The sequence below is a fragment of the Fistularia commersonii genome, chromosome 21, assembly GCF_037954325.1.
Source record: "Fistularia commersonii isolate RoL2024-O1a breed Wild chromosome 21, RoL_Fcom_v1.0, whole genome shotgun sequence".
Classification (NCBI taxonomy): Eukaryota; Metazoa; Chordata; class Actinopteri; order Syngnathiformes; family Fistulariidae; genus Fistularia; species Fistularia commersonii.
Window position 1 is genome coordinate 15,425,947 of NC_141304.1, and position 139,942 is coordinate 15,565,888.

At 48.6% G+C, this 139,942-nt stretch overlaps 8 protein-coding genes, 1 long non-coding RNA gene and 1 other non-coding gene across 19 annotated transcripts in view; 5 read left to right on the forward strand and 5 right to left on the reverse strand.

Moving 5' to 3' along the window:
- Nucleotides 1-35, reverse strand: part of trnaq-uug (transfer RNA glutamine (anticodon UUG)) — a 72-nt gene extending 37 nt beyond the window's left edge. Inside the window, exon 1 of the tRNA in view lies at nt 1-35. This exon is cut by the window's left edge and continues 37 nt beyond it. This is a non-coding gene — a tRNA (tRNA-Gln).
- An 8,139-nt stretch (nt 36-8,174) lies between these two features.
- LOC147222445 (vitamin D3 receptor B) lies at nt 8,175-34,652 on the forward strand. The gene is made up of 10 exons (XM_086168853.1): nt 8,175-8,670; nt 8,993-9,066; nt 22,117-22,264; nt 22,987-23,117; nt 24,368-24,564; nt 25,554-25,653; nt 26,273-26,453; nt 29,914-30,065; nt 30,926-31,042; nt 31,566-34,652. Exons 3-10 carry the CDS (start codon nt 22,119-22,121, stop codon nt 31,817-31,819), a joined length of 1,278 nt encoding a protein of 425 aa, XP_086024979.1. The 5' UTR covers nt 8,175-8,670; nt 8,993-9,066; nt 22,117-22,118; the 3' UTR covers nt 31,820-34,652.
- A 14,524-nt stretch (nt 34,653-49,176) lies between these two features.
- Nucleotides 49,177-93,977, forward strand: LOC147222446 (histone deacetylase 7-like). 3 transcript variants are annotated; one of them, XM_086168855.1, is made up of 25 exons: nt 49,177-49,295; nt 65,672-65,850; nt 66,388-66,475; nt 67,147-67,261; nt 68,219-68,298; nt 68,861-68,974; nt 69,063-69,151; nt 70,862-70,960; nt 72,170-72,332; nt 74,284-74,534; nt 75,728-75,988; nt 77,123-77,300; nt 77,402-77,535; nt 78,160-78,280; nt 78,358-78,407; nt 79,600-79,707; nt 80,930-80,985; nt 82,103-82,190; nt 82,467-82,586; nt 86,150-86,247; nt 88,933-89,051; nt 89,200-89,333; nt 89,403-89,487; nt 92,051-92,189; nt 92,271-93,977. In XM_086168855.1, the coding sequence occupies exons 2-25, from the start codon at nt 65,719-65,721 to the stop codon at nt 92,299-92,301; spliced, it is 2,853 nt and encodes a 950-aa protein (XP_086024981.1). In that variant the 5' UTR covers nt 49,177-49,295; nt 65,672-65,718; the 3' UTR covers nt 92,302-93,977. The 3 variants fall into 3 exon arrangements, with proteins under 3 accessions (XP_086024981.1, XP_086024980.1, XP_086024982.1); XM_086168854.1 differs by lacking the exon at nt 49,177-49,295 and adding an exon at nt 56,958-57,088; XM_086168856.1 differs by lacking the exons at nt 49,177-49,295; nt 70,862-70,960 and adding an exon at nt 56,958-57,088.
- A 68-nt stretch (nt 93,978-94,045) lies between these two features.
- On the reverse strand, nt 94,046-99,505 carry LOC147222447 (twist-related protein 2-like). The gene is made up of 2 exons (XM_086168858.1): nt 98,349-99,505; nt 94,046-94,970 (listed from the first exon to the last, which is right to left on the reverse strand). The coding sequence occupies exon 1, from the start codon at nt 99,263-99,265 to the stop codon at nt 98,693-98,695; it is 573 nt and encodes a 190-aa protein (XP_086024984.1). The 5' UTR covers nt 99,266-99,505; the 3' UTR covers nt 94,046-94,970; nt 98,349-98,692.
- Nucleotides 99,506-104,310: 4,805 nt separating this feature from the next.
- On the forward strand, nt 104,311-106,714 carry LOC147222448 (uncharacterized). 2 transcript variants are annotated; one of them, XR_015107815.1, is made up of 4 exons: nt 104,311-104,581; nt 104,951-105,126; nt 105,334-105,389; nt 106,545-106,714. It is a non-coding gene; the product is annotated as an uncharacterized LOC147222448 (long non-coding RNA). The 2 variants fall into 2 exon arrangements; XR_015107814.1 differs by lacking the exon at nt 106,545-106,714 and having other exon boundaries at nt 105,334-105,470.
- Nucleotides 106,715-108,454: 1,740 nt separating this feature from the next.
- On the reverse strand, nt 108,455-112,699 carry LOC147222449 (heme transporter hrg1-A-like). Its single transcript, XM_086168861.1, has 3 exons — nt 112,320-112,699; nt 110,168-110,335; nt 108,455-109,516 (listed from the first exon to the last, which is right to left on the reverse strand). Exons 1-3 carry the CDS (start codon nt 112,447-112,449, stop codon nt 109,380-109,382), a joined length of 435 nt encoding a protein of 144 aa, XP_086024987.1. The 5' UTR covers nt 112,450-112,699; the 3' UTR covers nt 108,455-109,379.
- A 797-nt stretch (nt 112,700-113,496) lies between these two features.
- Nucleotides 113,497-118,358, reverse strand: LOC147222450 (uncharacterized). Its single transcript, XM_086168859.1, has 4 exons — nt 117,980-118,358; nt 116,574-116,968; nt 115,723-115,787; nt 113,497-115,458 (listed from the first exon to the last, which is right to left on the reverse strand). The coding sequence occupies exons 1-4, from the start codon at nt 118,155-118,157 to the stop codon at nt 114,489-114,491; spliced, it is 1,608 nt and encodes a 535-aa protein (XP_086024985.1). The 5' UTR covers nt 118,158-118,358; the 3' UTR covers nt 113,497-114,488.
- Nucleotides 118,359-121,381: 3,023 nt separating this feature from the next.
- Nucleotides 121,382-128,718, forward strand: phf13 (PHD finger protein 13). The gene is made up of 6 exons (XM_086168860.1): nt 121,382-121,993; nt 122,088-122,583; nt 123,412-123,513; nt 125,712-125,891; nt 125,972-126,374; nt 126,456-128,718. Exons 2-6 carry the CDS (start codon nt 122,539-122,541, stop codon nt 126,686-126,688), a joined length of 963 nt encoding a protein of 320 aa, XP_086024986.1. The 5' UTR covers nt 121,382-121,993; nt 122,088-122,538; the 3' UTR covers nt 126,689-128,718.
- A 70-nt stretch (nt 128,719-128,788) lies between these two features.
- dnajc11b (DnaJ (Hsp40) homolog, subfamily C, member 11b) lies at nt 128,789-137,743 on the reverse strand. The gene is made up of 16 exons (XM_086168421.1): nt 137,650-137,743; nt 136,690-136,819; nt 136,491-136,564; nt 136,306-136,407; nt 136,082-136,210; nt 135,892-136,014; nt 135,691-135,764; nt 135,420-135,609; nt 135,247-135,332; nt 134,339-134,455; nt 134,065-134,220; nt 132,362-132,431; nt 132,108-132,165; nt 131,234-131,376; nt 131,027-131,156; nt 128,789-130,941 (listed from the first exon to the last, which is right to left on the reverse strand). Exons 1-16 carry the CDS (start codon nt 137,722-137,724, stop codon nt 130,916-130,918), a joined length of 1,683 nt encoding a protein of 560 aa, XP_086024547.1. The 5' UTR covers nt 137,725-137,743; the 3' UTR covers nt 128,789-130,915.
- Nucleotides 137,744-139,170: 1,427 nt separating this feature from the next.
- The window catches only part of LOC147222453 (calmodulin-binding transcription activator 1-like), a 52,778-nt gene continuing 52,006 nt past the window's right edge, over nt 139,171-139,942 (forward strand). For 4 of the 7 annotated variants that reach the window (XM_086168868.1, XM_086168867.1, XM_086168862.1 and 1 more), the window contains exon 1: nt 139,684-139,758. In XM_086168868.1, the coding sequence (XP_086024994.1) occupies nt 139,734-139,758 (25 nt within the window). In that variant the 5' untranslated portion in view covers nt 139,684-139,733. Of the gene's footprint in view, nt 139,759-139,942 lie in introns of all 7 variants that reach the window. The other 3 variants (XM_086168870.1, XM_086168869.1, XM_086168863.1) reach the window with 1 other exon arrangement.

Here is a 139,942-nt window from a genome sequence, read left to right on the forward strand (position 1 = left end):
AAAGTCCAGAGTGCTAACCATTACACCATGGGACCACAGACGGCTGTAGAGGGGCTGCTTTGTGAATATGAACATAACAAAACCCCCACACCTGAGCATTATTGTTCCCAATAACAGCGAAATATGTAAATTTTTGACATTGTCACATGTCTTCAAAACAATAACAGAAGCTTCCCCGAGTATCCGGCTAGCACGCCGCAGCTAACTGCACTGCGCGCTGTACTTGCTAACTCGGCTAAGCTAAGTTGCGCTATTGCGCGGGTCTGTACGAAAGGAATTAGCAAAAACCGTAAAATCGAAGGCATCGGCGCGAAAGTAATGTTAAAAATATAAACAATCGATCGCATTTATTTGGCGAGGCTCGTTGATGTCGATAAGATTTGACTCGATTACGTCCGTGAACAGCGGCTTCTTAACGGCTAGCTAAAAGCTGCTACTCCTCCGCCTGGACTTAGCAAAATAAAAGCCGCGTCTTCAAAATAAAAGAGAAGATAAAGAAGAAGATACATCTGCAGAGGAACCACGGGTCAGTTCCGGGCTAACAAGAAGCTGCAGTAAGTGATCCCCGAGGGGAAACGGTCTGTCAGCATTTAAGGGCATTTAATTATCTAATGAATGCGTTAACAGTTAGCAAACAGTGATATAGCATAGCGACCTGCTCAGGAAGCAGTTCAGGATAACACAATTTTAGAGATTTTCTTCTTTCTTTTCTTTCGGGCTTTTCCCTTCAGGGGTCACCACAGCTATTCAACCTTCTAACCCTATTCTCTGTATCCTCCTCTCTCACACCACGTCCATAAATCTTGTCTTTGGTCTTCCTCTAATTCCAGCCACCAATTCTAGCATCCATCTACCAATATACTCACTCTCCCTCCTCCGCACATGAAAACATCCAAAACATCTAACATGTGCAAAGATAATAATAATAATAATAGTAATAGTAATAATAGCACGAGAGCTAAGCGTCGATGTTTTGTTGTGTATGTGCGGAGGAGAAGAAGTTTCACCTTTAGAAAACAGCCATTTCATAGAGATATTAGGCCCCCCAAATGGGGGCATCTGGTATTAGTAGTATTATCAGAAGTTTGGCCTGAAAGGAAAAGAGGCAGCGATTATGCATTCCTGCATTCTGGGTGAGAGACCGCAGCTAAGAAAGCTTAAGGGGCCTGGAGGACACAACGGAGGAGATTTTGTGTTGTGACATCAATGGACACGGCGCAGCACAAAATGGCAAACGAGAAAGTAATCGGGGAACTCTTGCGATCAGTGCATTCGTACGTTTGAATAATGGCCCCGGTTCAGGGATAGAAACGAATACGGGCCGGTGGCTCTGCTTGCAAACATGACTACGTCCTTCCGTGATAGGAATGAGCTGCAAGATAAATATTCCGGCATACAGTCTCCGAGAATGTGAAAGATGTGATATCTGTTGCATGACATATAGTTTAAACAAAATAAAAAACAAAACACTGTGGGTCTGTGCAGTGTTGAGATTGTAAAAGCAGTGGGGAAAATAGATAGTAATGAGCTATAGGGAGGAAAACAAAGTGTGGGAGTCACTTGAGAGCATTACCGGGAAACTGTATTCTGGGGAAAAGAGATGTACGGAGGCCACATACCGAAGTGGATTCAGGAAGGAGGGAGGACTATGGATCCAGGGATGTGCCCGGAGGATGAGTTTCGAAAGGCTGGAGTAAACTGTTGCGAGGAGGGGAAAGGGGGGCTCCCGGTCAACATACACCCATGTGCCATGGAATTTTTGTTAATTTTATTTTCTGGATGGAACAACAAATTAGGGGAAGACCGTGTGAGAATTATCAAGGCGGCGTGTAGGCGAGAGCGGAACATCTGACAGGGGTGTAGCCGCTTCCATTTGATTTTTCGGCTCTAATAAAAGATATATTCTAAAATATTCCAGCGGATGTGTAAAGGTCAGTGTTTGGAGACGACATATCTTTGTGGAAGAGAGCTGGAAATGTGGCATTTATACCTATTAAAATGCAGGATGGAGTTCATCAAACCCAAAAGTGGGTAATGAAATGAAGATTTTGAAGGAGGGGAAAGGAAGGCTATTATTTTCCTCTGAAACAGGTCCAGGGTGGTTATCTCATCGAGAGGCATCAGGCAGTTTGCGATTCATTACGGCGATAAAAGTTAAGTGATAAATGTCACAAGATCGTACGAGGGAGCTGATATTGTGTGGATGAAGTTTAGATATCTGCTCTTTATCAGATCTGGCGAGGTGGAGTGGGTGGCCCCCTCGGGACCCTCGCTCCCAGCGGACGCAGGTCAGATGCCACTGAGTTTGCAGCGAAAGCGATTGGTGACCAATTAGCGTTCAAATTGAGGAGGATATGAGGAGGGTCAGCCTGCTAGAAATGTGACCCACGTGGAGGAAAAGGGAAGAGGCACGAGAAGCATGTTTTGTCTGAATGGCTGATGAAATGAAAACTCTAATTTGCGAGTTGAAGGAGTTTAGTGCAACCGCTGGTTCTTTGAGAGGTATTTGAATATCCAATGTGGAGATACTGATTATCAAATAAAACAACTTTGTGACTCTGTAGAAGCCATAGCGGGCCATTATTCACCTTCTGGAAACGCTAGCCTTGAGGGGAAACCCATACCCCCATGCTCCTGCGGCTGAAGAGAACTCTCTGAAACATCAAGGGCTCCGTGAACAAATCCAAATCAGCGTGGGCTTCAGGAAGAAGGTCTGGTGGTGAGAGAACACGATGAGAAAAATGCATGACGCCACCTCGCCTTTGAAACAGCGAAACATGCAAAGCACCCGTCCATCGGTGCTCCACATCTGCAAACCATATTCACTTCGGGTCTACTTTCTGGTTTTCAGCGTGAGTTTTCACGAAACAAAAGCAATAACAATTAGTCTTTGCATAATATTGAATATTTAGGAATCGGCTTTCACGCGTTGAAATAGCACTGACTGAAGAAGGCCATTGGTTCAGACAGTAAGACGACGTCAGTGATGCGGAGCCGCTACAGCTGGGAGAAGGGTTGTTAGTTTTCGTTCTCCAGCCAGTCTGAAGGAAGCGGACGTGTTGAAATGTTTCGCCCACTTCCAGAAGGAGGTCATTTCAACTGCTCCTTTCGAACGGAGTTTCCCGTCGCTTGCCCGAGGCCGACCGCTCGACATATGGTTTGATGCATCGCCGGGGGCAGCGGGCGACTGAACAAGGGCTCGCGAGAGCCTTGAACTTCAAGGTGGTGGTAGCACTGCTCTGTGGACGCCGAACGCTGTAAAACCACATTGGAGAAGAACGTGGAGAAACGAGGTCTTTCCAGTGGACCATCAAGCCAGCGTCAGGGAGCGCAGCACCGCGTGGAGGGAAGATCTCAGCCACAGTGGGATGCCCTCTGCAGCAGGCCAGGGTGTACTGTGAGGAAGAGGCTGAAGAACCTGATGGCGCCAAGGTGTGTATGATGACATCAGCTCGTGTGTGTGTGTGTGTGTGTGTGTGTGTGTGTGTGTGCGCGCGTTGCTGAACCACACTCCTTTTCTTTTCGGGGATGAGGGAGGGGTATCTTCAAATGTCAAATCCATATTTCGTGGTTTCAAATGTGCCAAATATGATAAGACGGCACTTAAAAAATGGCAGGGGTCTCAAGAAAAATGCTTGCGCTGCACGTGGACTGGAAAAAAAGGCTTTCATTTACTGGCTTGAAGCCTTGCTGCCTAGCGCCGCTCTTCTCTGCTGGTGGAGCTCCTGCGCAGCAATGCCATGAAACGTATCCACTCAGGGAAAGACGGTGTCGGCCGGTCGGGCGCGCGAAGCCCAACTAACATGCGGGACCTGGTGGTTTGAAGGTTTTCACACCGACTCTTTCTCCGTCACTGAATTTTACTGGCTGCAAAATCGCATGACAAAATACTGTTTCCTTTAAATACAAATTCCATTCATCACGTTGAGTGTCCAGGTACCACCTGTTTGTCGGCCTCTGTGTTTGTGTATTCATTTCCACATCACAATTACATCTACGAAACATTGGATCTGCGCCGGCTTCCAGTTACAGTATGAAATATGGTGGATTGTGGACTCGGTCTCCTCAAACCAATGTGGAAAACGAAAACAATGCAGTTTGGCCGGTGAATTTCTCCTCGCTTCCGAATCCACGCATGCATCGAGGGACAACGGTTCGCGGCAACGTGCGGACATTTTGTTATTTGTCTTTCCTGCTGAGTAACTTCAGACTTATTATTCAAGTGCGGCTGCAGGTATTTTGCCCCTTCTTCAATGACAAATGCTGTGGGATGAACGCTGCAGCGTCGCTGAGGATACGGGTGTGATAACGGGAATCGACGGCTGATGGGTAGCCGTGTTGTTCTCCCTCTTTCCACAGGAGGATACTGGAGGGACGTCAGCGGGCCTCGCTGCTTCTAATCACACCTTACCTAAAGGTCCACGCCTCAGATCTCGCTCTTGAACACGAGTGTGTGGCATCCGAACCCCCAGGTAGCATCCATGGGTCTCGGCGTAATTGAATTTGTGAGCGGAATCATGTGGCCAGAATAGCAAGATTATTCAGTAAGTCCCTTTTTTTTGTGTAATAAAATCAAAATCTATAGGTGTGCAACATTAAACAGACAGAGACCATGTCTTCCCTCGAGCAAATATTAGAGGAACGCTGGAGATTTACACCGAACAAAAGCTGAACAGTCAGTCTGGACCGTAAATCACCCCCCCCCCCTCAAAGAAAACAGCACATGCTTTTCACACGCCGGTCACATGTTCTCCACATGTTGCAACATGTGGTAACATGTTTCCTACATGTGATCACATCCACATGTGTCCTGGAAGCCTGCTTAGGACTGACATGTGTAGGTGTGTTGTCCTGTTCTTTTAAAGCCAAAGAGCCGTGTAATGGATGACAGGAGCACTTTACATTTAACACTCTTGAGATTTTAATATATTCATTCCCTCTGTTGTTTTTCTTCTGCAAACACTCATGGTCTTCAGTCCCACTGCCAGCAGTACAAGAATGTATACAACCAGCGCAGGTCAATAGTGTTAACCCTTTAGTTAAGACTTGAATTCATGAAAAAATGTTCCGACTCCATGAAACCCTCTTCTTTCTTACTATCCAGAACACATTTATGTGTTTGATTATTGCATATAACAACATTTGTACAGGCAGGAAGTATGAGAACACGTAGCAATTGCTAGAAATGGGATGAGCGGTGGGCGGGAATAAGCTTACGCTTCCTCCCACTCCTTTTCGAATATGTCATTATTTTCACTACTACAAATACTGTGGGGTTTTTATCTTTCATTGTTGGCATGCTGGAAATAAACTGAACTAGATTTACAAATGGAATAAATTAGACAGTTCTAACAGGGGGATCCATTAGAGGAGGACCGGATGACGAGTTGTTTTAATCCACCGGTTTACGAAAATAAATAAGTGCGTCGTTTTCATGCAAAAATAAAAGGGGGGGATGTAATTTTCAGTGGTATGTAACAGCGTGATAGAGGGTGACATTGTCCCTGAGCCTGGTGGCTGCTAGGAAGTCATATTTTCCACATGGTAAAAGGGGGGGAAAGCATGTGGCAGTGAGGCTGCGGGCCTCTTGCAGGCATCTCTTATGGGTTTGTCAATTCATTGCCTTGAAGGAACTCCATGGTTCACATCACCTGCTCCACAGCTTCACTTCCCAGAATAGTGCGGCTCGGGAGCAGCTGCGGAGGACCCTCTCGTCGCGCCGCATCCAGAAAGAAAGGAGACGTGCCGGATCGTCCACGCGAGTATTACTCAGTGCTGCCGAGCCGCAGGGACGAGAAACCGCCGACTCGTTCCGCTTGGGCTCCAAACATGAAAATGATGGTGAGTCCTTGTCATTTTTGAATTAACAGAAATTGGAAAATGACTTTGCTTCCGTTTTTTCACATTTTTTTTTAGATTTTCAAACTGATGTCGGTACAAAAGCAGATGTTCTTTCCTAGCCGTGACCCGTGACGTGCGTGGCCTAATAAAAGGTGTAGAGTCAACACGTTTGTCCGGTCTTGCAACTCGGGAGGGGTCAAGACGGCCTCCTCGCTCGTGTTGCTCTGCTTGTGTGACAAATACTAGTTTTTCAAGTTGTGGCCGCTCACATGTTTCTGATTTATGATTTCCATTCTTCCAGTTCTCAAACAGCGGCTCATTGGAGCATCTGAGGACACAAAATGACTGGGTCACGAACGGATACATGTCTCACACAGAGGTTGCGGAGCCAAATAAATCCCCGTTAGCGAAACGGCTCGATCCAGCGCTGGTGCCAGACTTGGAGACAGCCCAAGCCACAGTACAAGGATCAACACGCCATGAGCATGAACCTAACACCCACACACTTTACTACCAGTTACTGTACATGAATCAACAGCTGCTAAGCTTGTCACACATGTGGAAGGTGCTGGAGGTTCATGATGTACTGTACAATTCTGCGGTTGAGACAGAATGTAGACATAAACAAGTCTGCAGTTGAGGTCGATCCTCGCACATGTGTGCTCCGGTCGGATCACTGTGGAGCGCGCCGCACGCTCCGGCCGCATGATTGTCGCAAAAATGTTTCACTTGTTAACAGCAGTCGGTCTGCAATATTTAGTGACTGTGAACGGTGTCACTTTGCAGGAGAGGGGACTGCTGGCGAGCAGGATTCCCACTGCGGCTTTAGCACGCCGCTGGCCGCTTGATCGATGCAGGGGATAAACGTGGGGGTTCACGCGAGCTTCTGGGACCGCATGACACTTGATACACCCTTGATTCCAGACGGGATCGTGTGCATTCAGAGTGTCTTTTTAAAATATTTTCTGAAAAATCTGCGTCGCTATCAATTCCTCTTTGACACTCTTGTTTTAGGGTATGAATTATTAATCGCCTTATTAGCACCGAGGCTGATATCAATTCGTATTACGAGGTAAAACACGGATTACACCTGAAATGAATATCAAGAGCTGATGATTTGGGTTACCAGGAATGAATGGGGCCGGCGGAGGTAAAGTGCATTTCTCTTCCAAGCTGCATAGTTTTAACTCTTCCTTTCAGGCTGCAGCAGGAACCGACATTTTTTTTTGTTGGAAGAGGATATATGGGGCCGGATGGGGCCCTCCCCTCTCTTTGCCTCTCCCCTTCGTATCTGTCGCATTTACTGTGTTTACATTACAGACACACCCCTGACCTTCACCCAGGCCCCCCTCCGATGGCCCTAATACAAGCACACACACACACACACACACACACACACACCATTTCTAACACATAGCAGAACTCACACTGAAACATAAATGTCATCTAAACAGCTACGTGGGTGTGATAGAGAAAATAAGTTAAAAAAAAAAACCCACGCATCCACGTGTGTATATGTATGCATATATATGTGTATATATATATACATGCAGCCAGCCATATTTACATGGTGTGATCATGTAAGGGAGCTGTTTAATCGTCTATTTTTAGCAGTCTCGGCCACCTCTCATGCATTGAAAATGTATGGCAACATCGCCATGCAGCAGCATTGCCTCTCAGCCTACCACTGTACTGCAGAGTAGACACACCCCTCCAACACACACGCCTGACTGCACACATTTGCAAGAGGGTCAGAGGCAACCGTGAAGCGAACAGGACAAAGCGAGAAAAAAATCGGGTCAGACTGCTCATATTGTTGTTTCGGCGACGTTTTACGCCCCCCCCCCCCCCCAAAAAAAAAAAACAAGCGTGGTTTTCCTTTTAAATATCGCATTTCGTGCGAGGCTTCAAAACACAAAGACACGGTGCATCAGAAGGAAAAAAAAACATACGGGCTCAATGGAGGAGGGGGGTGATTTTGCACCAGTGTACGCTGAATTGTGTCCCCGGTTGTGCGGAAAGGTCCCCCGGTTGTGCGGACCGGTGCCCCGGTTGTGCAGAGAGGTGCCCCGGTTCTCCGGAGGAGAAACGGTGTTGCTTTAAACCTCACGCGGTCAAAGTTGTTTACCTCTTAGTTACCTCTGACGTCACGACACACCCCTGTTTGAGGGGGCGGACCCGAGCTGTGACGAGCAGGCGGTTAAACCAATCGGAACGGAGCTCGCGCGGGGCGTCGCCAATCGCGACGCGGCAGACGCACCGAGCTCGCCGCCGATTGGCTCACAGAGGGGCTGGGGGGAAATCCCTCTTTTCCCCCCCAGAGGTCCCGAAGAGGGGGGCGGTGCATATCGAAAAAGTAATGGCCATCTATTTGGGTCGTGGGGAAGGAGGGATATTTGTCGTCGCGGTGTAGTTGGTGTTATTTTCGCTCCGCTCATGATAACGCCCGCGTTCGGCCGTTTTCCACGGAACGAACCCCACGCCGGACGGTCGTCGCCCGCGGCCGCGGAACGGTTAACAGCCTGACTGAAGTTGATGCCGCGTTTTAGGGTTAAAGCAGCCAGCTAACCACGCTAGCGTTAGCTACCACCAGCGAGTCAACGTCTGGAAGGGCGGACGACTTTCTCCCCCGGAGCCTCCTCAGATTTCTGACTTTTTAGTAAGTTACAACGCAGTCCTTCTCTCCTCCCGAGACAGACAGCCGGGCAACATGGAGCGGACACGCTTCTTGGGAGCATGAAGACGACGGCGCACGGCGACTAAAGAGGATTAAAAAAAAAAAAAAGCAGGCTCGGCTCTTAAATGGGGAAAAGTTGAGCTAACGACAAGGTATGAAAGTGGCATGCACAGGAGGAATGCAAAAGTCCACACTCGGATGGTTGTGATTTCTCCTGGCCGGGACCGGGGCTAGAAAACGGGCTTGGCACGGTAGAATCCCGTCGGTGTGCCATTGTTTGCCTAATGTTACGTAACTTAACTTGTCAGCGGCAGTATGATGATTAACATAGAGAGTGTATGTTGCTGTTGAAAATAGTTCAGCGTTACATAAACAGCAGTTGCAGGTCAGGTACCAAGAGGGGGGGGGGGGGGGGGGGGGGAACTCGGTGACTTGCGACATGCAATTTTTTTTTTTTTTTTGTCTGTTGAACAGGATTAACATCTTGGAATAAAGTGAAGAAAGCTCTCAAGTCTCACCTATTGTGCAAGGGCATGCTAAAACCCCAGGTGAGACCCCCTTCCTTCGAATGCAACGTGTGCAAAGGTGCACCGATGTTCCGCTCTCTGTTTTGAAGTTGACAGTTCACATGAGAATGTTGAAATATATTTTAAACGAGCCGCTATTTCTCTGAATTCAATCGAGATGCATGAAAAATTGAGGTTTGTCGCGCTCTCAAAGCCATCATTGAATGCTCAAGGTACCGTTAGTTAATGAATCCGTACTTAGGTACTAATAGTTAATCAGAATGTACTTAGATTGATAAGTGAAGTAGTAAAACTATTCATGTACCATTGCAAGTTTCCACATCATCCCGACTGCTGATAACTACTTTATACTCCACGACTCGGAATGAGCGGTTTATAAGTACTTTTACACTATTTCGAGCGACACATTATAAAATGCTTAAAACCTGGATCTCGAGTGTTACGCACTATTTACACTGATAATGTTCCCGGACGGAAGGTTCGGTAAAACCCTTGTGTTTTTATTGCTCTGTTTCAGTATTTCTTTCCGCAGAATAACTTTTCCTGAAACCATCATAGGACAGGATGAAGAAAGATAACTTGTAGCTTGCTGTCATCTAAATTTATAACGGCGTGCATTTTCTTGTTCTTTGCTACTCGAAAGGAACAAAAATAGCAGCCGGCGAGGAGTGATTTATTTTTATTTATTATTATTTTTCCCCCGCCCACCTATTTCTGCATAAGCGATATCATTTTCACACCTTTCCCATATCTGGTCACGACGCCCTTTGGCACCTGGAAGTCAGAGGTGTAATTTCCCCCGTCTTTGCTGCCTTGTGGTCAGCGTTCACGCGTGTCGGGAAACGTTCGCGGCGTGTTCCGGGACGGAGGGAGAGACTTTTACGACTTTATTCACTCCTGAGAGTTATTCATTTGGTGCTTAGCGGACATTTGCCACGGGAAGCTATGAAATCTGTTTGTTTCTGTATTGACTACGACCGTGTCAGCTGCTTTATCGAGCCGTGCGCGGTGGAAATGGTACAGTCCATTAGGTAGCCTATACAGTGAAACAACCCACCCCTTCCCCCCTTTCGTGACTATAGTAATTGGTTGCTTCCTCTCACATGTAACCCTATAGAAAGAAAGAGGCCGTTGTACTTAGCCGTAAACACCCACTTCCATGCGACGCTATACGTGCACGCCGTTTGTCACATACGTCCTGTTGTCTTTGAAACTAATGAAGTGTTAAGTTCCCCTTAATGTCGACGGCTCCTCAGACGCATCCCGTGGCTGATGGTATCTTGGCCAAACACATCACCCAGGTAATATTTGTTGTAAACGGGGGAGCCGATCATGCAGAATAAGTTGTCACGGGAAAGCCAAACGTATGCGACTACTCTGTCTATATAATGCGGCTTAATGCAATCATTCGGGTAAAATGAGACCACACGAAAAGCGTAACTTTATTGAACCTGTTCGACGAACGCGCCACACACATTCTTTTCAACTTTATTTCGTCCATTTCTTGTAAATGAATTCAAGATTTTACAGCCCCTTAAATGATTTTTATAGTAATTAAACCCTTCTTTCAAGGAGATCCGATAGTGTCTGAACATTATTATCTTCGTGAAGGAGGGTTTTTATTGCAGGGCTTTGTTTGACTTTTCTGTTTACCCAGATGTATCTAATAAATTGGCAAGCGAGGTTATGAAATAATGGATTCATTTCATCGATCTATTTCTGAGATTCGACGGATCGTACCGGAATTCTTCAAGCCTTGAAAAGAGTTCTTGTAGACTTTGATTTGTGGAGAAGAGAAGAGAAAAAAAAACAAAAAAACGGTGTTTCCTGATGGGCCGAAAAACATTTTATGGTGGTTATATAACCTTGACTTGTGTATTTGCACCCACTTCACCCACATGTCGGTCGTCCGGCCGGTTCTGTCCGGCCAGGCCATCTGCGTGCGTGACCGTGCGTTCTCGAGAATGCGCGTTCCCCCGTCAGGTCCAGCATAGACATAAACAGGACCTTCGACGTGTGTTTGAGCGGGTTTCTCCCCGCCTCGTCTTTTTAACCTCTCCAGAGTCCAGCAAGGGGCCCAGATTAAGGGGGCAGGCTGCCGTCACTGCCTCTCTCTCCCCTTGCAGGCCAGCAGTGGGGCCTGGGCAGGGGGGGAGTGGTGCAGAGACTATAGCGTCGGACACGGGATATAGGAACCCCCCCCCTCCACCCCTTCCACCCCAGTTTAGCCCATCCTGTGTGGGGCACAGGTCACCTTGTCATGTGCTGTTACCGCTGCTGTAACACGCTCCCTGTGATCGCAGAAAAAGAGCTGGAGATCGAGCCGCCGAGGCCGCGGGAGGGAGAAGGAACCGACGAACGAGCGAAGGGAAGGGAAGGGAAGGGAAGGGACAGGACTGGACTAGTCCCCGGCCGCTACGCCAGTTGTTTAGCCGCATTACACACTCCCGTTTTCCGTCCCCTGTTGTTTTGGGTCGCGATGTGACGCTCTTCTTCTTGCGTGCCGTACGTTTTTTTGAAAAGACGTTTCTTAAACGTCAAGCGGGTTGGAATGAAAGTACTTTTGTCACAAATGCGGCGCTCCCCCCCCCCCCACCCACCTCCACACACACCTCCCTCCCCTTGTTTCCTTCGTCATTGTGTACGTTTCTCCCCCTCGACTTTTTTTTTTTGTTTTTTTGCTGCAATTATTGTGCTTCTGTGTGAATAACCTGCCCATTTATTTCCATTGTAGCCCAGTTCTCTCTGAAGCCCGGGTCATTCCAGAGCCGATTTGTTTTATGTCTCCTCTGTACTCATAGTGACCCAGCCTGAGGTATGCAGTAAAACACATCGCCTTATGTTTTCTCCTTTCTCCTCCAACTTACTCCACAGCTTCCCCTTGTCCCTTCTCTCCTTCTCCCACTTTATATCTTTCTCCCACTCTCTTTTCCCCTTTAAGAGAAACTTTGGCAGAACGTAACAATTTCAGAACCATTTGCGGGATTGCTTCATGTGATGTAGACAGAGGATGCTCATTAGACTGTCAGAGAGGGCCTCCTTCTTTCACTCAGGCGTTCCACAGCAATCCCTCTCTTTCTTCCAGTGCTGTTATAGGTCTGGATGTGATTCTGACTTTGACTCTTATTTGTTGGGATGTGGTCTGTAAGTTCATTGCTGACATTCTTGGGACATGATGCCAGAGGTTTTTTTTTTTTTATTCCCCGCTTTCCCCTCTCTCTTCTGCATATCTGTGTGCAGTTAAAGCGATCTGTCCTTGGAACGCCGTCCGGACCCTCCTCTTTACCCACTTTGTTATAACTCGCCCCGTCCTCGATCGCATTTCATTCAAACGCCCGGCTCCTAATGGCAACTCTTAATTAGGTTTGTTAGATAGTGGGCGTGAGTGAACTTGCTATTGACTTTGATGAAAGTTAATCTAACATCTGGGCTGCGCTCCAAATCTTTTTCACAGCTGAGGCCTCATTATGTGTTTTCTGTGAGTAAGAGAGCACCTGACAAGGAAAACCAATGGCCATTTTCCTGTTTGGTAATCACATACCCAGACAATGGTGCCGCTGGAAATTAAATGGCCGGTGGAAGAGGGCAAAATAAGCTACCATATGAGTGGTGTTGGAATCCTGCCACAGCCCACCTTGGCACTTATCCCTTTGTGAATATCTCACACGCGCCGGAGATCCAGCGACTGCGAACGGGAAGACGCAGAATTTTAAATAACTTTGGTCAAACGACGACATAGCTAATGCCCGTCATGCGACGCCAGAACAAGTGCTGCGTAGCATGCGTTACAGCCGTGATTCATCTTTTCCCCCCTTTTGATTTATTCAAAGCGCGGCTGAAACGACACGTGCGTCTCATCATCCCCGGACCGACGTTCTCTGCTCCTGGATTGGAAGGCGGGACGCCGTCTGCGTAACCCCCAATGTATAACAATTATCAGGCCATGGGTTTTAAAGATAAATCATCGGTCGCCGCTGGCGGCGTAGACGTGGGAGCGACATCTCCGTTTCTGCCCGTCTGAGCGTCCTCTGCGCTGCAGGCCTTCTTCCAACCTGCTCCAACCATGCTCCTGTTTTCGGGGGAATTCTAGGACGTTTTGATTAATGTTTATGGAAGTTCCCGGTCTTCCGGGTCACGGTTAACTCTCGAAATATTCTCACGGCAACTCCGGTTGACTTTCTTCTCTCGGAGACGTTTCACCAGTTCCAATGAGTAATACTGACTATTACCTCTGCATGTTTTGATCCAAGCTCTTATTCCGGTACGCTCGCCGCCACCTCCGGCCCATCGGCCGCGCTGCCGCGAAGACGTAGAGATAACGTCGCTGCTTCGAACAATGAATGGTCCTGAAGGCCAGATGGGTTCTGGATGCGATCTTCAGTTATTGCTCCTTATCCGGTAACGGCGGTGTCGTCTGCACGGTGCTGTTCAGCCGCTCTCGGCTGCCAGGCTCCTAATATTGACGATCAAACTAACATTTTGACTTCCACTGTCCCGCACACTGGGTCCAATCTAAAAGCGTCAATAACGCATACTTTGTCAAACCGTATCGATACTCTGGTCCAGCCAAACAATTGAAATATGTCATCGTGTTTATTATTTGAAGTGTCACGCAAAAAGTGTTATGAATTCATTTGTTCAAAATGTACAAACTTGTTTTAAGTCCATAATCAACATTCAAGAGAACAAATGATGCAAGATGACGCCCTTTTTTCTTTGTTTTTATCACGAGCGCCTGCATGGGATGAGCAGCCAGTAGTTCTGTCTCCTCACTGACTGGCGCAAAGAAGTTATTTTTAACGTTTTTTGCGGCGGGAGGTAGGAAGCCGCAGCTGTGAATCCTCTCTATATTTTCCATTTGTATTTGCAAGGCACTATAACTCCCGCCTTATCACTCGTCCTCTATTTTTTAGGCATTAGAAGCCTAAGAAATACTAGCTATATTGTAATAACATCAGCTTGTAAATTTGACAAAATGTTACTGTAATGGGATTTATCGTTGGATCCAAACCGTGTGGGGCCGCGTCCATTTTCAAGGCGCTGCAGGCACATGGAAAGATGTGTATTTTCCAGCAGCGCTAGTGTCGGGATTTTAAAATAAGAATGCGCTCGATATTACGAAGACGAATCGACGGAGAAACAAACGAACCGAAACCTGTTTGCACTTGGTATCTGCCCTCCCGCTTCGGGTGGCCCCTCTCTTCCCGGGACACTTTATCATCCGTCGCCAAGTCAACACCGTCCCGGCAATTGTCATCCGTAATCTCTCCTTTTCCGCGTCGGTTCGTAAAGGTCGATTGTTTGTACCGGTTTGTGTGCTTCACGCCGTTCGCGAGACACGTGCGCTCAGGTAGTTGGCACGCTCGTGCAGCTGCAGAAGAGCAGCGGTAAGGAGGCATCTGCTGCTGGGAGAACCGCGTGTTCGCTGGATTTCCAGCTGCCCTTTATTGTCTATGGTCCCCGCCGTGGACCTTGGGGCTTGGTACAGATGGTTGGGTTTGAAGGGACCGTCTCCACATGGCAGCCTAGTAGTTGGCATGAATGGAATGCATGAATAGACAATCCTTCATGATGGAAGCTGGCCGGACTCCCTGCTGGCCGGACTCCCCGGGTCCACTGCGAAATATTCGGTACGGGAGAGGGTTGACATCTGTAGCGTGCACCCCAGGCGTGGCTCGGGCACGGGGAACTCTTCTTAGTAAGCCTCGTCTGACTCCTTTTTTTTTTTTTTTGTATGAGCGCGCCCCCGATTCTGGCTTCCGGTAAAAAGCCCCGCCAGTTTCGCGGCCGGCGAACGCGCGGAGGCACCTACGGCAGTATTTCAGAGCGACTGTGGTACTTGTGTAACGTCTATTTTGTTCGCCACAGTTTTAGTACACAAGGTACTGGGTGGCTTTGCTCAAGTCAGCCCTCAGAACATCTGTGTTGTCAGCTGCAATGATTACGGCCTTGCAGCAAACTGCTGAGTGAAGAGCACGCAATAAAATGTAAGTAGGGTGCCCCCTCCCACTGATTTCGAAGCTGTAACACGGGATCTCGTCTCATGGTTTCTCTCTGCCAGGGTCATTTATTTTCCATCCTTAACCAAGAATTGGATACCGCCGACTTCGCCGCTAGTTTATTTTCTAGAATTAGATCCCTAACTCGGCGTCCCGGTTTGACATCCGCACCACCTGCGCAGATGTCCCGTCGTTCCCGTTGGACCTCGCCGCCGAGCTCATTACGCCGATGACAGTTGTTGATGCTTTTGGGATAAATTCTGCTGTGGTAACATAACTTTTACAGCTCTCTGGCAGGAGCGCCCTTGTTTGTGTTGTGCTAGAGATCCATCCCCTTTAGCGCGAGCCCGTGGCAGTGGTCCCAGAGGACGAGCGGTATCTGCCGTGCCAAGGTCCAGCGTAAGGGAGGCAAAAGCGAAGGCCCCGATGTTGATGTTGATGTTCATCAGAATATATTCAGAATTGGTAAAAACGTCATCCAGATATAGCGCACCGCAAAGAAAACAAAAACAATACGACCCGATAGAACAATGCAGAGCGCCTTACACAAGCGGTTTCTATTACACGGCAATATAAAGTGCTTCACAATAAAAACCGTGCGGAACGAACCGTCCCGTATACAACGCCCACCTAAGCCGCGCTATGTTTGAAACCGTTTAAAATGTTTGAAACTACATAAAGAAGAAGGCGGAGTTGAAAATCACACCATCAAACTGGAGTCACCGGCAAAGTCCCCACGATGAACCCCTCGGCCCAAGAAAGACCCGGTTCACCCCGAGGAAGCGGCAGAACAGGACCCCGGCTCATCCCCGACGCCGTGATTGTCATGCACTCACTCATTGACCTTGAAACCGTCAATGCGTTTGCAGATCTGAACCTCAGATAGAACATACCAAGAGGGCTTTGTTGAGCTAAGCCATGCTTGACATGACTCCAGTCAGCTCCTCGGGACGCCAGGGGAAATCACATGCTGAACGCATGTTCGCCATTGACAGCGAATGGGATTTTTTTTTTGGTGTCTAAATCACGCCGGAGCAGCGAGGAGGCGGTCGGAAATCCAGACTAGCTTTATGCACCTGGACAGTCTGTGCCGTTTAGTTACTGTGTGCACGCTAGATAAAATCAGGAACGGTTGACTTTCCCTGTTTAGCTTTAGAAGTTGTTTAAATGTCGTAACATAGACGTTTTATAACTCTCCAAGTTGGGGGAAAAAAAAAAAAACCCTGGCTGATAGTTAAATTTTTTTTTTTTTTTTTTTTTTTTTTAGTGGAAATATTTTGTTTTTGAATCAAATATGTCATGGTCGCACAGCGGAAATTTGTGTCGGTGCTTTTCTCACTGCCGCAGAGAGACAGAGCAGTTTCCCCGAATCATGTGGTGAATAACACTTGGTGCCGCCTGTTAGAAAGATCTCAAAATCCAGAAGTCGCAGCGTGCGTCTCGACACTTCGGGGGGCTTTTTGAATGTAAACTTCAGGTGCTTTTAAATGGAATAATCGTTTTTAAGCTATCGGGCAGCAAGGTTCATATCAGAACCTTATCGGGGGATGAATAGGAACGGGTCGCGTCGGTAATCGCCCGAGCTTCGTAGCAGGAAAATTCCCGGTTTTGAATCCAGCGGCAGGTTAGCTTCTCCTACCGATGTGTGTTTTCCAGTGCGGTATCTCTTCTGAGGCCCGGAAATTGTTGTTCGGTGTGAATGAGAGTCCGTTGTTGTTTGTCTCGGCATGTGGCCCCGGGACCGAGCGGCGTTGCCATTGGCAGCTGGGATTATCTGGCCAGAATATCAGATCGGGAGTGTTAGCAAGATTACTGTGTACTCGGGGCTTATTAGTTTCTTCTTGTATTCCCGGGATGAGACGGGACCAGCGTCCTTTCCGCCTGAAGACATTGCTGCTTCATCTTATTTATAAAGTCGCATACTCAAACACAGACAAGTCAGTTTACATCACTATTTATTGGCTACGTTCATCCTGCATTCGGCGGCTGCGACGCACACCTGTGGGCGCGAGTCTTCTTCTTTTCCAATTTCGCTCTGTGAAAGAACTTCCATCGGTGAAATAAGTTGCCCATCATGAAAAGGAGCGGTTGTTGCAACCTTAGTTTTTTTTTTTTCTTATAATGCTGGATATTTTCCAATCCCTTTGACAAGCCCTAAAGGATGAATAATTGTGCTATTACTCATTGGGTGGCCGGGGGCCGTCCTCTCCGGTTCCACCGCATCCAGTGTTTAAAGTCAACAATTTTCCAGCGCAGGAGACTCGCGTGGAGACGAGATCTATCGAAAGCGGGCTCTCTGCCTTATAATCGAGCGGTCCGGCCGACAGACGTCCCCGTCTTATAGGTTAACGTACACACCGCGCGCAAATCGGCCCTCTGGAATTCCAAATGAAAACCGAGCAGGGACGAGCGAGATGAGTAATATTACAAATGTTATCCCGGCACGAAAAGCAAACTGCCTTTTTCCCCTTAATGCTTTTCAAGATGAGGGTCTGGCTAAGATGAGACATTTATTTATATTTAGCAAGTAATTGAAGTGGCTCACGGCTGTGTATATTTAGCCGGCTTTTTTAAATCACAAAAATGGGCTGTTTGTGTTGACGGGTTCACTCTTGGCCACAGCTCTGTGCCCACTCGTAATACCAGTTTCTTCTCAAGTCCACAGTGGAGTACACTGGCACTTTGTGTCACAGAAAGCCACCGTGACAAAGAGGTCACCCTCCTTCACTCTTTATCTCTGGATGCATCCCGTCTGTTTGTACTCCGTCTCCCCGGCGCCTCCTCCTTCACGCTCGCCTCTTCTTCCTACGACGCTCTTACTACTCTCTCCCGTGGGCTGACACTTCCTCCCTCGGAGTGCAAAAAAAACAGCCATTTAGAAGGCAATAAATGACAACTCAGCTGCACGGTCTGTGCGGGGAGGTGTAATTGACACATGAGCAGAGTGAAAACTATGTGATGTTCTCAGAATAACATGGTGTAACGATTACAGAAGCCAGAAGAAATTAGGCCGTCGCGGAGCAGTGTGAAGTGGGTAAATTAGAACAAAGCTATTTAGTAAATCGCGTACTACGTCTCCAGACTTTGGGCTGAGAGCTCACATTTTAAGAGGCGAGCCGGCCACAGAGATGCAAAGAATTTCAGATAGGTTTGTGTTAAAGTGCCCAAATGTGTCGAAGAGGAAAAATTCCAAGACGGGGTGCTGATGTTGTCTAACTAAGGTAAAAAGTGGGATCGAATCCCGAATGCATGTTTTAAAGGGAGTACGAGCGTTCGTACACGGAGGATACGACGCCACCGTTGCCGCGCTTCACTCAACAAAGCCCAAGCTCGAACGCCAACGTGTCATTTTATCATTTCTTTCGCCCGCGTTATTCGACATCGTTCAATGTTGCGGCCCGTTAAACCGTCACAATTGGAAACATATTTGTGCTTTTCCTTTCTGATAGGGGTTTGGATTTTGGTTTCGTCACCTTCCCCTCAACTTGGCCTTCCAAATGCTTGCATTAGCCGCAAAAGTGTTAAGTCCTGCACGACCCGACAGAACCGGAGGCGTGGATAACGGTCAGCTCAGAAACAGTAGCACGACACTGATAGCTATTCATCGGTAAAAGAAAATCTAGGAAACGGCACAAAATGCATTCTACATTTTGAGAACGGGCATTTATGGCTTTGGAATTCAATCACGGTGTCGATGGGCATTTGACCGCACATTATCACGGCATTATGGTTACACGAGCACAGTTTAAATCGGGATATATTCGATTATTATCATTGCCCAGTTCTATATGAAAATAAAAAAAACAATAAATGCACTTGTGCGGATCTGCCTTGTGATATTTGATCAGCGGCATAAGTAATTGTTTTGTCCCGGAGTCGGGACTCATCTTTCCTCCAAAATTTACATTTTTGTCAGTGTAGCGGTTAAAGCGCAGTCCTGCTGACAAAGGGAAAGACGAGCAGAAAATGAGCGAAAACACAAACGCGTTTGTGGCGGTAAGGAGTTACAAGGAAAAGAAAAAAAAAAAAAAACACCAACACAGAGGTGATCAGCAGATCATTGCTGAAGATAATGCTGTGTGCAGATGTTCAAAATTAGCTTTCATGATCTGATTTGAAGAAGATACGTTGTCAAAACATGTCAGAACAATAGCTCGTGTCTATTTTTAGGGTTTTAATCTTCACGTCAGTGTCTTTAAAATTCCAAAAATCTCCCGGCGTCCCTCCTTTTTAAGAATTCATCAGGCCGTTTAATGATTTATTCGTTAGCAGCGGCAGATACAACAACAACAACAGCAATATAGAGAAACTTTGGTCACGGCACGAGGAAGCTGTCCTACTGGTGCGGGTTCACGGTCCGTGCCCGAATCATAAACCACGGGGATCGGCCCAAACTTTGGATCCGACTGTGCGATTGTAAGGAAGTTGATAAGACGCTTTGAGCCGAAGAATCAACACCCGTCTCCATCCCTTTCTTATAAACGTATCGGGGATTTCTAAAGACGCGCTTTATCTTCCTCATTGGTTCAGGTGTGACCGGAGTCGTGCACATTTCAGGGTTCAAAACGCTCGGACCGCGAGGTGTAAACCCAACGGCGCCGCCTCTCCCGCCGATGTTCACGCCTGTCGTGTGAGCACACACTATATTTTGCACGCTTCCTATCAAAATGTTATTACACAACACGCATAGCGGCTCCTATTAGCCGGCCGTCGGTTCGTGCGGGATCGCCTGTCGTGGCGCAGGACTCGACCTTGTTAGGTGTTGTGGGGGGAAAATAATAGCGGTGTTACGGCGCTACAGCCTTAGGCGTGTCGCTAATGTAAAACAAAGAGATTGCTTTGTTAGTATTCTGAATTATTATGCCAGTGGTAAGTTTGATTGATGCCGCCGAAGCTCATACACTCACTTGTATGTATATTATTCAAGAGAGGTAAGAGCCAGCGGAGGCCTAAAGCGCAAAAGCTGTTCCCTTGCGTTGCGTGCCTGAGACTGCAATGAGTACAGATCTGGTCTAATAACCTGATGAATTATTTAGAGCTCCCTCAATACAACTGTGCATTTAGTGTAATGGCCTGTCAGGGCTGAATGGAATCACAGAGGGATGATTTCTCTGATCACTTGATGCCATCGTGAGGTAAACCAGGTGTTTTCCCTGCTGATTCGCAGCGTGATGAGTGCGGCCGGCCGCCGCAGCCGCGCCGATTTCATGCTTTTATGTCGGCGTGTCGCACGTTGCATCGGCCGGCGTTACGCAATACGCACTAATTATACCCCCTCTATGTGTAACGCTCCGGGCAAGTAGTCGGTCCGTTTTGGGAAGACATTCTGCCACACGCTTGTGTTTACAGGTTACGTAATGACAAAATTGCGCATCAGAAACCATTGATAATGAATCGTGTCTTTAGAGGATGAACAGACATGGCTTGTAATCCCGTCGTCATCGTCTTGTTTTGGACAGCGCTCTGAAATCCAACTTATTTCGGTGCCTTTCATAAGTTCCGAGTGTCATTTTGATGTGGAGTGTTTACATATTTATTCCAGACCACTGTTTTGTCAGAAAATTCTTTGGTCTCCTGCTCTTTTCACGCAAATCTGTGCTCTCCGAGAACGTGAGGGGAGTAAGCGTAGAAAACGGCCTTTGCTTTTTCTTTTCTTTTTTTAACCACAGCCTAGTTGTCATCATAACAAAACGAAACAGACGAACGGCTCATAGTAACGTGTCTGCGCAGAGTGAAAACCGCTCTAATTACTTTATTGTGTTTGTCAGGTTTTGCAGCATGAACTACCTCGCCTTTTGCGCCATGTGAAAAAAAATGACCCGGCCTCGCGGCGCTTTCCCTCCCAACCGGCCGGGCCTGAACCGGTGTTGCGGAGCTCGGCTTCCAGCGTGGACGGAGCTCCTTCAGGGCTTCCTCGTCAGTCTCTCTGCAGCATGCAGATAATCAGGTTATGCGTCTGAGTTCCCAAGTTCCTCATTGTTGTCGGAGAATTTCGAGATGTCCGGGCGCCGTAAATGCCCCGAGCCGGATCCGTCGGTAAGCCGGCGCCGAGACGCTCCTTTTGACGTTCTGTGTAAAATAAGAGCTTTGGATGAACTACGGATCGGAGCGTTTATTTACCGCTTTTGAAAAAAAAAGAAAAGTCGCTAAGCAGGCAGGTTTCATTTTCACGGTGAAAGAGCAGTGATCTCTTAATAAGCGCTGAATGATGCAGGGCTCTGTCAAAACACCGTAAATTATTCAGGTGAGCCTTCACCTCTCCTGCTGTCGATTTGCCGGTGCGCTGAAGTTGGTATCACGTCTAGTGACGCTCCCCCCCCCCCCCCCCCCCCCCCCCCCCCCCCCGCCCACGTCTTCCATTCACTTGTGTATCTTTTCGCTCTGTAGTGGAAGCAAAGAAAATGCTGTTGTAAGAAAGAAGCTTTGTGAAAAGGACAGTGATTGTTTATGTGGATGCTAGCCTTGCGGTGACATGCCTTTTTTGTCCCCCCTCGCTAGGCTGTTAAGTGAAATAGATACTCGGAGCACTATGTAATCAAATGAAACCCAGATCCAGCATTTTGGAGAGGAACAAGGGTTTTTTCCATTTCATTCGTATGACTCCGATTCCTTTCCACGGGATAAAAACACTGAAGCTGAGTTCACCTCCAGAGGGTGGACTGGAAACTCAAGGTCTCCCCTGCAGGAAGGACGGTTTGGTTGGCATGGAGAAAGGGGACAGGAAACGTGTCTGACTTAGAAGATGAAAAAACAGATGGCAATTGAGACATAATCTTAAAAATGTCCTATCATAAAGTTTCAAATTTTAAGCTCATTTTTCTACAGCGGGGTTCCAAACATTCAGAAAACATACATAATGCGTATTGTGAGTGGAATTTCTCTCATGTTGCAAACATAGTTTTCCAAAATATACATTTCACTTTTCATTTTTCTATAAGTCACCCGCTCTGTACTTTAACCCGCTCGGAAAACACATCACGAGTTACATATACGTTATTTGGAAGAATCCCAAATATCTGTGTACCTGTTCATATGTTTCCATGTTTCATTTTTTTTTTTTTTTTGTGCTCAGTGATGGAGCCCACGGTTGTGAGTACGTCCACGCTGGCCCCTGACGAGTTCGACAGGAATGTGCCGCGGATCTGCGGCGTGTGCGGTGACAAAGCCACGGGCTTTCACTTCAACGCCATGACCTGCGAGGGCTGCAAGGGCTTTTTCAGGTACAAAACAATGCAAACCTGCTTTCAAGCTCACGTCAGTTTAACACAGGTAGACGCGCGCAATACCGAGGGTAAAAAGCAAAGATGCGCAAGTTGTCGACGAAGGCGTCGCGACGCGTAATCTGCGTCTTTAAACGTGGTCCGCGGTTACATAACATGTAAAAATAGGAGTAGCTCTGTGTGTGTGTGTGTCTCATAAGCGAATGCCTGCCTGTTCATTGATACACACTCGTTTCTAATATCCCACGAGAACCAAACTAAACTGTTTGTTTATCCGTTGAATTCACATTTGCGTCTGTTCCCCTCCGCCGTGTTGATATTGAAAGAGGGAAGATGACTTTCTTGGATGCTAACAGCACCCTTATTTTCTCAACTGGCCCTTGTGTGAACTCTCACCCAGTGTGTGTGTGTGTGTGTGTGTGTGTGTGTGTGTGTTTTTCTATTCATCAGCGTAACATTGCATATATTTCCATGACTGAATGAAACCTTACACTTTGTTTCAGGCATTGTGAGGCTCCTCTGTTATCCCCCGCTTTCTCATTCACTTCTCCACACGTTAGCTGCTTGGCTCAGCCGGTGACCAAAAGGGCAAAAACATTTATCCGGTTGTTCTGCGATTATTATTGTCAAAGCGCTCGCCGTGACCGGCAATAATTTCCCCTTATCCCGCGTGAACGGCCGCATCTCCGAACGCTCTGAAAAACTGTCTGCTGTTTGTGTAGGCGCAGTATGAAGCGCAAGGCCACCTTTACGTGTCCCTTCAACGGCAGTTGCACCATCACCAAGGACAACAGGCGCCACTGCCAGGCATGCCGGCTCAAACGCTGTGTGGACATTGGCATGATGAAAGAGTGTAAGTATGGCAGGTGACCCATATGTCTTCAAGGCGTCCAGTTTAGCTTACACCATACCATGTGATTTTTTTTTTTTCTCCCCCGACCCCCTCCTTTTTCTTGGAGTTGTGACTGTTGCGAAGCAGAAAGTATAAGCTCCAGGCAGGGATAGAAGTCTCCCGGACGGGATAATTAGGCCACCCAGTATTGTCGAATTGATAACCTCTGGTCCAGAATGAACCCAACCGTGACTATTTAGATAGCGGTAAAATATGCGTGTGTGTGTGTGTGTGTTTTTTTGTTTTTCTTTTTTTTTTTTTTTCTTAAATCTGTATTCCTGTTAAAGATGAAAATTAAAAACAAACTAAAGTCCTGTCGGTTTTCTTTGAATTGCTGGCAGAATGTACACAACTCTTTGCACTTTTAGGGGCCTATGGTTGAACTTGTAAATATTCTGCAATATTTGGACTCGGGTCAAGTTTCTTTGGGTTTTTGCCCCCATTAGAATGTTTACATGTTCTGTTTGAACTGGCGGAGCCTCCCCACATTGTATACGATAAGTTTACTCCATCTGAAGTTTAAACACCTGCTGGTATGTACAGTCTAGCGAGGCCTCTTCTTTCCACACAGACGTGTTTATTTTCATGGTCTGCAAATAGCAAGTACATTTTTCTTGTTTTCTCCTGATATCCGGATATTGTCCGCGGCCCCGTGTTATGCAAAGGCCTCCCGTTTCCAGCGAATTTTCCCCCGTACGGTTTCTGGGAATACCACAAGACTGATGGCATAGGCACTAATTTACTTTACGTGAGCGGGGGGCCAATAGCGCGCACCTCTGTTGTTAGCGCCGTTTCAAAAAAACAGCAGCGCTGTTGTAGAGATCCGACTCATTGGCTCTCGCTCTCTCTCCCCCTCTCTCTCTTTTTCTGAGAGCTAATTCAGTGGCTAGAACAACAAGGAGCGAACAGAACAAAGACAATGTTCTCAGTTGTTCAGTGCAGCAGGGGTCTCCATATGGACGCGTCCCTCCCATTCTCTTCCTCCAGAGAATAACAACACCCCCACCTAACAGCATATTGACATAGCTGCCATCGCAATGTAAAATACACTTACGTGCTCAGAAGTTTTGAAAGCTGCGTCAGATTTTATGGCGCACCCGCATTCTGCTATTGCGATCATCCTTATTTTCTTCCTCTATATTTATTTTCAAATATCCCTGAGCGAGTGTAACATGTTTGGGTTTGTTTTGTTTTTTTTCTTCATACCCAAGTCATTCTGACGGACGAGGAAGTCCAAAGGAAGAAGGACCTGATCCAGCGGAGGAAGGACGAGGAGGCGCAGCGCGAGGCGGAGAGGGAGGCCAGGCGGCCGCGGCTCACCGACGAGCAGAGTCAGGTCATCGCCACCCTGGTGGAGGCGCACCACAAGACATACGACGACTCCTACTCCGACTTCTGCCGCTTTAGGGTTTGTTTGGCGCGCCGCTATCTTCTGGCCTACGACGCAACCCGCGCAAAGCACGTCCGTCCAAAAGCGCACAGTAGACAAGAGTCGTGAGTTACGATGGATTGAATTCAAACGCGCCGAAATAGAGATCAAAATGACGGCAGCTATGAAACGAGAAGAAATCGAGGCAAAAATCGAATCGCGTTATTTTCCACCAAGATGGAATTGACCTTCACGTCTCGATGAAGGTACTGAGATGATCCCAGGGCCCGACGGTGGCATCAGGGACCCCTGACCCCGAACCGGAAGGGGTTCCTGTCCTGTTTTCGACTGGTTTGAAAGGATTTTCTGGAACTTTATGGATTCTATTTAGCCCCGTTTGTGTTTTAAACCCATATTTATGCCTCTTTTTTTCATAGCGGGCGGTATAGATGGTCGGCGGAATCCCTCAAAGCTCACCGACAGGAGGTGCGGGCGGGGGGAAAACATACGATCGGCATCAACTCTCACGTTATGGGGACGATTTGGTCGTGCCTGGTTCGGGTCCGCCGTACTCATTTCCTTATGTCGGGGCAGATTTCTTAAATTTCGCTCCGGTCGCATGATAAACACCTCAGCACACTCGCCCCATTGTCAGTCGGGCCGAGACGGAGCTGCTGTGTCACACATGGGCTCACTTGGTAATAACACGGCCTTTGCACAAGGGAAGCGGTCGGTTAAAGACCGTTTAATATCCAGTCTGACTTATTCTGACATTTGCTTTCAAATGTCAGAATAGGTTTGGAAGGGAGACTAGTCCACCAGCTGCCCCCGCTTCCTGCACCTCAGGTGGAGAGTCAGCTGGTATTTTCAGCAGAAAAATAATGAAAGCGGCTCTCAAATGGTGACTTAAAATGACGGCTCCCTTTATTCTCAGACTCCCGGAGCAAAAGTTTCAATCGGTCCTCATTTTGTAGCCGAAAGTAGGACCGGAGAATGTTAATATTTGAAACGAATGTCCTCCCCCGCAGCCTCCGGTCCGCGAGGGCCCCGTGACACGCAGCGCCAGCAGGGCCGCCTCCCTCCACTCTCTGTCCGACGCCTCCTCCGACTCCTTCAGTCACTCTCCAGGTGAGACGCTCGCGGGCCAAAGAACGGATAAACCCCCCGCGATAAGACAAATTCATGCTCGCTAGTAAGAAATGTTTAATCCTCAGTGCGAATACCGAGCCAGAGTCCGTCCTTCCCCTTCCCCTCCCCGCGTCGGCAGTATTTTGCGGTCGTTCGTCGCGCCGCTTTGCCGAGAATCAAGTAGAAACTGTGAACAACCTGTACCCTGCAGACACATTACTCCGGCAGTAAACATCAGTTCATTAACGCGTCTGTCAGTAATGGAGAGAACACAGCGAGGGACGGAGTCACGTGGTCCGTTCCCGACACTCAGCAGACCGGCCATTCGAAGCCCCCCCCCCCCCCCCCCCCCCATTCCCCCCTCCGGCTGCATTTCAAGGCTTCGCGTGTTGTTTTTCAGCGTCGCGTCCGAGCTTTCATCTCATTTCCTCTCATTTCGGCGACGTTTGTTTTCCGATAATTCTTTCAATCAGCGACCCCGCCCTCCCCCGTTTTCATTATTCATCCGGGCTCGTTTAGCTACGGGGCCGGCGTTTTCATTGAGCGAACCTCCGCCGCCTCCTTGTTTCCTCTCCCCGGCTCACATCTTTCCCCGCTGCCGCCCTCGCTGTCACCGCAGAGTCAGTCGACACCAAAATGAACTTCAACAACTTGCTGATGATGTACCAGGAGCAGGGCAGCAGCCCGGATTCCAGCGAGGAGGAGGGCTCCAGCTTCTCCATGCTGCCCCACCTTGCCGACCTGGTCTCCTACAGCATCCAGAAGGTCATTGGCTTCGCGAAGATGATCCCGGGATTCAGGTATCGGCGCATTTGCCCCGAGAGCGACCACGATCCCGCTGCTTAAGGTTTTTAGGGCTCACACTGAAGGAAAAAAAAAACTTGTCTGGAAGAAAAAGTTCCTCACCTTCAAACCTCACCAAGAGGTGTTTACCTGATTCGCTGTCTAGAACTTACCAGCAACGTACCGTTATTTCCAGACTGTTGAGGGCTTCTGAATATAAGCCGCAACAGCTAAATTCACTAAATACATACATACATGTGCATAGACAGGCCACAGGTGGCCATGTTGTAACATGAGATATTTACACAGATTTTTTTTTTTTTTTTAATCTTTTCATTAAATACGTACCGGTAACATCCACAAATACGCACTGGAAACGCTTTTTTTCTGATCAGTACGGCTGATGAAAAAGATGAATCGTAAATAACACAAGGAAAAGTCCATCCTTTTTCCAGCCCCGCTTTGTCCTCCTCCGGCTGATCCCTATCTCGGTCGTCCTCCCGCGCACTGAAACCGTAAAAGCAGTCTTCTTCTGTGTCGGAATTAAATTTTACGGTCATTTCATCGGTCCGATGTGACGAGGCTAAATGTTTTGGCGGCGTGAAGCTCGTTAGCCCCAAATAAAATCCATCAATTAGCTGTTGTTTAAGCCGCGGTGTTCAAAGCGTGTGAAAGAAGTAGCGGCCTATAGTCCGGAAACGACGGTAATAATATAAAAATGTGTTTCCGCCGCTGACCCTTCGCTGTAATGCACATCGGTGTTTTCTGGCCGGCTTTTATCGGAAAAAATGAACTCGGAGTTCTGACAATCATTAAATACTAAACTATTGGATTCAGGAATCAATCACACAGGATTCATCATTTCCTCCCGGCACAGGCGAAGGAAAGCCATTTGATTTCTTTTACAGGACAAACAAGGTCTAATTAGTGCAAAGACGTCCCTAGAAACGTTATTTTGACAAAATGAAAAATTAACGCGGGGGTACATTTCTTGCGATGTGTGATGGATGATCCGATATGATTTCTGCGAGAAAGCCCATGAATCAGCCATAATCACTTTAGGGCAGGGTGTTACCGAGGCTTCTATATCAATAAACCCTGCTCAGCATACAGTTCTTCTGGCTGATTACCATCTTCACAAACTAACGTCTGTAGCAGCCGTTGGAACATTCAGTACCCGCCGTGCTTCATACACCTGCTGTTTCATGGAGGCTCTCTTGCAGCACATTGTATGAACGCTGAAATTAAAACGCCTGCTAAATCCAAATGATTTCAGGACGATCGGCGATAGCGTTATAATACAAATAATAAATATAAAAGAGAAGAAAATTATAACACAAATTAAGTTTTGTTTAATCCACTCACCTCAGTTTGGCTACCCGGATACCATCTCTTTTTATTTTCTTTTTTTTTCTCCTAATACTTATATGTGCATTTAGCATCAGCGGGCTTTTTGTTAGGGTCGGATTTCATTAACATTTACCCGAATGCAGGAATAGACACGACAATTATGAGCCTCTTTAACGCGATACATTGGCCCCCCTGGAAAACAGTATACCTTGTTTTTCGCGGGGTTGCGTTCCAAAAAGAACCCGTGATAGGCAGAATCCGTGAAGTACAAACCTTTATTTTTTTTTACAATTATTATACAACCAAATACTCTTATTATACACTGAAAAGAAAGAACAAACCATTTTACAGACTCAATCATTTGTTTCACAAATAAAAGGACTGTACTTTAGAAATTTTTTTTTCAACAAATAACTTCTGTACTGTACTGTCAAATAATAATTTTAATCATCAATGTGAACTTCAAATTGCGGAGATCAGCGCCGCCCACCGCCACCTTTTTGCTGCTGCCAAACTTATCGCTGCTGTCGTCCTTATGTTTTTTTCTTCCTTCTTTACGGAACGAACGGAAGATTCATTCATTCCGTAAAGCCGACCTGCAGCCGCGTAGCTTTTAGCTTCCCTTAGCATGTCCAGAAGTTTAACTTTATCTGCCATAGATAGCATCTTCCACTGCCTTTTGGGCCCTTTTGTCGGTCCACAGCGTTTTGTCAACATTATGGGTTTTAGAGAAACTCGAAATGACGAGAGAATTTGCACGTACGTCATGTAAATTCGGCGAGCTGTTTTACGTACGTGTACGTATTAAACTGCGACGTTATTGACGCACAGGTAGAGAAGAAGCGGAGTGACTTTTTAGCCAATCAGAATGCAGAACACGATGTAAGATGCAAATCCGTGAAGTGGCGAAACCGTGAAAAGTAAACCGCGTTCTAGCGAGGGATCGCTGTAGACGTCAAATCCTTCGCTCGCCCCTGCACCGAGTACGAGCCTGTCGCCATCAGCCCCAAAAGGCCATATATAACCGAAAAGCACACACGGTGTCAAGTTGTGTTGTTGGTTCACTGAGGTTTGTCACTCATTTGCCGTGGTTTCCTCGTCACTCGGTGTAATTCGCGTGGCTCTACGGGTGCTTGTTCAAGACACACGTTGTTTCCTTGGTCCTCGTAAATTTCAGTCAGCTTATGAAGTCAGAAAAGACTGGGAAAAAAAAAAATGTTTTTAAGGCTTTTGGCTCATTTGAATGGTTATGTAAAATGAAAAATAAACACTCACTCGTGATGAGCAAAGAGTCATTTGAAAGAATCATTTCCATGTCGGGTAAACAAGCCCGCGAGTATTACATGAGGGTGGATTCAAACCGCAAAGACCAAACGGGGCTTTCGTTGTCGTCTCCAGCTCACCAAGAGGCTCTTAGTGAGTTGACATGGAGAAACGCTCGGCGTCTCATAGGTCACCTCAAAGTCAAGACCGTTTTTTTTTTTTTTTTTTTTTTTTTATTTTGTTTGTTTTTTTCACCCCTAGAGGCAGCGAATGATGGAACTACACTTGGAACATCGCCACAATGTTTGTTGACTTTTAATTGGAATAACCATACAAGGACTTCAGGGGAAATATTTGAATAGAAATCCAAAGTTTATGAAATTCTGAAGTTTGATGAGGCAAAAGAAGCATTATCTTGGATGAGTTTTCTTTTTAATCGCCACAATATTCAGATGTTAAGATGTCACATTAGAGGGTATTTGTTGACGTGGAAATACGTATTGTAAAATAGTTAAAGACAGCAAAGAACACACCTAAGGGATGAATGCGACTCAATACTAAATTATATGATATCTCAGATGATGTGCAAGCAGGGAACCGAATTTCTATGAATATCATGGAAAGAAATCTCAGTTTGTAAACGAAACTACATGCTTTTAGCCAGACCGACTGTTTAAGAGTCCTGGAAGCAAAGCCACCATTTTATCAAGTTTCAGCTCATGTCCCTGGAAAATGCTATTTTTATCTGCCCGGCACATTCTCTATCCTCCTAAACGCAGTGATATCGGTATCAGGACAATAAAACTGTGATCATTCCTTTGGAAGTGTGTAAGCAAATGTGTGTGTGTGGTCGCATCGCCGCAGGGAGCTGACCGCCGAGGACCAGATCGCCCTGCTCAAGTCCAGTGCCATTGAAGTGATCATGCTGCGCTCAAATCAGAGCTTTAACCTGGAGGACATGTCCTGGAGCTGCGGTGCACCTGACTTCAAATACCAGATCAGCGATGTCACCAAAGGTAGGTGGCGTTCGTCCGGTGGTAAATCGGACGTACCGGCATGCGTCGAGACCCCCCCCCCCCCCGTCCCGGAGAACTAATTGTTACTCTCCTTCGTCAAAGAAAAATCTGGTTCTCATTTGTTTTTCATGAATTCCACCGCTCGTGGCCCGATGGCACCGTCGGGTGGGTAATGCGGTCGGTTTTCCCACCCCCGGTATAAATACATCGCCACGCGTACAGTCGCCGATGTGCCGGGAAACTCACCTCCCGCATTATATATTTATACGCGGTTATCAATTAATTTTGCCGGGCTGATAGATGCAGAGTAGAAAATGCGTGTTGCGTAACTCTCCTCCGAGCTGGAGGGAAGAAGCCCGGCGTCAGAGAGCCAATTGGATCATTAGAGTGGGAGTCTGGATGTTGTCGGAAGGACCCGGCGTACATGCTAATGTACAGTTTGTTTTTTCTCCCGCGCGGCAAACACAACATGTCCGTATATCAACCCACGTGATATCGCAGAATGGGCTGTAAAACATGATTAACATACATAAAACACCCGATAATAAACGGAGGTAATTTGATGATGAATTGCAAAGATAAATTCCAGAAAGTAAACTCCAATCTGTAAAAGCGGTCTTGGAAATCAATTGGCATTTTTATCAAGAGTTTTACGGCATATCATGAACCCGTCCGCGCACGGCCGAACCCCCTCCGAGGCGGCGCGTGGACGGACGCCAAATAACGTTTTTATCCCGAACGCGCCCGATCATCAGTTTCTGAATGATAATGAGCGGGAGAAACGGCGGCGTTCACCAAGGGGTCGCTCTTCTCCCGCGGGACGCCGAAGGTCGCTAACGCCGCCTTGCATTCTCAAACAGCGGGTCACACTCTGGAGCTCCTGGAGCCGCTGGTCAAGTTCCAGGTGGGACTGAAGAAGCTGAACCTGCACGAGGAGGAACACGTGCTGCTGATGGCCATCTGCCTGCTCTCTCCAGGTACTGAAGAGCACATCCAGTGTCTTGGTGTTTTCTTTATGGGAGGCATTGTTTGCTATTCCCTCCTCACCCCTTTTTTTTTTTGAACGAAAACAAAAAACATGAACGTATCATTGCGACACATTTGTGAATATTTGAAACGGTGATCGTCCGGATTAGCCTCTGTACCGTCACACACCGCCGCATACGGGATGCACTTGCAGTTCATATAGCGCATACATTATACATGTATGGTTATGCAAGCATGTATTTGCATCCCTTTTTGAGGCAGCTCATTAACATTGCATTGATGTATTCCCCCGCGCTAAAATTAGCCAACCACCCGACCCGCATGGCAGCGGTTCAATCACCAAGATAATGCATTTCGTTTCCAGTCACGACGCCGGGCGACTTCCTCGGAAGCGTGCGGCACCGTCACGAACCCCCTCGGCAGATCTTTACACTTTTACCGTCCAACTTTGTCACGACGGTTCAAAAGCGACCGGCTCACACTCGCCGTGTCCCCCCCCCCGCCCGCCCGCAGACCGACCGGGCGTGCAGGACCACGCGCGGATCGAAGCCCTCCAAGACCGGCTGTCTGAGACCCTGCAGGCCTACATCCAGCTCCACCACCCGGGGGGGAGGCTCCTCTACGCCAAGATGATCCAGAAGCTGGCCGACCTGCGCAGCCTCAACGAGGAGCACTCCAAGCAGTACCGCTCGCTCTCCTTCCAGCCGGAGCACAGCATGCAGCTCACCCCACTGGTGCTGGAGGTATTCGGGAGCGAGGTCTCCTAGGAGCTGCCTCTGAACCTTAGCAGTGCAGAGGGAGCCGGAGACGTCGCCCCCCCGCGGGGGTAAACAGAGGAGGGTGGGAGATGAGGATGTGCTGGATGGACTAAATGGTTGGTGTGGAGTATGAAGCAAGTGGATGAAAGTGCTGCCCGTCAGTGTGTGTGTGTGTGTGTGTGTGTGTGTGTGTGTGCGTGCGTGCGTGTGCACCTCCGTGTAGGTGTATTGTATAAAGAAGTGTTCATGGAGAGCAGGCGGATGTTAAGACAGTAAACAAGGGAACTCATTCAATACAAACTAAGCTATACATACAACTTCTGCCTATATACTTTGTTTTTGTCTGTATTTAAATCAACAGATCGCTGCTTCAAATGCCTGGACATTTTGTGTGTATGTGCCGTGCACACAACAACACAACAAACATACTCAGTTCTACATTTAGCCATTCAGTTGAGCTACCTCTTGGTTTTACTGGGGTCGTTTTATATTCACATTGCCTTTTTGTGAAAAAGATACATTTACACAGAACACTTTAGATACAGTACGGATGACATTTCAACTTATCAGTGCAAAAGCAGTGCCTCCACATTATTTTTTAAATGTCTGATGTTTCACAATCCTTTTATTATTATTATTATTGTTGTTGTTGTCGTCATTGTTGTTTTTCATCTGCTTCTCTCCAAGGCAGCATATGTACATGACTTGTGTATACTTTTCAAAACACGCTTTTCACCTCTCACCAAAGGAACGGTCATCTACATTCTCAGAAAGCTTTCAGTGCCCCGGCGCCGCCCCAACGCGCCGCTCACACACACACACACACACACACACACACACACACACATAACCGTGTTTCAGACTAGCCTCACACATGATGAAGGATGAACAAACAGACAAGCAAACAAACAAACAGACAAAAAAAAAGTCATTGTTTTAGGGTTTTAAAAGTGCAGAGTACAGAAAATTGTCTGTAAGTTAGCGAAGGGGGGGATGGGGGTGAATTTTTGGGGTGTCTGGTTTGAGGTGAGAATTAGCCACTAAATACGTTAGCTAATTTTTACACTGCTAACTTGTCAATCAAACCAAGCCCGCGTCACGGCTTGTTTCTTTTGAAATAGATGTTCCTCTCCTCCGTTGAGTCCTCTCCCTGTAAATAGTTAATTGCTATCATGTGTATCCTAAGCACTGTTATATCACCTTTTACTCAAGCCTATGTATTAATATACAGTATATTATCACAGATTTTAAAGGGCTAAAATGCCAAATCTAACTGGAATAGGAAATCAAGGCCAAAGCAAGAGGCCTTACTTGTTAATATATAGCTGCATACCATACTTGGAATTGGCATAGATATGGATGTAATTGCCATGGATGCTTTCTGGGTTGTTTTCTTGTTTGTATTTTTGTTTTTTTGTTTTTTTTCAATGATATATATATATATTTTTTTTTTTACATCACTTCATCTTTGAAAAGAAAAAAAAAAAAACCAAACAATTCCATGAATTGTTCCTCCTCAGTATACAGTGAGCTCATTGGGCCTAGAGCTTTGGAAGCTGCTTCAGACCTCTACAGATATCACGCCCCTTTCGTTTCTGACTGGGAAGTGGATTTTCTAGAATGTCTGGGGGCTTGGTTGTGATGGTGGCGCACCTCTTCACCCAGGCCCTCCTGTTAGATGATGTATGCTGCGCAGCCCTCTAGTGGCTGCATCATGTAAATACCAGGTATATATAACATGTCCACCGCTGTACATAGGGCTACATAGATATCTCCAGAGGTGGACTGCGTATGGAACATCTGTACTTAAGTGAAACTATAGGCTCCTCGTCACAGCGTGACTTCAGTGAAAGTATTAAGTATTTCACCGCGGAATCGACTCGGGTCGGAGTCGTCGGGTCCGAACCCTCGGACGCGCTTCGGGAATGCGGTTCGGGACGGCGGTCGGTCGTCGGAGTAACGGGGGGGGGAAATAGGAAAGCGGTTACGCGGCGGTGTTTTCACCGATGTCGTCCACGTCGGCGTAACTCGTGTCCGTATTTTACGCGACCTTTTCAAGGCGAAAGCCTCGGCGATGCAGGTTCCGGTTGAGGAACAGCTCTTTGCGATGCAGCCATTTGTAGTGAAGTAAAGTTACTGGAGAAGTAATAAACACAACCGCAGCCAAGTAAAGTGCAGATTCAAGTACGACGACTCGGAGGTAGTACTCGAATGACACAGTTGCAGTACTCAATTACAATCCAGCAGTGGGTATTTCTCAAGGTTAATTAAATATCAAAATATATGCAAATACAATACTGACCCTTTATTGTGTTTTTGACTCTTTACCACTATGTTCTCACACACCCCGGGGGTTTTTCGCTGTCCGGAGGGAACCGCTTGGAATCGTGTCACCCCGCGATCCGCTCGTACGTCCGACGTCGACGACTCGTAGCTTTATAGACGGCTTCGTGTACTTGACTAACTTCCGGGGTTCATCGTCAGAAAGAGGACAAGCTATACATCCTGCAGCTGCTCTCTGATAGAAGCCATACAGAACACACCTGAAACGCCGCAGTACGCTAACGCGACTCTAGAGCCTTTGTTTTATGTAACATATGAAATGTGGCTTTTGCAGAGTCTCGTGTATGAAATAAGAACTTGCGCCCGTCTTAGGTTTGTGCTTCGTCAGACGGTATCTAACGGCCGAGAAACTGAATGCTAAACGCATTTAAACGCTTATGTATATCCACTTTTGTTTTCTCTCTTAGAGGCCACTTGGCTGGAGCCTTGAGCTCTGCAAAACAAACAAAAAAAAAAAACAAAAAAAGATGCAAAAAAAGGAAAAAAAAAAAAAAGAATTGTCGTCGGGGTTGTGGGACGATCCTACGCTCTCCGAAACGTTCCTCCGTCTCCTGTCCAGTTGTGATTCGGCGACGCGAGCTTCCTGCGCCTCACCCAGAGCTTCCTGTGACACGTGCACGCCGACGACCCCAGCGCGCACTCGCGAGGTTGTTCTTTTCGTGTGTGTGTGTGTGTCGTTGCGTGGCAGTTGTCGCTTTAATCGGTGCGTTCCCTTCTCTTTGTCACTGTGGCTCAATTCCAACTCCCACGATCGGTCACTGTGACGTTGTGATCTTCGCGTAACCATAACCAGTTTGGTTTGCTTCCCGGAGCTCGTCGGATTGGACGATTGGGGTCGGCGGGGGAAAATGCTGTGCTTAGTTCTTGAACGCTGACGTTTGAAGTTTTGAAAAGCCCCTCCCGCGGTGGCTTTCGGAGTTGATGTAGTTCTTTTTGGAGATGCAGTGTTGATGTCTGCACCTCCCGGATGACAAAGGGGTCGCGCATCCGCCGGCTGTCGTCGTACGAAACACGCATGTACGGTTCCGTTAGCGGTCGCTCCCCTGGACGGTCCCTGCCGGGTTTCACCGCGGAAAGCTGCTCGTGGACCGCATTGTGGTTCTTCAGATACCCGAGAACCACGAATCCCCCGCCAAGGAGACGCAACGTTCTTGGCGGGGATTTCGGTGCGTCCCCCCCATCGTGTAAAAATAGGCCGCGAACGTATCGGATAGCGTTGGAACGTGAAGCGTGTATTTTGGGAACCCGGAGCGAAGGGCAGCGGCCTCCCCGTCCTCTCGGCCGCTCGCCCTCTCCGAGTGGATGTCATGAAAACCCACCCCGACGCTCGTCACGTCCGACCCGCCGCCGATCACGAGCAGACGTGATCGGCGGCCGACGGCCGAGGTCGCGGGCGAAACGCCGGAGACGCGGCGCGAGCCGGGCGTCGCCGTAACACAGTAACAATACCTGCAATAAACAACTCATGGTACACTATCACCAGCAAGCTTTACAGTTTATCTTGTTAAATATATTTGAAGTTTTCTTTTCTTTTCTTTTCTGTTTATTTTAATTTTTTTATTTGTATAACCGTTGCCATTACAAATCCTGTCTATAAAAACGTTATGGTATCATTCACAGGAAGCCCCAGGCCATCTCCCGGGCAGACGCCCTCCAGGCTCTGCCGCCGTTTCTCCCTCTTAGGACAGGGATTGTAATGGAATCAACTTAATGTAGTTCTTACAAAAAGGAGTGTCCGCAATGGATGTACACCATAATCTACCTAAAAAAACCTACCTCTTTTAGCTCAGATTTTGCTTTAGCATTAAGCATTTGCCTCTGTTTTTACTTTTGTAATATTTGTATTCATGTTGGTATTTATTGCTGTCTAATGAGTCATACTTCAATGATTACCTCAGAGATATCTCACAGATTTGGGAGAGTCCAGCTAATGAAGTCATTCATAGTTTGTTTTCTTCTTTTTGTACAATTTTCTTCTCAGACTTAGCGTTGCCTTTGTTTTGTTTATTTTATTTTGATTTTTTTTTATTTTTTATTTTATTTTTTTATTTTCAACGCACAAAATACCAGGAGTGTTTTAAATATAGTGCCTGCACTCTGACCAACGGGGCCCAGACTGGCTAAGAAAGAAGCTGCGATGGCTCCAAAAACGTACACCGTTCTGCAACGCTGTCCTTTCGCGCTGTTTATGGGATACCTTTTGTTGTTGCTGATATCTACATTGCTGATTTGTACTTAATCTCTTTAAGTTCTGAGGGGCAAAACGCCAGAGACGTACTTTGTGGAGTCAGTGCAGCCCGAAAGAAGGAACAACCCGAGGGACTTTGTCGCAGAAGGAGAGAAGAGAGGTGTGCTCGCGCTCCACTCGGTACCGACAGCTTGTTTTTCTTTTATTATTTTCAAGCGTTTTAGTCCGCCATCCTCCCCCTCCCGACCCTCCGCCATTTTCCACCGCACCCTCTCGGCGTCTCCAGCTCTCCTTCTGCGAGAAAGTCCGCTCCCTCGCCTCCCGTCGTTCCCCGCCAGCGTTCGCTCAGCGGGGGGGAATCAGGACCGGTGACATTCAGTATCCATGCAATGCTGCTTTTAATCTTGAGCGTCAACAAGTTGCGTGTTATCGACACTACATAGCGAAGGGGGGTTTGGGGCGCCGTCCCAAACGTCGTCCCTCCCCTTTCCTCAACCTCCCCTCTCCTCCCTCACCGGGAGGCCCCGTCTTTTAAAAACTTATGCAACATAGTGGCACTTAATGGAGAAAAACAACAACAAAAACATTCAAATCCTCTTTTTTTTTTTTTTTTTTTTTTTTTTTTTTTTTCCTTTTTTTTTTTTTCTTTCTTTTTTTTTTTTCCAAACAGAGCAACTACTCACTTTCGGGAATCTAAATCAAGTTTTTGTAGTCGTGTCAAAACTGCTTCAGGTAAACACTGAATGAAATGAAATAGGACTTCTTTTTATTGATCAGTGAATACTGAGGAACATGGTTGCCATGGTCACAACTGTCCTGAGCCATGTGCCAAATGACCCCTTTTAAAAAAAAAAACATTAAAAAAAAATGAGTAAAAATAATAAAACAGGGAGGAAGGCGTGGGCGAAGCTCTCCCGGCTGCTTCGGGAGCTTCCCGTGAATTCGGAGGTCTCTCCAGGAGTGAGATTGGATGTTGTATATAAATATTTTATATAGAGTAGTTTTGAATTTGGCATTGAATTCTAACCCTGAATTTTGAACCCAAATCATGCCACTTTCAATGAAATGCCCAAACCAACAAAGAGCACTTAATATGTAATGTTTGTAACACATGCATACTGATGAATCGATCAGCCATACACTGCCTGTGTAGGTCAGCACGTTATGGCTCATTTGTCACCTAAATTCTAATGCAATTGCAATTTTATCTTTGTCTCTCTTTTTTTTTTTTTTCCTCTCTCAAAGATCTTCTTTTTCTATTATAAATTGGTGTTTATGTAATATTATTTTTGTCAGATGTTTTGCAAATCAAAAATAAACACTTGTACATTACGACGGGTCTGCGTGTGATCTGTTTGTTCATTACATTACATTGCATTTGGCGGACGCTTTTATCCAAAGCGACTTACAATAGAGGACATAAGCACTGCAAATAACACTTGCAAATACAAGATGCACAGAAAACATGCAGAACAGTAAGCTTGGGTTAGTGAGTTGTTTTTTGTTTTTGTTTTTTTTTGTGACAAAGACGTACACAAACGTACACACACATTACATTACATTACATTACATTGCATTTGGCGGACGCTTTTATCCAAAGCGACTTACAATAGAGGACATAGGGACTGCAAATACACTTGCAAGTACACACACTGCATAGCCTAACTTGGTGCCTAACCTGATCTGGGGCTGTTCAAGCATCAGATCAGGTTAGGTACCAAGTTGTTCAAAGATTGACGGCGAATTAAATGAAGTAAGCGATCGCTGAAAATACCAAAAAGTTCAAACAGTAAATGTTTTTTTTTTTTTGATCAGCCTCAAACATCAACGTTTGGTTCTTGTTTTGGTCACTGGATGGCGCTAACGGGCCCTTACAGCTTCTGCAAACCTTCATCCCAAGAAGCCGGACTGGAGAAGCATCCAGCCCTCAGTGAAAATTCAAATTGCGTGTTGACACACACTTAAAAAAACAAACAAAACCGGCGTTTTTGTGTCGCCGAAACGGTGGCGGCAGAGGCCTCGCCAAGAAGGAAGGTTCAGCCACTCCAGAACATGATCGCCTCGTCGACGGAATCGAAAAGTAAAATGCCCTGAAAATGAACGGTGCCTTCGGTTTCCACGCTGGAAGCGTTTATGTGTTCTTGGTAACAGAAAGAAACCTACAAACAGGGGCCTCCCGCGTTTTTTTATTTTGATTTTTCTCCGTAACGAGGCGTGAATGAGCTTCCGCAGCTCCGCTACCCCTCTGTGGTGTTTCTGCGCGATAAACCGTCACGCTTTTGTTTACACATAATGCCGGATAATTACTTGAAACTGCCATCTCTCAGTCAAATGTTTGCTTTTTCTAACATTTCTCGCTTTGCTGCTTTTACCGCACAGTGGAATTCCACATCCGGCCACCGGAGGGCGCCGCACCTTCTCACGTTTCACCTGCACATCTCTTCCACCCCGATTGAACACAGAGAGACGAGCGAACGAACGGTTGGCATCAGTTGGGCCGGCGCTGACCGGCTCACCACAAGGTTGCGGTGCGTTCGGAGGGCGACGCACACACACACGCGCACACACACACACAGAGCGGGCATGTATCAGGCCATATCTGACATACGTGCAATATGCGAGAGGAGATTTCAGCTCATCTCGGCGCACATCTCTGGCTGGCCACGTATGGAGCGAGATTGCATAAGACGAGATGTGCGGGGGGAACAAATAAAAGGTTATCAGAGAAATCCAGTCATTGCACGACAGTTAATTGTCAGCGCTGGTACGGAGCAGAGGCACTTCTTTTGCCTGCTGATAAGGTTGTTGTCAGGCTGAGCCGTTGTGCCTGTGCGGGAGGTTAGATGAAGGAAAGACAGGCTCTGGTTGCGGCGACATCCCGTAGGTGAGGGGCTTTATCTCGCTGCACAGCAAGACGAGGCTGAGAAACCTCCGCTTCCGCACGGGGAAGGTCTCTGGGTGCTCGTAGCTGGAGGTGAGGCGTCGGTGGCGAACCCGGGCGTCCTTCAGGTGGAGGATTTTACGGGTTTGCGAGCGAACGATGGAGCGCAGGCCGCGCCGCCGTCAGGTGCTTCCAGCCGGCCCTCGATCCTCCAGGCGTTGATGATGGAGGTGAAGAAAAAGCAGCCTTCGTCTCTCGGTCAGTGACGCCTCCTTCTGCCGATTCTCTCCATTCCTTCGCTCGCCGTCGTCAAGCGACGTGAACGTGGCGTCCACTTCTGCGGCTCAATTGATCCCGTTTCGGGTCGGCTTCCCGCTCGCCGCCGTCCGGCTGATCCAGAAATGTTTTAGGTGGTTCGGAGGAGAAAAAAAACAAAAGCCGAAGTCACGCCGCTCCACAAGGCTCCCCGTGTGCCGGCTGGGTTTTTTTTCTCCACTGTAACTTCGTCGTGCCGAGGCTCACAAAGAGCCACGGAGAAGCTCAAAATATATAGATTTCACCTCGGGCCTTTCGGGGTCGCGCCGGGGCGTCTTCTCGGAAAACCGCGTGACTTCATCGGGCCGTTGGGTGAGGCGGCCCGGTCACAGGGGCCAGATAAAGACAACGGGCGGGTCCTCCGCTTATTTCTGTCTTCAAGGATATTAATACCGCCGGGCGGCGTCCCTTTGTCCTCCTCGTCCGACGCCGCAGCACGTGCACGCGTGCGCGCGCACCGACGGACGCGGCTTCCTTTCAAAACGGGCTTTTTATTTTTCCTCCCAGCCCGTGTCGGGTCGCGGATGATCGTTCCAGCAATAACAAGGGCGTGTTGTCTTTGTCCGTGTCGGTGTGTGTGTGTGAGAGCAGCGAACCCGGCTTCCATTTCAAGCCAAACAGCCCGACCCGGTGAGAAGATGATTCCAGGTGATGCCGCGCGGCGTCCGTTGCGTCTCCCGCCTGGATTCTGAGGCCTCCTCGAAATGGAGGTCGGACGCCCGAGTCATCCGAATACCATTAGGAGCGAAACCGACCATGTGGTTCTGGTTGAGGGTGCGAGCGAGGCGTGCGCGGCGCCAACAGAGCATCTCCGACCTCCGTTCCTGCAAAACTCCCGGCGGCTTCGGGACGAGTCGCCATTCTGGAAGAAACGTGAGCCGCCGCGACAGGATGGAGAAACCTGATTGGTCTTCACCCCTCCAGAGCTGGACATTGTTCTTTCGACCTCCTTATTTTCCAAGTCGAGCGGAAGAGGGCAGAGCTGGAAGACTCACTGGTGTGTGTGTGTGTGTGTGTGTGTGCAAGGAAGTCTTCTCCTCGGAAAATAATGGCTCCAAAGTTGCATTAACAGCCAACAAACATTTCCTGCGTGTTTTTCCTGCCCTATATTTAAACTCCCGGCACACACACACATAGAATGCCGCTGTGTTTAGTCACTTTTAGGCTTCCTCAGTCATGTGGTTTCCATAATGGCCCCGATTTCAGGAAGAGCAGCCAGAAAGGCTCAGCGGGCTCCTGGGAAACGGCCGTGTCTTTGCATGGCTGGTCTTCAGACGCGAGCCGGCCTTCATCAAACCGGCCGAGCGCGGCGGAATCTGGCCGTATCGACCGCCGACGCATCGACCCGCGGACGCAGTTTTCCGTCGAATCCTGAACGGAGCTGCGAACAAACGTGCAGCGTTGTAGCGTGCGTGATACTTCGACGCTTATAACGCTTTCGTCCGCTTTTCCTCAGTAAGTTAGCCTCATTACGGCGCCCAAAAAAGGTCAATTGTGCTTATTAACAATTGCACGCAAGGAAATACTAGCTAAAGTATTCGACGCGCCCGAGTCAACCATCTGTAACCATCCTGAGGCGCTAAGATGCGCTCGAGACGGCCGATGGGGCTAAAGGGGCGACGAAAGTGACGAGTGAAAAGCAGCCGCAGAGATGAAGATGCCGAGGTTCTCTTCGGGAGTGACCGGGATGGATGGAAGGGACCAGGAAGGCACGTGTTAGATGTTTTGGAGAGAAGGTTGGGTCCTGGACAGAGGAGGGATGGTGGATATATTGGTGGACGGATGCTGGAATTGGAGGTCTAGAGGAAGAACAAGAGAAGATTTACGGACGGGAGAGAGGAGGATCCAGAGAATGGGGTTCGATAGAGAAGATGGATTCGCAAAAGAAGATGAATGAAAGAAAGCTCGATGGAGATAGCATTAGCGTTAGCGAGGGTCTCGTATGTGAGAAGGCTTTACTTTTGGTGATTCGGAGAAGGAAACGCATACAAGTGGTGGCAAGAAGAGAAAGAACAGCAGAAACACAGCAATAATTAGATAAGATTTAATTCCTCTCTGTATGTTTTGATGCCAGAGAACGGATCCATGGGGTTCACACTGATTTCAGCGGGATTCGGTTCTCCAACGGAGTCAAAGAAGGACTGAAATCGGTGAGCCGAGGTTCTGCTCTGACTGGTAGCGATGATGGTTTGGTCCCGGACGCTCGATCATGATGAAGAACAATGTGAACCCTTGTGAAAAGCTAATTGGAGTCAGGAGTTTCGGAGCTTGGAGTCGGACCAGGGAAGCCCACCGTCCGGCGCGAGCCTGGAGCTTTTTGACCCCGATCCAAGAATGTTCTCGTCGGGTTCTCGCTCGGTAAAACTCCCGATAGATCTTGAAGAAGAAGAAGAAGAAGAAGAAGAAGCAGCAGAGGTTCTGCAGATGCAGTTCACCTCGTTAAAAGCATAAATCACCGAGCCGCCGCCGATCCTCCCACGCCGAGGCCAAACCCCGCCGCCGCCGCCGCCGCCGCCGCACCTGGACCGCCCCGGTCCAAACCGCCAGCCTCACAGCACCTGCTAACCGGCGGCTTCGGGTTCAACCTCAAACCCGGGACGTGAAGCGGTTTCTGTTTTGACAGATTGTCCGCCGCCCCTCCGCTGGTATTCCAGCTGAGATGACTCCACGGCCGCAAAGAATGCCTGCATGAGCTCATACGAAAAGCCAAAACTAGCAGCCGGGGACTTGAGAGACCAACTGGAACATGCCCGTGTGTGTGTGTCTGTGTGTGTGTGTGTGTGTGTGTGTGTGTGTGTCCAATACACGCAAACCATTGTTTTCTGAAAGAGCGTCGCTGCACGCCAGGCGTTTGGCTGAAACATGAAGAACATCCGTTTCTCTGGACGCTGAATGGTTTTATGTCTTCATAGGGTGAGTGAGGGAATGGTTGCTGCGCGATGGACAGAGGTCAGAGGTCACGCCTCTCGTCCAATGACGGCCGAGACTCAGGGTAAGCGGTGAAAATGATGACTGACTGCATGAATGAATGAATGAATGAATGAATGAATGAATGAATGAATGCATTGTGTTGTGTTTTCTGGTGAGATCATCCTGTTGTTGAGGAGCTTCAGACAAAAACCCTTCCACCGTTCGCTTCCGCCGGGGATTCTGTGCGATTGTCGTGTTTCCGTTCATCTCTTCTGTGTAAAAAGGCTGGAAAATGCAGGACAGTTTGTGCGTCAAGAAAAAACACACAGCTGCTCGAACTGAAACAGAAACCTGTCAGACGTGAGCGGATGAATATGATCCACTGGCCGTGGATTGCTGCCTCTGCAGATGGGGGTGGAACCAGAACACACACACACACACACACACACACACACACACACACACACACACACACACCTCCCCAACCAGCTACCTGGAAAACAGTTACGAGATCAACTCATTTTCTCTGAAAAACCCTTTCTAGAAGCCGGTCCTGATTACCGATGTTAAAAGGGGTGGCCAGCGTTTGTTCATTACATCGCATTTTAAATGTCAGCATGGAGCTCAAGACGAGCCGCTGCGGTTTCCTGAACGCATAGCATCACACACACACACACACACACACACACACACACACACACACACACATAGGGTGGCACAGAGCTGTGCAAAGCCCATCAGTAGAGGTTTGTGGATGAACCGGAGTGTTTTTCACACTCACTTCATGAGAGGAGTGTGTGTGTGTGTCAGTTGGTCATGCAAGGCCCACTTTCACACTTGGACATGTTGGTGTGTGTGTGTGTGTGTGTGTGTGTGACAAGTGTGTTTGAGCCACAAGTGTATCTTTTGAGCTTGCAATGTTCAGCTCACTGCAGTGAGACAAAGCAGAATCCTTGAAAGGCTCACAGCTGCAGCAGTGGCGGTGGCGGGGGGGCGACACACACCTGGCGACCTCCTCGGCACTGTGGTCAGCCTGGCCTACATACAGTACACACACACACACGCACACACACACACACACATACAACCGCAGCTGTACAAAGAGTCAAAACTTTTTCACCTGGTTGATGAAATGTGTGTGTTCACACACTCCTCCGGGCGTCCCGACCGCTGCCATGAGTGTGCACATGCACACACACACTGAGTGTGTGTGTGTGTGTGAGAGAGAGAAAGAATTGAAATGTATATTTCCCGTCCTGCATTTGCAAAGAGCCTCTTTCATGTGATGTTTTTGTTCAGGTTTTTAAAGCACTTATGAATCCAATTTTCCTTTACTTCTTTTACTTTATTTTAACATTCAAAGCAACACACACACACACACACACACACACACACACGCACACACACACACACACGCACGTGCACTGGCAGCGATGCAGTGACGAGTTCCCGAGTAAAGGTTAGAAGTTACAAGAAAGAGTCGAGACGGCGCATTCAGCCATTTTGTGTATTTGTGTTGTGGTTACTGGGAGAACTGTATTTCCGTCAATGTGCAGGTGCACGCTGGTGTGTAACCCCCTCACAACCATACACACACACACACACACACACACACACACACCACAGACACATAGAAAAACAGACTTTAGATGATGCGATATGTGACATCCAACCACAATGTAAGTGGTGTTCAGGTGTTGATATCAAGAACTGTGCATGTTTACATTTATATCTTTATATATTATGTATAAATTCACATATATGTGTGCATATATGTTATATATATACATATATGTACTTGTACATGAATATACTGGAAGAATTGTGGTCCAATATGAATGTGTCTGCAGGAAAACGTGCACTTGTGACTTATTGTATCATCTTCCTGCTGTTGACGTTCATGTCAGACAAATATCGTAAAATCTTCTCCTTCTATTCCTTCTTTGGGCGAGAGGTCGGGTTCAAGATCGGGTTCACTGTGGACCACCAATCACCTGCAAACCTCATTTTTTTATAAAACTGAAAAGACTTTGTGGTCACGCTCGTCGACCTCTCCGACAAAAGCTCTGTCACTTTGTTGTAAACTCCTCCTTGTTTTCTTTTATTTTTCTTATTCATTTCATCCTGCATTGGTTTTAGATGGACAGCAGTCTTTCGCAGCCGCCAGCTCACACGCGCCCCCTACAGGTGAGGCACGGTATCGTCTGCCTCACCTCATGACTTTTCTCTAAGGTTTATTTTCCGATCGGCGAGAACAATTGTATCACAAACTTACGTTAAAGACCTTAAACCGATTGTAGAAGGTGGCGATGTATAAAACAACACAATAAATCTTTTTTCCAACATTCTATAGTTGACAAGCTGAGAAAACAGAAACGATCACCCTGGCTCGGATTAGGAAATGTGTGAATTCAGTGATTTGTACTTGGGAAATAAAACAAAATAAAGATTGGAATCATACAGAACATATACATGAATCTAATATTTATCTTTATTTTCATTATGACAGCTCCAATGAGCCTCCTGCATGTTTGGCCTCGGAGTGAAAGTTGCATCAAGCGGATCATCGACCTTCCCGGATAGTTTTTGCGTCGTCGCAACAGAGAAACCGCAGGAAAGGGCGAGTTCAAGTTAAAAAGGTTCGCCACCTGCCGTCGCTGGGGAATCCATGTTTGAAGAGATGAGAATATCTTTTGTTTTTGCATCTTTCAGCTGCAACGGCTTGAGCCAGAACCAAATGGCCGGGACGCTTTTACCAGAGTGACTTCATGTTGTTTCCACCGCCTCCTCCCACACACACACACACACACACACACACACACAGCTCTGCAGTTTGGCCTCTGCGTGCACGTTTAGCTCCCCTCAGCGTCTCCCAGCCGACGGAGTTCCCAGGCCTGTCTCGTTACAGACCAGGCTGGGCTTCGCCAAAGCGCCCAGCGGCAGATCGATGCTGCAACAGCTGAGCGAAACATCTGCCGTCCCCGTCCGGCCCCGTCCGGCCCCGTCCGGCCCCGTCGGGCCCCGTCGGGCCTCGCTCTTCTGGGCCGGACCCGATAAATCAATACGTTTGTCGATTCCCCTTCCAAGCCTTGTCCGCCCCTCCGCATCACGCCGCCTTCCCGAACCTTGTTTTTTTTTCATCTCTTCCTCAGCTGCACCTCGCCCTTCGTCTGTGAATCCGCTGACCCCCGCTGCTTTTTTCTTCTCCTCCTCCTCCTCCTCCTTCTTCTTCTTCTTCTTCTTCTTCTTCTTCTTCCTCTGTCCAGCTGTTCCCTTGCCTCATATTGCACATTCTTTAGTTCTTGAAGGCTGTCAGGGACCCATTACTTTCCTTCCTGCTTCACGAGTGTGTGTGTGTGTGTGTGTGTGTGTGTGTGTGTGTGTGTGTGTGTGTGCATGGGAGGGAGATTAAGCGGAGATGTAAGTCTCGGAGTCTGGCCGAGGGTCTGAGAGACAGCGTACAGCTGCAGCCGCCGCGCTCGCAAACCAGTTCTGGCCCAGCTGTTTGTCTATCATCGCCGCCCCGCCTTTCCAGGGGGTCCCATAAACCCCTTCCCTCTGCATCTATTTTTAGACGGGGGGCCCCCGTCACCTTCTCCGGCCGGCCGCTGCAGGTAAGGCGCTGAGGAATGCCAAACGAAGGGAAAAGCGTAACAGAAAAACAGGCTGCGGGCCGACAAACAACCGGGCAATTAGTCTGTGTTTGGTCTGGCTGGAGAACCCGTGACCTTTGCAGGAAGCTCCCCCTTCCTGAGAGCGCGGGGTCACCTCGCCTCGCCGGACCGGCGGCCCGGAGGCTCCCGCTGCTCCGAGGTCCGGGTCAGATGGGATTTTTCGTCGATGTTTTCATCGGGAGTTTGATTACACACACACACACACACTGGGTTACATTCCATGTCTGAATCAGCGGAGCAGAAAGCTTGATGATGGTATTTCGTAGCATTAGCGACTCACAGCGAGAAGGTCCCCGGTTGGATCTCCGCAGGGTTCCTTCCATGTTCTCCCCGTGTCTCCCTGGGGTTCCTCCCGGTTCTGGAGGTTCGTATGAGAAGTGTGAATGAAAAGGTGCATGTTTCAGTAAGAGTCCCTGCGATTGGTCCGGGCCGAACCCGCCCCTCGGCCGACGACGGCTGGGATTGGCCGCCGCCGTCCCATTAGCCTGAGTGCAGGATAACGAATAATATGAATGAATGAACTGAAACGTGACATTCTACTGTGAATATCGACCTTATTATTAGCAGGTAACCGTTAGCGCCGCTGACGTCGGTAGCCGGAGGTCATCGTAGCCCCAGGCCAACGTCACGCCCTTGGCGTCCCTCTCCAGTCGAGGCAGAAGGCCGACCTGGGTTCCTGTAGATCACTTAAAGAGGTCCGATCTGGACCCGCTCCGGCCGGTTTTTTGAGGATCCTCACCGATCCCTCGCGGCGGATCCACGTCCGCCATATTTGGTGATTTGACGACGGCGGGGTTTGAATATACAGTCGCCTAAAAATACGTCTTTTTCACGCTAAATAGCGAAGACCTCACAGCACGGTTTGCCTGCAGACCATTTCTGAGCCGCGGCAGATAAAGGGATGATGGATTTACTCGCGAGCTGATAAGAAATTTCCAGCGTTGTTTCTTTTTGTCGTCTGTCTGGGCCGAGGGGAGATAACACCCCCACCTCCTCTAACTACTGCTTCTGCTCGCCGTGGTCTTTCTGTCCTCCTAACCGTCCCGACACGACCATTGTTTCCCCGGACGTCCAAAGCCGCCGACGTCTAATTCCCCCCTCCGAACATTTCCATCCGCCGGGTCGCATCTCGGATCGGGACGGAAAATACGGATTCGTATTCACGGCCGTCATTTTTACCGATAAACACAATCCACGCCAGGCGTACATTTGCCGCCTGTTTTTGCAAAACCTTCACCGCGGCAAGTTTGTTTGAGGGGAAACGGAGAGCCGCAAACTTCGAAATCCCTCTCATTTCGCCATGAAGACAAAGGGTCGTAACCCCCCCCCACCCGACACACAAACACACACACACACACACACACACCCCTCCGAGCATGGGTTTCCTTTTGGTCAGTATGTTTTCCCAAAGGATGAGGTTACATTCGAGCCCGGACGCTAATCCGTCGCTGCTGGTGCTGCGGCGGAGCAGCCAGACCACACAGCAGCTGAGGTCGGGGGGGGTTGACCTCTCCCTGCCGCGGGGGGGGGGGAAACGGGGGGTCTACCTGGAAGGTCACCCCACCTTCGACCGCCGCCGCCGCCACCGCCGCTTTCCCGATATCTGTCCTTGTTCGTGGGCTCGTTTTGCCAGCTTCGGAGCTCCGTGGGAGTTTTTCCGCAAACGAAAGCCACACATCCGCGGCCAAACCACAGGAATGGCAGAGTTTGTATTCCGTATCGTTCTGCATGTGGTCGCTCAGCCCCGCGTTATTGATACCAGTGGGAAAAATATCGTGAAACAATCAAATAATTATCCAAAAATAATCCAAATCGAGTTGATTCATTTTTCCTGCCGTTTTAATGGAGATGGTTTCGAATCAACGTGAAGCTATTGGAGTGTCTGTACTTGCGAGTGTTTTATTAGGACGTCTGTATTACTCGTATTCCCGCCGCTCAAACGCCGACCGTCCGAAGCGTCGACCCTCGTAACTCTCTCTGAAACGCATCGGAGATAATAACTAACCGACTCCAGCCTCGGACCGCAGCGGTTTTCCAAACGTGAGCACTTTAAATGCCACTTCCATCACATAACGCCGCTTTTTAAAAGTCCCCCCGCCGCGGCCGACTTTTAAATGATTCCTCCCCCGGGGGCGGGAGGCTCGCTCTCCGACAGGACGCCGTGCTTCCCGCCTCGCTCGCGCAGCCGGGACGGTAAAACATGTGTTCTGGACAGCGGGATTTCATGCATACGCTTAAATTGTTTCTGCTCATAAAACTGAGGACATTAACATGTCCGGACGGTTCCCCTGTCAGGAAAACAGATACGTGCGCCATTTGCATGGACGCCGCACGTGTACATATGTTTATTATCTCACAGGCCGAGCGTCCAGGTTCGCCCCGGACGCGTGTAACCATTAACCATCATTTATTTTCTATTTTTCTACTTGCAAGCTCTACTGCGCCGTCCACTTCCAGCTGTGCAAATCAAAATTTCACCGTCGTCGGACGATTTGAGGCGCATTCTCCTCCACTTAATTCGCCGAACGCGCGATTCGGGGTCTCCGATCGGCCTCCTCCGCACTGGGACGCGGGGAACTTCTCGCTGTGAGGCCAAGGATCTCACCGCCGCAGGTCGTTGCAAAAAAAAAAAAAAAAACGCCATCGCAACTTCCGAGGATTTCGAAGGACGATCGAAAAGGTCAAAGCGCTCTTTAGCCGGACCGGTGTTCCCCTGCCCGCCGAATGCAGCCGTCCCGTTTCACCTCCGCGCTCTACGCGCGTCCTAAACCAGCCACTTCCTGCGATTGTCCGTCAGACCCGTGTGGGAACACAATCTGTCACCCCCGCTTTCTCCCAGAGCGCCGGCTCGCTCGCAAGCGGACGCCCGGCCGCCCTCCCGCCCTGGTTACCAGTTACCGGGGTCGGTGGCGGAGCGAGGGAGGGAGGGAAGGAGGGAGGGACGATACGGCACAACAACTGTCTTCGCTGAGAAAGAGCGTCGGAGGGAGTGATCGAGAGTGAGAGAGTGAGAGAGAGAGAGAGAGAGAGAGAGGGGAGGCCGGTTCAGTTCGCACGAGAGGAAGTGCGAGGCGGCCGTTTGTGAGGCTGCTGTCAGTGCTCAGCTGGGCTCCGGAGCTGCAGCAGCGCTCCCACGCAGAGGAACCTCTCCTGGATGTCGGCGACCCTCCGCCGGTAAGAGATCCCGCTTTTTTTTCTTCATTCCGCGTGTCACCGCCGAGCGCCGGCCGCCAGATTCCACGGGAGCCCCCCCTCGCTGGAGGATGAGCGTGACGGGGTTCCTCCTCTTGGGTTTTGTCGGTGATATCCCGCACGGCAACGGAAAAGTTGTTTTTAAATATGATCCCTCTCTCTCTCTCTTTCTCTTTCTCTCTGTCGTGCCGGTTTGTGTGCGTTTGGGTTTGGAAGTGTTGTCTCTCAAGACGGGGAAGGGGAGAAAATTGGAAACAGACCCACCCACCCCGGAGAGTGTCCACACTGGAGTGTGCAGAAGAACAGGGGGACAAAGAACAACAGGCCGTCAATGCAACGCAGGGCTGGATGAGGCATCTGTTGTCAGAAACAGTCATAACGCAAACTGCACAAAACAAAAAACACGAAATATCAGCGGAGTTCTCCCAGGACGTTCTGCGGAGCGTCTTCAACCTCTCCAGGCCTTTATCTTTCAATCTAGTCTGTGCATTTCACTGTAAATCTCACGGCGCTTGAGGAGAACGTCCTCGCCGTATTTCATATCGCTCTGAAAAACCATCCTTCCTCCGGAGGGTCGAGTACAAGTCGGTCAAAACGGCGTGTTGGAAACGGGAAACTTTTCGCATTTTCCTGAGAAAAGGCGAAATCTATCGAAATAGGAACGTCCTTTAATACAAATAACGGCGATTTATTATTCCGAGGCAACAATCGAGCGCCGTAAATCTGCTCCCGGGGAACAAAAGGGATCGGTGACGTGCCGTTTTTGACGAAAGCCAACGCGTCACGCCCTCTTTCAGTCCGTGACATAATATTTGGAGGGCGAACCGAGCCGGCGGAGACCCGCTTGTGATTGGAGGGAAAACGCGGGAGACAAAAAAACAATGACCGCCGACTTCGAGCATGGGTTGCCGTGGCGATACAGAAGGAGACTCCGACCTGTTCCCGAAAGGTTGCGGACGCCGTCGGGCGATGTTTTGCTTTTGGCGTCGCAAAGATGAGCCGTGACCTGGAACTCTTGCGACGCAGAACCCTTCACTTCCGTCGCCCGCAAGGTCTTTTCGGACGGCGGCGAAGTCGCGACCTCGCCGGCGGAGGAAGTCCCGAGAGCGGTACGAATCAGCCAAACGCAAAAATAACTTGATCCGTTACAAGAGTGGCGCTGGAGGAGGGGGGGCTCCCGGGGACGTGACTCATGCGGCTCCTCTGTGAAGGATGCGTGTCACGGGATTCTAAATCATGCCGAGTGTGTGTCAGCTGAGGATACGCAGGGACGGGAATGTGGCGCGTTTCTGTCCCCGCCTGGATTCATCCAAAATAATGTTCGACCACAAACTACATTTGTGTTTTTGGGCACAAATGTCTTATCATAGCGATGCAGGGATCATCGTTGCGTTGGATATTTCTCGCCCGCTTCCACAACTACTGTGACGGAGAAAAAACATGATGCATCCCAGTGAAACCTTCCGATAAGCAGCTCATCCTCCGGAAAAGGTCATTTCGCATCCATCATTTTTTAATCTTTTATTTTCTCCGGCTCCATCGAGAGAAAACACTTTAACGCCCGGCTTCTGAGCTTTTCGAAGCGGCTGGGCGTTAAATCCGATGCAGTGTCTGAGTTGGTTAGCGCCCCCTGGTGGGAGTGTGTGTCCACTGCAGGGAGTTGATCCAGAAAATCTGGATCAACTCGGACTTCCGGGGGGGCGGGTCGGCGCCGCCGTTTTCATGGCGTCCGGGGAATTCTTTTTCATGTCACAGTACGATTCTATCCGCCGCTGTCAATCACCTGACGTGAGAAGGCCTCGCGTCTTGCGGGTTTTTTTCCTTTTGTCCTCATCTGGTTTTAAAATGACGAACCCTCTCGAGCGTTCTGACGTCTCGGCCCGTTTTTTTTTTTTCCGCTCGTTTTGCGCGCCGGAGTGCGAAGGCGTAGCGAAGCTGCACTTTCCAGTCGGTTTCCAGCGAAACCGCGCGGTCGCCGGGTGTCGCCTCGTCGCCCCGTGGGTTGACTTTGCGTTGCTGTCGGGAACAGAAAGGTCGTGGAAACCGCGAGCATCGGGTTCTCGCCTCGAAGCCGCCGCACGCCTGCCGGGTGCGTGAAATCAAAAATCCGACATCGCCGTACTTCGATACAGACATATATCGTCTATTTCGGACTTTTTCTCCGATCTTCCGATCAGCGGGCCTCGGACAGCTGCGTTTCTTCGGTTCCCTCCGTGATTGTAAATCACTTTAATTGACATCTAATACGACTTGTCGATACAAACAATAAACTGACGCAATCTTTTGCAAAGGGCAGCTTAATTGTGGGATTTCGGACAAAAAAAAAAAAAGGGGCGGAGCCACCGGGACTGCGTGAATGGATAATTGGCCACATGTGTGTATTGTTTCTGTGTGTGTGTGTGTTTTCTCAGTGCATTTGCTAACCTCTCCAACCGCCGCTTTTACGGAGGGACAAAATGCCGACAGAAAGGAGGGGGAAATCGGAAATAACAGCGGCAGAGCGAGCGGAGGGGAAGAAAAGCAGGAGGTGAAACGGGCAGAACGTCAGGCAATCTGAAACGCAGACCACGGTGATGATAAGTGGAGACAGTTGCGGCGCGTGACGGCGGGCGGAGAGAAGATCGGTGGAGGAAAAGCCAGGAGCCGAGCCAAGCAGGTGGAAAACAATGAACAGAGAGGAAGTAAAGCGAGCTGGGAAAATAGAAAGAGGGGCAAACAGCATTACCAAATTAAAACAGGAAATAAACCCCAGACAGGAGCTTTTCGATGGCGGCGCTCGACGAGATCAGAGAACATCGGACAAATTAGATAACCGAATCAAAACTAACCGAATAAACCCGAATCCACCGTCAGCGAAGCTTGGAAGTGGATTTGACGTCCGAAACCGGAGGTCATGGGGGTCACGGGGGGACTCGGGGGTTGCAGGGGGAAACCTCGAGTGTGTGCGCGCGCGCGTGCGTGTGTGTGTGTGTGTGTGTGTGTGTGTCTCTATGTGTGTGTGTTTTCTCTCTATGTTCTTCTATGTTCCCGAATAAGGCTCCGTCCGTTTGAGACCCGGTTGTGTGTCCGAGTGACCGGGTTCAGTTTTTAGTTCAGCACTCAGACAGCCAGTGTGTGTGTGTGTGTTTTCTCTCTATCCTCTATGTTCTTGAATGAAACTCTGTCCTTTCAGGGACAACCCCAGGGTCAAGACCCGGCTGAGTGTCCGAGCTTTGACTGGGTTCAGCTTTTAGTTCAGCATTCAGACAGTCAGTCAGTCAGTCAGTGTGTGTGAGTGTGTGTGTGTGTGTGTGTGTGTGTTCTCTATCTTCCATGCTCCTGAATGAAACTCCATCCTTTTGAGACCCAGTTGTGTGTCCACGCTTTGACCGGATTCAGCTATTTGTTCAGTACTCAGTCAGTCACTATGTATGTGTGTGTGTGTGTGTGTGAACTAAATCAACCCCTAACGACAGTAAAAAAAAAAAAAAAAAATCCTGTTTTCGTCCCCCTCCCCGGCCGGCCTGCGCCTGATACCAGGAAATCGGGCCCGATGATAACTCCACACATTCCACCGGTCACAGTAATGTACTGAGGCATTTCCGCCTCCGACTCCTCCGATGTCATGCACATTTTTCACAGCAAACAAACGCCGTCGGAGACGACGACGCGTCCCTGCGTCCGCCGCCGCCGCCGCCGCCGCCCGGTCGCGCAGGGGACACCTTAGCCGTGATCCCTGACACCTGCGCCGTCCCCTCGCCGCTCTCTATCTCCTCCGAAGCTCTTCTTCCTTCATTGTCTCTGGCACGGCGCCCTCCGACCGCTGCTCCCTCCTTCGGCGTATTGCCTGACCGCATTCCTCTCATTCCTGCCGGCTTCCTGTAACCGCTGGAGGAGTGAGCCCTCCTGGCCGCCGCGCTCCGCCTCGGAGTCCTTACCCATGTATGCCATATGCGGCTTTTGTTTTTAGCATCTTTATCATTTCGTCTTTAGCCGAAAACCCGGCGCGTGGGTCGAACGGCGCTCTAATCCCGACATTCACGCGCGATGACGACGAGCGGCGTGCGAGGAGGGCGTGAGGGGCTCAGATAAGAAGGGAGCCGCTTCGCTTACATCATGACCACGATGGTGACACGGCGATCCGCGGCGCCGAGCCAAAGCCGCCACTCCCAAACACAGCCGGGCAGCTCTAACGTGTCACCGTTCTCCAAAACAACACTTCTTTTTTACGACATTCTTTTTTTACTGCCGGTTTCGATCCCATCGTCTGAAAACCAGCTCACTCCGGTGGACGCTCGCGAACGCGCCGTTGCAATTCCGTTCTCGATTTAGACTAGATTCAACTTTATCACGTAGTCACGTAAGGATACGGAGTAACGAAATGCGTCTAGCATCTAATCAGAAGTGCAGAATGTGTGCTATATACAGATAAATGAAGTGTTTACAGAATAAATGCAATTATTTTGTGTTTTTTTCATGTTTTGTAACAGCAACTCTACAGAAGAGACAATATAGAGATGTTATATGAAGAATTTTACAATTATCTATCATTCTAACGTTTTTTTTTTTTTTTTTGGACTATTTGAGCATTTTTACCGTGATGAAATGTCCATATTCTAACTTAAGAAGACGAAAAAAACTGTAAAAAAAAATATAGTAAAATTCAACTAAAATTCATTTTATTAAATAAATCAAATACGAGAAACCCAGCATGGTGAACTCTGGCTCCCACCATCGCACCCACGCCGGGTCTCATACGGAACACCATTGGCTGAGTAGATCCGTACTCGGCACGCTATTGGCCGGTTGAGCGTGTCGTTCTGTTCCTCGTGTTGATTGGTTCATGGACAGAAGCGTCTGTGCCCGGCATCCAATCACCCGCTCGCTGCCGATCTGGTAAGAATACCGTCCACTTTGTGCTGTTTCGTTTGTGAAAGTGTCTTGCAATGTTTATTGTACGTATGAGAAGCGGAATTCGAACGACGGTGGGTTGATACCAGTTTGCGGGAGGTTTGTAAAGGGTTGACGGTTAACATATCTGTAAATATCATTAAGAAAAACGATCACATCTCTACTTTGCGGAAATTCACTTGGCGTTGGAATGTAACTCCCGTGCAAATTGAAGTTCCCCTTGTATTCAAGGTCCGATATCTCGCTCGCCAGGACAGGAGTGGGCGATCGGGCGAGAAATTGCAATTGAAATATTTGAATTTTTTGGCATTTTATTTCAATTCAAAATCATGAACGATCACATAAATGTACCGAGATTATTTTGCATGTAATGAAAAAAAAAAGGAAAAAATAAATAACATGCCCGGGTCTGCAGGAGGAGGAGCCTCCTCCTTGGATAATGGAAAAAATATAAAAACGAAGCTGCGTCGGAGGTCACGATGAGCGTACGATCTGTGCGTCTCCATCACGCACTGTTCAAAATGGATGAAAAACGCTATGAAATCCGATTTGCGCGTGCATTTCTGGGCGGGTACGAGACAGGGCGCCTCATGACCGCGGCGACGGGCCGCCCATTCGCAAGGGAAGACGCGCGGCGCCGCTGAACTCGCGAGCCCTCCGTTGCCCTTTCGCTCGCTCGGCCCGTAACGTTCCTCTTATACCAGCGGTTCTTCACCTTGTTGGAGGTACTGAACCCCACCTGTTTTACATGCGCATTCACCGAACCCTTCTTTATTGGATGGAGGATCGTTTCGTTGATGGGTACAAAGAACAGGCAGAGGAGCCTTTTCATGGAATCTGGCTCCCTTCACCTTGAATCCAGCAAGCGCTATGTTCTTGTAGCTCCCATCTCCATGCAGCTGAAGGAAGCCTTCTCTTAGTTTTGCCGGTGCTGGACTAGAATTGCTCATCTCGTCTTTGCAAATCATGCAGTTAGGACATCGATTCCAATCACGAATCCGTATTGTACGTGTTCTTCCGACCGCTTTCTTTTTTTGCTCGACATAATTAGTATGAAGGGATTAAAATATTAAGAAAGAAATCACATGACGTACCATCACGACAGTCACAAGTTACTACAACTGAGCGCGCCAAAATCCCCGCGGCACGGATAGGCCGAGCTATGTAGCGTGATCACCTGCGGCCGGTGATGTCATCACCAATGTGTGTCTTGACCTCCGCCGAACCCCTGGGGTTCCATCGAACCCAGGTTAAGAACCACTGTCTTATACAATTTACGGAACAACAGCCCCGGCAGGGCCGGAGTCAGGCCGGGTCACGCGAAACCCGACGCCGGCCCGGCGGGCTGTCCGGGCCGTGTTATTCTCCCGGGTCGATGTCGACGCGTTTACCGTAACGTGAGACTTTTTGTTGGCACGAGGCGCAGGAAGGTGTTGTTTCGGAGAAGCGGCGAGGAAAGCGAAGCGCTTTTCCAACGTGGACGACCCGCTTCTCCAGGCTCCTCCGAGCTTTTTAGTCAAGTTACGAGAAAGGTCGTTCTCCATCTGCTGAAGATTTACCTCGTTTTTTTTTTGTTTTTTTTTTCGCGGCATCGGTGCGTTTTAATGCGATAACCTTACTGGAAATGAAACAGACACGCCGTGCAATTACGGCGGGATTTCGGCTCCCTTTGTCCCGTCATCATGCTGCCATCTTAATTAGTTAAGGGTATTTGCTTTTGCATGCTGAGAAAACAAGGCTCTTTTATGCAGCGTGCTAAATAAACACAGATCTGGTTCATGCCAACCTGGACGCTCGTTATAAGTCATCCAAATCCCGATACCGACGGGTGGAATCGCGGCGTTTTCGCTCCCGGGGGGAACCTCCGTGCTTCCAGGCGTTTGTCATCGTCACCATTTTATTGGAGGCTAACAGGAATACTCATGGGTCGCTATGAAAACCCGGGATTTATCGCGCGTTTGTATTTGTTTTGCACGCCTTACGTAAGATTCTTGTAACTTTAATTTCGCTCTTACACAACATTTAGCCGTAAGAACAAAAACAAACACTTAATTGGTTCGAGAGACATTTTAAGACGATTAAATTCCCTAAAAGACGCCGTCAATAGCCTGTGATAAAAAAACACAGGGCTCTAATATGGGTCATGTTAAGTGACATGTTTTAAGGCTTCAACCCGTATGATATATTTTAGGAGGTGGTGTTATTGTGTGATGAAGAGCATCACACACACACACACACACACACACACACAAGTGACTTAATCTTAATCTCACATTAACCCATCACTAGACGGGTTTTCACAGTGAAGTTTAAAACTGGAGTCCCCTCAGTATAAATTGTCTGCACAGTATGTGTGTGTGTGTGTGTGTGTACGCGCGCAAAAATGACTCACACACCAAACACACACCGTATTCCGGCAGCTGCGTGCAGCAGGTGGAGCCCTCACACCAGTGCACACACACTCTCACACACACTCTCACACACACATGCACACACACTCTCACACACTCGTATACGGAGGTGAGCGGCAGTCGAGCGGCGGCTCATGCACGGTCGGCAGCCTCCGAGGCGGACGCGCTTCCATCACGGGGAAAAAAGAAACTTTTTAATTTAAATTTAAAAACAACTTTTTGATTCGTTTAAAAAAAGCGTAAATAAAAACAACGGGTCGCGCGTGAAGCTGTTTACGGCTCGTGACAGCGGGCACGTGCCGGCCGCTTGGTTTTCTCTCGCGACCGGAAGAGCCGGGCGAGAGGACGGGCGGGGGACCGGAAGTACGGACGCACGGAAGCGCGCACGGACGGAGGCGTCGCCGGCCTGCGAACCCGAAGGGACGGAACGGAATGGCGACGAGCCGCCGCTGAAATACACCTGACCGAGACGAGGTAAGGCGGGAACAAGCTGAACACACATACACACACACACACACACACACACACACACACACACACACATGGCATGAGTGGTGTGTTGGACTCATTCATGTTTGGTTGTTTGATGGGCAGCTGTGCTTCAGTGTCTGCACTATTATTATTGTTATTATTATTGTTGTTGTTGTTGTTATTGTTATTATTATTGTTGTTGTTGTTGTTGTTTGGACAGCAGGGTCATGAAGTGGTGACCTCTTCCACCTCCTGGGGTCAGATCCCCACAGGGGGGCCTGTGTGTGTGTGTGTGTGTGTGTGTGTGTGTGTGTGTGTGTGTGTGTGTGTGTGTGTGTGTGTGGTCTCCTGCATGCATGGGGTTCCTCCAGGGGTTCCTCCAGGTCCTGCAGGTTGGCTGGAGACCTTAAGTTGTCCAGGTGTGTGAATGAGAAGGTGGCGAGGCGTCTCGGGTTCAAACCCACAGATGCAGATTGTTTCTATCCATCGTTGTCTTTTATAAAGTGCCCTCATGTTTTAAGAAAGGCGCTCATAAACCAGATCTATTATTATTATTATTATGATTATTATTATCCCCATGCCTCTTGCAGCCTGAGTGCAGGATAATGGACTGATTATGACAGTTATTATAGTGACAGAAGTCATGATAGTCTTTGTCGTCGTGGTCCCTGGACAGCAGAAAGCAGCCCGAAGTCGTAGCTCTCGGCCTCCCGCGGCGTCCGGGTTCCCCCTCCGGACGGGCGAGATCGAGTCGTCGCCTCTTCCTATGGAGTTCGGCGTGAGTTTATGCTGAAAACTGAAAAGGTCCCCGACCAGTTTCTCTCCCTCTTCGCTTTCATCGCCGACGCTAATTTGGATGAGATAATAATTGCCTTTCCCGCCTGCCTGCCGACAGACGGGTCTTTACTTTCAATCTGCATCGTGCGGCCTCTTTAACCTCGCTCGATCGTGTCTGCACCGGCGCGTTTTCGAGCGAATCCCGTGGATGTTTTCACGCTCGGGCTAACGTCGGATAGCCGCAACGACCCGATAAGATATATATTAAATATCTGTCGGAAAAGTCTTCTTCCCTGCTAACGGACCCCGATCTTTTATTGAGTTTAAACGTAACGTAAAGGGCTGGTTTGTGTCCGTGGCAGGAGCTCCTCCGGTCGGGGAGATGCCGATCAGATCTGTTTTCTTCTGAAATGCTGACTGCGTCACATGTTCTCCACATGTATATTTTTTTATTGTTTAGACTTTTCAAGGCAAACCTTTGGAAAGGCCAGACTTTTACTTGCATGCACTTCAACAAGGCGACGGAGGGTTCCTTTGCTGTGCACGAGGGCCGCTACGCTAAGCTTATTAGAATATGTCATGACATGTAAAAGAAACAGAGTTTGATTTAAAGCACGACTGAACGGCGGCGCCTGTAAGTCGTACCTCAGAGACGAAGTTCTTCACGTTGCCCCTCCGATGGACATTAGCTAGCTTGACGGAAGGAAATGCCGATTAGCGGTTAGCATCGTCTCCGATGGCCAAACAAAAGCGTCGAGAACATTCCCCCATGTTGTCACGGTACCCAGCTCATTTTCGAGTGATTCGTTATCTGTTCTACTGACTCAGCGCACGGGATGAGCAAACGGAGGCCGAGATCATCCCCGACACGCCCGCCGTTTGCCGAGAAACACAGGAACGTGCGAGGAAGGCCGCAGGAATCCAGTCGTGAACTGTCCTGCTACGCACTGCAAGCTCACTCGAACTTGAGAGTTGACCTCGGGTGGTGTTTTGATAGCTGAATGTTCCCGCACACGTGTTGAATGCGCATGCGACAAGTGTCTGGTGTGGACGCCATGATGTCCATCACCTGCGGCGAGGAAGAGGCGGCCTTTGGAAACAAACATGGAGAACGAATGGCGTTCGCACCGGATTCTGTACTCGAGAAACGTGGAAAGGGAAGTGGCGTCGAAGTACGTAAACGCCGCCGCCGAGCGATTCTTCACCGTCGAGACGTGGAAACAGAACTCTCAACCTTTTCACGGTGGTTTGCTTTCAACGCCGAGTTCCACTATGGAAGCGGACACTTCCCTCGTCGCGTTACGGTTTCTTCGTCACGACCGCGACGGACGCCTCCGCTGATATTCGAAGCGTTGCCGCTTTTTGATTTTGGATTGTTCGCTCAGAGAGAAGTGATACTGATGAGCTCAGCACTGTTACAAATCTCAACTAACGAAATTTCTGCTATTTTTAGCCCGCAGAGCGCTCTCGCCGCTGCAGGGACGGTAGGCTGAAGGTGATTCTGCATTGAGAATGTCGATCGCCGCCAGCGCTCGCGAAAAAAAACACACCTCGGGCCCGCGATTACATTTGTATCCGACCCAGATTCGAAAACCTAATTGGGTAAAAATCGGATAAAAAGCCGAGGCGAACTATTGGTGACACCGGATAGCCCCTCGGAGGGAACCCGGGCCCTCGCCAGGTATCCGTCGGGCTCAGATATTTGTACTACGGGCTTGTTGTGAATGTGAATATCAACCCTTTCCCAGATAACCTTTAAAAGTCCCTTGTGTTTTCCCAATGTGAGCCACAGCAGCGCACTGACAATAGACACAGTGTTCTGGACCGACCACAGCCCCAGATCACATTTCCTGTTCCTGATTTAAGTTCAACTCATCTGACTACTGATACACTCCTCCCCAAAATCACTCCACTTTTGTGTGTGTGTGTGTGTGTGTGTGTGTGTGTGTGTGTTTCGGGAAAGATGGAGAGCATTAGGAAAATCAACAGAGTTCAAACAAAAACAGTTACTTTATCAAAACCAGCAGTAAATCAGGCTAGTTCCAGAAGACAGCAACCCCCTTTATTGACTGCAGGATGTATCTGAATCAAAGAATCCCTTCTGTGTAAATAGCCATCTAACCTAGTTTGCAATAATACACTGCGATACACATTATTGAGCAGACAAAGGGGTGACTTATAGTCGGAAGTGTGGCATGAGAACCTGTTTTCTCAGTCAAATCGTTTTCCATCCCTGCGTACAGGCAGCGTTGCCGTGCGTCGGCGTCCAAAGGCCGGTTTGCTCTCAGGAAAGGATCGAACGGATCAACCTTATCAGAATCCGCCCGTGTCAGACGCGTCCGGAATAGACGCCGAGGAAGCGCCGGCGTCCGAAAACATCAGGAGACGTTTTTATTAAAGGTGACGGTTCCGCCTGTGAGGACGCGAAACGTGCGTGATGTGGTTTCTGGCGGGGGGGGGTCGCACACGTGGCCGCTTCCTGCCGGGTCAGAAGGGCGGCTCGTGTTTTTTCATTTGCATTTTTAAGCCCGTTGCCGTCGCGGCGATTTGCATGGGATGTGTGCGAGCGTGGGCGTGCGAATGACAAGCACCTGCCATTCATTTCTATCACCGCCATCACCGTCGGGTTTCTTTAATTCCTTCTTTTTTTTTTTTTTTTTTTTAGCAGTCACACATTTTCTGTCAGTCTCATGCCAACCTCATGACAGCACCCCAGGCCAAATTTAGTTTATCCCATCCAAAAAAGATGACCTTTATCCAACCACAGAAGAAATAATGAAAGGATTTCAACAATTGTCCGTCTGTTGGAGCTGTGGGAACTTAAGTTAAAGAGTCACACTGAAGAGCATGTCAGCTTGTGATACTTCCTCTTAGAATCTCACACACACACACACACACACACACACACTCCAGGCCGAGCTGGTCACCCAGCCGCTCGTCCTGCGCCGCCTCTGGGAGGCTGCATCAAGCGGGGAATCATCACGCCGTCATTTTCTGTGGAGGAAAGTGACGGGGTCGGTATTTGACGTCAGTGAGGGGCGACAAATGTTTACTTCCTATTAATTCCCCGCTCCGAAAAACACTACGGCAGTTCGTAACGGCGTCCGAAAGAAGACTTGAACTTTCAGATCTCATCTTTGTCTGGTTCTGTGTCAACTTTTTGTTTTTCCCCTATTTCAAGCTGTAGCAAATGGAACCGCTTTTTTTTTCTTAGCTCCGCTATGAACGAAGTTATTTAACAGGTATTTGATTAGTTATGACTCAAAACAGAGAATAGCCGGGGAGAAAAAAGAAATTAGCGTCGAAGGCTGCATATCATAAATAGGTATTTGACTTTCAGTCGGTTTGAATTTTGAATACTAGCTCAACTGACTTGTAGTGTTCTCGCCAAGTCAATAACTGCAAGTGTTGATTTTACTTAAGGAGGTCGGCACTCACAGGAGGACGGCGCCCATCGTCCCTCATCCTTCTGCTGGTAAGCATCTCATTTTGCGAGCCGTCGGACGTTTATCACCTCTCCGCAGGTTCGGTCACGGGAGAAAAAGCCGTGCGGAAATCGGCGATTACGATAGTCGCAACTTCACGCTCGCTGCAAATACTTTCTATTTTGTCATCGAAATCACAATCTTTGCGGCCGGGAAAGCTGCGCCGACAAGTTTGTTTGTCGGCGTCATTGTCGGCGTTCGCCACCCGTACCTGCGTACGGTTCACGCACGGACGGCTGGCACACATTGGAAGTTGGCTAATATGTACAAGTCTCCCGCGAAGATTGCCGCACGCAAACACGTGCGGGCGATCGCACCTGCTATTAATACACTTACAAGCACACACGCCACTCACTTATACAAACAAGTGGTGCCGCGCTATTAATAAGTCAAGAAACGGCGACGCATAAACTCGGTGTCAGCAAACATCCGCGCGCCGGCCTCGCTCGCACACGGCTAACACATGCATGCTAACAGGTGAGGCTAAAAATACCCGGCGTTTTAGCAGGACCTGCACGAAGAGATACAGGAGTTCTTTCAAAAGACACAAATGGGCACTATTAATACACCGAGCGTACACATGTACACGCTCCCCCTCAACTGTCGCACACGCAGATCCTACTTATGCAAACACAAAGACCTGCTGTGTACACTCGAAAGGAACAACTGCGACCTATTAATATCTTGGCGCGCACAGGGGCGGACACACAAGTACACACACATATGGATGCACACATAGAGAGATTGATACTCCAGCTGCTCGGAAGCGGAGGGACAGAATGTCCCCAACAGCTGTGGATTCCTCCGAGCAGAAGGAAGGCGGGAGACAGATGAGGACGGGGCGAACGGTGACAGGCTGGAGGAACGGCCGAAGGTGGCGGCGGCGGCGGCGGCGGCGGCGGCGCCGCAGCGGACGGGTTTTAAAGCGGCGTGTACGTTCGGGGTGAAAGAGCGGCACGAAACGCCCCCGCCGGGGACGTTAAACTCGCCGAAACGATACGAAGCGGGTTTGGACGCCGTGGCTGGTATTTGTGCACGGAAATAGCAGCTAACGCTTAACTCCGTGCGTGTCGCACAAAAGCGGTGCTCACGCTCGGCCGACAATAAACAAGGCTCACTTCCAGGCCACGGGGAAGATAAAAATAATGCTGATGGACATCTGTAACTCTGGAGCTGCAGCAGAAATGGGCCAAAGAGGCCATTCAACCAAAATAGACTCTTCTGCTTGCCTAAATGAACCAAGAGGATGTTATGGTGCAGGCTAACTTTAGAAACAGGAAGTCACTGTTTCTGTGTTGCTGTGTGTGTGTCTATACGTGTGTGTGTGTGTGTGCGGTGCTGCAGAAGGACCACAGAAGGAGGATGATGGTTGTGAAATGAATATGCTATAACAGAAACCAGAAGCTGTCTCCCCTGGCTATTTTTAGAACAAATGAAAAGCAGAGGAGCCTACTCAGTTTTTAAACATGTTCTCGAAAATATTTGCAGCGTTATTTACCTCGGTGTATAAACCCCCCCCCCCCCCCCCCTCGTTCGCTGCATTCTTTCGACCCGACACGCGTGCGACGCCGATGCCCCCCTTCGCTCGGTGAAATCACAAGTAATAATGAACAGATTTGGAGATTTGGAAATCGTGAAAGCCCGTCTGTGTATCGGCCCCCCTCTCAATTTCTTAAATAAAACTCTTTTTTTATTGCGACACATGACCGGAGTAGCGAGTCATGTGTCTCTCCATACCGACTCCAACCCTCGAGTCCCGGCCCGGCACTGATGAGACATTTAAAAACATCTCCCAAGAAAGGAAAGTGTCATCGAACATCACCGTGGGGTTTGTAAATAAGCCTCTCGCTGGATAATAAATACAGCGTGTGCTGCAGCACGGCCTGCGCTGGATTTCCTGAATAAGAATACACCACAGGTATTTTTTTTTCTGGCGGCATCGATGAGAAAAGTCATTTCCTTTCCTCCAGGGGAGCGTATGTGGTAATTGTGTGTGTGTGTGTGTGTGTGTGTGTGTGTGTGCTCCAATGAGAGGGAAAAATAGAGCTTCTGCACATGTCCTCACCATCACAACCCCCGTAGATGTCCTCTTAAGAAAAAAAGCCACATCTCCCTGCACACACACACACACATATTTTAACAACACGCAGTGTTTCACCTGCGTTTCACCGGCTCTCTGATTAAGTCTCTGGTGTCACCCGGCCAGGTAGGATTCCATTGAGATTGACACCGGAGAGCCGGAAGCCTGAAGGCTCGGGGTGTGTCGTCCGCTCTGCTGAGATGAGCTGTGTATTTCGGTTTGCATCTCATAAAAGGTTATTGTTTTTACGATGCCGCGCCGCAACAGGCAACAGAACTGAAACCAAACTTTGCATAAATTGCTAGCTTTGTCTGGAAGTCGTTTGGGTTTTTATGAACTCCCTGGCAATTCTTTGTTTTTATATTTTACCTTTTACATTCCAGGTTACTCTTGATCTGCACTAATGGCTGCATGGGAGTTTACACACACTCACTCACACACACACACACACACACAGAGCATCATTTATTTAACAAAGCAAAATATGGTGGAGACACACCGCTTCTCCTTTGGTGGGTTTTCTAATTCACACAGTCATCACCCAAACCGCAGCGTCACTACAGAAGACCCGATCGCAGTGTTTGCTCGGAGAAGATAAACGGGACGCCGACGAACACACACACACACACGCACACGCAAATTTTGTTTCAGTAAATTTCCACGTTTGTGTTTCCCACTCCCTCCACCCCATCTCTCTGCCCCACAGGGAACAAGGTGTCCCGTTCCACACTGTACATCTCCGCCTTTGTCTCGGCGTACAAACATTCTTCGCCGCGTTTATCGGGTTCACGAGCGTGTTTCATTGAAACGTGGAAACGCTTGGTGTCTAGGTTATATGAGACGCTGCAAAAAAAAAACCAACAAAAAAAAAAAAACAACAAAAATCCCAGCGTAAGCTCTCACCGCAGCCTATCCGTTTACTGTTTTTGATTCATGAATCCTATCTGAGACCGTATCCCGTGTTTACACAACATTCCATTAACATATTTGCAATAACCTCCGAATTGTATAAGGGGTCACGCCTTTTCTTTTTCCATTTCCAGCCACCTGCTGAAAATATTTTCTCCTTTCAAGACGCGCAGATGTGGTAAATCCGTCTCCCCCGGTACGAAGCGCGGCCATTTATTCTATTGATATTAGCAGAACATGGCGGGGAGATAACGGATGAATGACCCAAATGTCGCGACCGAGCGAGGTTTTGAGATCCCCCTCCCCGGCGCCGTTTCCTCGGGAGTCTCTCCTCCGTGGCCCTCCAACCCCACACAAAGAACAACCCTCTCTCCGCTTCCTTCGCCGCCTTCTTGGACGGAGGCCAGTTGACTCGAGGCAGGAAGAATTGGGAGAAATGAAATATGACGGGTGGATGTACGGCGTTCAAGTACAAACACACGTCTCCGGCTGAGAAATAAGCCGGCGAAACAGTGCGTTTGTCGTCTGGTTAAAGCACAAAAACAAGTTTGTTTTTTTTTCCAGGGTGGCCGGCGGAGGCCGAGTTCAAGGCCCTTTTCTGTGATTATCTGATGAAAACAAACTCTGGTCACCTCGTGCGCCCGGAATAGCGTCTCCTGAAACGATGGCGCCGCTTTAACCACGGAAAAATCAATGACTGTTGCTTTTTACACCTTTTGATAATTTTGTGGTGTGTGTGTGTGTGTGTGTGTGTGTCAGAGTGACATCATGACCCAGTCATAACTTTCATATTGATTAACAACGGAAAATACCGTCGCCGCTTCTCCTTCCGCAAGCCTTGAACGCCGCGGCTTATGGATTATGGACGGGTTTTTTGGCGGCGCTAACGAGCTTCACGCCACAGAAACATTTAGCGATGAAATTCGGAGGCCGTTCATTTCCGACAGCGAAGACGACGACTTTAACGGGTTTAGATAGCCATCGGCTGGAGGAGGACGCAGAAAATGGGGATAGAAAATGGATGGGTTGGGCCATTTAGGATTCATCTTTTTCATCGGCCGTGTTACAGTCACTGTGCGGATAAAAAAGCATTTCCAGCACGTAGCTGTGGATGTTACCAGTACACATTTAGTTAAAAGTTTCTATGTAAATATCTCGTGCTACAAAGTGGACACCTGTGGCTTATAGACAAGCGCGGCCTTTATATGCACACATAAATTCGCTTGTTTCATTTTAGCCGGTGCAGCTTGTATTAATGTGCGCTGAATTTCAAAGTGACCTGCTTTTCCATATAATCTCTCTCTGTCTCTTCCCTTCCTCCATTTATCCCTTCAGGTGATCATCAGCGATAACGCTTCTTAAATCCACGCGGGGAGCGTCTCATGGATCTTCGCGTCTCCCAGAGGTTGGCACACCCCGGCGCAGATTCAGCTATGATGGCCCCCCATCCTCCCTTTTTCCTGGGACCCCTGTCCTCTCAGCACTGCTCCCAGTTTTCCCAGCAGCACCTGCAGGTGAGGGCGAACGGCGGCGAACATTTTTAAAAAAGATAATGGACTCTGGACTTCTTCTGAGCAATAAAAAATTGTTTTTATTTAGTCTAAACTCAGAGCGTCACGTCCGGTGGTGGAGTTGTTGCCTCTCGTACGCCGGGCGTAGCCATGTTCACCCTGCAGCTCCTGTCCTTCTTTCGTTTGGTCAAAAACAAAAACTGTGCAATATTTCATTTCACTGTGCAATATTCAGAACTGTGCAATATTTCATTTCATAACAGCTACACTACAATTTTTCCTTTTATCATACGATTGTGCACTCCTCACCTCACTTGTTACTAAGACACTTATAGTTTAATCACTTGTTTACTAAGATACTTTATAGTTTCACTGAGACACTTTATAGTCTATAGTTTATTTTTATTTCTAATTCTGCCTTTTTCTTTTTATTATTTATTACTGTTATATTTTCTGTAACTCTGGCACAACAATTTCCTTCGGGATTAATAAAGTTGTTCTTATCTTATCTTATCTTATCTTATCTTATCTTCTTTCCAGTACGACAGCGATCTGAGGCAAAGAGAGCTGGAGGAGGACAAAAGAGAAGAGCTGCAACATCTTATACAAAAGAGCAAAAATGAACAAAGTGAGTAAAAACATGTCCCCCCCCCTTCCACCCCAATTATGTTTTTCACAAATGCAGGAAAAAGCTTGGACCGACACTGAAAAATGTTAAAATTCCGGGCCAAACCTTTTTGTCTAAATTATTATGGATGCGGAAAAGCAGAATGCAAACGTGAAGATGTTTCTTTGCATTCAAAGACGCATCTTATCGGCTTCAGATTGTTTGACCGTCACTGTGTCGTTCTCTAAAAAAGGGGGTTTCCAGCAGAACTCTGAACATCATTCTGTGTTTTCAAGGAAGCCGTATTTCCAACCAACCAGCGATCTCGTTTCAATATGAGCTGGGTTATTTTTTTTTTTTTTGGTGTGTTTTTTTCCACTCCATAGGGGAAAAGAAGAAACCGAATGGTAGACGACCGTCTTCAGCTCTCTGTTACTGAAGAACCTGCAATATCACATCAAACTTATGCCATTGTGTCCCCTCACCCACATTTCTGTCACTGACCTCTATGTGTGTGTGTGTGTGTGTGTGTGTGTGTGTGTGACACTACTCACCCAACTTCTCCTTTTGGTTTCCATTTCAAACCATCTAACTCCACTCCTGTTTTCCCAACCTCTTTTGCTTTTTGGCGAAACGCATCGACATCATCGACATGGTGGTCACGCTCTTGATGGAGCCTCCTTTCCCCCCAGGTGCCGTCGCCAGCCCGCTGGTGAGGCAGAAGCTTCGGCAGCACATCATCATGAAACACCAGCCGGCCCACGACAGACCTGCTACCGGCCACGGCGGCCTCACGCCGCGGTACAGGTGAGCTTTCACTTCCAAACACTTCCTGTTTCTCGTGCAGGGGCGTCACGCTATTTAACTCCTTAATGTTAAATAACTCTGAACGTATCACTCGTTCAAATCCAAAATGTTGCATATGCTTTTGCAGAGATGTAAACAAAACTGATGTTTATTAGCTGCTCTGTTCCGATGCGAGCTTTCACTGCTGCAGAGTTTTTGTGAACACATTCTGCTGCCGTCGCATTTTAGCTTTTAATTCCTAGACAATTTGTTGTCTTTCTGGAAGGCTAACGCTAGCATACTTAGCTCCGTGTCGCTGACGTAGATTGTACTCTTTGAAAAGCGACGCAGCCTCATAACACAAAAGACACACCGCTTTTTCTCCTCCGAGCACAAACATGTTTTGGCCATCACATCTTTCTGGAAACAGCCTTCCAGCTGCAGCAACTTTTCTCTTCCTGGACATTTAAATTTCTCAATTCCACCTGTTGGAAATCACATCGATGTGGATAAACTGCGATCTGATGGCAGGATGTCGTCATTTTGCGGGTAACATGATCACATGATCGGCGTGAATGGTGGGAAATGTAGTTTATGGTCAATGCATACGTTTAATTTTTATTTCAAGATGTTCTTGCAGGCCATAAAATGACTCGGAGGGCCACATTTGGCCCGCTGGCCTTGAGTTTGACTTGTGGTATAAATCGAACTAAATGTAACCGAATGTAAAATAAATGTAACTCCCCCTTAATGTTAAATAACTCGGAATTTATGACTCATTCAAATCCATGCAGTCCCACCCTCCTGGATATTTCGAACATTTCCATCACTTAAATTTCTCAATTCCATTTGTAGATGTGGATTCACTGCGATCTAATGATGCCGTCACTCGGCGAGCCGCGAGTTTGTCACACGTGTTCTAGAGGTTTAAAACGAATCCCGATGTGTTTTTTTTTGGTCTTTTTTTTCGCACCCGAGGTTACCGGTTCAAGACCCGACCCCGAAGCCCGAGCCGCTCCCGTGTGACCAACGCAAAGACGTCCCGCTCCGCAGGACAGGTGAGATACGGCGCCCGAGTCGGGTCAAAATCGCGAGGATCGCCGGTAATTTTCCATTTTGGATCCGTCCCGTGTAATTTGAGTCGGGAGCCGTTCGTTAGAGTTCTTACATTACCTGCCGCAGAATAAAAGGAAGCGTGAGAGAGAGCGAGCCTTACGTGGGGAAGCGCTTCCCGCCGCGATACGTGAACGTCACGTAGCGGCCGGCCTGCAGGGCTGCGGGAGAGACGACCCAGACGGGACAGGGACGATGACAAACAAAGACTCGAAACAGTTGTGTAACGCCGAGGAAGATATGTGTAAAATGAACTGCGTGTGAGCTGAGCAGGTTTCTGACACCTATGAATGACAGCAGGAGCGGCCTTGTCTTCTTATACACACACACACACACACACACTCATCTGTTTTTTTTTCTAAAACCCAGAACAACACTGGGCGCTGTAGATTGTGTGTGTCGTTGTGTTTTATAACATTATGGTTCAATAATATGTGCTGGTTCAGACGTGAGATTATAGATAATATATGAGTATATTTATTTTTGTGTGTGTGTGTGTGTTTGCAGTATCTGAGCCAACTTTGAAGTGGAAGCTGAAGAAGCTGATCAGCACCAGGCCCAACCCGCTGCACCGCAAGATCAGCGCCCCCCCCGACATCAAGCACAGGACCGAAAACCTGGGTAGAGCATCGAGAGCGGCTCGGGAATCCCGTCGGATCGGGAACTTCTCAGCTGATTTTTTTTTTTTTCCCTCTGCCGTGTCGCCCAGATTCGTCCCCCAGCAGCACCCCGGCGTCCGGCTGCAGCTCCCCGAACGACGGCCTCCACGCCAACAACGGGGTCCCCCTGGCACACGAGGTCGGCCCGCGCCTCATAAATACCCGTATTGTCGCCATAAAGTCTGCACATTTACAGGCTTCGCCTTCGGCTGCGTCAAATCGGGCGTCCGCCATCGCCGCGCCACATCCTCACCGCTTCATCCATTCACACGAGTCTCGCTCGAAATCCGTTGTCTATGTTTATCCTTTCGCTATCCTGTTCATTTTTGTTTATTTTTCTCATCTCTGTTTATGTTCCTATTCTCACCCTTGCTGGGTTTTTTTTTTTCCATTCTGTTGTCTTTTCTTCTCCTTGAAGTTGTTGTTTTCTCTGACGTCTATTTATTTGTGGATGTCTTTCGCTATTTTGTAATTGTCTTTCTATTTATATTCATTGCTATCTAACTGTTTCGCCGCTGTGACAAAAAAAAAAAGTTATCTTTTATGAATCTGAGTCCAGAGTTGGACTGGGAGACAGACTTTATTTGTAATTTACATTTCCCTGCATCGGCTCAGAGCACAGCAGGAATATTGACGGGAACAATATATAAAAAAGTAGAATAGTGCACGTTTTATCATATAAATTTCTCAGCCTAACCTAGCATATTCATAGCGTGTAGCTGTCAGCGCTCCTGCTACTGTGAGACCTCCTCTGCTGCACACGGGAGGTGTGACAGTGTGTTTCGTCGCCGTGTAAATGAAATCTACACATGCTTATCGTCACTGCTGTTATTGTTAACGTTATTACAACTCCGCATTCTATGTAAACCATCGCAGTAAGAGTTTCGATTTGGATTTCTTGAGTATGAACTGATTTTATCTGGCGTCTGAGAAGCGGCACGGCGCAAACTCCCTGGAGAGAGCGACGTCTCGCCGAAGTGAAAGTCAACTTTATTGTCAACACTGCCTTACGTTCACGCACACGGAGCGTCGAAGTAGCGTCAGATCTACGGCGCAAATGAACAGAAAATGATCGATCTTTTGTCACGGAGAAGAACGATAGCGGCGATCGCATGAACATCTCACAGGAATTCCACGGAAGTGTGTTTGAGTTGTGTTGAGCGTCCGTTTAGATCCGGCCTGATGCAAAATGAGTATTTTACACGCGACTGCTGGTTTAGTCCGGCAAATGCAAGCACGGAAGTGTCTATTAGTGTATTTTCTACGATAAGTTGTCGGAAATATTGACAGACCTTAAATGATCGGGTGAAAATTAGGTATAAAAAAAAGTGCGCCTTCTGCATGACCTCATCTCGGGTGCGACCCGGATATTCATGGCGGACGAAGATAGACGGATAAGCGTGTTTTGTGGTTGGAGATCACGGGGTTGAAGTGAATAGTCAACATCCAAAATGTCGACTCTGCGATGCAAAACGCGCTCGTGCCTCGTGGTGGACTCATAAACCACCTCCAGGCGCTGAGGAGAACGTTCGTCCGGCCAAATCGGGCGGTTACGGCTCGGCATCAGTCCCGCCGCCGTTCTGAAAAACAACCGGCGACTGAGTTTGACCCGGGTCACTAATGAGGTTTGAGAAGGTCAGATGTTCTGCTCCTCTGAAGCGCACGTGAGGCGACACGGACGCCGACACAAATCCATCTTCATCTCCCTCCCTCGGGTCGCACAATCACAGAAGGGTTTATCCGTTTTAAATTCATCTTTTATGTCGGGATGTTCGGAAGTCGGCTGGATTTGACTTAGGGTACGGACGCGGTCTCCCGATGACGTGCGCTCTCTGCTCATTTGTCTCAGGCGCATCGACTCCTGCTGACCAACGGGAGGCTCGCCAACTTCACGCTGCCGTCCCAGCCGACCGCCATGCCGAACATCACGGCGGGTTTGCCCGCACAGGTGATCGGCCGATATCGCATGCGCGAACAGAAGACAAAGTGATCCTGAACTCCGTCCGACCCCGAAACGACTCCCTCGCTTTTTATTTCCGTTCGACGAAATCACAAGCGGCGTGTGATCGTCAGCCCCGGGCAACGCTTTGGTTTTTTTTTTTTTGTAATTTTTTGTTATTTGGACGGTTTGAGGATCGAGTTCCGAGTTCTCGCAAATGAGGGAAATCAACGAAGGCTCTGCTGCCGCGGCGCACCGACTTACAGACCGTTTGCTTACCGACCAAAACGATCTGCAGACAGCAGAAAAAATCCACTGGATTTAAAAAAAAATAAAAATAAAAAATCATTATTGTTTTTTTCCCCCCTGCCGGGAGAATAACCTCAGTTTAATTTTCCGGGAGCTTAAAGTCTAATTGTGTTTCCCTCTGGAGAGTTCTCTCCGTCCCGAGCGTGAATCCGGCCGTCACGTAGTTTAGCGAGCGTAACGTTTCTCTCAGCGCTAAATTGAATTCTCTGCCTTTTTCTCTATGGAGGGAAATTTGAACCCCGTGTTGACCCGGCTAAAAATAACAAAATAAATCCATGTGTACATATACAGGCCGCAATTTACTTTAAGCAGCAGGTGTCCACGTTGGAAGATGGGATATTTTTAATTTTTTAACTTTAAACTCATAGCGGTAAGATCCACAAAACTGGAAATCCTTTTTCCAAAACAGTGGCTGTAACAATAAAAAAGATGAATAAGAAGTAACACCAGGAAAAGTCCATCCGTTATTTATCCCCGCTTTCTATCCTCCCGCGCGCTAAAACCGTTAAAGTCGTCTTCTTTTCTGTCGGATTCGGACGGTCTTAGAACTTCCCGGTCGTGTCGTCGGTCCGATGTGACGAGACCAGATGTTTTGGCCCCAAAAAATCCATCAATCGTTTCAGCCTCCGTCTTCAAAGAGTGTGAAAGAAGTAGTTAAATGACTAAAAGGTCAAAAAATATCCCCTTTTTTGTGTTTACACCGTTGACCCAGCGCCGTAACTCTGTTTTCCGACCGACTTTTATAGGGAAAAACAAATTACCGCAAACCCATGACTCAGTCAGTTGACCGCTCGCTCCAGAACTCTTCGAAAGCGTTCCTTTCCGAGTTGACTCCGACTCCCGGAAGCTTCCGGCGTGGGTGCGACGCTCCCGCTGACCCCCCCCTCCCGGCTTCTGCTCTGTTTCCAGGCCCACCTGCGAGTCGCCCGGCCCCTGGCCGCCTCCGGCCTGCCCGACGTCTGCCTCCCGCTGGACGTGAGCGCCCAAACCCTGGCGCAGCGGCTGCAGCCCGTCATCGTGCTGGAGCCGCACACCGGCCTCGTGCACTCGCAGCTTGTCCCGCAGGAACTGGGTAAAAAAACGCCAACGCAGAAAAACAACGCAATTTAACTCCGAGTCAATCACACGTGTGTGGAATCAGACTTAGGAAGCGACACGGATTGATTTGATGTGTTATAAGGAGGTTACATCAACACGGGAGCAACGCGTCGCGTGTTTTTTCACTTTTGTTCGGAGTCCAGACCTGCATGAAGTCATATACACTGCTCAAAAAAATAAAGGGAACACTTAAAAAACACATCCTAGATCTAAAGGAATGAAATATTCTGATGAAATACTTTGCTCTTTACACAGTTGAATGTGCTGACAACAAAATCACACAAAAATGATCAATGGAAATCAATTGTATCAACCCACGGAGGTCTGGATTAGGAATCACACTCCAAATTAAAGTGTAAAAACAAACTCCGGGCTGATCCAACTTTGATGTAATGTCCTTAAAACAAGTCAAAATGAATGTGTGTTGCTTCCTGAGTGGACACTATGATTTCACACAAGTGGGATTGACTTGGAGTTACATTGTGTTGTTCAAGTGTTCCCTTTATTTTTTGGAGCAGTATATTTCATTTCCATGCATCGTTTTGGTGGGATTTTGTTTGTCAGCACATTCAACTGTGTCAAGAACAACTAACTCGTTAGAATATTTCATTCATTCACATCAAAGATGTGTTATTTCAGTGTTCCCTTTATTCTATGACGACATCCTGTACAACAACCCAAAATTAAAAAGAGATGCGATCCGTTAAGCAGCCGGGAAAAACAAAAAATATAAATCAGCGCTCTAGATTTTTTTTAACCATTTTAAAAATAATGTGATCAGAAATGATGCGGCTCCCTGTGGCTTTTGAAAATAAGTAACAGGTATTCAATTAAAATGTATTTTATTTAAATAATATTATTTTCATTTTTAAATTTGAACATGAAGGCCATCTTGTAACATCTAAATAAAATCAATCTATCAGACTTTTTAATATTCAAATCTTTGTACTTTTCAAGACCTTAAAACACTTTATAGCCTTGACTTTGACACTTTTTAGTTTTATTTGTATTTCTTATTCTCCCTCCTTCCTACTTTTATTTATTATTGTTATGTTTTACTTGAAACTCTGGCACAACTATTTCCTTCGGGATAAATAAATTTGTTCTTATTCTTATTTAAGTTCGGCTCAGTTAAGTAACCTTCAACGCAGCGTCGTGTCAGGTTGAAGGCGGTCGGCGTCCTTTTGCATGCAGAAATGCCATTTATTTTCTCTGCAGGTGTAAAAAAAAAAATGCAACAAGTTTCATTGCTACATAGCTTAAAGGCAAAAAAAATCATTCATTCATTCATTTTAAATTCCAAAAGGGTCGTGTGGCTCCCGGTGTTTTCTTTGAGCGTGAGGCCGCCGACCCCTGGCGTAGCTTCGCCATCCCGACTCTCCTGAAAGAGCCGTTCTGCACGGCAGCGCGTCGGCATATCTCTCAAAACAAAACCTCTCCTTACTTTTTTACAAAACTCCGGCTGGTGGAAACGACATCCTGAGTTGCACAACCTCTGAACAATAGGGATAGAACATCGTCGTGATCTCCAGAAATACTTGTACATCCTTGTCTATCTGCTCGCACGAAGCAACACAAAAGTCTCGTCTCGCCGGCAAAAAAAATCTCTCTTTTTCGGATTTTTCCAGGAACATTCCAGCTGCTGTTGCTCAATTAAACGCTGGACGCCGGGTGCAATTTTGCTGATTTATGGTTTTCGTTTTTGTACCGATTTTCTTTTGCAATATCAAAGCGGCGGTGCGACTCATCCTTCTCACAGGGCGGATGCAGATCCACGTCTCCGGGTGGCCGGTGGCGCCCTCTAGTGGCAAAACACTCTTACGCACCGTGCACTCGCGATGCATGAAAATATAAAATCCAGCATTCAGCGCATCTGCGTGTCCGATCTTAATATCGTGACCTCCTTGTCTTCTGTTCTCCCCCAGTTAAAAGTTTGAGCTCCGTTCCTCTGCGGCAGCACCAGCACCAGCACCTGTCGCCCCCCGGCAGAAGGGAAGGCGTCCTGGCCTTCTCCTCCCACAGACCCTTGGAAAGAACTCGCTCGGAGCCTCCGCCCTACAGTCACTCGCCTTTCCTCCTGCACGCCGGCCATCACTCGCACGCGCAGCACCAGCTGCTCCAGCAGTGCCACAAGAGCAGCTTGGAGAGGTTTAAGATGATTTCCCCCGTCAACAAGGTGAGAAGAATCGTAGAATCGGACTTATGAGGGCGATCGTCGCTTTCGTTCGTCGGTTCTTGAATGTCGCTGCCGCGCCGGGGTTGTTTGACACCTTCGTACTAGAACAGCGGTTCTTCACCTTGTTGGAGGTACTGAACCCCACCTGTTTTACATGCGCATTCACCGAACCCTTCTTTATTGGTTGGAGGATCGTTTCGTTGATGGGTACAAAGAACAGGCAGAGGAGCCTTTTCATGGAATCTGGCTCCCTTCACCTTGAATCCAGCAAGCGCTATGTTCTTGTAGTTCCCATCTCCATGCAGCTGAAGGAAGCCTTCCCTTAGTTTTGCCGGTGCTTGACTAGAATTGCTCATCTCGTCTTTGCAAATCACGCAGTTAGGACATCGATTCCAATCACGTTCCGTCATACATGTGAATCCGTATTGTACGTGTTCTTCCGACCGCTTTCTTTTTTTGCCCGACATAATTAGCATGAAGGGATTAAGATATTAAGAAAGAAATCACATGACGTACCATCACGACAGTCACAAGTTACTACAACTGAGCGCGCCAAAATCCCCGCGGCACGGATAGGCCGAGCTATGTAGCGTGATCACCTGCGGCCGGTGATGTCATCACCAATGTGTGTCTTGACCTCCGCCGAACCCCTGGGGTTCCATCGAACCCAGGTTAAGAACCACTGTACTAGAATAAAGTGTAATTGCACGAGAGATAATGAAACAAACGGAAGCTACGATGAAGCGTTCGGCGTCACGATTTCCCACCCGCTTCCAAAACGTGCTCGTTGTAAACATTAATCCCGACTTCCTCATTTTGATCGGCACGCGTTGTTTTATTTATTTTTGTTTTGTGGGTAAAGCGTGCTTCCGAGTTAACGTCGCCGGTCAATAAAAATCTAGCATTTCATTTTTTCAGGATCAATCGGTTCAGTCGGTCACAACATTTTTATCGTTTAAATGAGGATTGATTTTTTTTTTTTAATTTCAGGCAAATTGATGCACTTTATATCTTTTCTGTTACAGACTAGAAAACTCTGTTGATAAAGTTAATCTTTGTTGCAAGTCGATCTGTATTTACATATAGACAAATGGTATATTTCTAGTTAAATGTTGTCTTTTTCGTGACAGAAAATAATTGAGAATCACTTGTTGAGTCGTAAACAACATGTAATTCCTGCTGTTTATGTTTAGCTGAGTAAGTCCGTGGAGAAGGCCCGCCTGACGCAGATCCCGTCAGAGGACATGGACCTGGAGGAGATCGGCTCGGGGTCGGGGTCCGGGTCCGGGTCCGGGTCGGGTCCGGGGTCGGCGTGCGGCTCGGAGCCCGGCTCGGTGAGCGAGGAGCGCTACCGCCGCAGACAGAGCAACGCCAGCACCGACTCCGTGTACGACACCGAATCCACTACCTCTTCATACGAGAGCCTGATCGAGACCCCGCACTCTGTCAGCCAGGTAAGGGGAGGTCTCACACACACACACACACACACACACACACACACACGCATGCATTCAAGAAATATTCATCACAAATTTCAAAGGGAAACTTCCTTCAATATGTGATTGTGATTTAATCCTGATAAAAAAGTGAAATCTCTAGAGTTTTGTTGCACACAATTCTGGAAAAACAGTTTAAAATAAGATAAGATAAGATTATACTTTATTGATCCCCATTGGGGAAGTTTGTTTGTCACTGAAGCACAGCAATAACAATATCAATGAATATAAATAGAAGAGACAAATAAAAGGGCAAAGACAGTAACAAGGATTGGAACTGAAAACAGAATGACAACATTTAAAAAAAAAACTCACTAAAATATAAAAGAAGATGGACGGATAAAAACTGATATCCTTTTATATCAACAATGACAATGTCGCATCGATTTTGACCGTTTTCATAATGACGAAACAATGATGTGAAGTGAAGATGTCTTTTTTTTCTCCTTATTAGTCTCAGCCCAGTCAGATCCTGCTCATTTTTGTTTATTTATTCTTTTTTTATCATTGCTATTGTCACTCTGTTTATGTTGTTGTTTGTCTATTTTCACCCTGACGTGACGTCTCCCTCCCATTCTGTTGTCCATTCTGATCCTTAACGCTGTTGCTCTTGTTCTCTCTTTTGCTATATTCTAATTGTCTCTATTTATATTCATATTTATTGACATTATCACTCTTAAGCTGTTGTGACAGAAGAATTTCCCCCATTGGGATCAATAAGGTTTATCTGAAGATAAAACTGAACGTGTTCAAAGATTTTCAACACGCGCCGCTTTGACGGGTTCCTCCCTCTTCAAGGAAAGCGCCGTTAAATTGACCGAGTAATTAGCGGTTTCAAGTTTTCTGGAGCGGGGCGGCCCGAGTGAGAAGGTGCAGAGTTTCACGCCGCCAATCCCAAACTGGAGACGGCGTGTTTGGAAGCGCTTCTCGGTCGAGAAGCCGCTCCAAATTCGCTTCTCGGATCAGATCCCGGATCCCGTGCGTGTTTTTCCGCCGACTCCCTGTCGAAAGAGTACGATAACAACACAAAAATACAGACGAGGGCGCGATCGACGTTGGCATTTATCAAATTTGAGGTCATTCCCTTCACAGCGGCAGGTGATCCATCGCCCCGGATTCCAGCTGGACTCCCTGCCGGTTCTGATCTGGCAGCACCAGCCTCTCGCCCGGACCCAGTCCTCGCCGGCCTCCACCTCCATACCGCCGCCGAGCGTCCCCTCGCTGTCGCTGTCCAGCCCGGCCGCCGAGACCAACCCGCGCCTCACCACAGGTCGGGGCGGCGCTTACAACTCGGGACGGGGCGGAAGCCGGAGGGCGAAGGGGGGACGGCGAGGTCCGAGAGAGGAGACGGTGAAAATGTCTTGTGTTCAGGTCTGGTTTACGACGCTCAGATGCAGAAGCACGAGTGCACCTGCGGGGACAACAGCTGCCATCCCGAGCACGCCGGCAGGGTGCAGAGCATCTGGTCCAGGCTGCACGAAAGAGGTCTCAGGAGCCAGTGCGAGGTGCCACACACACACACACACACACACACACACACCAATGCACGTGGTCATAGGAACCTTTTGTGGAGGGTTTCCCAAAGTGAAGAGCGTGTCGCTGCATGTCTCTTAAGTGATGAAGCGCTACGAATGCGCTTTCTTTGGATCGGGCAGCAGGGGGCGACGTGTGTGCTTGGCATGGCGAGTTTCTGCGAGGGAAGCGTCCGTCCGACCGTCCCGGTGGCGCTCAGCTCTCACTCCATTAATAACTTGAGTAAATGCTTGTGGTGCAGAAGGTCTCCTTCAAGGTGCACCAGGATCTGCGCTGATGCAACCTGATTCTCAATTTGTAATTTAGGTATCAATTCAAGGCTCTCCGCTGGGGTGGGGGGGGGCTGAAGAAGAGAATAAGATTGTAAATGAATTGGAGTGTCGCCACACACACACACACACACACACACACGCGAGAGGAGCGAATTATGAGTCCATAAACCGATGGGCGACACTTGCTGAGTCCACTTCTTTTACAGTTTACGATTTACTTATTAAACACCTGTATAATGAATGTACAGTGGCAGATGCAATCATTTTGGAGTCATTATTTTTGACGACTGTGGCGCTCTCGCATGTGTGTGTGTGTGTGTGCAGCGTATCCGCAGCAGGAAGGCCACTCTGGAAGAGCTGCAGTCGGTCCATTCGGAAAAACACGTGATGCTTTACGGCACGAACCCTCTCAACCGACTCAAGCCGGATAACCCCAAGCTGGCCGGTAGGATCGATAACCGTCATCGTCGTCGTCGTGGTAATAAATGACAATTGTTTAATCGCACGAATCATGTCTCGCAGGAATCTTATCTCAAAGGGTCGTCGTGATGCTGCCGTGCGGAGGAGTCGGGGTCAGTTTTACACAAACACACGTCGCCCCCTTAAAAACACTCGCCGCGCTGGAATTTTTCCACTTGTCTAATTGCGTCAGTGAGCGGCAAATATTATATGGCCCATTATGCCTCATTACACAATTAAGCTAATAGCGCTACAAATTTCTACTTATAAAATGCTATTGTTTTTGGCCGAGGAATCAAAGGCGGCATCAAGGTGACCGATGGGAGGAAGGCGGGAGGAACGCGGCCTCGTTCCAGGGAAACCGGGATATATTTAGAGGGATGTGGCGCGAAGGGAGATAAAGAAAAATACGGCGAACTGGAAGAATGAAACCAAACCGACGGAGGCGAAAAGAGGCCCCGCTTCCCCTTTGATAAAGCCGGGAACAGATGATGCCCATCAGAAGAGACCAGAATGGGAGCGGGGAGTGGAAAAGGACGGTGGATCGGAGGTGGAGAGCGGAGGATGAGGAGGAGGAGGGGAAGAAGACGAAGAGGGGGGCGGGTGTCAGTTGATAAGACGACTGATCTGCCTGGATTTCCGGCCCATGACCGTGCTTGTGAACAGGGTTATTGGAACAAGATGGTAAAGTCAGTGATAAAAGAAATTCCTGTGATTTCATTGTCCCACCGTGGCACATTCCCAGAAATGAGAGGTTAAGAGAGAGAAACTCAAGACTTGGTTCATGCAGAGGATGGATGCAACAAAGGAGAAGTTCTTTTTTTTTTTTAAGTAACCTGTTATATTTCTGCTATCCGACCGTTCAAAGTCTTCTATCCTGGGGGAAGTTCACGCCTTCAAGGGTTCCTTAACCGTGAAACTCCCCGTTCTTCGTCTCCACGAGCTAGTCGAAGCTTGCGAAACTAGCAATCGACCTTCCTTCCGCTCGCACTTTAACGTCCCACCGGCGTCACCCAACTTGTAATTCACCCCTTCACATCAAAATGACGTGAATTTGAATGACGAACGTAACGTTTGTAAATCCTCACCGACAGAATCCTTCACTCCGACAGGCTCCCGGTGAGCCCGGCTCAGATAAATCCTGATTTCGATTTCAATTGACAAAAGATGTTGGAAGCGTCCCCGTCATTAAGCGTCTCCGCTGAGAGAAGGAACTGTTTACTCGGCGAGAGGAAAATAACAGGTTGTCGCTGGGTTTTTTTTCAAACGGCGAGCTAATAAAAGTCTTCTTTATTTTCCCGACAGGTAGACATTGACACGATCTGGAACGAGCTTCACACGTCGGCGGCGTCGCGTATCGCGGCCGGCTGCGTCACAGACCTGGCCCTGAAGGTCTCACAAGGAGAGCTGAAGGTGCGTCCTCGCTTGAGATGATTTATGTGACATAGAAAACCCAAAACGGCGTCTCGCTAGCGTGACGCTTCGAGCAAAACGTAGCCTCGTCCTCAGACGCTTCCCGGAGATGTTTGTCCTTTGAATGATGATGCTCCTTTTCTTTTTGGAGCGCTTTGAGTTTGCCGATTTCTTCAAAACTCTACTTTGTCGACTTGTTTTTGGCCCGTTTTTCTTTTCCAGCAGACATTTTCAATCACGGTCCATCCATCGATTCAGGCGGGATTTTTCTTTTTGTGTGAAAATCAGGCCCGTCCTTCATGCTTTTGAATTTCCTTCTCTTTTTCCATGTAAAGTGGACCCTCACTTTTCACATGAGTTCCAAGTGAAAAGTGAATTTCCGCTTAGAGACGTGATGGTTTTGATGGTATTTACAGATATATTGACCTCCGATGCTTTAGTGCGGTGTTTTTTTTCCCGGTTGAAAATGATTTTATGAAGCGCCGCGGTTCCGTCCGTCAAGTTGTGGACCGACCGAACCCGATCTCTGCGATTTCTTCCTCTTCTTGTCGCTTCTCTTCCTCTTCCTCGTCCATCAACCGATCCGAATGTCGGCCTATGAAGCCGTCGATCTCCGGCAAAGGAGATCTCGTCTTTTATTTATTCTATAAAATCAATTTTAGTTTATTTTTCTACGTTTTTTTTCTTCTTCGGCCCGAGTATGGGTAATTCAAAAAATTCAAACACTGCAAAAAAAACACAAAAGAGCGATAAATCGCAAGAACCGAATGACAGAAAAAAGCGAGGCTCCACTGGAGACGCTTCCTGTCGTGGATTTGCATGAACAGTAACACAGAGGTTCTCCGATTGTCACTGGCGATTGTCACAGATGCTGCACAGATATGGAAAGTACACAAGTGTGTGTTTGTGTGTGTGTGAGGGTGAGCTGTGTGTCCAAGTCAACTCATTTTCAATTCCTTTCTTTCCTTTCATTTTAAAGCCGTCACTTTCGATTGGAGCTGATATCAAACCCAAAGGAGGTCAAAGAGCGGAGGACGATTGTAAAAACTAGAAATAAGTGTCGGAGGTGCAATTGTCAAGTTTACGGAGGTTTATTTCGGCTATTTTCTCCAAAAACACAAACCCGCAACACCGAAGCCAGATGGAAGTTTAACCATCTAAACCCTTTGGATGGACGTCTGCGATGTGAAAGGTGTTAAGGGTGTTTGTTCTCTTCACACAGAACGGCTTTGCAGTGGTGAGGCCCCCCGGACACCACGCAAGCCACTCCTCTCCTTTGTAAGTGCAGCACACACACACACACACACACACACACACACACACATACACACACACACAAAGAAAGAGCTGCAAAATGTCCCAGAGAGTGAGTTTCTGTTTCATATTGTGTGGTGTGTCTGTGTGTGTGTGCCTGTGTGTGTGTGTGTGCTACCTGAGGGCTTTCATGGTACCGGGCAAAGAACTTTACGTGCGCGCTGGAGTGTGCATGCTGCATTGCTGTGTGCGCGCACATGTGTGTGTGTGTGTGCATGTGGTTTTGTGACATTCTTTGATATGACACGTTAGCCAAGAGAGCATTCAGATGGAATTGTGTGTGTGTGTGTGTGTGTGTGTGTGTGTGTGTGTGCAGTGAATGTCACCAGTTATTTATGATATGATTGACTTTTCTTTATGAGCAGAATTTGGAGAGGACAGATAAAATACTGTCCACGGGCACACACACAAACACTTTGACTTTATGACCTGCGCTGACATCAGCATTCCTCTGTTGTTTGTCATACATCAACTCCATTTTTTTATTTTTTACTTCTCCCGTAGTGTGTGTGTGTGTGTGTGTGTGGGGGAACCGCCGCCGTGTTCTGAGTCTGTCTCTCAGAATCGTCTCCGCCGTCCCGTGAGACGTTCTCGGGGCTATCATTTTGTTCGTGGCGTGATTTTTATGATTTAATTTCAGTGATAAATAGACGTCCCCGTTGCCATGAATCCTTGAAGAGTTTGTATTTCTCACGAGCGCGTTGTTTTTTTTTTTGTGTGTGTTTTTTTTTCAGACACGGCATGATGTTCTGATATAAATAACATTTTTTGGTCGGTCGGTAATGGATGAAATACCCCCCCCCCCCAAAAAAAAGAAAAGAAAAAAAATGAATTTCTTGCATTCATTTGTCAAAAAGTGACTCCAGAGGATGCAGGTTAAGAGGTTCCTGCCATGTGGACGGCGGAGAGAAGGTCTGACTGTCACAACCTGGACCGAATTGTGGCCACATGTCTTCTTTTGTCTTGTTTTGTTCGGTGTCGGCGTTTCTTCGAACCCCTTTGGTCGACGCGGTGGTGCTTTAATACTGATTTACTGAAGATGTCCCGGTAAACAAGCGTCCGCTCTGCTGTTTGTCCACAGGGGCTTCTGTTTCTTCAACTCCGTCGCCATCGCCGCCAAGCAGCTCCAGCTCAAGCTCAACGTCGGCAGGATCCTGATCGTGGACTGGGTGAGTACGTGCACACACACACACACACGTGCGCGGGCTTGCAAATGAAATAAACGAGGGCCTCCAGAAGCCGAGGGGGCCCCGTCTAGTAGCGCGATTGATTGAAATCCCGTTATCTCTGGGCTCCATGTGTGATCTGCCGCACATGTTCGCAGCAGACGGGGAGCCGCACGCCGTCACGTGCACTCACACGCGCGGATCGGGGATATCACACGTGTGATTTGTTAGCGTGTCGGCTGAAAAAACGTCCTAACCTGTCCTGCGATTGTTTTTCAGGATGTTCACCATGGCAACGGTACCCAGGAAGCCTTCTACAACGACCCCAGCGTCCTCTACATCTCGCTGCATCGCTATGACAACGGAAATTTCTTCCCCGGCAGCGGACATCCCAGCGAGGTAGCCCTGCAAACAGCACCGCGTTATCGGTGTCACGGGCCCGAGATCGCCTTCTCGCTTTGTGCTCGGTAAACCTTGAAGTCAGATCGTAATTACCTAGAAGGAACGCCGAGTCCAAATGTTTCCTGTGTTTTGGTGCAAAGGAGAACAAATGGTCAAAATCTTTCTATGTAATGAACTTTTCATTTAAAAACTACGTGACAGCAGCCTGGGATTCATGAAGAGAAATAAGTGCAATTTCAAGTTCTCATGCATTTTGTTGGACAGTAAACCCTTGTTTTTCGCGGGGTTACGTTCCAAAAAGAACTCGTGATAGGCAAAATTCTGTGAGGTTTATTTTTCTTACAATTATCATACAATTAAATACGCTATTATACATCGAAAAGAAAGGACAAACCATTTTACAGGCTCAATCATTTGTTTCACAAATAAAAGTACTGTACTTTAGAAATGTTTTTTTCAACAAATAACTTCTGTACTGTACCGTCAAATAATGATTTTAATCATCAATGTGAACAGAAGGCTTCAAATTGCGGAGATTAGCGCCGCCCACCGCCACCTTATTGCTGCTGCCAAACTTATCGCTGCTGTCGTCCTTATGTTTTTTTCTTCCTTCTTTATGGAACGGACGGAAGATTCATTCATTCCGTAATGCCGACCTACAGCCGCGTAGCTTTTAGCTTCCCTTAGCATGTCCAGAAGTTTAACTTTATCCGCCATAGATAGCATCTTCCGCTGCCTTTTGGGCCCTTTCGTCGCTCCAGAGCGTTTTGTCAACATTATGGGTTTTAGAGAAACTCGAAATGACGAGAGAATTTGCACGTACGTCATGTAAATTCGGCGAGCTGTTTTACGTACGTGTACGTATTAAACTGCGACGTTATTGACGCACAGGTAGAGAAGAAGCGGAGTGACTTTTTAGCCAATCAGAATGCAGAACACGATGCACCACGCAAATCTGTGAAGTAGCGAAACCGTGAAAAGTAAACCGCGTGATAGCGAGGGATCACTGTATTTTCCGCCATGGCATCCACACAGAGCGCACGTTTCTTATTAACCTCAACAAAGAAATAAGAAGTGGAAAAGCCTTCACTCTTTTCGACATCTTGCCGACGAGGGTGTCGGGTCCGACGGAAAAGCGGGTACATTTCTAACGGGAAGTAAAGATGCTATTTAAAGACCCGGAAGCTGCATTGCTGCCATCAGCTGTAAGTTGTGAGTCACATGGTGTTGTGCCGTGTTGCTAACACTGACTAAAACAGTGCAACCCTAGCGGACAATGTAGGAGCTCCATTTTTGTTTTAAAAAAGCATGACTTTTATGTATTTTTTCAAATTGTTGATTTATTCCACGGGCCGGACTGGACCCCCCTGGCGTGCCAGTACCGGCCCGCAGGCCGTACCTTTGACACCCCTGGTCTTGGGGTTTGCATGTGAATGAATGAATGAATTTCTGCACGTCAGCTCTCCAAGCACCAATCTGAGTTCACGTGTTCACTTTGTGACGAATACCAGGCGCCGTAAATCCAGAAACTTGGACTTTGAGACGGTACTCGGATCAAATTTTCACTGTTTTCGCCCGCCTGGTCGATCCACCGCATCCATTCATGCGTTCACTGAGGTTGAGTTAGAAACTGTGCACGTGAGACACACACAAATAACTCAATATAAAGAGAAAAGTAGGGAAAAAGAAAAAAAAAACATTTACAAAAACAGCTTGTATTTTCTTGATACACCGTCGACCGCTAATCCCCTCCATCTGATAATTACATGATTTCTCTGGGATCTCGTGGAGCTCCGGAGCCTCGTGTTTGGCTTTTAATCGTCAAAAAAGCAAGAATATCTTGGAGCGGGAAATCGGTGAGCAATCTGCATGATTTAGAGCCCAATTACAGCTCGGGTTTGGAGGTGAAAGCTCATTTCCCCGTCGGCCTGCGCTTCGCTCCGGCCAAACGAATTCCAACAGGTCGGTCCGGACCGAGCCGTCACCATGGAGACGCGAGCCCGGCGTCAAATCTCGCGATACGGTTATTCACGCTTTCTCTGGCAGAGCGGTTCTAGTTTTTCGAAAAAACCAAAAAAAAATCGGTTTGAGCAGATGAACGTCTTTCTTTTTTTTTTTTATTTCTATTTCCACGTTCCGGTTTATTGAAGAGGAGCTCGGTGCTTTGAACGGCGGAGCCTCACACCAGGATGTGTACGCTGGGATTGCATGCCTGTGTTTGCATACAGGAAATTGAGATGCCTATGAATCCTGCCTGCGGTCTCACCAGAAACCAAGTGTGATGACAATCCCCTTTCAGATGCGCTGACCCCGATCCACGGCTGCATTCACAGCCCATCGAGCCCCCCCACATCCCCTCGTCGTCTTCTCCCCCCCCGGCAATAATAAGGGTAAAATAGTCAGTGTTTTCCCTTAAAATGCTCTGATGAGGGACGGCACATAAAGCTCTGTGCAGTCTTGGATGTGGCTTTGCCTTAAGTGGCCCCTCAACCTCTGCTGAGCCGTGTGGTAAACCTCTGGAGTCTAACTGTCCCCCATGTAGGTATATAACGCACCATGGGGTAGCGGCGTGATGTCATAGCCATAACACAAAGATGCAGAGCGCCGCACAGTAACCAGCAAAGGCCTAATCCATTCCAGCAACTCTTTAAACATGAAAGGGTGAAAAAGGACAGAAAGGAGCGCAAGATACTTGGAGGAGTAGAAGGAATTGTGGTAGCGTGTATGTGTGTGTGTGTTTGCACATGTGTGTGTGCGTGCACACGCGTGTGCGCGTGGGTACATTACCAGTTGGCAGAGGACAGAAGGCATCATGTGTTTTTCGTTTGGCCTGTGAACATCCCGTCCGCCGAGAGAAGAATAGAGACAGACTCTGCAATGCTCATCAGAATTCTTTCTCTTTCAAGCATCCTCTCACACCCATGAACACACACACACACACACACACACACACACATACATGAAGGAAATTACCACACCTTGCTGCCAAGAGCACGTCAATCAGCCTCCTGACCCTCCCCTCAAACTGACACTTTGACTGATGGCGAAGGGCTGGAAGAACAGCTAAATGGCAGCTAGCAGGACTACAAAGAGAGCGAGAGATCCCGGGACCTCCAAACTCCCCGCTACAAATATGCGAGGTCAAAGCCGGAGAAGCTGCGCGGGCTCGGCTTCGGCCGCGGGGGCCAAACCCTTATATTCCGCCTGGGATGAAATGATGGCTTTGCTGTAAAATGCACACATGGTGAAAGCTGTAAATAATAGCCGCCGGGCCGGCGGATCTCCACCACGCACTTGGGTGGGACGTCGGGAACGGGCGCAATTAGCGGCGGTTCACTCGTTCACAAAGCCACCGTAACGGCAAATTGTGTCAAAATTAAAAAACGGAGACAGGGGTGTCGAGTTAATGGAGCCAGCCGTCTCTCATTTGGGAGTCATAATGTCTCCCTGCTGCCGACGGAAAGAGAGGCCGTGGCTTTCCAACCCCGATTGATATGCAAAAGGACGATTTTCGGGGAACACGCGCTCATTTCATGACAACCGCGATTTTTTTCCCGCAGGTGGGCGTGGGAGCGGGCGAGGGCTTCAACGTCAACATAGGCTGGGCCGGCGGCCTCAACCCCCCCATGGGCGACGCCGAGTACCTGGCCGCCTTCCGGTGAGAACCACGACAACCGCGACCGAACCCGCTCGCTCTTAACGGGTCTGGAAATACTTGTCTCGCCACTTGACAGCAACAGTGTCGGTAAACAGCGACGATAATACCGCCGTCCTTTTTCTTTTTTTACAATCTTGACTTTTCTCAGAATCTGCAACACATATTCAAGTCTGTAAAACTCGACCGCAGCAGCAGAGACGATGTTCCAAATTGTCCCGACAGTGTTTAATGTGCAACTATCCAACAACAGCTTTATAAACCCTAAAAGCTTAAACATCGGCCGGCGCGGACATACGTCGTGATTGTTTGTTCCGGAAACTGCCGAAGGCTCTGCGGAGCTTATTATGTTGTCATGTTGTTTATGAGAGCAATATTACCGAGATCCCGGGGAGGGAAGTCCTCCAAGTTTGACACAAAGGTGAGCAGAAACCGATTTCCGCCCGGGCCGTCGGAGGTCACGGCCGCTGTAAACAGAGGGGAATTACCTGACGTTCGACAGAAGAGCCTGGATTTCAAGGAACTGACTGACGTCAATTTTTTTTGTTTTGTTTTGTTTTCCGCTATAACTGAAGCAACCCGTGCTAGTTGTGATGGGGTTACGGAGATATCTCATAGCATTAGCGTGCGAGCAGTCAACAGGCACAGGTGAGGATTAGTTAGCTAGTTCTCTAACCAGGTAAGACAAGCGCACTTGTCAGACGGCCGGAAGCTAAACGAGCCGTGTTCGTTAGCTCCTGACACAACGCCGGCGTTGAAGACCGCAATTAAAAACACGTAGAATGCGGTGACGAAGCTTCGACGAAACCCGGCAGATAAACATCCCGGCTTCCCTCGCGGACGCACCTTCGCCGTCTCCTCGCGTCCTCCGACCGACGGCCGGACGCGCGGCGGTTGCGGTCTGGGCTGTAATAAAGTCGAGAGCGATTCTGTCAGTAACGCTGGCCCGCCACCAGATGATGAAGACGCTTTTGAGATCCGCCGGGTCCTGCGTGCGGCGCGCTCGCTGGGTGGGCCGCTCGTCAAAGGAAAAATGCTAATGAGGTAACCCGTTCTGGTAAAAGAGAAACCCATAGGCCCGATAGGCGGGCTCGGAAACACTAAGTCCAGTGTTTACTGCAGTTCTGGATGGTAATTAAGGAGCGACCCGGCCTTTCTGAGTCCGCTTTGGGGGACGGCAAGTGTTTTCATGTGTGAAACCTCCTCGGCACCCCGAGAACGTCGGTCGGAAGCTACCTGTCGCCATCGTGCTGCGAGTCCGGTAGCAACCGCACGCCGGGCGTTTATGCCGTTTCGGCGATTCGGAGAGAGAAAATATGAAGGAATTTGCCACCATTTTGTGGATTAACCCATGGGAAGAAATGAAACGACATGCTAAACAGGCGATTTAATGCATGAATTCATGTTTATGCAATCAAGTATCTAGTCCGCCGCCAGCGCCCTAATTCAATTTGAATACTTAATGCGGACGGCTGGGTGTTCCACATCTCCTCCGGACGGAACGGAAAGCCGGCCAGGGGACTGTCGTTCGCGATGTGTATCTGTTTCTGGGTGTGTGACAGTGACGGGGGAAATATTGCGGTTTTCTGGAGCGGCGGCGAGACTCGAGCGCAATCAAGGGAGACCTCGAGCCGTAGGGCGTTCGCGTGGAGCGTCGCGACGCCCTACGGAGGGTTTCGGAGCGTTTGGGGTCGCTCCCGTCTCCGGTAGCGCAACCTGCGCCACCACGGTCAAATGACGGGCGTATATCTGCATACGTGTGTGTGTGTGTGTGTGTGTGTTCATTGCTAGGTGGCTAATGGCAAACTATGAGGAGAGGGGAGTACAGGAGGGGGGCAGGAGTGGAGAAGAAGTGGGGGGTGCATTGTTAGAGAATCCAAAGGCGGTGTAATTAGGCCCAATGGATCCCAGATGGCTGGCTGTCAGTGACGTGAGAAGAGGGACGAGCTCCTAATAGGAACCAGACACACACAAACGCCTTTGAACCGCCGCTGAAAGAGAGAGAGGGAGAATCAAACGCTGCGAAGGGCCGTGTGCTCTTGCTAAATAACTGGCAGCCTGAGAAGAGAGGAAGTGATGAGGAGAGGATCGAAGCATGGAAAGTGCTCTCCTCTGAGCGGGCTGCAGCCGGCCGGCCCCAAATGTCAGGCCTCTCATTTTTATCTGCTTGTGTCATTTGCAGAAACAGCATTTTTTTTTTTTTTTTTTTTCTGGACGCTACCTGCCCCCTAGTTTTACCCGAAGCTGAGCTCTTTTTTTTTTTTTTTTTTTTTTAAAACATCCCCGTGCATTAAATTCAGGAAATGCTTTTTTTTTTTTTTTTTTTCCCCTTTTTCCCCCCCTTTTTCTTTTCCTGCAGCGCTCTGCCTCACATTTGAACAATTGCTCGCATTCACACCTGGGAGCTGCTTCACCCTCTCATTTTGGCCACTTACGACGTCTGGATCGGGAACAGAGATACGGGGCCCGCAATAATTAGTCTTTCATAATTTTAAAGAGGATGTACTTTAACGACACTTACTCTATTTGTTTGTTTTATCTCTTCCCAACGTAATTGAACATTTCTCGTCCCTCTCCACGTGACCTCGTTCACCCGGTCCCGATTAGCGCTTCGGTTTTAGCCGTACGAGCGCGCCGCTTTGTGTTTGCGGCGTCCGTACGAGGTGACGGCTCTCCTCTGCTCCTCAGGGCCGTGGTGATGCCCATCGCTCACCAGTTCACCCCCGACGTGGTGCTGGTGTCGGCCGGCTTCGACGCCGTCGAGGGCCACCCGGCGCCGCTCGGAGGCTACAAGGTCACCGCCAAATGTAAGACCTTATCACACCCACGTGGATGCAGAAAAAACGCATTTCATCACATATACCAAAATAAAGTTCGCAAAAGTGAGTGCCACTGGGGGATGTTACTGACCCGTGTGTGTGTGTGTGTGTGTGTGTGTGTTACTTCATTCAACAGGTTTTGGCTTCCTGACCCGGCAGCTGATGTCTCTGGCCGGGGGTCGCGTCGTCCTGGCTCTGGAGGGCGGACACGACCTGAAGGCCATCTGCGACGCCTCTGAGGCCTGCGTCAGCGCCCTGCTGGGCATGGAGGTGAGATAATCCGCCGAGCACGTGCGCGCGCACGCATTCCGTCATCTCACCGGCGGCTCTGTGTTCCAGGTGGAGCCTCTGTCGCAATCCGTGTTGGACCAGAGGCCCTGTGAAAATGCGGTGCAGTCGCTTCAGAAGGTCATCCAGGTGCAAGGTGAGCGGCGACACGCAGATGCCGCTCGTGTCGGTTTAAATGCGACGTGCAACTGCTTTGCCGCAGAGACGGCTAACAGACGCAAGAAAACAAAGCGTCGCCGCTCGCCTCGTGGTCGCCGCTCGCCGCTCGAATCCGAAATGCCAGACCTTCATGCGCTCTTCTCTCCGGGCGCTGAGGGAGAGAGTATAAGGAAGAATGAATTTAGGGGCAGGAAATTAACATCCCGGACTCAGGAAGTGCATCTCGGTCGTCCTTTCAGAGAGGTATTTTCTACGAGCGGAGCGTATCTGGCTGCCGCTGCTGCCTTTTTCATCGCCGGTGATGAATGAGTCGACCTCGGAACGGCTGTTTGTCAGTTTCAGGACGCCGCGATAGTCTGGAGATGGCTGCCTCTTCCCAGAGGAATTTGATTCACGTGGGGTTTCGCCATATTTCTGTCCTCCCTCGCCGGCCGGCCGCCCTCCGAGCTACCAGACCAAAGAGTCATCTGCGTTTCTGAGAAAAGTCTGCGGTGACGGCTTCTACCGCGCGTGAATGATAGTCTGCGAATCTGCCAGCGCGCAGGTGGTTTGCGGACACACGCGGCGCGTCGGCCGGGACCGACGGCGTGCTTCTGTACGCACGAGTCAGGAACACCCGCGCTAATCGAAAGGTTTAGCGTTAATTCGCGCGGCGGGCGGACGCCTGCTGCCGGCGGACGTCCCATTCAGAGCCCGCGTGTCCGAGCTGCCGTCCGGCGAACGCTTTGAAAGCGCACCACACGCACACGGGTTCATCCGTCCCGACGAAGCTCGGCGCCGCTAGGAGCCTTTTTCCGATGACCGTCCGCTAATCTGGCATCAATAGATTTCCTTTGAAATCGTGCGTCCAAACTGCAGTGCCCCCGCCATTGGAAAACAAAAAGCACAAAAAAAAAAAAAGCTCATCCCTCCCTTGCAAGTGGCCCGCCACCTCCGAGGGAACCGCGGACGTTCGGTGCCAGGAAACGCACAAACAAGCCCAGTTGCGAGACAATAGCCTTGAGCTCGGAGAAAATTGCGCAGAGAATGGGCCGCCTGTGCTCCGACTCGGTTTCCACCGGCAGGAAACCGGAGTCTTATCTGTTTCAGACGGCGAGCGCATTTTCACATCCGTTTTCTTCGAATTTCAGAGCGAGCGGAACCGTTCCGACGGCGCCGCGGGTTCAGCGCTCGCTCGCTCGGGAAGGAGGAGGGACTTTGCGATGGAGGGGATTTTATGTCACCGGTCGGTCGCGGATCCATCGTTTGTGATTAAAAGAGAGCGCGTGGCAACCTCTCGCATCGGAGGGTCGAAATGCGTTTCCCAGGCGACGCTTGGGTTCACCGAGGTGGCACATTTGCTACTAATGGCAGAAAGGCCGGATGTCGAGCGAGTGCGCTAGCGTGCTAGCGTGCTAGCGTGGTAGCGTGCGACGCTTGGACTCGAGATCTCCAGCGGCTGCTGACAGAACGAACTACTCGGGGAGAACGCTTCCAACGGCAGATTCATGTGGCGTCTCGTCCTCTGGTCCTCCGGTTCCTCTGTTTTATCTCGCTAAGTGAGCATCAACCATGAGGATGGCGTGGGAAGAATTGAAATCCCGTCCCGGGATTCATCTAGAAGCGTTTACTTTAAGATCTAACCCTGCCGTTTCGATTGTGAGTGTCCAGAGAAGCTCGAGCGGCGGCTTCAGCTGGAAGTCAAGCCGTTGTATGGAAGCATGAAGTGCGAAATGAAGAGAGAACGGATGAAATAATCAACGAAATAAAGAAATATTTGAAATAAATAGACGTCCGTCGATGATAATCCGCGCAAAATCCGAACGCCTGGCGTGTCGCTACCCTCCACTTCCGCCAGACGCTCGACATCTTATCTCGGCGTTTCAGCCGTCGGCGTCCCTCGTCGCCCCCGCCGTCACTCGTGACTTCCCATCAATCGTGCCGAGCGCTCCTCCTTGACATCCCTGCCTCTCATCCCTCCCTGCAGCCATCCCACACACAGACACACACACTCACGCGGCCGCCCTGGCTCCAATTATCTTCAAACACTTCTCTGGCACACGACCTTCGCAACATCCCCTCCTGATTGCACACAAATGTTATCCCAACCAAATTAGATTAATTAAAAATATTTGCAAAGCCACAAGAATGTTAAGCCCATAATTTAGGCCGGGGGTGAAATATATGTGAATTGCAGGCTCCCATCGCACAGAAAGCCAGAACACACACACACACACACACACACACCGACCGACCGGTTGATTTTATTCCTTCCTCTTCGTCTGAGGGCCGAAGCGTGTCCTGCACGGACAGATTGACTGCGGGTTTACATTTCTGAGATGATCAACATGGATGTGTGACCTCGGGGTGTTTACATTGCAGTCAGCGCTTGTATTCAGATCAAACATCTCCGAGCAGATGATGACACCAAGTAGTGCCTTTTAATAATGCTCTGCAGACACGTTCCCTCAAGGAACCTTCGGGGATGAAAACAATGAAACGGCGACGACTCCGGCCATTGATCTTCCTCCTTCTTCTCTCCATCTGTTCGCCTCCCGAAGCCGAATACTGGCAGAGCGTGAGGGACTCGGCCGACGCGCTGGACCTGTCCTACCTGCAGGCCCAGAGACGACGCCTCCGCCGGGATTCTCACAGCGAGGCCGTCTCCGCCATCGCCTCGCTGTCCATGGAGCCCGACACGTAAGGGCCCCGTCGGGTTTCGCCCGGACGCTCGGCGTCGTCGCGTCCCGTAACGTCCGCCTTCTCTCTCTGGTTCCTCAGGGAAAATCCAGAACAACTGGAGTCTCCTTGAGTCCCCCTTCAGCTGGATCTCAGTGGAAACACACACACACACACACACACACACACACACAGAGCTATGCATTTGGACAATCACTGGACGCAGATATCCTCTTCAGTTCAACCACTGTATCCATAAAAGACGCAGGCAGCATCTGCACCGGCCTCCCGCTCGCCGGACCAGCGCCTCCGAAACCACTCCAGCCGTTTTTTAAGAAAAAATGTTGACTTTCTGCGACGAGGTCAAAGGTCGCCTCGGCCCGGAGACGGGGAGGAGCCTCCTTTCGCCCGACGTGCCCGCGAGGGATGACGATGTCACTTCCAGGAGGCCGGAGACGACTTCCCTCGGACAGAACGTCGGAGTTTTTATCTCCCCGTGCTTCGCCTTTATTCCGATTTTCGTCCGGTTCGACTCCTGGCAAACATTTTCCGGAGATGTGATTGAAGCTTGAAGTGCATGTGTTTCATATTCTTTTATACGTCCGCATATTTTCTGGAGACTTTTTTCCTTTCTTTCTCTGCCTGCCGGGTGAGAAACCGCCGCGGGGCCGCAGGGCGCCGCCGCGGTTTTTAAATTCGCCCGTTCAGATCGCCGTTCTCGACGCCTGGCGCCGGTAGAGAGCCGTCGCGGGCGTGGCGGCGCCCGCCGTCGATCAGAAATCCAAAGCAAGTGCACTTCCGCCCCGGCGGCCGGCCTCGCACGCACACTAACGCCGGGAGCGCCGCTTCAGGGAGCCCTCGGCAGAGGGTCGGACGCTCTGATCACGCATCGGTCTTCCTTGGTGGTGTTTCCGCTCATTCCAGCGATGGGTTTTGGCCGCCGCTCGCCGGTGGTCTTAATGACCGCGTGTCTGTAAACACACTGATTTTAGTTTTAGGTCTTAAGGCCTCCTTAAGGTCTCCTGTGTCTTCTTTTTAACCTGTGGACGAGCATTCCTGCTGTATTTTGCAAACTTTCTTTTTCCATTTTTTTGCCCCGTCGTGTTTTAGGTGTCGGCGGCCGGTCGTGTCCCCGCACCCTCCGGCCAAACAACGACAACGCGAGCGTTCGGAAACGTAGAAACTGATATCCGGGCGGCGCAATTGGACGCAGGTTCAACGCAAAGTTTAACCAAAGTTTATAAGAACAATGTGCCGTCTCCGGACTGGCACGGCTTGCGGGGCTTCAAAGGCTCCGAAGAGTTTGGGATTGTTCCTTTATTTATGCAAACTGTTGAAATACACAGGATGGACTTGTAAACAAATTCAGCCCCCCTCTCCTCCCCGCGCAAAAAAAAAAAAAAACGGACTTCTATTTATACACTCGGATTCCTTTTCTTTGAAGTGCTCTTTTTCGTGTCTAACACGTTGTCGACGGTGCTATTTTATCCGAGGCGTTCGAATGCCGGACGTTTCTTCCCCCCTCCGGTCGGTTCACGCGATGGAAACGTGAACGGTGACGATCGGGCGACGGCCGCGACCCGACACCCTTCCCGCGTTCTTATACCTTCTGTATTTCATGGTGAAAATCATTGACGGAGACCAAAGAATGAGCCCGTGTGCCTTAAAGGACGGCGACCAACGTGCGCGGAGGTGGCCTCCACACGGCGTGTTCCGTGTACAGTGTAAATAACGTGCCGTTTCTGTCGTCCGCCTCCAAGTCTTTTCTACTTTTAACCCAAAAATGCCTTAATAAAAGGTTCGATTCCACCTTTTTCTTCCTTTGAACCGTGCATTGTTAAAAACACACACACACACACACACGTGCACACGCAGGCCCCACTGACGTACATCATGGGTTTATTGTCCGCAGGCGCCGACACCGGCAAACCTGACACACAACCAATTCGACATAAAAATCAAAACAGCACTCATGGTTACAAATGGATCCTCTATAATGTGGCGGTAGTGACGTGGCTGTTTCGCGTCTTCGTGTGTGTGTGTGTGTGTGTGTGTGTGTGTGTGCGCGTGTGTGTGTGTGTGTCAGCAAAGATACACCGTAAAGCTGCGGGAAAGAGCGAACGTACACGAATCCGTTTTTTTCCTCACGTGAAGGTAAACGGAACGGCCGTCGGCTAAAGCCGGGTTTGACACGCGAGCCGAGCGGAAGCGACGCGTTGTGCGTCGACAAGTTCGCAGACAGACACACAACAACAAACAAACACGACAAAGCTGTCCAGTTACTACAAAACACGAAGAGGGTCTTTGTCGGGTTCCTCCCGCTCTTCCTTTTCCCACAAGTTGGGCCTTCGAGAGCCAGAGCGATTAGCTTATTAGCATTTTAGCTGTAAACATTCATTGGCCGTGACCGCCCTGGAGCCGCCTCCGCGCCGTGACCGTCGGTCATCTCCGTGTCCGTGCGGCACCTCGGAGAGCGGGCGCTGGTTATCTCGGGGTCACCCAGCGGCCATTTTGTTTCATTGTCACCGCAGGCCAGCTGTAAAGTTTTCTTCCGTTTCTTTTTTTTTTTTTTTTTCTTTTTTTCCATTCAAAAAAAAAAAAAAAAAAGGTTCAGTGCTTGACCGTCATGTCTCATCAGCAGCGTCTCAGAACCACGGAGAGAAGAAGGGAGTCAAGCTTGAGGAACATCTCAGTGTCACGAGTCCAGAAAGTGTTTATTTTGAGTTTTTTTGTTTGTTTTTTTGGGGGGGGGTTTGAGAGCGGGGACGGCCGGCGTAGACGTTTTTCCCATTCGTCGGATTTCTGCAAAAATAAAAGAGACACGGAGATGAATGAGCTTCACGTCGGGCATTTCACACACAAGCATTGCATCACATCCCGGAGATGGAACATCGGTGCCGACCCGGTTCGTATTCCGCGTTTCTCAGCTCGGCGTGATCCCAGCCCGCCTCTCCACGCGTCCACAAACAGCGAGCGGCAGGAATCCCGACTGTCTGCGGCCGCTTTGGAGTCACATGAGGAACGCCGGCGCTCAAACCGACAGGGTTTTGTTTTGGTTGTGTTTTTTAAATTCGTGTAACAAATGCTTTGGTGGAGACGGTGTCGCTTTTAGGGTCTCGTGCGTTTTGGAAAGGCGGTATTTAAAGATTTGCTGAAAACCAGCACCCACTTTTAATCCTGCCTCGGGCCGCCCTCTGATGGGATCATGTTTTCTATAAGCTGCTTTCCGTTTGGCACCGGCGAGCCGCCGCTCCGCAGCCAAGATATCGGAAAATTATTACGACCGAACGTCTTAAACACGTGCTCCTTTCTTTTTATCCACATCTCATTCTGCATTATATTTCTTATTATTCCAAATCCCTGTTTCAAGATCTATAATCCCAATCCACCCGGGATGTTTGACAGACCCTGATACGTCCTCGACTTGCCTACGTGTCAAACACCAAGCTGCTCCTCCATGCCTCCCTACCCTGCAGCTGTGTGTGTGTGTGTGTGTGTGTGTGTGACGCATGCACGAGCCCACGCACACATGCAATCTACGCGCCGTCTAAAAATAAAGATGACTATCAGAAACCGCAACTTCTGGACAATTTTAAAAGGCAGATGAGCCGAGGAGGGTTTTTACATCTGGTCCCGGATCAGTCCGGAGTGACAGGAGAAATTTACGATGCGCACACCAGCATCCAACAGCTGGTCAGTTCGAATAGTAAAACACACACACACACACACACACACATATGCACCGGAGCCAGGAAGACGAGCAGCGACGAGCGATTTGATTATAGTGTAAACAGACAGGGTGGAATTTCTCTCCGACGCGAAGAAGAACAATCCTCCGGTTCGCGGAGCCTCTCGCCCACAAACCCCAAACCGTCCTCATCCGAATGCACGGAGCCGCGCTCGGCCTGGCTTTTGCATGCGTGCGTGCAATAATATCCCCACGGATGGACGCGGAGGCCTCCTCCCCGACAGATATTCTCCTTTTAGCGACTCTGTCACATCGGCTAATGCCGGGTGACGGCGACCCCTCGGAGTCCGAGGAAACGGCGTGGACGCCGGGGTCCACGTTCTCCCGGCAGGATAAAGACACCCCCCGTCCTGATATTACGTCGCCGAACGAGCTGCCGTGAAAGAACTTAACGTTCGAATAAACCGCCCTCGCCAAAATAAAGCCCGGCTCCTCTGGCGTCGCTCTCGCCGTGACAAGACAACTCGAATCGGGCCGATTCTTTGTTTCCAAAGCGGGCTGAATTCTTTAATCCCTAAATAAGAACGCGATCTAGCGGCTAAATCCTCCACATGCGGGCACCCTCCTCCTCCTCTCCCCCCGCCCGAAAAGCGTCCCAGAAGATGCTCTGGACTGTTGCAGGCGTGTGACAGCCCCCGCCGAGCCGATGAGAACAGGCAGAGCCGGCAAAGTGGAGGCTAATGACTGCGGCGCCGCGTTCAAGGACGCTCCGCTCCACGTGCGAGAGGCCTCGGCTTTCCACCACGCCGTCTACTGCAGAGGCCACTGGAGGTTTAATAATAACTGGGCAGAACACCTGCAGTGTGCACATGGCCGGCGGCTGTGTGCGCGCACGTGTGTGTGTGTGTGTGTGTGTGTGTGTCTGGACAGTGTAATGTAATCCTTTTGCAATATACCATCCTGCTGCTGTGGCGCTCTCCTATCAATTCTTCTGATCCCCCTCTTCACTCGCGCTCTCGCTGATGGACGTGCGCGTTTTTTGTTGTTTTTTGTTTTTTTTTCACAGCGGCAAATGTTTCTGATTTATTTTTTTTTAATGTTGCGACCGCTGGAATTTTTAACTACAACAGATAAAATCAGCCAACCGTCTGCAGGTTAACACACACACACACACACACATACACACCGCCCTGTTAATTAAAGCTCATGACAAACCAAAGACACACCGGTGTGCACGTGCACACACACACACACCGGTACACACAGGCCTGCTTGGTTGACCTTAACCCCAGCGCACACACACACACACACACACACACCTTCTCAATACCTCACAACTGTTTCCAATCTAAAGGTTCCTGCTTGTCTGGGCCCCGACGAGGCCTGATTGCACGACACTGGATACAAGAGCCTGGAGAGAGAGGGCAAGGCTGCAGGGGAGAGAGAGGGAGGGCGAGGGAGATGTGCCTGCTCTTTCTTTTCCTTTTTTCTTCTTACTTTCACTCTCCCTTTCCCTCCTTCCTTTCATGCCGTACCTGCGCGGGAATCTGGTTTCTGTTAAAACGTCCGAGTAAAAAATAGGTCGATCCCGCGGATTCTCAGGGAAAAGGGTTTGCGTCAGATAAATCAGAGCTCTGTCAAACATCAGGCCTGCGCCGTCCGGCGATCATAGTCATATTTTCATTTAATGAGGTGACACGTTAAGCCCGGGCTCAGCCACTCATTACCTTTAGACATGTTACATTATTATTACCGCTTTATTATTGACTCGGAGAGGAATTATTCCCGTTCCCGATAATAATACAAATAAGGGTTTACGGCTGAGTTGTGTGTTTTTCTTTTCATCCGTCTTTTCTTTTATGCGATTCATCTCGGCGCCGGATAATTCCCTAATTCCACGTCAAACTCGTAAATCACGGAAAATAAACAAATTTACACATTTCGCAAAACGACCGCAGCTCATTTGTAAACTCCACTTTGTGGAACAGCCAAAAATGAAACAGGCAAATTCTTTGTGTGTTCGGATTGATAATTCACGGATAGTCCGGCGCACCGACCGAGACGAGGTGGTTTTAAAAGACAGACGGGAACCCGTGGTAACCTTTAGTTTTCTGTTTCGCTTTTTAGAGCAAATATAAAGGATATGGTGAGCAGGTTTCTTTGGTTTCCTTCTCACCGAGTCCATAACACCGGATGTCACCGGATGGCTCCCTCTCAGCCGCCCATTCGACTAGTAAACACACATTTCGGCAGGTGAACGTTGCGCTACGTTACGCTGTGTGTGTGTGTGTTAGCGTGTGTGTGTCAGAAAAACACAATTCCACCAGTGAGACTATTCAGATACCCTCTTTGCATTTTTTGGCGCGCGTGCGGAGCCTAACGCTATGGATTGAGCAGCGATGGCGGTTATATTCCTCGTTCCTCGGTGGGTTAATTTTCTAAAGGGGAAGCGTGTGTTCGTGCATGCGTGTGTGAGAATGTCGCGTTGGTACCTGTGGGGCTGCGGAGGAGCGTCCCGCTGCACCGGGCCGAGCTGCGGGATGGACCGGGGGGGGAAACGGTGGAGGGCAGCAGGGCGAAAGGTTTACTTGTATTGATCCAACGGCGGTGCCGCTGCAGCTGAGCTATGATGGAGCACATGAGATCAAGCAGGATATGCAAAGACTTGAGATTTAGAAAAAAAAAAAAAAGGGAAAAGGAAAAAAAAAAAAAAAAAAAAAACAAAGGTCAGAGGTTGAAGAGGTCGAGAGGTGAGGAAACGGGTGCGGAGACAGACAGAGGCGGTGGGGTGAAGACGTGGACAGGAGAGGGGTGAGGAAGGAGCGGTGAGGGGACGCTAGTGGCTGGTGGACATGGCCCAGGCGCCCTCCATCCTCCAGACGGAGAAGGCGTAGCTCAGTCTTTCGTGGGCCAGGTAGTTGCAGCTGGCCAGCTTAGCGTCCATCTCGTCGCTCTGCAGCACCTGGTAGAGGAAGTCGATGTAGCGCGAGGCCAGTTTGAGGATCTGGATCTTGCTCAGCTTGTCTGACGGCAGCGTGGGGATGATCTTGCGTAGCGAGGCGAAGGCGTCGTTCAGAGACTGGGTGCGCTGGCGCTCTCGCACGTTGGCGATCACCCGCTGGGAGTGGAGGTCCTCGTAGGGCTGCTCGGGCCGGGGGCCCAGGGACGTGGGGGCCAGGGTCACCACGGCGGAGGGGCTCTTCTTTAACCGCTTGGGCCCCGACGGCAGCAGGCCGCCGGGGCTGCTGCTGGCGCTCTCCTCCGTCTGGCCCAGGCCGTCTTTCTTCGGGTGAGGGGATCTCTTTCGGTTTCCCGGTTGGATGATCTTCTTGGATCCCCTCTCCAGCTCCTCCTCGCTGGCCCCTAGCCCTCCTTCGGGGGAGTTGGTGCAGGACCCCTCTTCTCTCATTGTACCGTCCACCGCCGACCTTCCGGACCCCACCGCGCAGACAGGAAGTCTCTCCTCTCTAATCGGCTCTTCGGCGGCGGAGGCAGCGGCGGCGGCGGCGAACCTCGGCGCGACGGGCTCGGGCTCAAAAATCTCTCTTTCTCCGTCAGACAAAGTTAAGGCTGCTGCGTCTCCATCGGACTGGACGTCCTGTTCCCTGGTAGACTGATTCGACTTGTCACATTCCCCTCTAAACCTGGCAGACGGAACAACAACAAAACTTCTGACAGGCCGGTCCACCTCTGCTCCTTTTATACCCGAACGCTGACCCAGGGCCTGCGGCCACAGCTCATTGGCTCGTGCGCTTCCAGCGGGCGTAACTCGGCCTGAACAAGGCGGCGAAGCAGGAAGTGCGAGTTAGCTGGGCGGGTGATAGAGGAAGGGGGTAAGTGTTCCTCTCAGCCAATGAGAAGGGCTCAGTCTAATGTTGCAGGGATGTCTGAAGCTTTATGGGTTCCAGATTTGGGCTGGAGGGTCAATCCTCATGCACCCTCCGTCTGCGTTCTCATTCGTTACATTTATCATTATCGTTTATCAACGTGGAGCGGAGGCATCGCGAATGCCCCCGGGCGCGGAATAAGACGCACGGGATGGTTAGAAACGGCTCCGCGGGAACCGTTTTTTGCCGTGCGGACGTGCCGCTGCCGTCCCTCGCCTGGTTGTTGTCTTTACCGTGAGTGTGAACGCGCTCCGTCATCCGGCGTGATGTTTACCGTTCTGAGCCTATAAAAGCAAACCTCTCAGACCGCAACTCACAAAACACGGAGGATGGTGGGAAGTCGGTTTAGTGTCCTCGGGGGAGCGGGACTCGGTGTTTACAAATGACTCAAAGCATCAATCGGAAGTCCTATCGACCAAAAAGGGGATTTTTTTTTTTTTTTTTGAAATACTTTCGTTTCGTCGGGGTCGCGCAAGCACTCGTCCCGGAGGGAGCCTCGCGAGATGTTCCGCCGAGAACCCGCCCGAGACCTCTGACGGCGGTTACGACCGCACACCTGACCCGAGCGCGGTTTGAAGTCCAAACAGACGGCGATAACAGCTGCGCTGGTCCTCCACGTTGGACCAGGCGGCGCAGACAGGACCCCGAGTGACCCCTGACCTCTGTGGCCCAGAGAGCACAGTTTACAGAGGTGAGAGAGCACCTAATTGTGCAATCCATGTCCTCGGGGCCGCAGCATCCACACATGTTCCACCTCCGCACCGCCGAGCCCATCTGGGTCTGCGGCCACTTAGAAACATTTTTTGGCACGGCGGCTGTCGTGACACGGCACGGATGACCGCGCGCCGCTCGCGTTGCTCAACGTACGCCGAGGCCGTTTTTTCCGACAACGCGTCCAATCGCACCTCCGTGCGTCACCGCCTCGGTGACTCGTTTGCGGAGGCATCCGATGACGGCGGAGGTAATGATCGCCTTCCCGTTTGGACACTTCCAAACGATAATTTCGTCACAGGGTTCCTGACCCGGCGGTCCGGGGGGCCGGGGGTGCGTGACATGAAAGAAATCAGAGCGGCCGGTTACCGACTCGCATCTCTCGGAGACGCGGCTTGACAGCTTTGAGCTAGCAACGTGGGTGTGATTGCGACAGCCTTGGAAGGACTGCAGGGCCGCATGTGAGCCGAGCGCTTCAGAAGATTTTTGATGAGGCCCATGATTGCGCTGGTTTACATTTCATTCGGAGAGCCGCGCCGAACGGAAAGCGGCTCCATCCCAGTTGGGTTCAATCAACTCGGAAGGAGGAAAAAAATCTCATCTTGCCTTCAAAGTGGTGAGACAGTGAATTAGATGAGGTTGTATTTACATAACGGGCCAAGTTAACTCCGGGATTAACTCGTATTAGAAGCGGGCTTATTGGGAGCCCCGGCGGAGACAGTGGGAGGACAGGAAAGTCATTGTTGCCGAGGCTAATCTCAGGAGCTGCCGCTTACCTTCGGTGAAAGCGTGGCTCCGTGCCACCGCAACGGAAAAAATGAGCTAAGAAAGCGAGCGGGGCCAACAAGAATGTCGTGGCACGGCCGTTTTTTCGCAGGAGAACAGAGAGGAGAGAATGGGAGAAGAATAAGTGAAGGGGAAAAAGAAAAGGACAAGAAAGGAGAGGGAGAAAGGGGGGAAAAAAGTGAGGCTGTCCAAACAGAACCAGATGCAGGAGTGTGGAGGCCCGTTTGATCTCTGTCCTCGTCGGCTGATTGATGTTGCACATTTCATTTTCTTGTCAGAGTCCTGACATAATGTTTCACTAAACACTCAGGGCCTGCTCTCCTCTCCGTTTTATTTCCACAGGGGTCATAATTAACCCTTTCTGAAGCTGAAAATAGATCATAGATATATCTATATATCAATATCTATATTGGCTTACGCACACACATCGGGGAGCTTAGACATCAAAGAAGGCAGATACGTATTGTCTCTTTGGGTCTCTCCGCCATATGGTTCGCTCTGAAATGAAATACTGCCCCGAAGAGCAGCCATGTTGAAACTTTTGAAGTGCCCCGGGTTCAAAAAAAAAAAAAAAAAAAAAAAAAAAAACAGTTTCTTTAAGTTCATAATGCAGTCAATTCAATTACCATCATATGGCAAAAGGTCGAGGCGCTCTGGTGATGCACTCAGCTCGTAGGTGCGCAACAGTGTGACCAATCATAATGGATGTGTTTGGAAATCCATACAGGCTCAACAAAAGGAACCAATCATAAAATTCCTCCGAAGCCTCACCCTGGGAGTTTCTTCACCCTCTTGGCTGCTGTTATTGATGTTTGCTCACAGCACCCCCAACCCCACGCATACACACACACACACTCACATGCACACGCACACACACACACACACACACACACACATGCACGGCCATGCATGCACGCACACTCAAACACCCCCACACTTCTACACCCATCCTGCCACAGCTCCGTCCCTCCCGAGGAGCCTATAGTGGCATAAAGGCAGACATCTGGGACCCATTTCCCCCCTGGAAAAGCCCTTCCTGTGGGGTATCCACTTAGAGTGTTTCGGGAGGCGGACGACGGGGGGTTTAGGGCGAGGGTGTATGTTTGGAGCGGGGCGGCGGCGAGGGGATTGGGTGGGAGGGAAGGTTTACAAACTGATAATGAGGACGAGAGGTGGTGTATGATCGCCGGACTGAGTGCGAGCTGAGTGTCGATGAAGATGCTGGAGAAAGAGTCTGACCCAAAGCGAGTCCGACCCTCAGCCACCTTTTCCGGTTCAGCGTTTGGGTGAAGTTTCTTTGCTTTTTTGAGGACGCCCTCTGCACGGATTGCGGATCTTAAATTAGCGATACATAAATTCGGGCCTCTCTTCCGACGCACGTCTGACAATGACACACATCTAGCATCGATGCAAAGACGTGTGTAGTCACGGAATTGCCAAATTGAGCAAAAAAAAAACAATCCTCGTGACGTGACGGCCCATCAGGTGTTGAAATGCTCTCAACGTTTCTCAGAAAGTTCCCTCTCGGCACAGACGGACGGGTTTAAGTAGGTCAACAACCAGAAGCTGCTGACATACTGATAAGCTTCTTGGAGAGTCTCCATCACAGCTGAGGACAGATAGATGTGTTGTTTTTGTTTCATCGTGCTGTGCACAAAAGAAGACACATAAGATGGCAAGTTGTGTAGAATATGTGATTAAAATTCATTTAACATATGCTAATTGGCAGGCAGGCGGACTCTACTTCCGTTTCAGTACCGGAAGTACTTCCGGTTTGAAACCTGTTAGCCGAACTCGTTAAGCTAGCCGTCTGGTGTCTCTAGCCACTTCCGCATTCATTGGCCTTTCTCATCAATTTAATATGTTTCTCTAAATGTCAAAATTCCCTTTCAAGTCTGATTTAGAGAGAAAAAAAACACCAAACAGCTTCTCACATTGAATGTATCAAGAAATGCTAATTGAAATAAGCTAGGCTTTCATGTTCGCTTTAGCTGGTATCCCGCCGGGAGCCGGGGTCCGTCTTCCGCACGATACGCGCCGTCCCGGAGCCGGGACACGACACGCTGGGCTCGTTGGGTCCGGAGAAAGAACCCTGTAAGTTTCAAGCACCAAACACGAATAATTTTGTACCATATTCGCTCATTTTTGATTCCGTGTATTTCCACAGACCTAGCAATATCCTACTAGAATACAATAAGACTCGAGCGGGGTTTCTCTCGTACTGCCCGACGTCCCAGTCCCAAATGTATTTTAAACATAAAATAACATCCAAGTGTGTTTTTATTCTTCTTTTAAATTAAATGGTACGTGAGTTAAGTGAAATTAAACAGGGGGTTAATTCGCCGACAGCCCCGTTTCTGCCTGTTTTCTTCCCGTGAAAGATTAATCGAACAGCTTGTTGACAGCTGACGTTACACTTCCGGGTCGTAGCCACTTCTCACGGAGAACCCGCTGCGTAAATGGAGTTTCACAAAACGGAATTAAAACAACAATATGTGATAAATCATGATAAGTCTTATCGTGTACACTTGACTAATACTACCGATTGCTGCTTTACATTATTACGCTTATTTACATTATTTACGCTTGAAGCTAATGCATCAGCTTCAAGCGGTAGCATCCCAGATTAGCCTTTTCTATGGAACTGCGTTACAACACTGGTTGCAATTCTTGGAAACAACAATTAAGCAAAAAAAAAAAAAAAAAATCAGTCCCTGTTTATGACTTCAAAGGCTTCATGACGAACTTCTTAGAGAAATAGTATTTACAGCTTGAGACTGATCAAAGTTAGCAAGATTTATTTTAGCGTCATTAAAGCCACCCTGTGATGGATGCGGCATCAGAAACAGGAAACCGAAGCTTCGATAACGTAAAACTTGTGTCCGTGAAACTGTGAAGACGTGACGGCGAGGAAGGGCTTGCGTTCACGTTGCATCATGTCCACATGTGTAAACAGCAGGTCATATGGTTTGTGTGTGCCGCTGATAATGCGAAACACACACCGATTCAAGTGTTAGATGGGAACCTCAGCGCGACTGACTGTCAAGACACCGGACAGAAGTGTGTGTTGTTTGTTTTTTTTTTAAGTTAAAGGGTGGGGGGTGGAGGGTGACTTCTTCTTTTTTTTTTTTTTTTCACTGGATTTGATCTATTTATATCACCTGAAAGTCTTTCTCACTGCTGAGCCAGCTGTTCGGTTTCAATGTGGTGGTAGGTTGACGTTTTCGCAGGAAAGGCTTAGACTGAGTGAGTCAGCAGTCAAACGGACCACGTGGAGTGAGCTGATGAGGCCTTCAAGCAGAGCATCTGGACCTGAGAAGGCACTTCAACGTAGCAGCGAGGTAGAATCCCAGGGTCCATTAACTACACTTAACTTTTGAAAATATAATCAAATGAGTGAAAAGGAAATGCTCTCCATTCTCCACATGTTTTCGTATAAATCCGATAAAGCCTGCGTGCTTTTGTTTTTTTTTTTTTTTGTCTAGCGAAGAAACACATGTATGCTAAACCTGCAGAGGTTTCAAGACTGTTTGTACAAAACATCAAACACGGCTCAAACCTTACATATGTGCGATTTTTAAATTTCTCGCTGCATGTTTGTACCTCTTGAAGCACAGCCACTTGATCATTACCACAAATAATTTCAAGATCATTTCCCCTTGATAAGGGGTAAAATTGCGCCGCCTCTAATCTCACACTTCAAATACTAGGTCTTGGAAGCGGCGTCGAGCGAGGATCACCGGGATTTGACACTGTCACGCATCCACTGCAGTCGGAGGTACAGTGGAGCACTGTCTGTCTGCAAGGTACAGAGGAATGCTGCGTTTCTACAACAGAGCTAATGCATTAGAAACATCAACAGAGCTCAGCAGCCAGCTTCAAAGGGGTACGCCTTCACATTGAATCAATCCCCCACTTCCATTAGATTAGGTGATCTTACCAACGTTACATTGCGCTAACATTTCTTTATGGTTTTTCAAATCCCTTGCTCTGGTTCTGGTTCCCCCTGTGAAGCCACTTCAAACAGCCTCTGCCATGGCATATCCCTTTGTGTTCTCAAACAGCAAATATGTGTCTCTCTAAAACGTTTCAGATGCAGCTTGCAGCGAGTCCCACGGGCGCAGACGAGACGGACGCACCAGAGACCGGGTGAGGAAAACACGGAGCGATTGTAAAGGTAGTGCATCGCTGGGCAAAGGCAGACCGACAGAATAAAGGGGTGAAAGAAAGAAAAATCGGGAGAGATTATGCAGCAGTAAATCAGTGTGTTAATGAGGGAAGAGGGGAAGGAAGATGACTGCAAAGGTCTGCAGACATATGTTTCAGTTTGTAAATAAAACAGTAAATTGCTATGGATATTGCTTAAATATCTGTGGGTTTTGTGCCACAATTTGCGGAAGTTCCTCGGAAATCATTCTGGGACAACCTTCTGAAAATGCCAAAGCGGCTTCTTAATGTCAAAGAGGCCATCTGGTTTTCGACCAATTCAAGATGTTTGCTTTTCATTTTGCTTCCTTTTTTTTTTTCCCCCTCTGATGCTTCCTTTTTTAGATCAAGGGCTTCGGTTTTCAATCAATAATACCCACGTTCATATGTCGCAACCGAACCCTTCACACGTCACAGACACAAGAATTCCTGTTCATTCTCAGGAAAGAGCCTTTACTCATCGTCTGCGTTTAGGTGTTTTTCAGACTCGTCGGTGTGATTTATGGCGCCGCATACTTATGGTGCACGCCTATTAAAAAAAAAAAGAACATTTTTTCGGCATAAATGTAGTTTTTGTGGATATTCTAGGTGTCAGGGGGTTTGAAGCTAACAAAATATAGAGCATTGCAAAATTCTACCCAAAAAGACACCAAGTGCCTCTCTTTTATTTTAAACACACACACACACACGCACATATACTCTACAAAGCGCCACCGAATTGTTTGATTTCAGTCAGGTGCAGCCTTTACTGACAGATTTTCCCATCTGCTGCGAGGCAGACAGGCCGACCCGGTGCATTTTCCAGCCGTAAAAAGTAAGAAAACAGGTGAAAAACCTCATCGAGGCGGAAAATCAAGCATTGACAGTTTTCCATTCCCGGCAAATGATTATTTTTGGTAAAAAAGGGGGAATGAAACGCGTACATATGGATTTAGTTCTCAATCACAAATGGGGTACTGCGCGGTGTAACGTCGAGCCACGATGGTGTCAGGACAAACCGAGGGAGCTGCGAAAAGTAATGCGCAGAGCATGTAAACGTCAGCGAAACCCCTCATTTATGCGAATCGGCCGTACCCGACTTTTGAACACTTTTGACAGGTTTCGGCATCCGGCTTTCACCAAGGAGTCAGACAGGCTTCCTGCCGGATGACACGATGCCATCTGCTGGATTGCCTCTAGACATCTGCTGGGTCGGCGGCGTTTTATATAAGACGAGGGTTTCTGGTGCTCGAATGCCGCTCTGAAGTCCCCTTGAAGCAGGATGCGTACAGAACAAAGAAGCCACCTCCATAAAGGGAATTTCATTGTTACGCAAAATGAAATATTATTTAAATAAACTTAATCCAATCCAAACGTGGTCTGTTTGAACAGGCACTCCGGATTTAAACAAAATGCTGGATTTTAATATTTACTATGCATGAGGACGATAATCCGTCCAAGGCCTCAACGAGTCACGCCGATTATGATAATGCTAGTTTTGTTTGCCATCGAATGCGGGATGTTGAGCTTTGACCGTGTGCATTTTTAATGTCCTCACACCGACAGCCCCATTCCAAGCACGTGAGACCGAATAGTACTCATATACTGACCGAGGGAACTCTTTTTAAATGTGTCGCTTTAAGAGAAAGGGAAATCTCCACCCGCTCCAGGTGTAAGTACGGACAGGTGGATGTCCGACAAGTCCGATATCGTCATCCCGACACGTGTGTGCGGTCAGAGCGGTATTTTCCCCCTACAGCTCGAATGTTTTAGTTTTTAAATCAGCTGTTGCAAAGTTAGTAATTGCGGCTTTCCAGCCATCCAGTTGTACAGGATGTTTAGGATATTTGAAAGTATAAACTATTGTTTCCAGCCTCGCCGCACTCTGCCAGACAACGTTCAACACTTGAGACGACTTCCTTCCTTGATTTGGGTAGAAAGGAGACCTATAATTGAATAAAATGAGACCCCTCCCTCTCTTTACATACCACACAGACACACACGCATTTTACAGGCTGGTATATAAATTTAATAGGATGCATTTGGTTCTAAAACCCCCAGCTTGCTCAGTGGAAAGTCAGCCAGATTGTTTTTCAGCTTCTTAATGTTGACGTTTTAAACGGCCAGATAAAAAATGTTACCATGGTGATTTAACCACAACATCGCAACTACCTTGCTGCAACGAGGCTCCGGGGGCTTTCAAACAACCCAGCGTGGTGCAATTAAGGTATAAGTACCCCCCCCCCAAAAAAAAAAAAAAAAAAACTCCTCAAAACATAAAGGGGGGAAGAAAGAAGGTGAAATAATTATAGCGGCAGCTTGGAAATCAGTTCCTGATATTTGCAAACTATGTACGCTACGCAGGACTGCGAGTTGGATGTAGGAGACACATTCTTCAGCTGATGTAGTCCTGGAAATGGATCACTGAGCGTGGAATAATGCACCAGACGCTTGATTGTGCCGCAATAATTCACTTGTGCATTTTTCACATTAGCTTCAAAGTCCTTTTATGTACAAAATCATAAAAAAAAAGTAAAAACTCTGCGACCATCCCCCACGCTCCCTTTGAGGGGTTAAATAAGAATATGGAACGATTGGCCAACTTCAAAGTGCAGGTTATTGCTCTGCAGTTACTATTGTGACTGCAATGCTGTGGGGTGTTTTTCCTTCATAAATGTGTCTCGGGGGGAGGGAGAAGTGTTTCATTCCTCCGGTGGTGCAAATCCCACTTTAATGCCCAACACTGACCCCCGTGGCCCGAGCTCAGCTAAAATAAGAATTTGTAACACTTTCTGTCTTGACTCTGTCGTCTCGTCAGAAAGTCATAAGCCCGGCGAAGAAATTAAATCTTTTGTTTTTCTGTTTGTTTTTCTGCGCCGTTCAGTTCCATGGAAATACGCTCGGTAATGCTGACTTTCAAAGGAACAGAAACTGTGTGAAGGCTTTCCCCCCCCACCCTTTAAAAGAGGAAGAGCTAATAGCCCGTGGCAAGGTTCTTTTTTTTTTCAGATTCCATGCAGAGAGCGAGAGATAGTCAAAAAAAACATTTTATTACCAAGGAGAGGTTCGCCTGTGAAAAACAGTACATTCAGTCGAGTGAGACGTGGACACGCGATCCCGTATCATTTTAAACCCTGTCGTGTACAGATTTTGGAAAGGCGGCGAAATAATCTCATTGAGCGACGAGAATAAAAATCACATTGATGAGGAAATCGAACATTAATATTGAAGCATGCGCGTGAGCGGTCTCCCCGCTGCAGAGAGCTGACGCCTTCACATGAGGCTTCATAAAATGCAAGCGGCGCCCAGTTTCAATAATCTGTTGTCACTTCCTATGACTAATAAAGGTATTACAAAAATCACTCCATAGTTAAAAAATCCCAGTCGTACCTCAGATATAATGAGCCAGGACATGTGGTGCTGATTTAGAATTGCTCGTGAAAGCCCTCGTGCCGACGGCTGACCCGACTCCCATCGTCGGTGAGATCTACTTCCCAGACTCCTAGGTTAAATTTCACCATGTGATCCGTGTATGCGCGGCTCGCGGTGGAGGGATTTTCTTTTTTTTTTTTTTTTTACAATTACTTCATCAAACAGAGATGCGATATCACAAAGTCGGGGTGCCGCACAAACTTCCTGTAGTATTGTTGGAAGAGTGAGCCCCCCGGTGGTTATTGCATGGAACTGCAACACGATTACCACAGGCGGGTGTTTGAAAGCAGCTAATCCTACATTTTGGATCGAGAGAATAAAATCTATCGAGGCTCATAGAAACAGGGCTGGATTTATCAGCTGGTCGATTTTGAATCTTGCACACGTGATGGGAAAAAAAAAAAAAAACGACCCCCTGGCAGAGAAGGCAAAAGGATCACCGGGGTCAAGGTGTTCTCCAAATGCACAAATATCAACTCGGATCCCACTTTTAAAGTCCTTCTTTGATTCGGTTCAGGGTCCTTAGAAGTCACTGAGGATACTAATGTCTGCAAACTCTTTCCTGTAGCGGTAAGCAGACACAGCCAGCAGGGAGGACCACTTCAGACTCATGAAGCTCCAAACAGAGGACAGGTAGAGGCTCTTGGGGTCCGTCAGGGCTGCAGGTAAGAGACACAAACTCGGGTCAGCGACCAAACCGCTTTCGTTCATTGTTTGCAAAAATATTCAGATAGTTCACTGGATTCTTTCAGAAGAAACATCCAAGGTAACTAGTCATCCTTGTTCAGATCTGACGGCTGAATTCTCTTTGCCTCCCTCCTTATCTGAGTGTTCCCATCCTGTCAGTTTACTGGGGGCCGAACGGGTCGATCATAAATATTAACGACACCGGAACTGTTCCACCTGCAGATTAATAGAACGGTTAATCGGCCGCATCGTTAATATGATCTGTGGCTCAAAGTGTAGCTAATGACTTGCAGATCGGCATCGTGCGCCCTGCGTGAGCCCGTCAGCTGTTGGATCACAGCTGGCATTAAACGGTTACAACTCAATATTTTACCTTCATTTTCCCTGATTATTGTTATTTTATGCCCAGCCTACGTCTTGTTCGGATCGCCGAGATTTCAATAATCACCCTCCAGTTTGTTTAATCTGCCCGGGGTATTTTGAAAACCAAACAGGATTTGGTTTTCCATTTATAATTCAGTCATTCAATTTATCGATCTCGCTCACTGAAGTTAATGTTATGTTTGTAGTTGTTGTTTTTGTTTTGTTTTTTATGTTGATGATGAAGAGGACGATGCACTCACACTCGTTGTTTTGGACGGCGACGATCAGGAAAGCGATGAAGGCGACGATGGCGAGAACGGAGAAGAAAATCCCCATGATGAAGAAGAACTTTAGCCCCTTCAGCCAGGTCCGCCAGTAATCCTGCAGGTACATGACGTGGGTGATCAGGGCCCAGAGCGCCAGGACGCCTGACAGAAGGAGCAAACACACAACAACACACACCGGCAAATTCACTTCAGTGATACAACTGCGTTCCCCTGGAGGCAGAGGTTTCCAATGTACCGTCATTTAAATACATTAATACAATCACGAATCTGTAAAATATCTCTTCAACATATTCAAATTTGTTTTTTAAAGATTTTCTTTAAATGTATCACTTTGAAAATGACCTGAAACTTAAAAAAAAAAACTTGTTGAAATGACCTGAAATCCACAGTAGATCAAGGTTTGCTATGTTTTGAGAGGGGAATTATCAGTGGACCCTCGCTACTTTTTGGATTTTTTACGTAATTCTACTTGCAATTTATCGTTCTTTGCCGTTTTTTTTTTTTTTTGGAAGTATTTGAATTTTTTGTGATGAAATAGCCATATTCTAGCCTGAGAGGAAAATATAGTAAAACAGTTTAAAAAAAAAAAAAGGGTTGTAAAGCTGTCATGCGCTCTGCAGTGCTTCATCAGTATTCATCGCCATAACTACTGCACTGCAAATTCATCATCATTCAAGTTTCGGCGCAGCAAAGTATTTTCAGTGGTGAGTACCCAATAAAATGATTGATCAAAATATAACTTTTGATTTCTTTCCATTATTATTTTCTATTTACGTTTAATATGATTTTAATTTACTTATTTCCTGTACATTTTGATTGAAGATTCAAAGCGTGTTTTGTCACATGTGCAGTGTAGAAAAGCGTTTCCCTGTACAGTGAAATTCCTACATTGCGTTTGGATTTGTGCTGATAAGAAGAGTGTAAGCATTATTATAAATATGATTATATTTATAATGTGGCAGCGCAATAAGATGTTTGAGTGCAGCTTGTTGTGCAACTCACAAAGTGCAGGTGCAAGGATGAGTGTAATTTAAGTGGGCAGTAGACTTTCCATGGGTGTTTTGTATTGTATTTCAATGTTTACTATACGTTACAATGATCCAAAAGTGCTTAGTGCGCTGTATAAGAGTGTGGGAAGCGTAATACGGCGGATGGTGAAAGTTTGCGGGAGGTTCTCAAAGGGTCGCGTGAGGTTTGTAGAGGGTCAATACAGTGTATCTGGAAATAACGTCAACATTTACCACGTCTCTACTTTGCGGAAATTCCCTTTTCGCGGGGGGTCTCAGTGAGGGTCCGCTGTATATTTGCAGGAAGAACAACCGGGGCAGTTTTCCAAACCCGTGACATGAATCCATGGTCACTGGAGTTGAAGTGAAAGCTCCTGAGGGTGAGCAGCTGCCATGGCGACACGGCGAGCGACTGTCAGAATCGGGGGATGGTCAATTTGAGCGGTTCCACCCCGGCGAGGGGGGTCAGTACCCTATTGGACTTCCAGAGATAAAGGCAAATATCCTGTCAGTTGACGATCGGATGTGAGCAGCTGTAAACCCGCGGCAACGTGAGGTGTTTGTGCGTCAGCAGTAAGTGAATCATGACACAGCAGATCGTCCCGAGTCGCGGTGACTCAATGGGTTTTCTTCTGTCCTTCTGTAGCAACAGTGGGACTTGACGAGACGCCCTGTGGCGAGCAGAAAGCGGCGTAACAACAGATAAACCCTAACAACCCAGAGGCGCCTTTCTCTTGCAGAAGGTGGATTCCAGAAGGCCCTCCTCTCGGTCGGGACGCCATTCGGACCCGGTGAAAGTGAACCCTGTGAACCGAGGAGGCCAGAGGTCGTGCCGTCAGAGACTCCCTGCTCAAAGGTCGAGTCAGGGAAACGGCTTGTTGCACAAGCCAGCGCTTAGTAAGCCAAAGGGCCAACTGGCTGGAATACAACAAGAAAGATATTTAGAAGAGCAGCAGGTGGAGGTTTGGAGGATCTCACCGGCAGAACAAACTGTCCTGCATACCGACACCAGAAAAACACTGCGAAAGCCATGCAAGCCCAGCTCCCCCCCCCCTGCACACAGATAGTAAACACCCCGCGGAGACGGGCGGTGTGTGTGTGTGTGTGTGTTTGTTTACCTGACAGCCCCCCCATGGCAGCGGTCCACGGCTGTCCGAACGCGATGTTCCACGACAGGAAGGCGGAGAAGCCCATGAGCATTCCGAACGCGGCGTAGCCGATGTGCAAGTACGTCTTGTTCACGGCCATCGCGCACGACGACGGGAGGCGAGCGCGGTTTGCAGGAGGGGCGGGAAAGCGACCCACGGGTGGGACAGTCAGACCTCTAGACGTGACCGTGGCTGCAGGGCCCACGGAGAGACTCCTTATGTTGCCGCTGCTGCAGGAGGGGGCGGAGGAGCGTAAACATGACGAAGCGTTTCTGGGGATCAGCGCGTCTCCTGGACGGACACAATGCTGGTTCTACCGGCGACGTCATCACGGAGGGTGTGGGGGGGAAAGGGCGCCCCCTGTGGGCGCAGGGTGGAACTACACCCCGGTCTGGGTGAGTAAAAACCAAGTCTTCTTTGCTTTCGACCAACTTACTTAGTGTCCTCTTACCCTGCATCCATACATCTTCTCCTTGGTCTTCCTCCAGACCTCCAGCCTGGAACTTCCCACCTCGGCATCGTTCTACCAAGACATCGCCGTCCCTCGTCTGTACGTGACCTCTCTGGACGTCTGCAGCGCGCTGTACCTCTGATGGACTCCTTCCTTCTCACTTCCGAAGAGAACGTCAACGTCCTCATCTCCGCTTCCTGACTCCTCCTCGACGCCGGTCTCCAAACGGTACTAGTGGCACCGCTTTCTCGTACACCTTTCTTCTGGGCCGTACTTTTCTCCAGCCGTTCCAACCCGCTTGTGAAAGTGTTTCTTCACCTCGGAATATAGTTGTTAATTATCCATCCTGTCAGTGATTGTTTTATTTATTTTTGTCCCCAGTAGATCTGAAAATGACTCTTTTACATTCTACATTGCCCGCAAATAGCCGTTTCACCAAGTTTAGCTTGTTTACTTTAATATAGGTATGTGAGCAGTATTGTGTTTTAAAGGATTAAGTTTAAAGCTAACAGACCACAACATGACCACTTTCATGTTTTCCCCTCCATGTTTGTGCAGATCAGTGCTAATGATAATGTTGAACAATATTCTCAATCACTTAAGTCAGAGTTAATCCTTGCTTTAACACTTAAAATAAACCAGAAATCAAAACGGCAGAAATGTTTAATGCAAACTGAGATGACCTGATAGGAACGGCCCGAAATGATTTACTAACGTAAAGATGCTGTCGTGTTTTATACAGATTGTGTGTAACTACGAAGTCTTTGCGAAAAAACTAAAATCTTCAAGAAAATGGACGTGATTGTACAAAATGTCACAGCGGGGAGAGAAAACATTCAAAATTTGCTGAGGTCCCTCAAAAACCACACTTGTACGGCATCTCATTAGACCCAAAACATCTTTTATGTGACTTGGACGTTTCAAGCGTATCATCTCTGACCTGAACGTTACAGAACATCCACACACACCCTGAAGCCTTGTAATCTAAAACCGTATTTTCAGTCCGAATTGTAAAATCATCATACTTCCCCTTCGACCGTCCCATATTTGGTCCTGTGGTACTTCCTAAACCAGGGAAATCTCAGAAGAAAATATTATTTCACTCGACACGTTTGACAAAAAGTGTTTTGATATTCATTTTTTTTCATCTTATCAACCCGATGGATGGGAGACTGAAAGCGGTAGACGAGTCCGCTTCAAAAAGTCTTCAATGCTTGAAGGTCAAGCTGGTCTGGGGCCTTCAAGAGGCAAAAAACAGTTCATAAAAACTCAAGGTGCGGTTTTAATTGTACCGATTCTGACGGTCATTTCCAGGAAATTGAGAAGATTAAAAACACATCAACGGCATCAAATTACAATACAAGGGTTTGAAAACAAAAGTAGGCCCCAAACCACATACGTCCCCTCCCTTAAAGCAAAAACTAAATATGGAATAATTCCTGTCGAAACACGTTTCGGATGAAGTGGTAGGGTGTGTTCGGGGCCACATGTTACTGATGAAGGGAGCCGGGGCTTCGCTCGCTGCAAATCATCACATCACACGCAGACTTTAAGACCCTGGCTGAAGAACCGTGTTCTCGATTGACCTCCGAAAGTCCCAAACATCTCGTACGACCAACGGCGTTATGATTGGAAGTAGCTGAAGGGAAACAAACGGCGGCTTTTAAACTCGTCGTTTCCAATTGACATCATTTTAAACTGCTTGGCAGGAAGTAATAGAAAAAGAAATCGTCCAGCTGCTTTTTCATCGTCCCGATGAAGTCCTCGTCTCTGTAGATCCGTTGGACTAGCACGTCTTCATCGGAGAACAGCAGCAGGTCGCACCACGACGTGGCCGTCACCATCATCTCTCCCTGGATGTGCCAGTAGTAGGTGTGGGTCTTCTTGAGGCGCAGGACTCCGTCCTTGCAGATCAGGAACTTGCAACCGGCGAAGCTGCTGAGGGTGGTGCATTTGACGTGAACCAGACCGAAGCTCGGGTTCTCCTTGGGGTCGTAAACCAGCCCGTCGGGCTGCGCTCCGAGCCACGGGGCGTTTGGGTGGATGACGAACCCGCACGAGGACCTGTTCAGACACATGTTCCGGCAGTAAATCCGAAGCGCTTCAGCTTTGAGTTCCTCCTCTACCTGCGCGGCTTTGCACCGCGTCCTCCCTTTCAGTATCTTGATCACCAGGTGCTCGGCGTGAGTGCGTCCCGGCTTGAGTTTGCAGATCTCCCCGAAGCGGCTGGTCAGGCGCGTTTTACGGAGTTCCTCCGCTTCCCCCTTGTGCTCCCGCGTGGCCAGCTCCAGAGCGTGAGCCGTCTCCCAGCTCATCTCCATCAAGAGGTTCACGTGACGCCGCTCTTTGACACCGAGGGTTGGAAAAGCGGTCACCGGTCCAAGACTGTGATCCATCAGCGGAAGAGAAGGTTGAGGAGGGGCGTCGTCGCAAACCGCGAAGTCCCGGTCCGACGGGAGGGGACACTGGTAGGACAGCGGGCAGCCGACGGGGACTTTACCGAACGCACTGTCCACTAATTGCACTTTCTCCTTCAGGCCGGTCTTTGCTATCAGAGGCTTCTGGTCCTCTGCAAAGTCCTGGTAGGCGAGAGTTACTCGTTTCAAGAGGGACTGACAGTCGGCCGGTTCGGAGATGAAAGACTTGAAGGGCATCGTCCTGTCGAGAGTCGGATGTAATTATTGGTTGTCTGTGGAGGAGCTCGGTCATCCGGGTCATGGTGAGTTCTTGTCGTGGAAAATGGACTTGAAATTCTTCACTTGAAGACATTTCGCCCGAGAGGCTTCTTCAATCATGAGGGATAAAACATCTTCAAGTGAAGAAATTCAAGTCCAGTTGCCAAGACGAGAAGATTTCGACAAATAAATATTGGTTCGGGCCAATCGGGGGTCCTCTGTTAGTCCTGCACCAAATCATTCTTACCTTGGAAGCTCCAGCATGGTTTTCTGCAAGGAGCTTTTTGGCGTCTTTTTCCTGGATTGAGAAGACTAGCAAAAGATAGAAAGAAGACAAATGAGCCTGCGGGGGTTGTCGGTGAATTCTTGTCGTGGCAAATGGACTTGAATTTCTTCACTTGAAGACATTTCAGTCCTCGTCTCAGTTCGGAGTTCGACAAGAAAACAAGTGAGGTTTTAACACAGCCTTCAAGGACGTAAAGCAGGTTAGTAAACAACAGATTTCATGACAGTATGGTGTGTAAGGGTGTATCAGTCAGTTGTGATCATTTATTTCACTTCCTGGCCCTCCCAATGGCATGTTGGGGCCTCTGCTGGGGACCTTTAAATTGCCTTTGGATGTGATTGACAGTATCCAAACATCTATCTGATGCCTTTATAATGTTGTAACATGAAGCACAAGTGCTATTATCTGATTAAAAACAGTACGTTTTTTTTTCGGAGTAGTATCAATTCACGGCAATTTGGCTTCAGTCTGGATGCTAGTGATCATCACTCGTTAATAATGAAAATATAAACTATGTTCATAAAGCGCTTTTCATCAAACTGCTGTTCGACCGAGAATAAGTGAAGAAAAAATAAATTCCTAAACTGCATCAGTGAACGACATATCTGTCCAAATAGTGTACATAAAGGATAGTTCTTCCTATATGCTTCCTATTCACATTATCTTTCCTTAAAGTGGTTTGTATCTTTCTGGAGGAAGGATACTTTGAAGGAGTCTTTGGATAAAATGGCCATCAGACCGGTGTCTGCAGTAGCCCCCGCTAACATTTTCATTGCAGTTTATGCCTTTTTTTTCCTGTCAATGCATCTTACCTTTGTCTTTGACTTTCTTTTATACTTTCTATATTGTGGTTCGCTGTCTGCACTTTCTCCACTTGGGGAAAGGTAAAGATTAGGGACCGCATTGGAAATCTCAAGATCATTAGGTGACAAAGTCGATGAAGAGCGGGGATGTTCCTCCTCCACTTGGACATGCAACAAGTCATTGATGTCGGCCATGCCGTCCTCCTTAATGCATTCTGCGGCGATGAGGCCCTCGGCCGCTCCAAGTCTCTGCCGCTGCTCCGTTTCCACAATAATATCGGATTCCAGTTGCTCCTCTTTCGGTACGATGGGCAGGGGCTCGGATATTTCCGGGTTCTCCTCGGTCTCGAGCTCAGGCGGCTGCTCTTTCACATCTGTGGTCGGCACACTATATTCACTAATATCTGAAAAAGAAATGGAAAGCTTTTTCCACCAAATATCTCGCTTCGCTGCAAAGTAGCAGCGTCTCTGAAAGGTTGAATTATCGAGAGAGAAAAAAAAAACAATATTCATCCGTTGACGCAACCATACACAATTATTATTCCCTTGTATTAAAATAGGAAAACTAAAATGTAATTATGACTGTGTTGCCTTTAAGAGTTGAAATGTTTGTGCAATGTGACAAAACCAAGCTTTTAGATATTCACAAGTCCTATTCTATAATCTCTGTCATTCCGGAGTAGAACACCAATTTATTTAGATGGCCTCAATATAGTTAAGATAAGATAAGAACAACTTTATTTATCCGGAAGGAAATTGTTGTGCCAGAGTTTCAGGTACAACATAACAATAATAGATAATAATAGGAAGGAGGGAGAATAAGAAATACAATAAAATATTAAGTGTCAAAGTTCAGGCTATCAAGTGTTTTAAGGTCTAACATAGTTTAACATAGGTTTAACATAGTTTCATTACAAAAAATGCCACTGATTTCCTGCACAGTTTAAGGCAATTGCTAATTTCCAACTCCTGTCCCCAACTTTAGTAAGAAAACCCAACTGACATTGTGACGTTTATCTTGCATGTCAAATATTTGCAAAAACTTTTAGGGACTGATCTCAACTCCCACCTACAACCAGACGACGATTTAGGATTTACATTGCATTGCAATAATCGAAATGCAGCATATAAGTCTGAGGCCATTTAAACGATCGGTAAAAGTACTTTGAAAAAAGCAGTGCTAACGAGTAACAAGTTTTTCAAAGATTCACTTAATAGCACGTCTATTTACGTCGTATAAATGATTTTGTGTTGTTGTTTGCAGATAGTTTTGCTAGTCAAGCTAATGCTCTCAGAGGAGTGGAAGTGTCACTACGGGAAACAATCCGGATTAATAATTCCAGCAGTTTGGTTTTTCCTGTATTCATTTCTAGAGTAAGAACAGAAGTGTTGTGGGAAGACATGTTGTTACACACCTATTTTAGACAACTTTATCTCGGGGTTGAGCACCATTTGCAGGATGTTGTGTAGCCGTTTGTTTTCCAGTCTGTAAGCCTCCACCAGGCTCTCCACCTCCCCGAAGATCTCCACCGCCACGCCGGTGAAGCGCTCCGTTAAAAGGCTTCGGAACTGCTGGAGCATGACAACCGACATTTTTAAAACCTATCCGGCGTGAAAGCAGCGTGCCTGCAGCCCCGGAGAAACACACGAATTGACCGGAAGTAGAAGCAAATGGACTTCCTGTTTATAAACGTGCCCGGCTGGAAACAGCGCCCCCTTGTGGTCAGCGAAGTGCTGGCGGCTGTTTGTTTTCTTGAGAGATTGCGAATCCATTTCTCCGATTTTACCGACCGTTTTCGCAGCTGCATTTCATGAACAAATGAAGAACGTCCGGACTTTGATAGAGATTGTATATTCTTCGCCTTTTGGTTGCGAATTCACCTCTCCCAGCCATCACAATTCTCTGGATCCTCTTCTCCAACACCAACTTACCTCATGTCCTTTTTCACCACATCCATAAATCTTCTCTTTGGTCTTGACAGCTCCAACACCGGCATTGTTCCACCAATGTATTCAATGTCCCTCTTCTGTACGATTTCTGGCTTTGCCTCCAAAACATCTACCGCTTGCTGTCCCTTCCTGATCCTCTCCATCTTCATCCCTCCCACAAAGAACCTCCACGTCTTCATCTCTGCTCCCTCCACCTCTGCTTTCTGTCTTCTCCTCAGTGCCACTGTCTCCACACCATACTCGTGTCACCATTGTTTTGTACATCTTTCCTTCCATTCTGGCCGATAATCTTCCATCACACACACCCCTGACACTTTTCTACACCCATTTCAACCAGCTTGAACGTGTCCCTTCCCCTCTTTGTGCATTTCTTCACCTCTTTTTCACACTCTTTGGATATGAATTGTATGGATTGTGCATGTACAGAATATCATGTGCATTTCATATTGTAACAAGCGACACTTCTGTTTCATTGCTAAGTTAACTTGTTCTTGTAACTCGTTTTTCTCATCTTTAGACTTACTGTTATATGGCACTGTTAAACCAAGACACATTCTTGTGTACGTTGTGCATTTGGCGAAAAAAGGTGATTCTAATCAATCAGTTTTGCAATTTGTATAGACAGATAGATTCAACTTCAATACATTTACAGTACAATAGTTAGAAAGTGCTCTCTCTCTGTATATAAAGATATCCATCTATCTATCTATCTATCTATCTATCTATCTATCTATCTATCTATCTATCTATCTATCTATCTATCTATCTATCTATCTATCTATCTATCTATCTATCTATCCATTAACACAAATGCATGTGGCTTTTTATTTATTCATTCATTGGGTGTATGCGTTCAACATGGCTGATAAGATGTGAATTTGTCTCATTCTGCTCTTTATCCACTACAAACACAAAGGCTTTATTATAATGTAACATGATATAATATGAAAGTTTAAATAACAATAAAGTCAAATAAATCATTAGACCACCAATTTGTAATTCCTCTGTTTAAGAAGGGACTTTTCTTAACTACAATACGTACACTAAGTAATGATTAAACCTTCATTGAAGAGACTTGTTTTTTAAATTTCAAATAATTGGATTATTTTCATACAAACAAAAGCCAAAATTGCAAACTTTACTTTGTTTTCCCATCTGTGATGAAAGACTGTTTCCCCAGCTTAATCCTCTGATTTCAGACTCAATCAGGGGACCTTAGCATCAGTGGCTCTTTTGTCCAGATCTTTTCCTAAACCTACTTTTTGTCCCCACAGGCTTTTGACAGATCATGTGAAAGCAGAGAATACATTTTACCCTTAGTTTCCTGTCCATTAGAGAAAGAACCAGTCAGAATTAGAGATTTACTGCAATCTATGTTGTGTGATCAATACTTTCTAATTACAGTAAGCAATGTTTGACTCCAAAAAAATCAAAGATTATAATAAAAAATGACTTGTTTCAAGTATTTGTCCTTGAAAGGCAGCCAGTTTTCCTCTCCTTTGGGGCTGCTCCCCTCAGGGGTTGCCTCCTCCATCTGACTCCATTGTCTGTATCCTCCTTTCTCACAGCGACTAACTTCATGTCTTCTTTCTCTGCATCCATAAATCTTCTCTTTGGTCTTCCTGTCGGTCTCCTGCCTCGCAGCTCCAACCCCAGGATCCTTCAACCAATGTATTCACTATCCCTCTTCTGTACATGACCCAACCCTCTCGGCCTGACTTCTCTGACCTTCTCTCCAAGGCGTCTACCATGTGCCGTCCTTCTGGTGGACTCATTCCCCCCGCTTCCCAAAGACAACGTCAACATCTTCATCCCTCAGCCAGTTTCCAAACCATACACCAATCGCCGCTCTCACCGCTGTCCTGTACTCCTTTGTTTTCACCTCAACAGGTCACCTTTATGCAGTGGATATTATAAGAGAAAAGTCATAAATCATGATTACTGATTGACTGAGGTGTTTGCGGAGGACATTGTGATCTGTAGTGAGAGCAGGGAACGGGTTGGGGAACATCTAGAGAGGTGGGGGTATGCTCTGGAAAGGAGAGGCATGAAGACAGAATATATGTGTGTGAATGAGAGGAACCCAGGTGGAACGCTGAGGCTACAGGGAGTGGAGATCGAGAAGCTTGAGGATTTCAAGCACTTAGGCTCAGCGGTCCAGAGTGTAGGAAAGTGTGGAAAAGAGGGGAAGTGACGGGTTCAAGCAGGTTGGAATGGGTGGAGAAAAGTGTCCGCCAAGAATGAAAGGAAAGGTGGACAAGACAGTGGTGAGACTAGCCATGCTGGTCATGCAGTTAAAAAAACATAAATTGCCTTTCTCATAATAGGCTAATATTTTGAGATAGGATTTTTGAGTTTTCTTAAGATATAAGCCATAATCAGCAATATTAAAATAATAAAAAGGCTTGCAATATTTCAGTTGAAATGTAGTGAATCCAGAATGTATGACATTTTTGTTTTTGTAATTGCATTACAGAAGATAAAGAACTTTATCAAAATATTCTAATTTTCGGAGACAGTCCTGTACAGAGGAGGGAGAGTGAATATATTAGTCAATGGACGCTGGAATTAAGAATGAGAATAAGAACAACTTTATTTATCCCGAAGGAAATTGTTGTGCCAGAGTTACAAGAAAAACATAACAATAATAGATAATAGTTGAAAATTGTATAAACAGTATAAACAGTAAAAAAAAGAAATACAAATAAACTATAAAGTGTCTTAAGTAACAAGTGAAGACTATAAAGTGTCTTAAGGTCTTAAGTACCAAGTGAAAGATAAGGAGTGCACAAGAGTATGAAAAAATATTGTACATGTAGCTGTTATGAAGTGAAATATTGCACCGTTATGAACATATACACAGATAAATTATTACAATTTAGAGTAAGTGGGTGATTTTTTTTTTTTTAAGGTTGAAGCTTTTGAGATTCCCTGTGGCTGAAGGAATTAAAGAGGAATTAAAAATCTGATAGCCTCAGGTAGGAAAGACCTCCTGTGGCGTTCAGTGGAGCTCCTTGGTGGTATCAGTCTACGGCTGAAAGAGCTCTAGGACGTCAGTGTCCATGCAGGGGGTGAAGGACATCCATGATGCTGAGGAGCATCTCTGACACCTGCACCACAGACTCCAGCTCCACTCCCAGGAAAGATCCAGCTCTCCTGATGAGCTTCTTGAGTCTGTTAGCGTCACCTGTCTTGATCCTGCTGCCCAGCACACAACAGCATAGAAGATGACGCCGGACACCACCAAGTGGTAAAACATCTGCAGCATGGTCCTGCAGACCTTGAAAGATCTGAGCCTCCTGAGGAAGAACAGGCGGCTCTGACCCTTCATGAAGATGGCATTGGTGTTTACCAAGTGGACACCCCAGTACTTGTAGTTGTCCATTGGCGGTCTAAAGTAAGACGTATGGATTTGGAGAAGAAGAAGAAGAAGAAGAAGAAGAAGAAGAAGAAGAAGAAGAAGAAGAAGACTGATTGAGGTGTTTAATTTATTTGATTCCCAGGCCATTACATAAAACGTCAAGTTCCACTAGTCACCACACGGGGGCGCTGTTGTGCGCTTTCATTATTTAGGGGCGGCCATTGATTTGAGGATGATGATGATGAGAAGAAAAAGAAGAAGAAGAAGAAGAAGAAGAAGAGTGGAGCAGCAGCTGTGACAGGCGAAGAGAACCGCTCCCCCCTTTCGACAGCCTGCGATCCGAAGACGAAGGAATACAGTAGCGGTGCTCTTTTCTCAGCGAGGGGGACGTTTAAGAACTTTCCACGGAAGAGCTATTCGGACTCCCGGGGCTCCCTGTCCAAGTAACCCTATCGCCGTCGTCCCCCCGCGGGGGAGAGTTACCGCTGTCGCCGTGAGTTTTTAGTATGTGAGTGGACGTTAGCAAGCGGCGGCGGCGGCGGCTAAGTAACGTTACTCCCACCGGTGTTTACGGTCGCGTCCCGGCAGGACGACGTCGCCCCCGCCGCTTTAGCCTGTCACGTTCCCCCGCAAGCAGGCAGGTGGTCGGGTCACTCCGTAAAGATGGGTGACATAAACCCATCGACATCCCGTGCATTTCAGTCGGAGGTAAGTGTTAAACCCCGCCGCCGTCCTCTCGGCGTACTTGCCCGGTGTTACGCTTAAAAAAGATAACTTGTCACCCCGCGGTTCGACGGCGTTAGCCCGTGGTGCTAATGTTGACATACGGTTAGCTTAAGCCTCTCTGGGAACACACACTGAATAACTTCAATGTTTTCGACGTGCGTAATAAAACGAGCGCGTCGGGAATCCGACCCCCGTCGACTTTCACCTCAATTAAAAAACACGAAACGGTTTCAAATTCCGTGTCGGACAGGTTATAGCGGACAGCGCCGTGCGGGGAATGTTGTTAAAGCTAGCGTTGCGTTTCATCGATAAGATAACATTCCATCATCATCATCATCATCATCATCGCGGTGTATGCTAGCATCACCGCCGGCTAACTCGGCGTCTTATTTACGCCATCTGCTTTCAACATCAGTGAACATTGTTGGTTTTGTGCTCGGTGTAACCCACCAAGATGTTCCGCACGAAAATCACTAGATGTTTATTGTTTTCGCTGGGCAGGTACGCTCCACCGACGCCCGCCCGCCTGCGCTAGCTTTCTAGCATTAGTTACTTATTCGCGGTCCGGTTAGCCTCGGTGGCTAACACCCGGCTGTCGCCTTTAGTTTGTTTTCTCCGTGGGGGGTTGGTAGGTGGGCAAGAAAAATGTGTCAGTGTGAGCACAAAAACCCCATGTTGAGCACATCTTAGTCGATGGCTTCCCCTTCTCGTCGGTCTGAGTTTCCTCACTTTTTAGAGTAGATTTAAGTACGGGTCTGCTGACCCGGTGAAGCTAGCAAACATCGTCTGACCGACCGCACTCTGTCTCAGGGCTTCAACTCGCCGTACAGGAGGAGGAGGACCGTGGAAGATTTTAACAAGTTTTGCACTTTTGTCTTGGCCTATGCTGGTTACATCCCATACCCTCAAGAGGTGAGTACATGAAAACGAAAAAGAAAATCTCAGAATCGGTCACCAAAAAGCCACGCATGTGACATGCAGCTGTTAAACGAGTACAAAGTGTACAGTCTGAATGCGTTTCACATCTGATTTCAAAACAGAATTCAGCTCTAACTTTGGAAACTTTAGCGACGCATCTTTCTCAAATGGCTTGACAGTCTTTGCATTTAATCCTGAGATTTGCCTGTCGAACAGGTTGTTGGCATTGAAATGTTTGTGTTCCCTCTAAGGGGACGGCGAGATGGATGTTGCCAGAGAATACGATTATATTGAACAGATTCTTTTCTGTTTTGATTACTTTTATGCCAAATCGTAATGGTGCTTTTACTCTGCTGGAAAGAAGGACTGTTGGGATTTGGGAAAACATCCCACCCCCTAGTTAAATGTTTACCTCGTTGAATATTCAAAGTGTTTATTGTCATACGAACAGTCTGGAAACATGTTTCCCTGTATCATGAAGTTCTTATTTTGTTGGACACAGTGAAGCCGGATTGGGAGCAAAAACAAACCAATTAATAGTAAGCATACTGTTGCAGCAAGTCATTACCATTGCAGTCAACAAATACATAACAAGGACAAAAATTAAATCTCCCATCTCTTCTAATCACACGAGGAAAAACAGCAGTAAACGGAGTAATACTCCAACTGATTTTAGCCAAGTTAAGCATTGACAGCTACGTGACCATAAGCAACTAGCTATTGAAGTGGCATTGCAGATACGATACAAATATGTCTTATTTGTGTGCAGAGCACGTAACTTTCTTCTGTTTCGCTACTAATGCCGCTTTGTCAGGTAATGGTAGACGTCCCTCTGAGCTCTCTAATAAAGAGACCTTTGGCCTCGCAGGATAATAAGTAGACAGGTAACATCAAATTGAAAACATAAATGGTAGACGGGTCATGGTGTCAGACTCTGTGTGAAGCTGTATTTGTCAAGGATAAAACTACAAAAGAAAGCAGTCTTTATGCTTAACATCCTCGGAGGGGAAGACGGCAGATTTTTAAACAAGAATCTAATTGAAGCTTTTTTTGAATAAAAACAACAACCAAGAACACAGGTCTAAATCAGAGGAGAGAGAGGTTGTCAATGTTGGTGTGCATCGAGTCATGAACATGCCTGCTGGGTCTTTGATAGAAAGACAGCAATAGATCTTTGAGACTGATGTGTTTTCTTTGGTGCTTTGAAAAATACCTTCACCTGCAAACGAATGCTGCGTCTCACCTCCCCAGCCAAGCAGGGCCGGTCGCACGTGCGTGTTCTTTGTTCCCCGCTATCTTTTTGCCTTGCGCATTTATTATGGTGGACCTTATTGTTGGGGGGGGGGGGTCAGGAAGAAGTATCCTGCCAGAAACACTGACCTACATCCTGCTGTTGGCCAAGGATTCTTTCAGTGTGGGATCTGCTGTGCTTCATTTTTAAAATGTATATTTTCCCCCAACACTTTACTACCCTGCAGGTATGATGAACATTCTGGCACATCTGCCTTTTCTTCACAAGTTAATCCGAATTCCCATCCACTAGCATCAACATGTCCGTTGCGCATTATGAGCTTTTTCAGGGGAAAGACAGACAACAGATGTCGGCATCCTGTTCGTTCAGAGTGGAGAATAAAATAGTTTTCTTATCAGCAGCCTGTCAAACTTGTAAGATCAAACTCTTTGGAAGGTTTGTTTTCGCCCCAAAAAACTGCAATTGGCTTGGAAACATCCAGGTCTGGTTTGGTTTCCACCCGTTTACCTTCATATGGAACACGATTATATCATGGAGATGTGGCTATTGATGAGTGTTAGTGATTTTTCAGCAATTTTATTTCTTAATGTAGAGCTCTTAGGTACATCGTTTAAAAGTTGTATTCCTCAGCTGTGCTTCTTGACATTCAAAGAGCTCGTAAGTTGTTTTGTGTCTGTGACAGGGCCATAACTTGTGCCAATCAGGCCACATTACAATATGGATTTATGCCTGACCACGCGCACGCACCGCTTACTTTAGCGCAACATCATGCTAATTCCTGGCATTATGACAAGGCATTGATTGTTAATGAGGAATAGTGCAGAATGGGATCATTTTATTTTCCCTGAGTTGAATTATTGAATAATTCATCTCTTAATCACCAGCTGACGAGGGTTCGCTTTGTGCTTAATGATGCCCGGATTTGCATTTTCCGTCCCAGGACTCACCTCTGCGCAGCAGCTCCAGCCCTCCCAACAGTACGGGCAGCACGGCCGACAGCGACGGCTGGACACCGGGACCCTCGCCCTCGTGCCCCCAGCGTCCGGCCAAAGGGCCCCAGGACAGGAGCAGGAAACGTCCGCAGCCCGGGGCCGCGCTGTCCGGTCACACCAAGAAAGATGTGAGTAGATCTGCCCGAGACGACCGACTTCATCGTCTGAAACCAGACCTGTCTTGATGGGCCGCCCCGTTCTTGTGCAGCACACCATCGCCAGCCTGCATCCGGACGATCGCAGGAAAGCCGACAAGCTGAAGAAGAAGAAGCGGAGAAAGGAAAGAGAGGATCCCGCCCCGGAGGAACGTCAGCCGGCGCCGGAGCTGCAGCCGGCCTTCTCCTTCGAGGGCCGAACGATCAAAGAGGAGCCCGACGAGGATATCAGCATCCCCCTGCATCCCCAGCGCCTGCCCAGCCCGTCACCCTGTAAGGAGGAGCCCAAGGAGGAGCGCAAGTACTGGGACGGACGGGACCTGGAGGAAGGGGTGGTGAAGGTACAGAAGGTGGAGGGCGTCTCCGGAAACAGAACGGTGTTCCGCCAGGGGAAGCAGGTGGTGTTCCGAGACGAAGACGGCTCGGGAGAGGACGAGGACATCATGGTGGACTCAGGTATCGCCCTTTACCGTCGCAACCGCCGGCGTCGCGGATCGGCCACCGCTGAACGCCGAACTCGTGTCTTGTGTTTCTCAGATGACGACTCGTGGGACCTGGTGACGTGCTTCTGCATGAAGCCCTTCGCCGGCCGGGCCATGATCGAGTGCAACAAGTGTCACACGTGGATCCACCTGTCCTGCGCTAAGATCCGCAAAAGCCACGTTCCAGAGACATACGTGTGTCAGAGCTGCAGAGAAACGCACGGAAGCCAGGACGCCCGTCGCTCTCACCGCTCGCGCGTGGGCCCTCGCAAACATCTGCTAGACTGAACTCTGACCGCCTCCATCCTTGTGTTCCCTTTACCTGCTGCGCCGGCCCTTTCTCACATTCAGGTCTTGCAACCTTCAGTCTGTGTGTCCGTCACGGCCAATCATGAATCCGGATTTTCAATAAACACTTTAGTGGACCTACCCCAAGCCCTTACTCCATTTGAAACTTTTGAGTGCTATTTTAGATTTACCGATGTTTGTTTCTGCTTCCCGACAGACTGTGCGTAAGGCAATCACTGAACGGATGTCTCTTTGTAGTTGACATTAGCGTCGCAGCAAACCGCTACTGTTGGGACTCGGTGTCTCGTGAACACTGGAAACGTTAGAACTGCCATAGAGAAACTCCCTCACAACTGCCACCCGCGACGGTGCACGCAGAGATGTGTTGGATTGACGGTTTGCACTCCCCGTCCCCCCCAGTCCTCCCGGTCCCCCCTCACTTTGAAAACAAATCCATCTGACCCTCTTTTGACACAGAGAGGTTTGAAGTTGTGATTAAACTGGATGTGATTTCTCTACGATGCCTCTATTGCTGTTACATAACTAATTGTTCGGACCGAGACGACACTTAGAACCCCGCGTTAATTGCTTCAGATGGTGCTATAGTATTAAGCTGAGGTATAATCCAAAAGAACAATGATGTAGTGTCTGCATCTGCTTCATCCGTCACTCGTTACGTTCGGTTATTTATGTCGTCGTGAAAGGATATCGTCGAGGCTTTAAGTCCCCGCAACCCAAACCGAGCGCTTGTTTTTGTTGCCGTGCTTCACAAGCTGTCTTCCAGCCTCCGAACCGACGCGCTTTCTAGCCACCCAGGGAGACTTCGCACCGTTAGCTTCGCCCGGGAAATATTTTAAACAGTGTTATTTTTCCTCTGCAGGTTTATTTCTGGGGTTTTTCACAATAAAGACATAGGTTCTTGAAGATTTTTTTAACGGTTCGGCAACGTTAAGTCAGCTGCCGTTCAATTAATGTGTTCTCGTACCTCTCCTCAGTGATTGCTGCACTTCGGACGTGGACAGGCCTTGCTTTTTGTTGGCGTACCTTTTTATTTTCCACATAAAAAGCGTTTCTCGCTTTCATGCTCAAGACATGGTTTTCAGAAGAATATCTTTAGCGGGGGGATTTTCCGAGGCCATCGTCAGAACAAAAAAGCTATCTTAAAAGCGAACCGGAACGTTGTCGTCGTTTTCAAGGGATTCCCTCGAGAGTCCGGTTGAATTGTGCATGTTTGTTTGAACGCTTGGAAAACTGTGAGGGCGTCCGACGCCGCCTGTGTTGCTAAGAGTCGCTGAAGCTCGGTGGTTTTTCGCGGAGACACGGATATCTGGCTCGATGCGCGGCCGGGGTCAATTTGTCTCGTACCGTCACACCTGACACAGCTGCGCCCCAAACTTTTCACAGCCGTATCTACTTTCTTCCACACACAGCAGAGGTTTACCAGGAAAAAAATACTTGCGGTGCGACTTTTCTGTAACCTGCTACAGTGATTTTATGACCACGTGCCATCTGCTGTTCTGCCTCTTTGCAGAGGCTTCATGTTGTCTGATTATATAAAAGCCATACTTTAGAGAGACAGGATTCAGACCCAGAGCCTTGGATACGAATGCAGGAGGGTTTTTTTTTGTTTGTTTGTTTTCTTTTGCAGAGGAACTGACGTAACCAGGTTAGGAGTAATCACAGCCAACGTGGGTTTCTCAAGTGGTTCGGCTCATCTGTGTGCTCCGGTATCCTCATGCCCACCAAACACCCGGGTTTGTGACATTTCCGATCCTCGAATCTTTTCGCTGTTTCTCAGGACGTGCTCTTTTGTGTCCTGAAGAGAGCCGGAAAAAGTCCTCTGGCACAATTTCCTAACTTTCGTCTAAAAGATATGAGTGTGATTAATGTAAAACAATGCTCATTGTGATACAGCTCGTTCTTCTGACCCCCCTTATTGAGAAAGCGTTGTCTGTACTGTGGTGCAAACTGTTTCTATGAAACTATTGTAAAGTATTGTAAATAAAGAGTTACCATTTTAATCTGTTAAATACGCAGCGCATTTTAAGATCGTCATCTCCGTCGACCTTCAGCAAACACCCAGGAAATTCATGCATGTGATTTGTTAATGTTTAATGGTGAATTTACAGGATAGAGAACGCTGGTTCCTCAAACACACCACACACACACACACACACACACACACTGACATGGATCACCTCTGGAGGAGGGGGTGGTTCATCTGCTGTCCTGAGGGTGGCGCTAGAGCAGAGGCGAGCATGTTTAAGAAGACAAACGTGGTGAAAGTGACCTCAATCCATTTGTGATTGATGACTGAATTTGAGTGTGTTCTCCACCTCGGATGATTTTAGTGAAATCACCACGGCAACTAACCGAGCGAGACGGTCAACGTTCTTCCACAAGCCGTCATCATGTTCCTTCTGGACATGCATGTGACGGAGTTCGGGCACTAAGAGGCCGAGCGATGCGTTCACAGAAACTGCATTTGGTGCAAAATAACTCGTATTCCATAAAATACCCTTTATTTCATCCAGTAAGCTGCAATTATATGACTAGTTTGTCATGTATATCCCATTTTCAAATGCCACATTACGCCCCCTTCTCAGCTTCTGAAGGACGATGTCTCTTTCTTGTGTTTTTGAGCGAGGGGAAGGAAGGAGACTGAAAAAGGACATGGCGGGAAACCAAACAGGTGAGGCGACGCCTCGACTCACAGTGTCACAAACAAATTCGCAACAACACAAAGGATAACCGATACAAATGCAAAAGTCCACGTAGAACGCAGAGGTGACGTCAGCGAAGTCACATCGGCCGTTGGCAGCGCGTTCTCGTCTCCTGCGTCCAATCATCTGAGCAGCTGGTGCCCATTGGAGGGGCGAAAGGACGTCATCGGAGCTGTGGTGAGATCTGACACAACTTTGGGAGAACAGGTACAACACACACACACACATATATGTATATATATACAGTATATATCAGAAACAGGGTTCTCTGTCCATCATACAGCGATTTGTAACAGAACTAGTGGTTCTCTACTTGAGGAAAACGTCATAGGAAGACCAGGCTCGGATGGAGTTTGTCTGTTTGCGCTCTGCGGTCTGGTTTTGTCTGATACGTTTGCATCCGAGCAGAAAGTGCGTCATAGTGTTTCCCAATGTCTACTCACTTCAATCTTTGTGCAGCGACTTAACTTCATTGTAAACTATAATTTAAAAAAAAAAGAAAGAAAGATAAATATTGCAGATTAAAAACTATGGCACAGAAATAGTGTTAGAAATCATCCGGATTCGGACTAATGCAGAATAATCAGTGCCATCGGTAGTGAAGTAATGCAGCGTGGCTCAGGTCAGCTCCAGTAACAGGATAAAGACTCTTTAAAATGCAATTTTGTAAAAACACTTTCACAGATCCGCACCGGCGTCGCCAGCTTTTCCAAAACAAACATGGTTGCGGCGTCATGTGATCAGAAATGCAAATTAGATTTGAGCTGAAAACTGCAGCCTGAGACGTCGTTCCCCATCAGAATTTAACATCTTCAGCCGTCCGGCGAGGTCAGACGGAGCCTCCGGAAGGCAGACGTATCTCTTCCCTCTTTGTGCTTTTGGGCCTCCGCGCACGAAAAACACACTAAACTGCAACGCGTTAATGGGTTGACAAAAGGGGACGGGCAAAATCGATGGGAGGGCAGGAGAAGGGAGGTCCAGCACGGGATCCCCAGATGTTCTCCAGAGAGGGGGTGACACGGCTGGTTCTTTTAAGACTTCGTTCATTCAAAAGACACAGACGCACAACGTCTAAACGAGGATTCGGAGTCAAACAAACGTCCGTTTTTGCTGAGGCGGCTGCATGCTCCGCACAACCCATGTCCAGATTGTGAGCCGTTCCTCTGTTTCTACAGTATAAAACTAGGATCTGGGCGGCGGCAGTGCGGTGTCGCTGCTGTCGGGGGCTGCAGCTGCTATGCCAGGTGTAGCTGACTACACTCACACACACACTCACACACACACACACACACACACAAAGGGTTAACGGCTGCAAGTAACTGGTGTATTCAGCAGCTGGGAGGGAGAGGAGAGGAGGGACTTGAGATCAATTCGCTGTTACCAGGGCAGAGGAGGAGAGAAAAAACAGACTTATGTTGGATTTATCAATCCGGCGGTGGTTCGGTCACTCTGCGGAAGGTCTGCTTGGGTCTCCATCCTCCCTCCGGTGCTGAAAGGAGATCCTCTAAGACTCGGCTTCAATTCTGTGAGCTGACGAGACACACCGGAGTGAGCGAAGTGTGAGCCGAGGCGTCGTTCTCTGGTGTTTGAGGAGGAGGTTAAATGAAACGCTCACATTGCTTGGGTATCCGTAGCGGCTCGCCGTCTGCGGAGATGACCTGGTGCAGGACCCCTCTGAACTGGTACAGCAGCTTCAGACTCTTCTCCTCTCCCACACACGGGTCGTAGAAGCCCGGCAACCCCGCCTGCGATGGCGAGAGACGTGCAGCCGCAGGGCCGGCGCGCGGATCGACCAAATGCGGATGCGAGAAGATAAACTCACCTTGGAGGCCTCGGTGAGGATGAGCTTGGAGTCCTTGACGAGGCACTGGAGAGGCACGGTGACGTCGATGACCTTGGCCTTCTCCTGCTTCTGGCTGGTGTCCGAAACAAACTTCCCGTACCAGGCGTTCAGGATGATCAGACCTGGACGGGAGCAGAAGAACTGAGGCCAAAACCAGAACTTCGCCGGGGATTTTCAAATCTAAGATGGAGCCGGGCGCGGCCATTTGCATTCGACCGGCCCCGCCGGAGGAGGGAGAAGGAAGAGGACCTGAAGCGAGTGTTCGAAACCAAGAAGACCTCGCGGGTCAGAGGTCCGGGTTCAGCGTACTTTAGCCGCATCGGAACTTCCTGCCTCGGTCTGCGACCCGTTCCTTCTGGTGCACTTCCACCCCGAAAGATCTGATCACAATAACTTGCAGATTCGTCAGGAAGCCGCTTTTCAGTAGCGTAATTTCACGTCCGACGGCGGATAAAGAAGCGGTTCTTCGTAGACGACGGGTCGCGGCTTCGGGCCAGGCCTCTTCACCGAGCCGTCGTGTTTCCGTTCAACTTTTTCCGTGCTTCCTAGAAGGCGGCGCCGGATGGACGCCTAGATTTCACTCGCTGACTCGCACACAACCGTCCCCCTCGCCCTTTCGCGACTTCTCGGGTGACCTCGGGGGTTGGGAAATTTAGCGACAACCCGAGGTGGCGGTTCGGATTCACGCCCGGACGGGCTGCAGCGGCATCGTCTGCTCCGCCGGGTTCAGCCGTCACACGTTCACACTTTCACTGGATTCTACCGTTTCAGCTGCCAAAAAATAGCATTCTGAGCTTGTCATTCCTGTGCAGCGTTCGTGTGTGTGTGTGTGTGTGTGTGTGTTTGTTCTCACCCATCTTGGATTCTTCTGCATCTATGACTCTCCTTACAGATTCCTGCATCAGCAGAACCTACAGATGAGGCAGGGAGGGTGAGAGGAGAGAATGAAATGGAACATGACAGTAGCTTTCCAGACGAGATGGGGACGGCGAGCAACAACGATCAGTGATCCCAGACACACACACACACACACACACACACACACACACACACACACACGCATACAAGCACGAGTGTGTTGCTGAGTGTTCCTACGTCAGTACTCACAGCAGACTCTGCCTCCTGCTTCTTCTTGGCGATGTCAGTGGCGGAGCTCTTCCTCTGCAGCTCCAGCTCTCTGAAAAGCAGAGAGACAGACGAGTCGCCGGAGGCCCTCGGTGCTGCAAGCGTGGCCCCCCAAGGAAACCCTCTGACACCCCCAAACAACCACAGCTGAAATTACACCCCCTACGTCTGCCCACTTCATCTCCAGCTCTTAATGTTTAATTGCCTGAAACACAATCTTAACTTTTCTTCCCCCCCCCCCGCACTCCCATATAGACACTATAAGGCCAAAAGTATTGGCTCAGCCATCCAAATAATGGGAATCATGTTTTTGCAAACATGTTTGAAAGAACGGGAGGCTCTCAGGAGCTCGGGGAATTCCAGCGTGGAACTGTGATCGGAAACCAGTGCGACAAATCCAGTGGTGAAATTTCCTCCCTCATAAATATTCAACTGTCAGCTGGATTAGAAGAACATGGAAGTGTTCAACCATCGAGTGCTGGGCCACGTAAAGCGACGGACGCTGAGGCGCATCCTGCCAAGAGGTCGCCGACTCCCTGCGGAGTCAATGGCTGAAGACCTCCAAACTTCACATGGCCTTCAGATGAGCTGAAGAACAGCGTGCAGAGCTTCATAGAATGGGTTTCCAGCAGCTGCGACCAAGTGCAAGGCGAAGCGTGAGATGCAGCGAGTAAAGCACGCCGACGCCGACTCCAGAGCGGTGGAGACGCCTGGAGTGACCAATCACGATTCTCCATCTAGCGATCTGACGGACGAGTCTTGATTTGGCGGTCGCCAGGAGAACGCTACTTGTCTGACCGCGTTGTGCCAAGTGTGAAGTTTGGCGGTGGTGGTGGGGATGACGGTGCAGGCTTGTTCTTCAGGAGCTGGACTCGGCCCCTTAGTTCCCCTGAAAGGAACTCTGAAACTTCAGCATACCAAGACTTTTTGCGCACCAGTGCACAAAGCAAGATCCACAAAGAGATGGACGGCACAGAACTTGACTGTCCTGCACAGAATCCAGACCTCGATCCCACAGAACACCTCTGGGATGAAGGAGAGCGGAGACAGACAGCCAGGCCTTCTCGGCCAACATCACAAATTGGCTTCTGGAAGAATGTTCAAAAACTGCCATAAACACACTCCTGAAGCTTGTGGACAGCCTTCCTAGAAGAGCTGAAGCTGTTCTAGCTGCAAAGTGTGGGAGCCAATTCATATTGAACCTGTGGATTAGGAATGGGATGTCACTGGAGTTCATATGCGAGCCAATACTTTTGAAAGAGTTAAAAAAGAAAAACACAAAAACATCCGCTACTCAGTTAGGGATGGTGCAGGATCAAAAAAAGTCGACTAAGTAGAGTTTGATAATATCCGCACACCGAAAATTCTCCGAAAACTGATTTATTTACCATATAACACAAAAAACATATTCTCGCATGGCGTTTCCAGCTCTTTCTCAGATGTTCACCGCAGGTGTGTGTTCAACCTGTCTGAGGAAACGTTTGCTCGAAATACCATGTGAGAATAAGTGTTTTGTGTTATATGTAAAATAAATCCTCTTTCTCTTTGGAGCATTTTTTTCCAAACTCTACGGAAGCGAATACTTTTGGCCATATAGTGTATATGAAAGTAAAGGTTGGAGAACTGGGGTTGAACTTCAGGAAGATATTGGTGCTGAAAAGCCGACGAGCGGTGTTTGTACTGACTCCTCCTTCTGTGCTCGGGTGTAGGGGATGATGATGAGCCGGTGGACGGCCATGTAGACCAGCAGAGGCCCCGCCGTGGCGTAGAAGACGGCGCTGGGCAGCAGCTGGTCCGTCAGGTGCACCGGAAACAGGTACGTCTGACTGGCGCGTGCCAGCCTGCGCGACACACACACACACACACACACACACACACACACACACACCAGCGGATTAGGGGGGAGGGAGTGCAGCGAGAGGAAGGAATGACTCGTCAAACTCCGGGGCTGACTCCTACTTGATCTTGAGTGTGACTCCCTGAGGGACGCCGATGCTGACAGCAGCTGACAGGACACTGTGTCTGCTGATCTTCCTCTCCGCTCCATATTCCACCACCGTGCCGAACCAGCCCGTCCTGAGGGGGGTGGAGGGTTGGGAGGGGGCAGACGTGAGCAAAGTGGAGCCAGGCTGCCAGCGCCTACAATAATGTGCAATCGCCCACAAGAGACCGGCTTCATTTTGGACTTAATACCTTCGACCGCATAAAAATGGGAGTTAAAGGTTCAATATAAAGACGGGCTGATTGGAAAAATATTCATATCGGGAGCCGGTTTTCCATAAAATCAATGTATATGACAATGTGGTGATGGAACACGTCGAAAAAAATAAACCGGATGAGCGACGGCGCGCCGGTGAAACAGTTACACCCCCCGCTCGGCTTTGAAAGCATCATTTCAATAATTAAAAACCGCCGGCGCTTCCAAATCTCTGCCCTTCCGCCACGGTTCGCCAGCCTTTTCGGCTCATTGCATCGAAATAAAAATGGCCGCGAAGAAGTTTCGGTCCAAATGAAGCCAAACTTGTGTGCGAAGGCCCGTACCGCAGCGGGTCGCTTAAATGCGAATTGTTTTCCGGTGAGACGCTGCGCTTTTCCAACAAACTTATCGGTGGGTTTTTGTCTGAAAGAGCGGACCTCTGCCGGTGGAGACGAGCCTTCGGGAGGAGGGAAGCTCCTCCTTCAGGTTCAAACCTCGTCGTGTTTTGTTAGCGTGGCACCGATGGATGAGGAATCTCCGGGACTTGAGTGAGCGTCTCGCTTTTTCTTGCGATCGTAAGCAAACATTCGCGCGCAACCGGCTTTCCTTTTTGATATTGGCATATTCCACCCGCCCGACATTTAAACCGACCTATAACTAGCATACATACTTGACAGATCCCTTCACTTTGGTCTGGTCTTCATCTTGGAACTTGTACTGGTAGCTCATCATGAGGTAGGAGTGAGGGACACCCAGCTGCGAGGAAGCAGGTCAACATCCGCTTCAGTTCCAGCGCGAGCCGCGGTTGTCGCCCCGGCGCTAACGTCGGTGGCGTTTGTGTACCTGCAGAGCGAGGGTGAAGTGGCTGCTCTTGGTGTCTCGCACCAGGCTGGTGGTCATGGCGCTGTTGGGACCCCAGCGCCACTGAAGGTAGCCCATGGTGTTCTGGTCCAGGTGACGCGCCGTCATGAGGGAGCAACTCGGCCGCAGACCACGAGGAGAAAACTGCAAGCCGCACTGGGCCGTCAGGAAGCTGGATAGATGATCGGAAATGAACGATTTGTGTCGATACGTTACGTATCCTGGGCGATCGCTCCGGAAGGCCGAGTCTTACCAGCGGGGAGTGAGATTACGAAACACTTTCAAGCCGACCAGGGGTCCCAGTATGTCTCCGGCACCGAACTCCACCTGCAGAGAGCGATGCAAAGCGTCAGCGCATCCTGCATAATATTTGTGTTTGTTTTATTTTTTTAACGTAGCTCTGCCCCGATGGGCTTCCGCTGTTGTGCACTGAGTGCACTGAGTGCACGTGTACCTCTCCCCAGCCTTTGGCAGACGTAACCCTTCTAACGGTCATGTTAATGTTGCCCCCTCCGCTTCCATTGTGGGTGGAGAGCGAGCCAGACAGCACCGCCGTGTCCGTGTTTGTCAATGGAGCCTGAGCAAAGATAGAATGCATTTAGAGCACCGGCCACTGAGTGCAGGAGTACATGTAAATGTTCCACCTCTATGGACTGGGAGATGTGCATCTTGTTGATCTCAATATGCGGGAAGCCTCCTCCTGGCATCTCTTCAAAGTCCTCGTCATAACGGTCGAACAGGTCGGTCGCATCCACGCCAACGCTGATGGTGCCCTGAGACGGACGGCGAGAGTGTTTTAAATTTATCAACGGTCGGATCCAGGATCCATCCAGGCCAACAGCAAAAGATTCAACGGCGGGGGGGGGACCTTGGGGTTAGTTCGCTGCTGCAGCCTCCTCTCTTCTCGTTCTCTCTGCAGCCTTTCGTACTCCTCTCGAATTTCTGCCGGTGTTCTTTTTCTTTCCACCACCTGCAAAGCAGAAGCGTAGTCGGTCCGGGGAAGGTTATATATTATATATAAATGTAGCTTAGCGTCAAACAAGCAGCGCATACCTCCCAACCCTCCACTTCCAGTCCCTTCTTCCCGAAGATGTCATAGATGGCTCTGGAGTGGGAATCGCTGAGCACTGACAAGAAAAGTGTTTACACGGACATTCACTGCTTTTGTTTAGACTCACTGTGTTGCATTGAGGCCATTTGCATTTTAAACAGTTCAGGTTCTGTGTAGGTACATCTGCAGGCGCTCCCTTACCCTCATAAGCCTGGTGCACCTGGTTAAAAAGCTGTTCGGCCTGACTTTTCAGCTCCGGGTCCCTGTGTTTGTCAGGATGGTACAGCATACAAAGCCTCCGATATGATGCTTTCAATTCGTCCAGAGTCGCCTGCGATCACAGGGGAGAACAGGTCTCACTCTGCATTAGTGGGCCACTCACAAATACTTCTTTGGTCCAAAACGAACGCAGTCTCCTTCCACTTCCAGAGCCCGTTGTGAGGTCTTCAAACTGTGCATGCTTTTTTTTTTTCTTTTGTACAAACCCTCATCGAGTCTACTATGCAAAGCTTTAACTTTTACACTTTCGGTATCTACAGAGCCAATACCAGCAGCGGCGTTGCACCGAAATGTGCCACAGTCTGTGATTTATTATCTTGTAACAAACTTGTAATTGATTTAGATCTTTAGATCGTTTTCTTTCCAGTCTTCAACTCAAATATGTGCCAAAGGTTACCCCAACCAACTCCTCCCAACCGGTTGCATGTATCAAATTCAGATGTCAGCCATTCCCAGCGTTTAAGAGAAGCCAAACACATCACCTCTACTTTATATGATTGTTGTGTGGCGGAGATCGAGCTAATTGAATGTCAATAGTCTACAGTGACACATGCACGCATCTGCAACATTATCCAGTGTCAACGCAGCAGCTCAACATCTGGGCACGATGGAGGAACTCATCCGTGCTAAATTTAAGAGTCCCACGGTTTAAGTCCAAGCTGTCTTCGAATGAAACAGTCTGTTTTTTACGTGTCTGTCACTGCGGCATCATCCCGGTGCCCTCCTGCAGGCAGAATGCCCTGCAGACCGTTATTTAACCAAGAAGAGACGCCGACTCTCGGCCGACTGTCACTGCCGCCTCTCGGGGTGAAGCGGGCCGGGAGCTGCGGTGAAACGTCCGCCACTGCTCGACTGCAGAGTAGGACGCAGATTTAGACGTACCTCTTTCCTGACGTTAAGCAGAGAGTAGTAGTCCTGGTTATTATAGTCAACATCATCTTCTAAGGACGCCGCCATCTTTGCGTTTGCTGAAGCCCCGCCCACCCCGCAGTGTTCCCGACGCTCATTGGTCAAGACGAAAGAGACGCGGAGGCCCCTCTTGCGCCATCTGCTGGTCGTGTCGACGGTTGAACTCTTGGGGGATTTAACACCAGTAACACGAGGGAGCGGTGGGTATGGTCCCGTAGGTGTTTATTTATTAACTAAAAATGTAAAATACATACAATTTTCACAAGCCAATACCGCTGTGTTTTGAGGGCAACGGGCTGTTGTTCTAGCTAGTCGCTGGCGTCCCTTCCTCAAGCCAACTTAGCGAACAGCCACGGGCAGAGTTAAACAAGCTAGCTTAGAGTTAGCGACCTTCAGCGGTTCACTACATAGCAAAACACGTTTAAAAAGTTACGCGGTCGGTTTCGGGCTTTACTTTTTGTCACTTTGCGTATAGTTTGTCTGACTTGGGTGTCACAGAGAGGTTTTCCAGAGGCCGACGCGACTCGCTATTTATTCGGTATCTATCGCGTTGTCAAAGTGTAGTGACGTCATCTCCTCGCAGGTGCACTGGCACTTCTTCCATGCAGGTTCGATAAAAGTCGCAGGAACACGATTAAATCCTCTTTTTAGTAGGTTATCGCGTTCAAAAAGATACTCGAGTATCTAATATCGCTATGTTTAATGACCGCGTTTATTCCTTATTGGGTTGCGGGTGTGATGGCTTTTATCAAGGCATCTCCTTGCACTGTTACAATATCTAGAAATGATGTCAATGATGAAGATAGGTGTAATAGGATCCGGGCATTCTTATTTTTTACTAACCAATAGTACACCACTTCTCCACTGTAGGATTTTCGTTTGTTTTAATGTCGCTGTGTGCAGGAATATGCTCTCTGCAAATAGTCCACGTCTGCCTGGCTCATTGACATTCATCCCGCTCGAACTGTGTCGATGCCAAAAGCCTGTGTTCCTCTGTTATCAGAGGCTACGCAAAGCATACGTCGCTAAAGACGAACCATTGAAAACCCCCGAGCTTGTCTGCGAAGAGGATTGTCTGTCAAACACAAGGCTTTGGTGTAAAGGCGATATTCCAGCCGGAGGCGCGGAGCGCTGTGCGGGTTTTGTGGAGAACGGAACATAATGGTTACGGTTTGATCGGAAGTATTTAGCGGGGAGGAACAGCGGAATATAAATGACTTGCCACCGGCTTGCTTATTATAAACTTTACTTATGGCGAAGACACGACGACGGGAGGAGGGTCCGCGTTTTCCACGGCATCCTCTTTAAGTTTTCAGCTGACCTGTCATCGCCTCGTTTCAAATAACATGGCTCTGAGGAGGCGAGCGGCGCCTGCGCAGTGGCCGTGTGGGCGCGTGCGGAGCTGTCCTTTCAGCACCGCGAGCTCCACAGCGCCGCAGCCAATGACAGCACGCATCCGGCCCACGCGCGTCTCCAAAGTCTCATTTAGGCGGCTTTTTTTTTTTTTTTTGTTTTTGTTTTTTTCTCTTCCATCTCTATTCAAGGTGGGTCCGCGCCCGATGGCGACCCCGCCGCTCGCCGCAGTCCGCTAGGGCTATCGCGGCTTTAAAACATGGGCGCTTGTGTGATGATGATGATGATGATGATGATGATGCTGCTGCCGTGGGAGGCTGACAGTCAAGGTGTCCTCGAATACAGACGTCGCTCAGTGACGTGTTAGAAGGGAGGCGAGAGAGAGCGTGTGCGCGTGAACGTCAAGGGGCGGGGCCGAAGGGGGCGGAGCCACCGCGTACCGCGAGCCGCCATCACGGATCCCCGCTGTCAATCAACGCCGCCTCGACCAATGGGCGAGCCGAACGCGGCAGGCTCGCCCCCCCCACACCCCTTCTTCTCGGCCCCGCCCCCCTCCTTGAGCTGTCCTCTCCGTGCACGCGCGCGGTGCGCACCCCCCCCTATAAAGCGCCCCGCCCCGCCCCGCCCCACCCCACCACTAGGTCGAGTCGCGGAGGAGGAGGAGGAGGAGGAGGAGGAGGGATGAGGCGCGCGGCGGAGGGGAAATGGCTGCCGAAAACAAGCCGGAAGGTAAGACGGGAATCACGGTTCGTGTTCGGGGCGGCGGAGCGGCGACGCTCGGGGTTCAGACGGATGGAGGTGGAGCGGGATAACGGCGGCCGGGGTGGCGGGGAGGAGGGAAGGAGGGAGAGAGGGAGAGAGGGAGGGAGGGAGGGAGGGGGGGGGGGTTTCCCGTTCCGCTAGCCCCGTCCCG

Coding starts and splice junctions, on each gene's coding strand:
- LOC147222447 (XM_086168858.1), bottom strand. CDS start 99,265: ATGAGAGAAGAGGGGTCCTGCACCAACTCCCCCGAAGGAGGGCTAGGG.
- LOC147222450 (XM_086168859.1), bottom strand. CDS start 118,157: ATGTCGGTTGTCATGCTCCAGCAGTTCCGAAGCCTTTTAACGGAGCGC. Junction 115,788..116,573: donor AAAGAAAGTCAAAGACAAAG/GTAAGATGCATT, acceptor ATCTTTTGCTAG/TCTTCTCAATCCAGGAAAAA. Junction 115,459..115,722: donor ACCATGCTGGAGCTTCCAAG/GTAAGAATGATT, acceptor GACTCTCGACAG/GACGATGCCCTTCAAGTCTT.
- phf13 (XM_086168860.1), top strand. CDS start 122,539: ATGGGTGACATAAACCCATCGACATCCCGTGCATTTCAGTCGGAG. Junction 123,514..125,711: donor ACATCCCATACCCTCAAGAG/GTGAGTACATGA, acceptor TTTCCGTCCCAG/GACTCACCTCTGCGCAGCAG. Junction 125,892..125,971: donor CCGGTCACACCAAGAAAGAT/GTGAGTAGATCT, acceptor GTTCTTGTGCAG/CACACCATCGCCAGCCTGCA.
- LOC147222446 (XM_086168855.1), top strand. CDS start 65,719: ATGGATCTTCGCGTCTCCCAGAGGTTGGCACACCCCGGCGCAGATTCA. Junction 79,708..80,929: donor TCTCACAAGGAGAGCTGAAG/GTGCGTCCTCGC, acceptor CTCTTCACACAG/AACGGCTTTGCAGTGGTGAG. Junction 89,488..92,050: donor GAAGGTCATCCAGGTGCAAG/GTGAGCGGCGAC, acceptor CGCCTCCCGAAG/CCGAATACTGGCAGAGCGTG.
- LOC147222445 (XM_086168853.1), top strand. CDS start 22,119: ATGGAGCCCACGGTTGTGAGTACGTCCACGCTGGCCCCTGACGAGTTC. Junction 22,265..22,986: donor GGCTGCAAGGGCTTTTTCAG/GTACAAAACAAT, acceptor CTGTTTGTGTAG/GCGCAGTATGAAGCGCAAGG. Junction 23,118..24,367: donor CATTGGCATGATGAAAGAGT/GTAAGTATGGCA, acceptor TTCATACCCAAG/TCATTCTGACGGACGAGGAA.
- dnajc11b (XM_086168421.1), bottom strand. CDS start 137,724: ATGGCGGCGTCCTTAGAAGATGATGTTGACTATAATAACCAGGACTAC. Junction 136,408..136,490: donor TGGAAGTGGAGGGTTGGGAG/GTATGCGCTGCT, acceptor TCTGCTTTGCAG/GTGGTGGAAAGAAAAAGAAC. Junction 135,333..135,419: donor ACTTCACCCTCGCTCTGCAG/GTACACAAACGC, acceptor GCTTCCTCGCAG/CTGGGTGTCCCTCACTCCTA.
- LOC147222449 (XM_086168861.1), bottom strand. CDS start 112,449: ATGGCCGTGAACAAGACGTACTTGCACATCGGCTACGCCGCGTTCGGA. Junction 110,336..112,319: donor TGCCATGGGGGGGCTGTCAG/GTAAACAAACAC, acceptor TCCTTCTGTCAG/GCGTCCTGGCGCTCTGGGCC. Junction 109,517..110,167: donor CGCCGTCCAAAACAACGAGT/GTGAGTGCATCG, acceptor TCTTACCTGCAG/CCCTGACGGACCCCAAGAGC.